This window comes from Castor canadensis, chromosome 14, assembly GCF_047511655.1.
Source record: "Castor canadensis chromosome 14, mCasCan1.hap1v2, whole genome shotgun sequence".
In the NCBI taxonomy this organism is placed as follows: Eukaryota; Metazoa; Chordata; class Mammalia; order Rodentia; family Castoridae; genus Castor; species Castor canadensis.
Window position 1 is genome coordinate 39221966 of NC_133399.1, and position 120005 is coordinate 39341970.

The 120005-nt window shown below is 53.0% G+C and overlaps 5 protein-coding genes, 2 long non-coding RNA genes and 2 other non-coding genes across 19 annotated transcripts in view; 6 read left to right on the top strand and 3 right to left on the bottom strand.

The window, feature by feature from the left end:
- Gna11 (G protein subunit alpha 11) overlaps positions 1–11344 on the bottom strand; it is a 24127-nt gene extending 12783 nt beyond the window's left edge. Inside the window, exon 1 of the mRNA XM_020170764.2 lies at positions 11159–11344. Within this exon, the coding sequence (XP_020026353.1) occupies positions 11159–11294 (136 nt within the window). The 5' untranslated portion in view covers positions 11295–11344. The remainder of the gene's footprint in view (positions 1–11158) is intronic.
- Positions 11345–31383: 20039 nt separating this feature from the next.
- Positions 31384–39982, top strand: Tle5 (TLE family member 5, transcriptional modulator). The gene is made up of 7 exons (XM_020170761.2): positions 31384–31543; positions 32752–32849; positions 35429–35492; positions 36658–36702; positions 37611–37673; positions 38704–38778; positions 38865–39982. Exons 1-7 carry the CDS (start codon positions 31517–31519, stop codon positions 39084–39086), a joined length of 594 nt encoding a protein of 197 aa, XP_020026350.1. The 5' UTR covers positions 31384–31516; the 3' UTR covers positions 39087–39982.
- A 4922-nt stretch (positions 39983–44904) lies between these two features.
- On the top strand, positions 44905–51737 carry LOC141416816 (uncharacterized). Its single transcript, XR_012441390.1, has 5 exons — positions 44905–45200; positions 47139–47228; positions 47714–47949; positions 48061–49218; positions 51142–51737. It is a non-coding gene; the product is annotated as an uncharacterized lncRNA (long non-coding RNA).
- Positions 51738–51946: 209 nt separating this feature from the next.
- On the top strand, positions 51947–73288 carry Tle2 (TLE family member 2, transcriptional corepressor). 6 transcript variants are annotated; one of them, XM_074054312.1, is made up of 20 exons: positions 51947–52201; positions 52317–52417; positions 52731–52794; positions 53186–53230; positions 54580–54642; positions 56436–56510; positions 56718–56901; positions 57202–57221; positions 60801–60911; positions 61847–61891; positions 62381–62530; positions 64459–64597; positions 65292–65452; positions 66402–66478; positions 67047–67296; positions 67800–68047; positions 68131–68278; positions 69752–69902; positions 71282–71358; positions 73023–73288. In XM_074054312.1, exons 1-20 carry the CDS (start codon positions 52178–52180, stop codon positions 73128–73130), a joined length of 2241 nt encoding a protein of 746 aa, XP_073910413.1. In that variant the 5' UTR covers positions 51947–52177; the 3' UTR covers positions 73131–73288. The 6 variants fall into 6 exon arrangements, with proteins under 6 accessions (XP_073910413.1, XP_073910415.1, XP_073910414.1 ...); XM_074054314.1 differs by having other exon boundaries at positions 56721–56901; XM_074054313.1 differs by having other exon boundaries at positions 52320–52417.
- An 820-nt stretch (positions 73289–74108) lies between these two features.
- On the bottom strand, positions 74109–83523 carry Tle6 (TLE family member 6, subcortical maternal complex member). Of its 3 annotated transcripts, XM_074053439.1 has the most exons (14): positions 83472–83523; positions 82478–82519; positions 78411–78473; positions 78086–78326; positions 77958–77980; positions 77606–77678; positions 77432–77505; positions 77304–77341; positions 76557–76821; positions 76230–76480; positions 75102–75243; positions 74668–74818; positions 74447–74523; positions 74109–74343 (listed from the first exon to the last, which is right to left on the bottom strand). In XM_074053439.1, the coding sequence occupies exons 1-14, from the start codon at positions 83502–83504 to the stop codon at positions 74239–74241; spliced, it is 1578 nt and encodes a 525-aa protein (XP_073909540.1). In that variant the 5' UTR covers positions 83505–83523; the 3' UTR covers positions 74109–74238. The 3 variants fall into 3 exon arrangements, with proteins under 3 accessions (XP_073909540.1, XP_073909541.1, XP_073909542.1); XM_074053440.1 differs by lacking the exons at positions 82478–82519; positions 83472–83523 and adding an exon at positions 80462–80582; XM_074053441.1 differs by lacking the exons at positions 82478–82519; positions 83472–83523 and adding an exon at positions 78908–79159.
- A 736-nt stretch (positions 83524–84259) lies between these two features.
- LOC141416455 (uncharacterized) lies at positions 84260–86041 on the bottom strand. The gene is made up of 3 exons (XR_012441179.1): positions 85980–86041; positions 85344–85401; positions 84260–84340 (listed from the first exon to the last, which is right to left on the bottom strand). It is a non-coding gene; the product is annotated as an uncharacterized lncRNA (long non-coding RNA).
- A 4913-nt stretch (positions 86042–90954) lies between these two features.
- Positions 90955–91027, top strand: Trnaa-agc (transfer RNA alanine (anticodon AGC)). The gene has a single exon. It is a non-coding gene; the product is annotated as a tRNA-Ala (tRNA).
- A 1941-nt stretch (positions 91028–92968) lies between these two features.
- LOC109691036 (uncharacterized) lies at positions 92969–107847 on the top strand. Of its 4 annotated transcripts, none has more exons than XM_074054318.1 (4): positions 92969–93081; positions 103117–103243; positions 104706–104886; positions 105377–107847. In XM_074054318.1, exons 1-4 carry the CDS (start codon positions 92989–92991, stop codon positions 106716–106718), a joined length of 1743 nt encoding a protein of 580 aa, XP_073910419.1. In that variant the 5' UTR covers positions 92969–92988; the 3' UTR covers positions 106719–107847. The 4 variants fall into 4 exon arrangements, with proteins under 4 accessions (XP_073910419.1, XP_020026349.2, XP_073910420.1 ...); XM_020170760.2 differs by lacking the exon at positions 92969–93081 and adding an exon at positions 98134–99432; XM_074054319.1 differs by lacking the exon at positions 92969–93081 and adding an exon at positions 99455–101188.
- Positions 98202–98308, top strand: LOC141417018 (U6 spliceosomal RNA). Its single transcript, XR_012441652.1, has one exon. It is a non-coding gene; the product is annotated as a U6 spliceosomal RNA (small nuclear RNA).
- Positions 107848–120005: the final 12158 nt, after the last annotated feature.

Here is a 120005-nt window from a genome sequence, read left to right on the forward strand (position 1 = left end):
CAGGCTCCTTGGGAAGCGTCTTAGCTGGAAAAAGCAGACAGCGGGTGCAGGAGGCCAATGCCCTGCCACAGGATGGCCTCAGCCAGAGGCCAGGCCAGCCCTTGGTAACATCACAGCCAAAGCCCAAGGTTCCCCAGGGCACAAAGGCCTCAACTGTAAATTAGAAAGGTAGTCTCTGCGCTCCCCAAGAACGCCAGGAAAACAGACAGGGCCGGGAAGGAATGTGAAGGTACCATCACTGCCAGGCAGGGTGGCCTGCCTGCTACTATTTGAATGCAGCTCTAGCTCACCAACAGCCCATGGAGCTCTCCAGTGCTGACGAGGGTGCATACACGCTCACACACATATATACATGTGCACAGGTGCGTACTCACACATGCATACACACCATTAGACACACCTGAGTACACATACACGCCAGCACGCATCTGTGTATGTACACACACATGGGCACAGTGCTCACGTGCACATGGACACACACTTGTACACACATACGGCCTGGGCACGGCTGGCAGTGTGTGTTATGTGCAGCACCCAGCTGTGTGGAAGTCACAGCTGTCAGAAAAGGGTTAGGTGGAGGTAAGCAGTCCTGGGCTGCAATGGGCTGTACCAGGGACAGGGTATCCAAGACCTCCTGGGGCAGGGTCTGCCCAGCACAGACCTCTTCAGAGCCTCTAGCCCCTCAGGAGTTGGCAGAACTCAAATGGCAAACCTGCAGTACTCACCAGGCCTAAGCCCAGGCAGAAACAAACGCTTCAGCTCCCTAGGCCAAGGGGAAGACAGTCTTGCTCCTGTGTGCGACACCTACAACTGCTGCCCTAGAGCTGACTCCAGGCCCACCCATGCACAGTACCCCCCGCCCACCCAGTGCTCAAAGGGAGGCACATGCAGTCGGTCAGCTGCTGCAAACAGTGCTCAAGGCCAGCCTCCAGAGGAAGCGAAAGGAATGTGCCTGGGGACACAGTAACCGACTGCCCCATTCCCTGGGACAAGGGTCACCCAGTGCTCAAACCAGGGCAGTCATGGCTCCACCCAAGGCAGCCATCCCTCCCTAGTCAGGTGGCCTTCCTACAGAGAGGCTCCCTGTCTCATGTTGCAGGGTCAACAGGGATCAAGCACCAAGGCCAGGAAGGGCTGCCGTGGAAGGCAGGAGGCCAAGAGGAGAGCTGCTGGATGCCGGGCCAGGCCCAGAGTTTCTGGGCAACAGGGCACTCAGCCACCACTAAGCAATCAGTGCCAGGGCTCAGGACACCAGAGTGAGGCCACACAACCAGGTTGGTTTTTTTTCAGGTGTCCTGTCCTCCTGAGCCAACTCAGCCACAACTGTGTCCTGTCACCCCGCATATCAGAGCTAAAACCTAGGCACAGGATCCTCCAAGCACCAGACCATTCATCTCCTGCCTAATCCTCATACCCCACTGCAGTGGCTGTATGCCCTCAGACAGTGGTCAGTGTTGGCCTTGCTCCTGCCCCACCAAGCACTTGTGCCTACATGCTGCCCACCCCACCCTCAAGCCCTTGTCTCCCACCCGTACTTGTCCTAACTCCAAAATCTACAGTAGCTACCTACCAAGGAGAAGAGCCAGCTAAAGCTCTTGAGAAAGTGTGTGAAACACCCAAGATTTGGCCTAGTTCTGAACTCGCCCACAGCAACCTGCCCCATCACCATCCCAGAGCACTGCAGGGCATGGCAGCACTGCCTGGATCCTGGAACTCCACACTACCTCCACTGCAAAGCTGCCCACGGACAGCCACAGCAATAGCCAAAAAGTGGAGCCAAGCCAGGCACCAGCGGCTCACGTCTGTAACCCTAGTTACCTGGGAGGCTGAGATCAGGAGGATCACAGTTCCAGGCCAGCCTGGGCAAATAGTTCTGGAGACCCCATCTCCAAATAACCAGAGAAAAATGGACTGGAGGTGTGGCTCAAGCAAAAGAACACCTGCTTTGTGAATGAGAAGCCCTGAGCTCAAACCCCATTCTCTTTCTCTGTCACACACACACACAAAAATTAAATGAATAAAAAAGAAAGAAAAGAAGATAGCCGGGTGCTGGTGGCTCACACCTATAATCCTAGCTACTCAGTAGGCAGCGATCAGGAAGATCACAGTTCAGAGCCAGCCCAGACAAACAGTTCATGAGACCCTTTCTGAAAAAAAAATGGTCACAAAAATAGGGCTGGTGGAATGGCTCAAGGTGAAAGCCCTGAGTCCAAGCCCCAGTACCGCAAAACACAAAAGAGAAAAGAACAAAGAAAAGAAGACCAGTCTGGAGCCTTCTGCAGGGCATAGATCTTACCCGGCTGTACTCAGAGCAGTGCTCAGCAGAAGGGTGGGCCAGTGCACACCGCAGCCTGGCAGCTCTCCACGGAACTGCCCCGTGATAAACACAACCCAAGACACCAAGTGGCCTGAATGTGCTGTGCACCCCCACACACTACAACACACACGTATGTTGGAACTACTGGTCTCAAGGCCATGGTGTTAGAAAGGGGGCTCTGGAATAGGATGAGGTCAGGACGGACAAGTCCCCAGAATGGACTAAGTGCCCTATATCAGGATCCCACATGGAGGATGATGGTGGCTAAAGTTAGGGATTGGGGTGACACAAAGAACCCCTGTGAACTGCTACTGCTCTCGCTGGTTGGGGGGAGCTCATTTGCTGCATAGGGGTCACTGCCCCTAGAACCTGACACCAGCTTCCACCTGTAGGTGCCCTGTGCCCCTCCTGGGATCAGTGTTGGGGCAGCTGAGGGCTGCACCATGCTTCTGGCAACCCCAGGCTGACAGTAGAGATGCCCTGGGCTCCTTCCCTTCCCCACACTCCCACAACCACGCTGCTCCCTCCTCCCTCCAATCCCTCTCCACGGCCCCCCAGGGCCAGCAGCCCTGCAAATATTTCTTGAGTGAACTGCCTCACATCCATGTCTCCTGGGACCACTAACAGCCTCAGCTCCTCCAAGACTGGGGCCAATCTCCATGTCCAGGGGAACTCAGACCTTGCGGGGTCCCCAGGCAACCATGAGCAGGAGCTTCTTCACTGTGGGCCTGGTGCCTGCCACAGCCACCCACAGGGCCTGGGTATTCAGCAGAGCAGAACTTGGCTGCAAGACACTGCACACTCAGTGTCACCACTAGTTTGTGCTGAGACAACATCCAGAGGAGAGAATCAGGAGCAGCTGGGTAAGAAAAGCACATCCCATTTGCACAAGGTGCCACCCCATAAGGGGACAGCCAGCAAGGCAGGAGCAGTGGCCTTCTGACAACATTAACCCACCAGGAGCATGGTGATGGGTGAGTGGGTGAATGGGTGAGTGGTAGACATATGGGTGGTGGGTAGATGGATGAACGAGTGGATGGGTGGATAGATGGCTAGGTGGGTGGATGGGTGGGTGGGTGGTTGGGTGGGTAAGTGGACAGATGGATGGATGAGTAATGGATTTATGGTGGATGGGTGGTTGGGTGGGTGGATGGGTGGTTGGGTGGGTGGATGGGTGGATGGATGCATGGGTAGGTGAGTGGGTAGGTGGATGGATGAATAAAGAGATGGGTAGGTGGGTGGTGAATGAATGGGTGGATGGATTGGGAGGTAGAGGGGTGAGTGGATGAATGAATGGATGGGTGGGTCGGTAGATGGTGGGTGGTGAACGGATGAGTGGATGGATGGGAGGGTGAGTATATGGGTAGTTAGGTGGATAGATAGATGTGTGTGGGGGTGGGTGGATTGTAAGTAGGTAGACGGTGGGTGGATGGATAAACGGATGGGTGGGTGAACAAGTGGATGGATGGATGGATGGGTGGATGGACAGACAAATGAATAGGTAGGTGGCATGGGAGCACATGCCTGGAGCACATCTAGAGCACCTGATGGACCCAAGACTACAGATCACCTCTGTGAAGCCTCAGGCTAATGGACAAGTGACAGCAAGGTCAAAGAGGAAGCCATGCTGATGCAGTGCTGGAGAGCACATGGTGCTCCATGACTGAGGACGATGGTTGACCACATCTATCATCCAGTTTCACAGTCTGTCCCCACCCCAGCACCATGTCACCAACAGAACCCTGGGAGGTGACTAGCACTACAGTTCCCAGTTGACAGATAGGGAAACTGAGGGCTGGTGGGAGTAAGCAGCCTTTCTGAAGTCGCTCATTCACCACCTGTTGAGCCTGAACACAGTAGGGCGTCCTGACTCCACACAGCACTGTTCTGCCAGCCCAGGACATCAATCTCCCTGTCCCACCCATACTCCCCTGGCCTTGGGAGCAGCTGTGCTGTTCCAAACTTGTTGCTCACATGTGACGGATGTGACAGCCGAGGGCAGTAGCTGACGGCCTCTGGACCCACTGGCATGATTTATCTTATCTCCAGACCAGTGGCAAAGTCTGCAGGGGGGCTGGTGTTAGGGCTACCGCTCTCCCCAGGCACCTCTGAGGTGTGGATGCTGGGACTGGCAGTGGCTCAAGTTGTAGAGCAACCACCTACCAGGCACAAGGCCCTGAGTTCCACCCCCAGCACCTCCAAAAAAAAAAAAGAAAAAAAAAAAAACCGCTAAAAAATCGTGTGTCAAGGTGTGGGTGCTGGGGCCGCAGTCAGGCCACAGGCCCCACCACCGGATTACAATGAGGGCTCTAGACAGACTGATGCACAGAAGGGGCTCAGCAGGCCCTGCCAGACTCAGTTGAGTGACATTTACTCTACACTTTTCCTGAGCCACCCTCGTCCCTGGCACACTAGGGTCTTAGCCCTCTGAAGCCCCCTGAGAGCAGGGGAGACTTGGTGTGAGCCCCACTCCTGCCACCTCACCATCCACCCAGCCAGAGGCACCTGGGCAGGACACAGAGCTTGGCATTGCAGCCTGAGTTCATCAGCTTTCTGCTACTGCAACAAGCACCCAAAGCCAGCAACTTACAAAGAGAAAAGGTTTAGCTTGGCTCACGCTATTGAAGGCTCTAGTCCATGGGTGGGCCTCTGGTGGGGGCAACACACCACAGCAGCAGTGTGTGAAGAGCAAAGCTCTTTCCCTCATGGCCAGGAAACAGAGAGAGGAAAAGAAGGATGCTGGGCCCCCTATACCTTTCTAAATCACCTAAAGATGGCCCACCAGGACCCACCTCTTAAAGGGTCCACCATCTCCCAGTAGTGCCAAGCTGGGGACCAAGTCTCTAATATGTGAGCCTTTGGGGAATATTCCAGATCCAAACCGCAACACTGATGGTCAGGGGCAGAGCCCTGCCTGTCCAGCTCACCGAGTAGAGGCTCAGATAAGGTAACTGAGGGGCAGAGCATCAGAAAGACCAGACCCACCTCTCATTCCAACACCCCCGCCCTGCAGAGCCTCCAATGAGGCTTCCATGGGTTGGCCTTTGTCCCTTCCAGTGCTGTCCACCATCAGAAAGTCTGAAAGCAATGACACACAGGAGCAGAGCTGCTCCCACTGGTTGGTTTCTGCATGAGAGAGCGGTCACTCATTCAACAGCATGTACCAGGCCCTACAGGATCCAAGCTCCAGGTCTCACCTGTCACGGGCCAGGCCCACTCAGGACACAGGGTCCACTATCGAGCAGGGCAGGTCCCATAAAGGCCGGTGGTAACGTGGTAAGGACAGCACTCGTGAGAACACACCATGTTCGCAGTGCACTCTAATACGCCAGCTCCACGCGGGCTTGATGCCGCCGGCCTCGGGACGTGGGAACGCCACGGTGGCTGTTCGGGCAGTTTCTCACAGAGGCCGCGTGAGCAGCGGGGACAGAGCAACCCTCAACTTCCACACCCACTCCGGGCTGAGTGCAGTGCTGCCCTCCTCTGACCTCTCAAGGGCTTAATCCTAAAGCAGTCCTGCAGGGGAGGGCCATCGCCCACATATGACATAAGGAAAGCACAGCTTCGAGACCCTAGGGGACTTGCCCGTGACCTCATCCAGAGGGCATCCACCCCGCTGGCTGCACAGAGCAGCGGGGCTAAAGGGGATGTGGAGGAGCTGACAAGAGGTCATTCCCGTGCCCGCCTACCCACAGCCTACCCACAAAGCATGCAAAGGGCCACAAGCAAGTGGCAGTGGGGCCCAGGAGGAGCTCCATGTCTCCTCCCCTGCATTTCCTGGGTGAGCTGGCTTCAATGAGTCAAGCAAAGTGACACGCACACATGAGCCTACACAGTTCTGCGCCATGTGTCCTGGTAGGGACGCAGAGCCCAATGCTGATGGACAGTCTCGAGCAGGGAACCGACTCCCAGGAGACCCGGATCAGGGCTCCTCTATGCTGCAGGTCCAGAACACCCACCCCAGGGAATGACCAACTCAGTGTCCACAGCACCAGGTTGGGACACATTGCTGAGCTGTCTCTGACAAGTCCTTGAGCTCATTGTGCACTAGGCAAAGTCAGAGTGCTGAGGAAACCATGGCAACATATCCCAACAACAGCAGTGCTCATCTGACCAGGGGAAACTGAGGCACAGACCTGCAGGCATACAGCTGGAAATGGCAATAGGGACTCTGAACCCCAGCCCCCCACTTGATGTGCCCCCATACTTTGCTCAAGCCTGAGGACGTAGGAAGGGCTAGCGCCCCACCCACGGTGCGTTAGCCCCCACAGGGGTCCCTCTGGACAGGAGCCGCCACAGGGAGAGAGCCCGAGCAGGAAGGTGGGGTGTTTGGAAAGGGGTCTGGACCACCAGCGGGCCTTTTGAGGACACATACAGAGGTTGCACAGGAAAGAAGCGCAGGCCTCAAGGGCAGGAGGTTACCTGCTGCCACTGCATAAACCCCAGCCAACACCCCAGCCCTCACTCCCCCGCCCGGCTCAGCTCCACGCATCCCCAGAGCCTTAGCTGCAGCCCCTCTGCCATCCATTCCCCAACCCCTAGAGAGCAGGCATGGTGGCCTCCCTAACGCCTGCTGCCCCACTGCAAACTGATGCCCGTGCTCACAGGACCGGGGGGCCTCCTCTGTGACATAGCCAGGCATCCCACCCCTGACAGAGCAGGGCCCCATCAGGAAAATCCACACGTGACCCCCCTATGGCTTGGAGGCAGGCACTTCCTCCCTCATTTCAGCCAGCTGGGGCGCAGGGCAGGAGGCCCACAGGAACAGCCACAGAGGTCCTCAGTGACCTGTGGACGCAGAGCTCAGGGTCACCAGCCACACCCCAACCCACCTCTGACCTGGGACAGGCCTGGTCACACAGGGGACACCACTGAGCCTGCTGAACCCTGAGCCCTTGAGACACAAACCATATTTTCCAAGAGATCCATTCAGGGGATCAGTCAGTCCAACGGGCCCCATGGGAGAGGGGAGGGGCATCCTGGGCTTTCCAGGACAAACAGGGAAACTGAGGGTGCAGTGAGGCCCGAGTGTGCAGTGCTGACATCCCTGAGGCTGCACACCCTCTGAGCAAACAAGTAACTTAAAGGACAAAAAAGAACATGTCCTGGGGTGAGTCGTCTCTTTGTAGCCCTGGCTCTCAGGGACAAGGCCATCCATGGTGCTCCCTGCTCCCACAGGCTCTCTGGCTCCCATCGTCTGTGGGCACAAGGCACAGTGACCCTGCCAGGAACCAGAAGCCAGCCACCACTCTGCACCTCCTTCCGGGCAGGGTACAAGAGGCACACCCAAGCCTCTGGCCACCCCCAGCCAGATCCGGCCTCTGGCTGCCCAGCCAGCAGCTCAGGGGGACAGGAAGCCTCTGGGACTAACCACCCTGCTTTATTTAGAAAGCTGGAGTCACCGGCTTAGCCCTGCTAGTGTTGTGGGTCTTGGGAACAGGCATTCCCAGGAAGGCCTTATTCTGTGCTCCAACCATAAACCGGTGTGAGGATCAATGACAGGTCTCCTCCGTGGCTTGCTACCAAGTGACAGAAAAGCCCCAGAGATAGCTGTGCAGGGAGGGCCCAGTGTGCCTGCAAGGACCCCAGTGCCGAGCTCCTAGTTGGGCCGCAGCCTCTGGCCCAGTTCATGAGGTGGTCGGGACCCTGGTAGTGGCAGCGAGGAGACCGGAACAGTGCCCTGAGTACATGGCCAGTCTGTGTCACTTGACTACTACTGAGAGGAACATCAGGAGACCCCTGGGGTGATACTGTGAACAAAACTGCAAATCTGCGGATGCAGTCACACCTACACTGAGCGCCGGACACACGCGGATTTGCAGATACACACCGGGCAAGCAGTTGCGCCACTTCTGACTGACTTCTCACCGACTACCCCACAGCATGCAATCTACACTACACTACAGTGTCCTACGCTACAGAATGCAGGGGGTCTGAAGAGGGAGTGACTGCCCCCAGGGGACACTGGCATGGAGTGGGTGGAGAACAGGGACACTGCTCAACACCCTGCAGAGCCCAGGGCACCCAAAGAACAAGCTGCCCAGTGCCCAAAGAGCCCAGGGGAGACCCTGCCTGATAAGGGGCATTAAAATTCCCGGCCTGGTTGAGCAACCTCACGGGACATGTGCAGCCCAGGAAGACAGTGGACAGACAGGACAGTGGACAGGCACTTTCCCACACAAAGCTCTATCTGGCTGCAGGCCCAAGTGTGAAGGTGGCATCCTGGGAGCCCATTTCCCCACCTGGAAATGAGGCCAGAACCACGTACAGAAGGAAACCTTCTCCCTGGATGTCACAGCATGCAGCAGCCCTGCCTTCCATACCTCATTCTGCAACCCCAAAGGGGGCTCAGTTCCAGGAAAACGCAAACCCCAGCTGGCAGCCACCCCTGGACAGCAAGATCACAGGGCTGTACTCAGGTACCCAAATGTCCCTCTGACGAGGTCACCTGCTGCAGGCAGCAGCCCCCTCAATTTGCTCCCTGCACTATGGGACAAGGGCCCCCCCCTGGCTGTCTGCAGAGACAGAATGAGTCCTCACAAGCAGGTCTGAGTCAGGGCGAGGGAACTCAAGGAGTCCCTGCACCCTTGAGTCCCAGCCCCTGGTCACCAAAGCCCCCAGCAAGGGACTTCAGTCTGCGACAAAGTCTGCATAGATGGGAAATTTCTGAGTCTGTCAGATTTCCCAAAGGGTCCCTGGCCCACAGCACCAACTCTATGAAGCCTACCCAGCCCCCAGCACATTCCTCAACCTCTGCACCTGTCCTCCGGGAGAGCCACACAGTTCATCTTTCTTCTCTTGCCTGTCCCCCCTGCAAGGGTCCCCTCCTTATAGGCTGGGTACAGGGCTACTTGGGTCATGGTGGGAGAGGATACTTTGGACACAGGTGGGTTTGGGGGACAAAAGCTTGCAAAATGGCCATGTCACTTCCACATCCACTGCAAGCCTCTTAGCTGGAGGCCGGCTCAGCAAGCTGCAGAGCGGAGCCAGACGGTGCCCTTGAACCCAAGTCAACTTGTAGCCCAGGGTGTGGGAGGAGAGGCAAGGCCCAGGTCAAGGCCATCTGCCACTATCCTTTAACAGACAATTTCTAACTCTTCCCCGCCCCAAAACAAAGTCTCCTGCCCTCAGCAGAAGCTGCCTGGTGCCACACTGTCCACAGGGCGGTCCTCAGACCGTGCAGGCTCCCCCAAGTTGTGCAGTTGTCTCCAGCCTGCCAGCCCTTCCTGAAGAGTCAGTCCTTATATAGCCACCACACTGTGGGGGAATGGCACCTTGTTGGGGACAAGTACCAGGAAGGCATTACCTCCAAGCCCAGGCTAAAGGACCACACAGGTGGCTCCCTAAAGGGAACAGCAGTATGCTCTCCGCCCCCACCTGCCACCCCCATAGCTCAACCATCACCAGCTCTCTGCCACCAGACCCTGTGCCCCTAGACCCTCTGTCCCCATATCCTCTGTCACCAACCCTCTGCCACCAGACCCCTTTTTATCAGGACCCTCTGCCAGAAGATTTGGTTCCCCTAACCCCACGGCCACTTCTCAGGGCGTCTGCACCAGGACAGCTCTTTCCTCCCTCTGCCCTGCCTGCAACCCCATCAAGGCGACGCTGCAGTGCCTGCACTCCTGACCTCTGCCCAGGCTCCCAGGCAGAAACAGGAGATGGGGGGACACAGCTTGTTTTGTAAACCACTGCAGAGGCCAGTTCTCCCGGGTCCTCATTTGGGCCCTTATTTGGGGTGACAACACTCTGACAGCTGGGCCTGGGCCGACTGGCACCGGCAACAGGTGTGCCTCCAGGAGCGGGAGCCACACACTTCTGCAGAAGCACTGGCCACTCCACGAAAACACAGAGGACTGGGGCTGGGAAGACCACTGAGCTGGCAATCTCTACAGGGTCCTCCCAGACTCGGCTGACTAGCTGAGGGAGAGGGGCTGGGAAATGGCTCCAAAGGACATAGGGACTAGGGGTACAGCGGAGCCGTAGGCAGCCAGGCACTGCAGATAGGGAACAGGGCTCCACCTGGTGGGAAGCATCCAAGTGCTCTGGGTGAGTGTTTCCTGCGGGTCACAGCCCAAAGGTCCCACCTGAAGAGGAACAGGTGCAGTGAAGGGGCCATGCAGTGAGAGAGGGGCTCATCCTGTCAGAAGTGGTGGAGAGCAGATCTCCCAAGGGTCCTGCTGGCCAATGCTGACAGCAGAAACAGACAGCTCCACAGAAGGCATGCAGAAGCAATTCTGGACAGCAGAGGCAGAGGCTCATTCTGAAAGACCTGGACAACACCGGAGGAGGCTGACCGGGAAGGAAACTGGGGTCCTACCAAGCGTAGCAGGGGCTGACCCAAAAGGGGCCCAAGAGCCCTGTGGACAGCATAGCAGGGGCTAGCCACGGACACACGACAGGATCCGGGCCACTGTGGACAGCACGGGCAAAGACTTGCACTGGAAGGATCGGGACAGGCTGTGACCACCACAGCAAGAGCTGACCACTGAGGGGTTCCAGGCAAGTCAACCACCGAGGACAAGGGGCCACCCTGCCAGGCTCAGGCAAGGGCTAACCCTCCCGGGATGGGACAAGCCGACCACTGTGGACAGGACTGACCGATCACTGTAACGATCAGGCGGGCTGACCACTCAGGCCCAGGCCGCCCTGCAGAGCTCGGGGCAGGTCTGCACGGATCAGGCCGACTGACCACCGCGGGCAAGCTGGTCACTGCGGGCCTGGGCCGCCCGGCACAGTTTCAGGAGGGACTGGGGCAGGCTGGCCACCGCAGGCAGGGCTGACCAGTCGCTGCAAGCATCCGGGGCGGCGGCAGGGACGCGCGGCCCGGGCCCCACTCACCAAGCAGCAGCAGCTTGAGCTCGCGCCGGGCGTCGCGCTTGTCCCGCCGCAGCTGCTTCTCAATCTCGGCGTTGATGCGCTTGGACTCCTTCACCTCGTCGCTCAGGCAACACGCCATCATGGACTCCAGAGTCATCGTTCCGGCCCCGGCCGCCGCCGGCCGCCGCCGGCCGCCTCCGCCGCCGGCTTCTGGCCCAGTCCGGCCCGGCTCGCCGGAGCCGCCTCGGCTGCGCCCGGCCCCGCCCTCGGCCCCGGCCGCAGCTCGGCCGCCGCCAGTCCCCGCTCCGGCCGCGCCGCCGCGGACCCCGCTGCTGTCCGCGCCGCGCCGCTGCCGCCGCCGCCAACCGCAGCCGCTGCGACCGAGCGACAACGCTGGACAACCTAGCGCGCTGGACGCCAGAGATAGGCAGGCAGCGCGGCCAATGGGAGGGGCCGGTGGCCGGCGCGGGCGCCGCGGGGGCGGGACTAGCGGGTCGGTTGCGGGGGCGGGGCCTCGGCGCCAGGGGGTGGGGCCGAGGCAGAGGAGCGCTGCGCGTTGGGTCGCGCCGACGTGGGAAGGGGCCGCGCCGCCGGGAGCCGGGCGGGGCCGCCCGGGATTGTGGGAATGTGGCGGACTCGGACGTCTGGTTCGGCTCAGCTCGGCCCCGCTCGGCCCCGCTCGGGTGCACTCGGCCTGGCGCGGGAGGGAGAGGCTAGCAGCTAGAAGCTGCGCACGGCTCTGGCCCTCTTTCACGGTCTGGTCTTGTTTGCGCATCTATCCCTGGAAAAAGCCCACTGTATACAGCGCCCGCTTTAGGCCAGGCACAGACCAGGCAAACGTGCAGTGCCTGACATATACCAGATAGGGCACAAAAGCATACACAGAGTGTCTACTAAGCGCGGGCCAGGCATTAATGCAGCACCTGCAGTGTGTTAAAGTACAAACCAGGTATTAATGAAGCACCTCCTGTACACCAAGCATGAACAGACATTATTGTAACAACTGTTATATATGAAGCATTGACCAGGCATTAATGTGCCACCAGCTGTATGCCAGGCCGGGAACAAGCATGAACAGAGTGCCTGCTGTGTACCAGGCAGTGGTATACCACCAAGCTCATATTTTTTTCCTTAATTTGCAGGTGAAAGGAAGCAGCCATCAGCATTCGTCGAAACACAGATTCACTTTGCCTAGAACCCTTTTGCCCTCTTTCCTCTTTATTCACCTGCTCTGCAGCTCTCAGCTCAGATGTCCCATCCTGGGGACGTCCCCTTCCTGACTCGGCAGACCAAGCCATGTAATTCTCTTAAATTTACATGCTGGTATACAGCAAGTGTTGGATTAATGCCTGGTCTGTGCCTGTTCTACAGCAAACTCTGCGTTAATGCTTGGTCCATGCCTAATATACAGCAGGCACTATATTAATGCTTGCTCCCTGTCTGATGCATGACAGGTACTGTATAATACTTGTGCCCTGTCTGTGTTTGTGTGTTCATCAGGGTAGCTAAATGCAGACTCAGTTTCCCCAACTGACAGTGGGCTCCTTGAAGGCAAGCACGGGGCTGCCTGGCTCACCATTAAGAAGAATTAGAGGGCTGGCGGAGGTGTGGCTCAAGTGGTAGAGCTCCAGCCTGGCAGGCACAAGGCCTTGAGTTCAAATCCCTGTACCACCAAAAATAAAATTGTCAGAAACTCTCTTTGCCAGGACTGTGGGTCAAGTAGTAGAGTACCTGCCTAGAACCGAGACTGGCAAACCATACCGCGGGTCAAACCTGGTTTTTGTACCATGTACAGACTCAAAATGGTTTTTACATGCAATAAAATAAAAATAATATTCCATAACAATTACATGTATCTCAAACTTCAGTGCCCATAAATCAGCTTTATTGCAAGGGAGCCACACCTGGGGATGGAGCTCTAATGCTAGACAAGCGCTCACCACTGGGCCACACTTCCACTCCATTCAAATATTGTCCATCTGGCCTCTTACATCCAAGCAGGTGCTCAATCGATGCATTTTTTTGTGTGTGTGGCACTGGAGTTTGAACTCAGGGCCTTGAGCTTGCTAGGCAGGTGCTCTACCACTTGAGCCACTCCGCCAGCCCAGTCAATATTCCCTGAGTGATGGCAAATAAATTTAAAAGCCTGGAGTCTTCTTGCAGCTGGAAACCCATTTTCCAGAGGAGGAAACCAAGATGCATTGCACACGACTTCTGTGACCGTGACCATGGCCCTGGCCTGTTGTGACCCCTTCCCTGGCCCGCCCTGCCCTTCCCAGATTCCAGGCTCGGCTGTCTGTCACCCCTCCTCCAGCTGCACCTTGAATGCTGTCCAACCTGGAGATAAGGGGCAAGGGGAAGATCAAAGTCTCCACTTACCAGACAATTGGCGTGTGGGAAGATTGTGACCCACCTCAGGGGCCTCTGTCCCCACCTCAGCTGGATGCCAAAGAGGCTCTTGTGTCCCCTACAAATAAATCAAGGCTTTCCTTGAAGATGGAATCTGCAATGAGGGTCAAATGGAACAAAACGTCGTCATTCAGGCCTCAGTTCAAAAGGCCCCCTCCTGCAGTTGGTCTTCCCTGGCCTCCCCCAAAGGCCACCCCACACCAATCCCTTGCCAGCACCACGCCCCATGAGCACATTCCAGATCCATTCCGCGGTTGGGAATAGCTTCTTTGTCTATGATTTATGCACTACGTCCCTGTCCAGCTGGTGTGCAAGCCATCGTGCCCTTCCTCTCTTCTATGTCTAGAACCCAGCTGGGTATGCACCAAGCACTCTATAAGCATTGAAGGAAAGGGTAGATGTGTTAACACATCACAGCTGTGATAGTTTTGAGGGTTTTTTTTTGGGGGGGGACTGGGGTTTGAACTCAGGGCTTTGTACTTTACCACTTGAGCCACACCTCCAGTCCATTTTGCTCTGATTATTTTGGAGATGGGAGTCTCGAGAACTATTTGCCTGAGCTAGCCTCAAACCTTGATCCTCCTGATCTCAGCCTCCCGAGTAGCTGAGATTACAGGCATGAACTACCAGGCCCACTGGTTTGAAGTCTTTTTTTTTGGTTTGAGGTCTTCAATGGCCTCTTCCTCTCAGCATCTCAATTATAATTCTGTATTTGTTAGTCCTTGTCACCGTCCAGATGTTGCACTCTGTGAAGATGTCACACCTCCACTGTGGATGTCCAGCCCTGTTTGGTCCTCCGGCCTCTTCCCTCCTCCATCCACGCTTTCCCAGCCTTGTGAGGAGCATCTTCTGCTCTCATGACCCTAATTCATGTCCACACTTGACGACACCCATAGTCCTCTTTCCAGCCAGGCTGCCCTGGCACCAGGCTTGGGATCCAACTGCTATTAGACATGGCCGTCCTCCCCTGGGGAGTTCACAGGGTGTCACATGCAACTGGGCCAAAATTGAGCCCGATCCTACCCCAAAGGTGCCAAAATTGAGCCCGATCCTACCCCAAAGGTGCCCATCTCATGGCAGGGTGAGTAATACACACCTGTAATCCTAGCCCTTGGCACTCAGGAGGCTGAGGCAGAGGATCATGTTTTCTAGGCTGGCCTGGGCTATATAGTGAGACCCTGGCTCAAAAAAAAAAAAAAAAAAGAGGAAAGAAACAAAGGTGTTGGAAGAGTTTGGTACTTGATAAATACACAGTAGGTGCTTAATAAGTGCTTAAGTGTGTAAAAGGACACAAAGAGGTGCAGGTGGGAGAGGGATGTGAGTAAGGTGGGGGAGCAACATGGCCATGATTCGTCCCAATGTTTATGGGGTCCTCCTGGGCACCCCTCACCAGCAGAATCTCTGCTAGGCATTGTGGGGTGGGCACCTAGGGTGTAGAAACAGCAGAGGTGTCTTCAACTCCCATGCATTCACTCGGTGCCTACTATGTGCCTGAAGCTGGACAGGGACCCAGAACACTTTCAGTGGGTATGAAGGGAAAACTGAGGCCGAGGAGAGGCAGTGGCCCAGCCCTGGGGCCCTGCTGGGGACTGAGCGTGGATTGTGGCTTCCCCACCCGGAGACTGGGAGAGACAAAGTCCGGGCCACCGCGCCTCACTGGCACTGGCCCTGGCCCTGGCGCGGCCCCTCCCTTGGGGCTCCCGTCCTCCTTCCTGGCTCCTGGCCTTGGCCTGCGGACCCTGAAGCGCGGGGATTTTATGATTTTATGAGAGGGACCAGGGCCAGGGCCACCGTCCTGGCACAGAGCTGTGAGCCAGCTCAAAGGTGAGTGGGGCCCTTGGCAGGTGGGGCGAGGGGCGAAGGGGACCTGGGGGACAGCCATGTCTGCACAGCACCTTGAGAGTGGCTGCGGTGCAGACCTGGGCCGAAGCCAACGCAGGCTGCAGGTGCAGCATGAGCCCTTCACCCCCTGGGTGCTGGTTATGGGGGGCAGTGCTTCCCACTGAGCCGCACACCAATCGCCTGTTGGTCGCACGTTAATGATTGCTTCATCAAGCCGCAGCCAGGTGGTGCCATAGGGTGCCAGGGCCAGGGCCAACTCCCTGGCCTCGCCTGCCAGCCTCCCCATCCTCAGGGTTGAAATGGAGCAGCATCTCCTGGCTGTTCGTGAGCCTGTGATGAGAGCTGTCAGCACCCCGTGATGTGGACATTTCCCTTAGGAGCGACAGAGGTCCTGCCTTGGGTCACCACCCCACCCCTCAGCCTGCAATCAGCGGGGGGTTCTTTCTTTCCTCCCTGCCACGGTGCCATCAAAGAAGGCTGAGTGGGCCTCTCTGGGTCACATCTCTGATCTGAGCTCCCACCTGCAATGTCAGTGACCCAGCTCAGCACACCTCAGCTCTGCACCCTGTTCCCTGGGTGGCCCTGGAGCACACTGGCAAAGGAGCACAGTGGAACCTCAGTGAATCGGGCGTGGTGATGTACACCTGTAATCCTAGACCTCGGGAGGCAGAGGCAGGAGGATTACGAGTTCCAGGCCAGCCTGGGCTGCAGAGCAAGACCCTATCACAAAAAAACTAAAAAAAGGCCTGGGCTGTTGGCTCAGTGTTGAGCACTTGCCTAGAATATGCAAGGCCCTGGGTTCCATGCCCAGTACCACCAAAAAAAAAAAAAAAAAAGTCTCAATCAGATGTCACCACTTGCCCACCAGGGTGGCAAAAATGTCAAAGCCAGACCGTTGCAAGCACTGGGAAGAATAAGAGCAATTGCCAAAAGGTGCTCTACCGCTTGAGCCACACCTCCAGCCCATTTTGCTCTGGCCATTTTGGAGATGGGCTCTCAAGAATTGTTTGCCCAGGCTGGCCTCAAAATGCGATCCCCCTGAACTCAGCCTCCTGCATAGCTGGGATTACAGGCGTGATCCACCACACCCAGCCTGAGTCTTAACATATTAAGCTTACACTGACATTAGGATCAAGACAGGGCACAGTCAGCCCTCTGTATCCACGGATTCTGGGCCCTCCAGAATCCTCAGAAGGAAAGTATTTGAAAAAGCAAGCTGCACATGTGCAGACTGTATTCCCTAAGTGACAGAGGGTACCCACTAAACACACAGCACTGACATGGTATCAGGTACTGGGAATCACCTAGAGCTGATGTTGCTGGAAGGTCATGCATGGGACCTGTGCAAACACTAGTCCACATATAGAAAGGACATGAGCATCCGAGGGTTTGGGTATCTGCCAGGGCTGTGGAACCAGTGCCCCATGGACACTTAGGGGTGACCATATTTACTCAACAGAAATGAAAACATGAGTGTGGGGCACAGCAGCTCACACCTGTAATCCCAGCTCCTAGGAAGGCAGAAATAGGGAGGATCACAATTCAAGGCCAGTCTGGGGAAAAAGGTAGCAAGACTCCATTTCAACCAATAAAAAGCTGGGTGCGGTGGTGTGTGCCTGTCAGGAGGCACAGGTTAGCATAATCTTGGCTTAGGCCAGCACTGGTCAAAACCCAAGACCCTATCTGAAAAATAACTAAAGCAAAAGGGGCTGAGGGAGTGGCTTAAGTGGTAGAGCGCCTGCCTGGCAAGTGTAAGGCCTGGAGTTCAAACCCCAGTTACTGCAAAAAAAAGAAAAAGAAATGGAGCCAGGTGCCAGTGGCTCCCACCTGTAATCCCCACTATTCAGGAGGCAGAGATCAGGAAGATCGTGGTTCAAAGCCAGCCCTGGGCAAACAGTTCTTGAGACCCTATCTCAAAAAACCCTTCACAAAAATAGGGTGGTGGAATGGCTCAAGGTGTAGGCCCTGAGTTCAAGCCCCAGTACTGCAAAAAAAAAAAAAAACAGGCAAAAATGCTCAAAAGTTTCTTCATGAATGTTCACATCAGTATGATTCATGACAGCCCAAAACAGAAACAACCCAATGTCCATAAACAGATGAGTGGACAACCAAGACAAAGACACAGTCTGTCCATGTACTGGAATATTGCTTGGCCATGAACAAGAAGGAGGTTTTGATCCAGTGTACAGTGTGGAGGACCCTGAGGACACGGTGCTCAGTGAGAAGCAGACACACAAGCACCCAGCGTGTGGCTCCATTGATAGGACACGGCCAGAACAGGAGGATCCAGGGACAGGAAGTGGACTCCTGGGGACCACAGGCTAGGAGGGGACAGGGTGACTGCTCATAGGGACGGGCTTCTTTTCGAGTTCTGGAACTAGAGAGAGATGTAGGTATACTAAAAGCCACTGAACTGTTATAGTATGCGAACTATAGCACAAAAAAAAATACAATGATGAAAAAAGAAAAAAGAAGAAATCTCACGTAGCCGAGCACACAGAAGGTACTCCATTAATCCTCAGGATTATCATTAAAATAGACTGAGTGGGTCCAATGTTTATTCAACAAACATTTATTGAGCACCTACTTCATGCCAGGCACCGTCCTGAAAACAAACAAAAATTCCTGCTCTAGGGGGCTGACATTCTATGCAGCAGTAGACAAAAGAGAGACAACTATAAATAGTCACAATAGATTTGGCGCCAGGTGAGGACAGATGCCAGGCAGAACAGTATAAAGCTGGCAGTGGGCGGGGAGAGAGTGAGCTTCAGATTCGGGGCTGTAAGAGAAGGCCTCTGAAAAGGTGAGCAAGGCCCTGCCATAACTGCAAGGAACACTTTTAGGAAGAGGCACAGCCTGTGCAAAGGCCCTGGGGCAGGACGAGCCTGGGTGATGGAGGAGCAGCGAGGGGCCGTGTGGCTGGAGCAGAGGGAGCGAGGGGGACAGAGGGAGGAGGGAGGCGGGGAGGGGACAGGCAGGTCGTGCAGGGCCCTGTGGGCTGCAGGGAGGACTTGGGCTTTGAGCCTGAGGGAGGCAGGAGCCATGCAGGGCTGGCAGGGGAGGGAGGGCCTGGCTCGGCGCTCACGGGCGCCCCCTCGTGGTTGCGAGGAGGACTGGCAGCAGAGGGCTGGTCCAGGCAGAACGGGCTGCGGTGGAGGGGCGGCTTTGGGAATGGAGACTAGGATGATAGGTAAAAGGCACCTGCTCTGCACACGCAGTTGCTGGGTTTGAATCCCAGCTCTCCAGAATGGTTCTCTTCCCAGCTCCACGGCCATTGGCTATGACCTTGAACCCACGTCTCCATCGTCCTGAGCCTGCGTTTTCTTTTCTGGAGACAAGGCCTGGCTCCTGCGTCTCCCACCATGCCATCTATCACCACAATCCTAATAACTGATTATCACTGGTTGTTCCATGGGGCATTGGTCAGCCCCAGATCCCCTTCCCAGACTGCTCTTCCCTCAGCTTGCCTCCTGGAGTCCTTTGAGGTCCAATCCAAGGTGGCTTTCTGGAGGAGAAAGACTATCATTTCCTCATCTTCCTGTCCCCAGCCTCGAACTTAGGTTCAGGTACCAGGAAAGTGACCTGGCTGTCTCAGGCACAGCCCTGGGTGCCTTTCTTGGTCCTAACTTTACCTGCATAACTTCCATTCCTAGACTAAGGGCTCACAGACCACGACTAATGAACTCCTATTCATCTTTCAGAACCTCAGCTAAAATGCCCCCTCCTCTATACAGCTTTCTCCAGCTCCTCTCTGATGGATACTTCATCCCCTCCCCACAAACTCCCCAGCCCCAGGACCTTCCTCCACTTCAGCCCTGTATAACCAGACTCCTGGGAACATGGCCACTCTCAAGTGCCCCGATTCTCCCCTTGTAGAGGCCTACTTTTTATTTCTTGTGGTGCTGGGATGAACCCAGGGCCGTGTGGACACTCAGGAAGAGCTGAGCCACTGAGCCACTGAGCCACAGCCCAGCCCATGCGTGCTTAAACGGTACTTAACCACACTCACACGGTGTACAGCCGTCCCCACCATCCGCCTCCCTAATGCGGCTGTGTCCCCATTAACACTCACTCCGCGGGCAGGGGGCGGGGCTCAAGTGGTAGCGCACCTGCCTGTCAAGTGTGAGGCCCTGAGTTCAAAGCCCGGTACTGCCTCTTCCCCACCAAAAAAAGAGGAGCGAGGCTGTCCCCGCGTGGACGCGCGCGGAACTGCAGGCGGCAGGCCGCGCAGTGGGCACCAGCATCGCGGCACTTTCTGCAGCCAACACTGCAGCCACTGTGGCCGCTGAGCCCCTGAAACGTGGCCGGGGCACCTGAGACAATTAATGCATCTTGTATTTTATTTCGTTTTTCTCAATCCTAGAGTTAAAAAAAAAAAGTGCGTGGTTACCTCCGCACTGTGACAGCCATAAACGTCCCCAAGGCCTCACTGCACGGCTGTGAACCTCTGCTCTAGAGGTTCAGGGCTGGTGCCCTCCCACTCCACAGGACTCGCTCGGGCGATGAGCATCCGTGTCCACGCTGTCCCTGTGGTGGCTGCTGGGCGCATGTGGCCACTGAGCACTGGGAATGTGCTTCCTGCCACCGAGGCACTGGATTTTAATTTCCTTTCATTTCAAGTCGCTTAAGTTCAAATGCAAATAGACAAGAGCTTGGATTGGCACCCAGCCTTCTTAGGGAGACATGGGGGGTCCCCATGAGCGTGTCCATGAGCTGTGTCTCAGGGTTAGTGGACACGTATGGATGCGGGACCATTTTTCTGAATTAATACTCCTCGAGATAATTTCTGAGCACTTAATTCTATAAGCTGAGGGCCTGACGTCTCCATCCCCCCGACCCCGAGGTCCCCCCAGCCTGTGCAGAGCGAGGTCAGGTGCAGATGCTGGGGCGACGCTGCCCCCGCGTGGACGCGTGCGGAATTGCACACGGCTCTGGCCTGGTACAAATAATGGAAATGTCTCACGTCACTTTTCTGAGACTGAAGAAACGCAGGCGTTTCTTCCCTTTTTATAAGAATCCTAGGGCTGGTGGAGTGGCTCAAGTGGGAGAGCACCCGCCTAGCAAGTACAAGACCGAGAGTTCAAACCCCAGTGCTATCAAAACAATAAATAATCATGATCTCACCACGGGGGGATGGCCTGTTCTAACCCTAATTGTTTCCTGTTATGGCATGGAGAAGTGCTTCCCAAAGGCCTGTGTGTCAAATGCTTGGTCCCCAGGTGGCGCTATAGGGAGGCAATGGACTCTTTAAGAGGCAGGGCCTAGTGGGAGGGAGTTAGGTCCTTGGGGGAGTGGCCTTGAAGGGACTGGTGGGACACTTTTGCTCTGGGCTCCTCTGCCATACTCCTGCCCTGATGTACTGCCTCTCCACAGGCCCAAAGTGATGGAGCCCATTGTACTTGGACTGGAATTTCCAAAACCATGAGCCCAGTTAAATCTTTTCTATCTATTTCATTTTATTTTTGTTTGTTTGAAACAGGTCTGGCTATGTAGCCCAGGCTGGCCTGGAACTCCCAATCCTCCTGCCTCAGCCTCATAAGTGCTGGGATTACAGGTGTGACTATCACTCTCAGCTTGGAATTTCTGTTCTTTATGAATGACCTGCCTGTGGGCATTTTGTTATAGCAACAGAAAATAAACTGACACAGAGGTCAATGCTTCTGTGTTTATGTGTGTGCTATGGGCTGGACCGTGTGTCTCCCCCAAATGTATAGATTGAAGCCCTCACCTACAGAAGTGTTTGGAGCTGGAGCCTTTGGGAGGTGTGGTAGTCATCTCCCTGTTACTATGACAAAATACCTGAGATTTTTCACTTTTTTTGGTGCTGGGGATGGAACCCTGGGGGGCACACATGCTAGGCAAACACTTACCACTGAGCCAATCTCAGTCCTGTTAACTTATAAGAAAAACATTTAGCTGACTGCGGTGGTCCAGCCTTGTGACCCACAGTACTTATGAGGCTGAGGCAGGAGGATTGGGAGTTCCAGGCCAGTCTAGGCTACAGAGCCAGACCCTATCTCAAAAACAATAAATAAATAAAAATAGCAGTTTCTTTGGCTGAAAGCCCAGGAACGTGGTGCCCACTGCCGGTCTGCATCCTAACGTGCCAAGGGTATCACATGGCATGACAGAGCAAGTGGCAAGCCCCATCTCTCTTTTTTTTCCTTGAGGTGTTAGGGATGTTAGGTACTGGTTTTACTACTGAGCTGCACCCCAGCCCCTCCCCTCCTCTTGTTTTGTTTGTTTGGTTTTGCAGTACTGAGGCGTAGGCTCAAGGCCTCACACTTGCTAGGCAGGTGCTCTTACTGCTTGAGCCACTCCACCAGCCCTTTGTTGTGAATTTTTTTTTTTTTTGATAAGGTCTCGAAAACTATTTGCACAGTCTGGCTTTGAACCGTGATCCTGATCTTTCCCTCCTGAGTCGCTAGGATTACAGGCGTGAACCACAGCACCTGGTCCTACTCTTTCTACAAAGCTGACACCCGCCCACCCATGACCTTATATAACCCTCATCAGCTCTCCAAGGCCCGTCTCAGGGACACCACCAGCACACCACAGGGACACCTATCAGTGACACAGTGGCACTCAAGGAGTCCAGGCTGTGCCAGCAGGGGAATCACAGAGCTCACATCTTGGCTCTTCTCCCCCAGCTGTGCACCCGCAGCTCCAGTCCTCTAATTCTTGGGGCCTCAAGTACCCAGAGCAGCACTGTGGGTGTGACAGGGCCTGGTGACCTTAGCCATTTACTGAGAAGGGGACAACAGGTGGCTTGACTAGTGGGAGTCACTGGGTTAGTGCTTGGCATCAAGGAGCCAAGATGGGGTGCTTGGTCCCTCAGGCCCACTACATGTTCCAGCACCCACTAAACAGATGAAAGAGTAAAGCCCAGAGAAGGACAGCCACTTGCCCAGAGTCACACAGCCTATCAGTGGCAAAGCTGGGGTTGGCCTTTGGGTGGCAGCAAGGGGCTACAGAGGACAGGCAGGTGGCAGACACTCCTTCCCACTCCCCAAGGCCCCCAAATATCCCCACTTCCTTCCACAGGTGTGCTGCTGAAGTCAGCCTCCTAATTTACCACCAGCCCCAGGAATGGCAGCCATGGCTTTAAAAGCCTTTAATGATCCACCCCATAGGGCTCCCTGCATGAGGACTCAGGTCCCCAAGGGCACAGCTGGAAGTTCTGGGAAGAATAAAAAGTGCAAAAACAAAGCATTCGTCCTCAGGAGGACCCGGAGTGGAAGCTGGGAGCTCTGGGTTGCCAGCCCCCCAGCCAGATCACAGCTCTCTCTCAGCCTCTTAGTGCACACCTGCAATCCCGGCCCTTGGACAGCAGAGGCAGGAGGATCACAAGTTCCAAGTCAGCCTGGCTACACAGCAAGATCTTGACTCAAAAAAAATGAATTTATGAATGAGTACATAGACCACAAATAATAATAAAAATAGGAAAAATAAAACTTTTTTAAAAGCCTGCCTTCCGTGGGCTTTTTAATGGACAGTGGAGGCCTCTGCTCTGCGCTCCATCCAAGGCAGCTCCCCATCTGCCTCTGGGAAATGCATGAGCCGCTGCCCTTCCCTGGGCCTCAGTGTCCCCAACTTCAAAATGCATTGATGGTGGTACTAAGAATAGTGCCTAGCCGGGCACCAGTGACTCACACCTGTAATCGCAGCTACTCGGAAGCAGAGATCAGGAGGATTGAGGTTCGAAGCCAGCCTGGGCAAATAGTTCGAGAGAGCCTATCTTGAAAAACCCATCACAAAAAAAATGGAGTGGCTCAAGGTGAAGGCCCTGAGTTCAAAGCCCAGTCCCACAAAAATAAATGAATAAATAAATAAATAGCATCTATCTTGGAAAAGTCTTTTGGTCCGGAGGGTCCAGCCCACTGGGGGCAATGAGTTGACTGCTAGGAAGGGTCCCTGCCTCCCCAGCCCCTCCATCCCAGGCGGCAAGGCAAGGTGAGTCACAGGCTGTGAGCAGAGATCCTCTCCCAATCGGCCTGCAGAGATGGCCGCAGCTCTGTCCTCTCCGAAGGTGGTAAGGGTCTCCTCTGATCTGGACAGCCCAGAGACACAGCTCCCCTGCCCACGTGGCAGAGGGGGAAACTGAGTCCCAGCGATGGTGCACAGTCACGAGGGAGGAGGCATTCAAGCACCTGCCCAGTCCCAGGCGGCTGGAGTGCCTAGAGGCAAAGCAAGTCATAGAAATGTGATGATGTCACTTTTTCAACTTCCCCCTCAGTCTTTTATCATTGTCCCTATTTCTTTAGAGGGCGCCCATTTTGCAGAGGTGGAAAAGCGGGGCTTGAAAGTCTCACAAAAGCTGCAAATGAAGATTTGCATTTTCCGTGCTCCATCTACCACCCTGCCAGGGACAAGGTCTCCACGATTTCCCGTCTAGAAAGCCGCCTTTCCCAGTGGTACATAGAACTCAATTAAGTCATGTGACTCGACTCTGGCCAATCAGAGCATTCTCTTGCCATCATCGGTCACTATGGGAAGTCACATGACCCCAGGCTGGCCAATGAGAGCGTCATGCTCAGGCTCTCCAGATTGCTGGAGAGGGGTCACGTGACCCCAGACTGGCCAATGAGCACATTGTACTCAGAACATCCCAATTGAACGGGGGAATTTGTGTGAGCCAAGCCTGGCCATGCCGAATGAGGCCCAAAACACGCTGTAATTAAGCACAAGGGCCTGGCTGGAGTTGCTGAGCTGAGGGAATGGAAGTCTAAAGCTGGGGACCCTAATAGCAGCCTTGGGAGGCAGCTGCTCCAGGAATGGAGCCAATGTAGCAAAACTCAGTGCAGACAGAATCCTGATGATAAGGTTTCAGCCCCTGGATGCAGCCGTGCCTGAAGTCAGTCCTAACCTGCTGAACGTTGGGTGCCATGCACTTAAGCCAAGCTCTTGTTTGTTTTGCTGTCGTTACTTACACCCCAAACATTCTAAATGAATCCGGGCTTACTGGTGCAGACCTGTAATCCCAGCAGTTGGGAGGTTGGATTGGGAGGATCCTAGGTTCAAGGCCAGCCTGGGGTACATAGCAAGACCCTGTCTCAAACAAGCAAAAAAATCTAAACGGGATGAGAGAGTGGCCCCCTGACCACAACGATGGGGACACGCAGCAGGCTGGCAGCCCTACAGTCAGTGAGAAATGGCTAGAAGCTGGGTACATCTGTGAATGTGGAAATTATGGGATGTTAATGGGTTATAACCAAGTATTTGCCTCTCTAGTTTCCAGATGAACATCTGGCTCCACTGCTAAGAGTCCAAGGCTGGAGCTATGTAAATTCTTGACTCCCTGGAGTCTAGACCTGGGCCAGGCATACAGTGAGTGCTCAATACATGTTTATCATGTGACTGAGCCCTGGGAGAAGCAGGCAGGTGGTTCCAGCATTGCCCCCTCTGAGCCACAGTGTCGTCATGCAGAATACGGACGAACACGCTCATTCATTTCACAAACACAGTGGTCTTCCGGTACTACCCAGACGGGTTCCAGAGCCCCGTGGACAGTTGAGTCCCTTCTATAACAAGGCACGGTATTTGCACAGAACCTGCGCACGCCTGCCACAGACTTCAGTCATCTTTATACGCCTCCTGATCCCCAATGCCACTCAATGCTAAGGTCACAGCTACTACATGGCTGAGGGGATATGACAGAAAATCATCAGTTCATTTTGGTACAGAGGCAGTATCTTTCGCAGTGCTGGGGTGAACCCAGGGCCATTTGAAAATAAGCGTAAGACCATATCTCCACAGTAACCAAAGCAAGAAGGGCTGTGGGAGTGGCTCATGCAGTAGAGAGCCTGCCTGGCAAGCAGCAGATCCTGAGTTCAAGTCCCAGCACTGCCAAAAAAAAAGTGTTGGTTTTGTTGAGACAGGGTCTCACTATACAGCCTAGGCTGGCCTCAAATGCTTGATCTTCCTGCCCCAGCCTCCCCAGTGCTGAGATCAACCACATCTGGCCCTCAGGAGAGAATTGAATCGATATGTCATGTGAGCTCAGTCTGGCCAATCAGAGCTTTCTACTTAGGCCATAAGGCTCAATCAGGGATGTCATGTGACCCTGACCTGACCAATCAGACACTGCTCAGGCTTTGGGGTTTGAGTCAGGGAAGTCAGGTGCTGGGGTGGCTGGGTGCTAGGTGCTAAGTACTTAATGCTCCTAGCTGTTTTAACTCTGCAGCAGGCCCGTGTACTCTCCGGTTCACTCGGTCACTACTCACTGAGCACTTCTATTGAACTTGTGTGCTGAACACTTATCTGACACAACACACAGTGACCAAGACACAAAGTCCCTGCATCGAGAGCCAGCATTGAACAAATTAAATGCAAAAGTATCTAAACTACATCTCATACGTGACAAGCCCTATGAGCAAAGACAGTGTCCAGCTTTCGACCTGGACAGAGGTTGTAGGGTCCAGGGCACAGCCCTGGGGTGAGCAGAGGCACCCCAAATGATTTCTTTGTTCACCAGGGATTTGTCTTTTTACTAATTTTGATTTGTTAAAATACATGGTGCAGCCAGGTGACTCTACTCCTGTAATGCCAGTACGAGGAGGCTGAGGCAGGAGGATCTTGAGTTCAAGCCAGTCGAGGCACAGAGTGTAACCCTGTTTCAAAATAACAAAGTTTGCATTATGCAAATGACAAACACTCTGCCATACCCTTAATTAATCAATTAACTTTTGGCAGTACTGAGAGTTGAACTCAGGGTCTCACACTTGCTAGGCAGGAGCTCTACCCCACATAAGCCACTCTGCCAGCCCTTTTTTGTGCTGGGTTTTATTGAGATAGGTTCTGCCCATAGCTCACACCTATAATCCTAGCTACTCAGGAGGCAGAGATTGGGAGGCTCGAGGCACGAAGCCAGCCTGGGCAAATAGTTTGCAAGACACTATCTCGAAAAACCCATCACAAAAAAAGGTCTGGCGGAGTGGCTCAAGGTGTACGCCCTGAGTTCAAACCCCAGTACTGCCACACACAAAAAAAATTTCTTAGTGAACACTAAACTTTATGTTCTGTATATTATCACAAGAAAAATAGATTGCATTAAGATAGTGTTTACCTTGACGATTGAGATTGGTGGCACCCCTCGTTTTATTCCTGAAGAAACACGTTCATTCAAAACTATACCCTGTCCCACCCCAGCCCCCCACTCAGTCCAGGCACTGCTGTGAACTACACAGGGATGTCAAAGTGTCATTGAGAAGTTGACATTTAAACTAATACTGGGATACTGGGAAGAACATCTGAAACAGAGGGCACAGCCTGTGCAAAGGTCCTGGGGCAGGACAAGTCTGGGTGATGGAGGAGCAGCAAGGAGGCCCACGTGGCTGGAGCAGAGGGAGCGAGGGAGACAGAGGGAGGAGGAGGCAGGGAGGAGACAGGCAGGTCGTGCAGGTCCCTGTGGGCTGCAGGGAGGACTTGGGCTTTGACCCTGAGGGAGGTGGGAGTCATGGAGGGCTGTGGGCAGGGAATGGAGGAGCCTGATTCCAGGGCTTTTTGTTGTTTTGAGTCAGAGTGTTGCAATGTAGTCCAGGCTGGCTTCCAACTCTCAATCCTTGCGCTTCTGCTGCCTGAATGCTGGGATTCCAGGCTTGGGCCACCATGCCTGGCCCTGATTCAAGCTTAAGGTTGTCAGCCCTGCAAGGGGACAGATTTTATCCTCCCTGGCCACTGTTATAAAGCTCCACTTAGAACCACGCCTGGCACACAGTAATTGCTCAATAAATGCTGAGAATGAATAACAGCTCCTTTTGGGAGTCTTCACAGGGGAGAAGGTACAAGGGTGGTAGCAATAATTGTACTCCCATCACCCCAGATCGCCCAGCATCAGCGGGTGGGGAACTCAAATCCACAGCTGAACAACTGAGGCCTCACCTCCACGAGGCCTGGCCCAGGGAGGTCCCTGCGCCTGCTCAGCGGCCACCTGTTTCCTCCTCGCCTTTGATTAATTTCCAGGCAACCCCATCCATTATGTCTCAGTGCCCAGCTCTGCTCCAGAGACTGCAGGGCCAGGGCTCATCTGTAACCGGGCAGACGAATCTGGTCTCCATCAGCTGGACACAGAGACAGAGCCCTGGCCCTGCATGGCCCCAGATGTGGCCCTGAAAACCCCAGGGAGAAGAACAAGGCGATGAGTGCTTGTGTTGGGGGGGAGGGAGGTTTGGAAGGGACTCCCAAACTATGATCTCTTTTTTTTTTTTTTTAAGAGACAGGGTCTCATCTTGTAGCCCATGCTGGCCTCAAACTCGAGATTCTTCTGCCTCAGATATGATCTGAAGCCTCAATTCTCCCCAAATTAATTATATGTCCAACATCGCTCCCTCCTAGGTGGTAACCTTTGCTTTCCCTCTTGGGGGTGATTCTGATCCCAAGAGACCCCACCTAGAGAATGATCTGAGACTGTCAAAAGTACAGACGCTGGCAGAGTGGCTCAAGCAGTGAGAGTTAGAGCGCCTGCTTCACAAGCATGGAGCCCTTAGTTCAAACCCCAGTGCCACACAAAAAAGAAAAATAAAAATGCTGAGTGATGATGGCTCACGCCTGTAATCCTAACTACTAAGGAGGCAGGGATCAGGAGGATCACAGTTCGAAGCCAGCCAGGTCAAATAGTTTGCATGACCCTATCTTAAAATCCTTCAAAACAAGGGCTGGTGGAATGGCTCAAGGTGTAGGCCCTGAGTTCAAACTCCAGCATTGCAAAAAAAAAAAAAAAAAAAAAAAAAAGTACAGAGGTTGAAAATCCTCCCTCTAACACTGGCCATGGCTCCCCAAGACTCTAGGAGTAAAATCGCAGTTCCTTGGCCTAGAACCCATGGCTCCTGATCCTTTCCAGCCATTCTTCCCACCACAACATGCCATCTGCCCCTCCCTCCCCCAAAGGGCTGCATTGCACAATACGTGGGTCCAAAGCACGAGCACAGCCTGAATTTATATCCTTGCTGACACTACTGCTTGTGTGATATCCCCCACGTCAATTTGTCTCTCTGTGCCTAGCTTCTCTGTCTCTCAAATAGATATGATGGCAGATCCTTAGAGTTCAAGTGCTAGCTGGGAGCAGTGACTCCCACCTGTAATCCTAGCTACTCAGGAGGCAAAGATCAGGAGGACTGAGGTTCAAAGCAAAATAGTTCTCAAGACCCTATCTCCTAAAAATCAACCCCAAAAAAGGGCTGGTGGAGTGGCTCAAATGGTAATAGCACCTACCTAGCAAGTATGAGACCCTGAGTTCAAACTTCAGGGCCTCCAAAAAAAGAAAAAGAAGGGACTAAGTAAAATCTTATTCATAACTGGATGTGGTGACACACGCCTATCGTTCCAGTCAACTGGAGGCTGGGGATTTCAAGTTCCAGGCCAGACTGAATTACATAGCCAGACCTGGTCTCAAGAAAAAACAATACTTGTGCTGGACACTGGTGGCTCACACCTGTAATCCCAGCCACTTGAGAAGCTGAGATCAACGTTGGAGGCCAGTCTTCCTGGAGGCAAAACCCCAGTTCCACCCAAAAAAAAAAAACCACCTTTCTATACATGACTATTACACAGTGACTGTCCTCAAAAGGCCATGCTGGGGAGGCTGTGTCTGGCTCCTTACTCAGGGGAGTCTGGTCACCAGACGCCTGATGCTCCAAGAGGGCACCTAGACAGTGTAAACTCAGGTGGCCCAACACTGGCTGCCAGGAGGGTGTTGGGCCAAGCAGGGAGGGCATAGGCAGAGCAGCTTCCTGGACATCTGAGGAATGCAGCCACACGACACCCTGCTTGGCTGACATTCTGCTGGCTCCATCTTAAACTGCTCTGAGAAGTTTCTGAGCAAGACACCCTACAATTTCATTGTGCCTGGGCAACCCAAACTCTGCAGCCCATTCTGATGGCCGACTGCAAGAGGATCTGGGGGTCTGGGTTGTTCCAGAGCACAAGAGGAAGTGTGTCACAAAGAATTCTGTGACAGGCGAGGGCAACCCTGCCTTCACACAACTGACCTCCGACCTGACTGACTCCAAAATCTCTCTTTATTTACCATGGTGATATTTGCTTTTATTTTTTTTTAAGCGCCATTGGGGTTTGAACTCAGGGCCTGACACTTGCTAAGCAGGCACTCTAGCTCTTGAGCCACTCTGCCAGCCCCTATTTGCCTTTTTTTTTTTTTTTTGAATTATTATTTTCTTTTTGGCGACAGGGTCTCACTATGTAGCCCCAGCTGGCCATGAACTCCCAATCCTCCTGTCTCCAGTTCCTGAGTGCTGGGATTACAGGCACGCACTACTACACCTGGCTACATCCAGATTTTCAATTTTTATTTTTAAAAATACTGCTGTTTGTCAGGTGTTATGTACGCCTGTCATCCCAGTCCCCAGGAGGTGGAGGCAGAGGCAGAGGCAGGAAGCCAGCCTGGACTACACAGTGAGACCCTGGCTCAAAAAACAAATTTTTCTTTTACTCTAGACATTAGCCTTGATGCAATGGTTATGACAGAGTATTGCATGGACAAAAGACAGCCATCCCAATCCAATATGGCTCTGGCCTTCTGTGGGAGACTGCGTTTTAATTCCATTCTACAGACCCAACACCCAAGGCCCAAAAAAGTTATGTTTCTCCACATTCACGGCGTCAGACAGGCCGCGATTGCCACAAAGTAACCAGAAAGTAACGTCTTTCTTTCAACAGCCTTTTGGGGGCCCGTTCTCCACATAGCAGAAAAGAAATCTTTCAAAACTGGAACCAGGGCCTTCCTCTGCCCATAACCTGCCATGGCTCCCACCTACCCGGGGGTAAAAGTCTTAAGCCCAGAAGCCCCTGCTTGAACTGTCCCCATCACCAGCTACAGAATTTTCAGGGCCGAGGTTGGGGATGTAGCTCAAGTGGTAGGGCACTTTCTGAGCATGCGCAAGGCCCAGGTTGCCACCTCCAGCATCCCCCACCCACAACCAAAAAAAAAAAAACCCAAAAAACAATGCTCCTTGTTCAAAAGTGACAAACACAACAGCAGGGCAGGAAAGCATGAACCAAAGCCCTTCTGGAAGCAGGCCCTGTTCCTCTTCCTGCTCTCACGTCCTCGAGGGCTCCCTTGAGCTAGGCAGAGTCCTGCCTCAGGGCCTTGGCTCATGCATCCAGCTTTCATGAATCTGTTGCCACCACAGGCTCCCCGGCTTTCCTTCCAAGCTTTTTAGTGTTGAGGATGCCCTCCTTGGTCCCCCTTCCCTTTAAAATTGCACTTCCTGCCCCCCCCCTTTTTCTTGTCCATAGCTTTACCAACCAGCTGACCTGCCTAGGACGTGGCTCCTGTATGTGTCCCTAGTCTGTCTCAGTAGGCCAGGGACTTAGCACCCTACCCTACCCTGCCCCTGGCACACAGTGGGCACACAGTAAGTGTGTGTTCAAGGATTGGCCCCTAGGAGGCACGCGGTGCGCCCACCCACCGCCTTTCTACACAGGAGGAAACTGAGGCTCAGAGAGGGCAGCTGCCCAGCCAGAGCCAAGGTCACAGAGCACGTCCGTGGCACGCGTCCAGGTCGCGACAGAGCCCGCACATTAGACGCCAGCAGCAGGGCCCCCTTTCTTTGACAGATGGGGAAACCGAGGCCCGGCAGTACGCCAGGGCCTCCCCCCTCCCCCGGTCCGGAGGCGCGCTGGAGGGAGGGGCGGCGGCGGCCCGGGGCCTGGGCGGGGGCGCGCCGTGCCAAGGTCACCGCGGCGGGCCAGCGGGGAGGCGGCCGGGTGGGGATCCGCAGGCCTCCCCGGGCGCGCGCGTCCCCCCCTCGGCGGCGCGCACGGGGCTCGGGCGGCGGCGGCGGCGGCGGCAGCAGCAGGTGGAGCCGAAGCCTCCGCAGCAGCCGAGCCGCGGCCACCGCCGGCGTCGCCGCCATTAGACAATAGGAGCGGCGGCCGGGCGCGCGGCGGGCGGGGCGCAGGGCCCGGCGCGCAGGAAGCGGGGCCCGGGGCGCGCCGGGGCCGGGCGCGGGAGGGGGCGCAGGAAGCGGGCGAGGCCGGGCGCGGGAGGCGGCGGCGGCGGCCCCGGGAGCTGCCGATCGGCGCCGGGACAAAGGCGCGGCCGCCCGGCGCCCCGAGCAGCCCGAGCCGGGGCGCAAAGCCGGGGCGCAGCCCGCGCCCCCCGCCGCGACTGACATGATGTTTCCACAAAGCAGGCATTCGGTAAGCGGGGGGCCCCGCCGTGCGCCCCAGTCCCGGCCGTGTACCCCCAGCCTTGGCCCTGCCCCCCAGTTCTGGGCCTGCGCCCCCAGGACCCGGCTGCGTACCTCCTGCCCCCCAGTTCCGGGCCCTGCGCCCCCAGGTCCCGGCCCTGTCCCCCCCAATCCAGTTCCGGGTCCTGCGTCCTCAAGTCCTAGCCGTGGACTCCCCAGCTTCGGGCCCTGCGTCCTCCTCCACCCCCGACCCGCGCTCCCCCAGCTCCTGGCCTGTCTCCCCCCACTCCAAGTCCGGGAGCGCCCCCCACACACACACTCTGGGCCGTGAGATCCACAGCTTGGGGCCTTGAGCCCTGTGTCCCCCCAACTCCGGGCCCTGAGCCCTGCCCCCCCCAACTCCCAGGCCCGGTCCCCTCCAGCTCCAGGCCCAGGGCACCCCCCCCACCCCGCCGCCGCCGCCGCCGCCAGCTCCCGGACACCCCCGCAACTCGCAGAGTTCCCCCAGCTTCCGGGCCCAGCGTCCTCCTTGGGTCCCCAGCCAGGTCCCCTCCAACTCGGCCCGCGCAGTCCCCCTCCCCCAGCTCTCGGCCGGGCGCCCCCCCACTGAGCCAGGCCGGGCCTCGGACGGACGGCCTTGGCCTCGGGCCTGGGCGCTCTGGGAGCCCCGCCAGACCCGTCTAGCGCGGGACAGCTTTGGGGGTCTGTGCTGGGGGGCGATCCGAGGGGCACCCTTTCCGGAAGAGCGCACCCGGGAGGAAGGGCGCTGGAAATCCGGATTGGGTACCCCGGAATTCGGGCGCCTCTTTCCAGGGGACTTTGCGGGGAGGCCTCGCTCCCCCACTGCGGACTTAGGGAGGGGGCTCCCGCAGACCTCCGCCAGAGGCACTTGGGGTGTTCAGATGTGCATCCCCCCTCCCGGGCGCTTTAGAGAGCGGTAGAGGGCGCACCCTGCCTCTCCCCCCTCCCCCCACCCCCCACCCCCCGCCATCCACAGCCCGCATCAAAACGCACCCCCAGCCTGGGGGCGGCGGAGGCGAGACGCGCCCGCCCCGGGCTTCCGCGGAGAGGCGGGGGTGAGGGGCGGGCTGGGTGCCCGGGGCAGTAAACACCGGCCCAGGAAGTGGGGCGCGGCGGGGGGGGGGGTCCGCAGCTGCGTGGGGCGGGGCCAGCGGGAAGGAGGGAGGTGCGCTGACCCGCGCCCCCTCCTCGCCCTAGGGCTCGTCACATCTTCCCCAGCAGCTCAAATTCACCACCTCTGACTCCTGCGACCGCATCAAAGACGAGTTCCAGCTGCTGCAGGCGCAGTACCACAGGTGAGCTTGGGGCCTGTGGCGGAGCGGGGGCCCCTGGACCCAGATACTGGGGGAAATGTGTGGATGGAGTGACTTGACGGGTGCCAGGCTCCGTTCTAACAATTCTATGAGGGTCAAAACAGCTCCCATTTCACAGATGAGAAACCGAGGCGTGAAAAGCCTAAGTGATTTTCCCAGAGCTTCAGAGTCCCCTGTCCACCCCACCCCAGTTCTCACCGGATAAAAGCCCTCCCAACAAAGAAAGAAGTCGCAGCCCAGGCATCTCTTGCTGCCCAGTTGTGTGCGGTGGGGGGAGGGAATCCTGGTATCCCACAGATTCTCCCCTTCAGCCCCAAATCTCAGCTTTATAAAGGACTTACCATGTGCTGGATCTCAGAAGAAGGAAAATTGTAAGCCCAGAGGGGTTAAGGAAATTTCTGCAGGATGCACAGCAAGCAAGTGGCAAAGCTGAGATCCACACCTGGTCCCTTCTGGCTTCAGAATGCTAGTTCCCAACAACCCACTGCAGAGGGTGGTCCCTCTCCGGTATCAGAAGGAGGTGGAAGGTCACAAGTCTCAAGTTCCACCTCCCATTCTAAAGTGTTCTTGGAATGATCCGGGGTTTTCTCCAACATGAAAGGGCACGATCACTTATTTATTTGTTTGTTTACTTAATTCTTATTTATTTTGGTTCTCTCTGCATGCTAAGTACTGACCATACGTTCTCTAGCTGCTTTTCCCGTTAACCTATTTTTGCACCCATTTTAAAAATGGGAAACTAAGGCATTCTGGGCAGTTAGCCTCCTGGGCAAGCCCCAGGACCTTGGTTCTGCTCCCTTACTGTGGAGGGTTGTGAAATTGGCTCATTCCAGAGTTCCTGCTACCACAGTGCTGTGTTACCTCTAGTAAGCCAGATCCCCTCTCTGAGCCTTGGCATCTCCATCTGCAGAGCTAAGGTTTCCTGCTATACAAGGAGAGGTTCCTGCCATCTTGGGGCCCACTCACAGCAACTGATAGGCCCAGAGCAACCAGAGCCTCAAGTAAGACCAGAAATGTAGAATTTGGGGTGAAATTGTCTCCCCCTCCCCACCCTTAAGTGCTGGCTCTGCTCCTAATAGGCAGGTGTTCACCACTGAGCCACATCCCACCCTGATTTTTTATTTTCACTTTATTTTTTTTAGTACTGGGGTTTGAACTCAATTCAAACCTCTAGCCACTACACCGACCGGTCCTTTTTTGTGATTGGTTTTTTGCGATAGGGTCTTGTGAACTGTTTGACCCGGTATTTATCCCTGCTCTCTTCAAATCTCGATCCTCCTGACCTCTGCTTTCTCTGTAGCTAGGATTACAGGCTGGAGTCATCAGTGCCCAGCTTGGGTTTTTTGAGCTAGGGTCTCACTCTGTAGCCCAGGCTGGCCTGGAACTCTCAATCCTCCTGCCTCAGCCTCCTGAGTGCTGGGATTGCAGACATACACCATGGTGTACAGAAATTTTTTAATTTTTTTTAATACTGTAACAAATGGACTTTTTTTTTTTTTTTTTTGGCAGTACTGGGGTTTGAACTCAGGGCCTCACATTTGCTAGACAGGTGTCCTACCACTTGAGCCACTTCTCCAGCCCCACAAATGCACATTTTTAAAGAAAATTATGGAAAAATGTAGGGAGGGGGACAAAAAGAACCCCCCCCCCGCTATGACTCACATTACACTCACATTACACTGTGGTAGAATGAGTTTCCAGGCTCTTTTGGTACAAGCATTTACTGAGTGCTTAGTGTATACGGAGCACAGTTGAAATTTTTTTTGTTGGGATTCATTTAACCATTTGCACCCTACACGACTAGGTTGGTACTTTATAGAGGAGGAAATAAGGCCCAGAGAGGTAGAAGAGCAACCTGCGGTCACACCGCCTGGAAATGACAGAACAGAGTTTTGAACCCAGGCTCTTGGACTCAGCGTAGCAGTGGGAATGAGCAAATGATGTGTCCTCGTTCAGCTAAAGGACTGAAGCAGTCAGGATTGGGGCTCCTGGTCCAGCCTCCTCCCCATTTTTGCCCCCCAGGGAAGTCAAGGCTCCCAGTGAAGCCGGCATCTCCGGAGGAACCAACGCAGAGTTGTACCAGGCAGCCTGGTACAATTTGTGTCTGGAGAATACCCTCCAGTGGTTGAGTGCTTGGGCTGCTTCCTGGCTTTGTGACCTTGAGCCACTTATTCTCCCTCTCTGGGTGTCCCTGCATCATCTGTGAAATGAGAGTGACGATAAGAATTTTGCTGACCTCAGTGTTCCCAGAGAGCACTTGCTCTTAACAACTTTTGTTGTTATGATCATTGCTTGTCCAGTACTGGATCTACAAGGCCAGTTTTATAATTCCCATTTTACAGTTGGGGAAACCAAGGCTGTCCCAGTCACCCAGCATCACAGAGATCACTGCTGTGCCATGCATTCAGCTGCATGTGGTTTTGTCCTCATCTAAAGTGTGTGGCTTGACTAGGGAAGGGAGTGACCTGCCTGTTGCTGGGGACTTGAAGCCCTCAGAGCCTTGGTTTCCTCCCCACATCCCACCCTGCTGATGGCCTGTGTCTTCTCCTACCCTTCCCCAGCCTAAAGCTCGAATGTGACAAGCTGGCCAGCGAGAAGTCTGAGATGCAGCGCCACTACGTCATGGTAAAGCCACCCTGACCCCTGGGTCCCTAGCTGAGGGAGAGAGCCCAGAGCCTTCCAACCATGCAGACAGCTGCTCCCACACCCAGGGCTGAGCTCTCTGCAGCTGACCCCCTGCTGGGCCAAGCCTGCCTCACTGGCCTGGCTGTCGGCCCAGGTAGTGGCCGAGGTGCCAAACCGCCGGCTTGCAGCCTGGACCTGCCAGGTCCCTCACTGTCCTTGGCAGCTGCTGGAGGAGGGGCATGCCTGGGAAATGCAGGAACTGACGTGAGAGGGAGCCATGGTCCATCCGGCCATGGAACTGGACCTTGGAAGAAAGACTCCCGGGGGGACCCTGTTCTGTAGGAGGAACTACATTCTTTGACCTCATATTCATGCCCCCTCACCCCAACCTTTGGGCCAGTGGATCAAAGCTCTCCTAGGCTGAATGGGATTGGAGTCCAAGAGAGGGAGAGAGGGCATTGCCTGAGGAAGGCCCTGTCATTGCAGCTGGGGTTTCACCTCTTCCCCTCCCCAGCAGTTCTGGGGTTTGAACTCACAGCCTCACACTTGCTAGGCAGGCTGTCTTCCACTTGAGTCACTCCACCAGCCTTGTTTTGTGTTGGGCATTTTCAAGGTAGCATCTCACGAACTATTTGCCCAACCTGGCCTCAAACCACAATCCTCCTGATCTCTGCCTCCTGAGTAACTAGGATTACTGGTGTGAGCCTCCAGTACTCAGCTGCAGCTGGGGTCTGGAAGAACAAGAAAGAGCTGGCTGGATAGAGACAAGGAAACTGTACAAATTGCTGGGAAGGAACTTGGCTTTCTCCCCCAGGGGTAATAGGGAACCATGGTAGGATTCAGAGAGCAAGAGAGGGGCAGGGTCAGATCTGGGGCTTGCCGAGGGAGGCTGCTAGCCCCAGCACCAGACAGCAGGCTTTGTTTATCCTAGATTATTTATACCAGGGAGGCAGACTTCTCTGGAGCCTAGGCCCACCCACCCGCAGACAAAACACATAAAGATAAAAGATTAGGAGGACTGGAATGTGAGCCGGAGGAGCTGGCAGTCCTGGGTCTGGGTGAGGGAGTCTCCCTGTCTGACTCTCTCCACCTGCCTCTTGCTCCCTGCTGTCTCCTGCTTTGTCCCTGACCCCCTCCACCCCAATCTCTCTGTCTCCTCCCACAGTACTACGAGATGTCCTACGGCTTAAATATCGAGATGCACAAGCAGGTATGCCTCAGTTTCCCTCTGGTGCCCCAGAGCTCCCCCAGGCAGGTCCCAGCTGCCCCTGGCTGAGGGCTGTGCCGCCCCTGTTGCCCTGTTACCCCTAAGCCTGTCCCAACCTGTTCCTGGTTACAGTGCGGGGGATGGACCCCATTGGCCTTGCAGGTGCTAAACAAGTGCTCAGCTCTGGACCACACGCCAGTCTTTTGAGCCAGGGTCTCGATAAAGAGCCCAGGCCCGGGCTGTCCAGCCTCCAGCCTCTAGCCTTCACCTGTACCTCCCAAGTGCTGGGATGAGAGGCAGACGCCCGCGAGTGACTCCGAACCTCCTTTTCTTTGGGTTCTCTGGGGGTTTTCTCATGCAAGGCAGGAGTGAGACCTTCACCGTGACCCCCCCCACACACACCCACACACACACATGTGCATGCCTTGTCTTTCCGCGGTGGTGGCAGGGAACGATGACGTGCCCATAGGCTGGGTGACCCTGGAAAAGCCCTCCCTTGACCTCTCGCTTTGGCTCTGCCATCTGTGTCCTGACCAGGCCATGGCGACTGTAGACCCAGCTGCCTCTAAGCCTCCCTCCCTGGGGTGGTTGTGCATGGACAGCCAACTTCCTTCCAACCTCACTTGTGAGGCAGGCACTCTTACCACTTGAGCCACTCTACCAGCCCTGTTTTGTGATGGGTGTTTTTCAAGATAGCATCTCACAAACTATTTGCCCAGGCTGGCCTCAAGCCACAATCCTCCTGATCTCTGCCTCCTGAGTAGCTAGGATTACAGGTGTGAGCCTCCAGTACTCAGCTGATGACTACTTCCCTACACCCCCGCCACTGATGGGTACCCCAGGGTCACTCAGACCACTAAGGACAGAGCCCCTCCACAGCCTCCTGGGGACTAACCCCCTGTGTGTTCCAGGCTGAAATCGTGAAGAGGCTGAACGGAATCTGTGCCCAGGTCCTTCCCTACCTGTCCCAGGAGGTAAGCAGGGCCCCTCCCTACTGCAGCCATGTCAGCATCACCAGACCTCCCGTCTCCTGGGATGTGCAGCCCTAGCCACTTCACAGCTGCTAATGTCACAGTCACTTCGAGTGAACACTGGACTTTTCTCCCCTTCTGTCTGCCTTTTTCTCCCCCAGAGGTCTGCCCGGCCCCATGGGGACTTTCAGCCAAGGTGAGGGATGGGGACAGTCACATATACACAGACCCCCTGAGACACATATGTACAAATTAGGTTCATGCACAGACATGTGACAGGGACACAGTGATGTGCACATGCCAGCCTGTCTCTGTACACCAGCTTATACATGGTGCACACAGACACAGGCAGAAAAGACAGTGACACAGGCACCTGTGGACACAGGCATTGCTTCCACTTCTAAGTGCTGGACCCGACCCGCTCATCTAGCCCATCCAGCCCTTTGAGGCCCACCTCCTAATAATTTGTCATTTCCTCTTTAGCCCCTCCGGTCTCAAGATCCTTGCAGTGTAAACTTAACTGAGAGAAAGGACACAGTGCAAACGCCAGAGAAGAGGTTACTTGCAGCCCTTTGGGTCTACACTTAGGCTTTCCAAAAAGGCTTCCTGGTAGCCAAGGCAAAAAGAGAGATTAGTGGATCCTTGAGACAGACTTTTGGGCAGAACTAGAGGAGAAAAACGCCCTGCATCTCTGCTAGATCTCGGCCCTCACCAGAACTCACTGGGCCTTCCCAGTTGTAAAGGAGAGGGGCTGATCGGCAGATCTCAGCGCATTCTGAGCTCTTGGGATCATGACTTTGCTGTATAGCCGGGCAGGTTGTGCACTGCACAAAAGTCCACATCTTTTACTTCTTTGTGTCATGACTTTGGACAAGTTCCAGGGTTTCAGGATCCTCCAAAGGCTTTTTCTTAAGTATCTGGTGCCAACCCTTTTGAGTTTTCTCTGCTTCATCACTCAATCCATTTGCCACTTATGTCTTTATAGACTGCTGTGTCACCTGACTCCCTCTCTCTCTTCCTATCCCCCTTCCAGCACCAGCAGCAGGTTTTGGGAGCCATTGAGAGGGCCAAGCAGGTCACAGCTCCGGAGCTGAACTCTATCATCCGAGTAGGTCTGGGGGCCTGGGTGGGTGGGTAGGTGACAGTTGGGGCCATGGCAGCTCACACTCCCCCTTCCCTTTCTCCCCACCACAGCAGCAGCTCCAGGCCCACCAGCTGTCCCAGCTCCAGGCTCTGGCCCTGCCACTGACACCCCTGCCTGTGGGGCTGCAGCCACCTTCGCTGCCCGCGGTGAGCGCTGGCACTGGGCTGCTGTCACTATCAGCACTGGGCTCCCAGGCCCACCTCTCCAAAGAGGACAAGAATGGGCACGATGGGGACACCCACCAGGAAGATGATGGCGAGAAGTCTGACTAGCAGGCGGGTCCGGGATGGGGAGGGTGGGAGGGGACAACAGGGAGACCGAGGCACAGAGGGAGTAAGCAATGCCCAGCGCACCAGACATGGCATAGCTCCAGATTGGCTAAACTCGGGTAGTTTTTATGGTCGCTGCTGTTGCGTGCCACCCCCTAGCTTTACTCCCAACCCCCTCTTCCTCCCAACTCCCGGCCTCCCTTTTCCTTCCCTGCAGCCCAGACAGGTGAACCCCATGAGCACCTGCCCAGGTGAGGCCAGTCAAGGGCTGGAGAGTTCAAGGGAGACCAGCTCCAAGGGGGAGCAAAACAAATCTTACACCCCTGGCACTTCCCTGTTCTGCTCACATGTGTAACTGACAGTTGTAGCCAGGCCCGGGGGCACGAAACAAAGCCACCCAACCTGGCACTGCATGCACACAACGCTAGCTCCCCTCCGCCCCCCAGATACCCCAAATCTGCCCCCGGACCCCTCTGCTCTCTCCTCCACCTTTCACCCCCATCACTTGTCCCGCCAGCTCCAGACACTGCCCCCAGCCCACCTGGTCCTCTCCCAAAAGGGAGCAGAGGGAGGCAGTGAGCGGGCCTACAGGCTGGGGGTGGGCACCCCACAATTTCCCTTACCCCTTCCCCAATAAAGATGAGGGTTCTGAAGTCGTCTCCGTTTTTATTTTATTATTTTTCTTTTTTCCAGTATACTAGCTCGTCTTTTAAGAAAGGGAGTATTAAGAAAAAAAAGACAGACAGAAAAATGTTTAAAAAAACAACGTAACACCCACACCTGTGTCTGTATATAGTCAGCTTCTGTTGTGTTCTGTCTTTGATCTCTGCAGAGAAGTGGAAGATGCTGTGTTGAGGGGGGGCTTAGCTGTGCCTTTCAAATAAAATGTGACAAGGTTGGCCGCTGTGTCCCTGCCTCTGTCTTGTGAGGGGACCCCTTCAGGGGAGGGGGGCTTCCTTCCACTCCAAGGCCTCCTCCTCTGTCTCAGGACAGAACACTGAGGGTCCTAGGTAGGTCTGACTTCTGTGTGTTGTCCATCTGCCATCAATGCCTAGCCCAGAGAGGGTGAGCTGGGGTCTGGAGGACACCCAGCCCAGCCCAGGTGCTCCAGGTTCAACCAGCTATTTTAACAGGTAAATCAAGGGTCTCAGAAAGGTGATGTGCCTCAGGCCACAGGGATCCCAGATGACATTTGTTTGGGGGGGTGGGGGGAGGGAGTTGAGACTGCCTCACTATGTAGCCCAGACTAATCTTAAACTAATCCTGCCTCTGCCTCCTGAGTACTGGAGTACTGGAATCAAAGGTGTGCGCCCCCCATGCCTGGCTTCAAATAACATCTTTTGTTTTTTTAATTTTTTTTTTCTTTCAAATAACATCTTAAAAGACTGAAGCCCACCAGAACCTCAAGAACCTCAGAAACAGCCCGCAGACTCCATGTCCAAGCTGGGGAACCCCCCAGTACACCCAGCTTAGTGTCAACACCTTTGTTACTCAGGCTTGGACCACAAGACCTCAGGTTGTCCACCCAGAATGTGGGGCAAGGGCTTCACGGCATGGAGTCCCAGCCTGAGAGCTGGGCACGTGGGGGAAATGCCTCCTGTCTCTAAGGAGACAATGGTCTTGCCCCTTCCTCACAGCAGCCAAAGCACCTGTAACCCCCGGGAGGGTTCCTCCCTGCTTAATATTGATCCTCATTGGACACCAGGACTTGCTTACATGCACCGCTCAGGGAGTGTAAGTTCCTTCTCATTGGAAAGGTGGTTTGGCACCCTGTGAATCTAGTAACACCCCCATCTGTACCCCAACAGCAATGTGACGTGAGTCCATCAGAAAGACCTGAAGGAGACCTTGCAGAGATGCTATAGTTAGTCCTCATTGATGCTGGCTGAAAATTAGAGGAGTTCCCACAGGCTGTGGCAGCAGGCATAAACTCTGCCATTTTACAGTGGAATACTACACAGCTGTGAAAAAGAACAAGCTAAGGCTGTGCTGGGCAACACAAGATGTCAAGGGTGTAGCTCAGTGGAGAGCACCTGCCTAGCATGTGTGAAGCCCTGGGTTCTATCCCTAGAGCACGCACACATACACAGAAAAGCCTGGGTGACCTACAGCACGTGACTTCAGGGGCTGCTCTTGGGGAGGAGAGACAAAGGGAGGCTTCTAGTGGGGTTGAGTATAGTTTCTTTCCTGACCTGGGAACTGATTCTATAAGTGTTCACTTTTTTTCTTTCCTATATTTCGTAAGTTAGAAATGATTTTTTTTTTTTTTAAAGCTGGGAGCTGGTGTCTCACACCTGTAATCCTAGCTACTTGGGAGGCTGAGACCAAGAGGATCATGATTCAAGGCCAGCTCAGGTAAACGGTTTGTGAGACCCCATCTCCAAAATAACCAGAGCAAAATGAACTGGAGGTGTGGCTCAAATGGTAGAACGCCTGCTTTGCAAGTGTAAAGGTGTAGTTCAACCCCCCCCCCAGCTCCCCAAAATAACTATATTGTTCCTCCCATAGCCCTTTGAACAAATTCTAAGTTCCCCTCTCAGGGCCAGAGATGCTGCAAGAAACGACCAGATACCCACCCCCTACTTAGTGGGCAACAGCTGGATTTGCTTATTTTTTTTAGTGGTGCTATTTTCCCCCCCCCCCCCGTACTGGGGTTTAAACCTGGGGCCTAGATCTTGCCAGACAGGTCCTCTCCCACTTGAGCCATATCCCAGCCCCCTATTTATTTATTTATATTTTAATTATGTTTGTTTTTGTGGTACTGGGGATGGGACCCAGGTAAATTCTCTACCACATCATCACCCTGCAGCCAAGTTTAAACGTCTCGCTGTCCCGCGCCTTTGCACAGGCTGTGCCCTCAGCCTTCTTTCCTGGAATCTCTCAATCTCTCTCTCCCTCCTTCCACCGCCCCCCCCCCGCGCTCCCCAATATTCTAATCCTTCAAGTCCGGCCCCCCCCAGTCTTGAACACATTCCCAGAGCCCAAAGGGAGCCCCGGCAATGACTGCGCCCCGCACACGACTTTCCTTCCCTCCCCCACCCGCACCAGGACTCCCACGCCCCGCAAGCGCTCCCCACCCGGCTGTGTCCCCAAGCCCCCAGCGTGGCTGCGAACCCTGTTTTTCCTCCCCCACCGGGTGGCCGAGCCCGCGGCCACCGTGGCCCCCAGGGGCCCGCGCTCCCGGCCTCCGGCTCAGGGAACCACGTGGGCCCTGGAGAGCCTGGGGGGGCTGATGGGGCGACCGCCACCTACGTCCCCAGGGTCCCCGCGGGGGGCGGGTCCTGCCGCCCGCTGGCTCACGACGGGGTGGGGGAGGGGCGCGAGTCCCCCCCGACCCCCTCCTCCGCGGAGCCACAGCCACCGCTGCGGGCGACCTCGGCTAATTGATCTGCTAATGGGCCCCGCGCCGCCGCCTAATGAGGCGGAGGACTGAGGGCGGGGAGGGGGGAGGAGGGGAGGGGGAAGAGGGGAGGGGGAGGACTGGGAGAATGGAGGAAGGAGGGGGAGGGGAGGAGAAATAAAAGGGAGAAAGGAGGGGGAGAAAATGGATGGGAGGGACAAGGAGGAGGAGGGAAAAAGAGGAGAAGGTAGCAGGGGGGAGGGGTGGAAAATGGAAGGGGGAGGGGCGGAAGGAGAGGGAAGGGGGAGCCACGCTCTTGGCTTTTCGCCCCTAGACTTGAGCCTGGGAGGGCAGTGGCGACCGGGTGAACCTGTCCCTCTGACTGGAGGCCTCCTCTAAGACCCTGGGCCCTCTGACAGTCCCCTTCCCGAGGCTCCGGCCCTTTCTGAGCGCATTTGCAGAGGGGGCTCGGTGCCTCCGCGGTGTGAGGACCCAGCAGGACCCTTGCTCTTTCTCTGCCTCCGCGCAGCCATCCACTTGGTCTGATGTCGGCAGTGTTGCACGACCAGCCTGAGGCTTAGGGACCCCCCCACCCCCGGGGCCAGCCCCCCCCCCCGGCCTCTGGTTCCCAGGCCCAAGCATGGCAGAGGGCAGAGGGCAGAGGGCAGAGGGCCGGTGGACCCGCACCAGCCAGGGAGAAAGCACCCTGGGATGAGATGGAACAAGGACGGCCGTCCCCAGGCCAGGGTGTGCCCTCCACTGCCTAGGCTGAGAGTTTGCCCCCATCTTGGAGAGAAGATGGGGGAGTGAGGGGGCAGAGAAATGACCGCCCTCCTTCCCCATTGTGCCGATGGGGAAACTGAGGAAATTGCTTAAGGTCACAAAACAAGGCGGGGCCCCAGCTGGCCTGTTAGCCCTACATGCTAAGGGCCCCCCTCTGCACTAGGAACAACCAGGCAGAGCAAATCTTTTTTTTAAATTTTCAGTATGGGATTTGAACTCAGGGCCTACACCTTGAGTCACTCCACCAGCCATTTTTCGCTTTTCCGAGGTAGGGTCTCAGGAACTATTTGCCCTGGCTGGCTTTGAACCGCGATCCTCCTGATCTCTGCCTTCTGAGTAGCTAGGATTACAGGAGTGAGCCAGGTGCCTAGTAAGAGCAGATCTTGAGGGCAATAAACAGCTGTCCTGAGGCAAGTTTCTCTGGTGCCTCCAACCTGAGCTAAGCGCTTTCAGCCCCTCTCCATTACCGCCCTTGAAAACGCTGGTGAAGAAAGGATTATTTTACAGAGAAGGAAAGGGAGCACAGGCATTCCAAATGACTTGTTCAAGGTCACACAGCCAAGAAATCTGGATTCCAGTGGAGGAGGTCCAGTATCAGCCAGTTGGATTAAGAGATAAAACTTTCTAGACCCAGTGAGAGCTGGGGGGCTAGGGAGGATGGGTGGCCCCCACCCTGCCAACCTTAGCCTGTTTGTTGCTGAATGAGTATGATTGAGTGAACTCTGCCCAGAACTCCACCAGCCCCCTGGCTCATCCCCACCCCCGCCCCCCTGTCCTGTGTTCTTTATTGTCACATTTTTGCCTCCCTCTACACAACTAAAGTCAACTAACCAACTCTTGCTGTCTGCTTGCCCCACCCCCCACCCCTATCCTATGAGTTCTGTGACAGTATTTTGTCCATTTGGGTTGTTTCTGTTTCCCCAGAGGACACTACAGTAGGTGTTCGGTCATTTGGGGGAAAAGGAGAAAATGTCAGAGGAGAGGACCCACTGAGATAGGCGGGGCTGGGCTAGTCCAGCAGGATCCTGGGACACTGGGAGCTATGGGAGGTGTTTGAGCAGGAGAGGGTTTCGTCCAGGTGTGTAGTTAACAAGATCCTCTGGTGTGCAGGGGAAAACTGAGGGACCTGGCCAGAGGGGAAACTGAGGCAGGAGCTGCAGAGGAGATCTCTGCAAGAGGGAGCCCCTGCCTGACCAAAGATCCCCTGTCTGTCCCCTCCTTCTTAAGACTCATCTTTACCTTTCTCAGACTCTCTCCAGGCCTGCTGGACCTGTGCTGTCTCTGGGCCCACTGACTTTGGGATGACTCTCTGTTTCTTATCTATCCCCTTGTCTCTCTGTCTGTCTTTCCTTCTTTCTCTCCTTCCTGCTACTCACTCTCTCTCTCTCCCTCTCTCCTCCCTTTCTCTGCCTTTCATTGAAGGTCGTTCTCCATTTCTCTTTCCTCTGTGTTGCTATTCTGTGCCGCCCCCCCCCACGACTGTAATCTCAGCTGACTGCCCCCTACAAACCGCTCCCACCCACCCAGGCCTCCTGGGCACAGCTGCTGGCTGCCGGCCAAGGGCTGTCAGCCCTTGACCCAGGGCCACTGCCTCCTCCTGTCCTCTCCTCCTCCTCTCCCTGCCCTTCAACCTTGCCCACCCTGTGCCCCGCCTCCTCCCCTCCATACCCATCATTTTTTCCTCCCTCTCCAGTTCCCTCCTTCCTGTTCCAGATCCAGCTGGGAATCTCCCCCTCCATCCCCTGCCAGGCCTGCCTGAGCATGTAGGCTGTGCTGGTCTCATGGTTAATGGTGGGTTCCCCAGCCTTGGTGTAGGGGAGGAGGGGTCAGGGCTGGTGACCTGGCACCGGGTTCGGGGTGTGGGGAGGGATAGCCCCAGGACTCCTGAACAGCAGCCGCAGAGCGCCCACCCTAGTGCGCCTTGCTGTGTGGCTGTCAGCAAGTTGCTGGGTGTCTCTGGGCCTGGAGGCAGAAATCCAGTTCTTCTTCGGAGGGTGAGTATTTATTGAGCACGTGCTGTTGTCAGGCTGGAGTTGGGTGTGCTACATATCAGCCCGTTTCAGAGTGACATGTGCCAGGAGAAAGAGCCCAGCAGTGGCAGGTGGCATAAAATGACCAGAGCCAGCTCAGACCAGGATGACAGTAAGATCTTCCCTGGGGAAATGACTATGGGACAGGTAGGGCATCCCAGGTCGGGGGAGCTGCCAGGAATCACCACAACAGCTGGAATCACAATCTGATCTGGGGCCACTATGAGCTAGGGCTGTTACCTATTTAACAGCCAGGGAATTTTACACATGTCTGTGCTGGGCCCCAAGTGGGGGTGGATGACAAGTCTGGGGTCCAGTTGGTCCCCAGGATGTGCGAGGCCCTGGGTTCCATTCCCAGCTCACAATAAAAGAAAAAGAATGGGGGGGTTATCTTTTGTAGTACCTCCAGCCCCACCCATTCCGAACCTGACTTGTCCCCGGGTCCCTCGTCTCCTACATCCCTCCAGCGTACTCTGTTTGGTCTTGTGGCCACTCAAGGAAGAATCGAATACAAGTCCAGTCATGTGGCAGAAGTGGAATTTGAACTCATGATCCTCCTGCCTCATCCTCTCCACCACCTAGAGAGGTGGCATTTTGAACACAGCCTGTGTGCCGGTTACCACCAAGGCTCACAGTCACCTGAGTGGAGTGCGTCCCCTCTGAGGTCTCAGCTGTAAACCTTCCCCACCAGCTGCTGCCATTATCTTGCTCAATATGCTGGGTGATCCTGGGGAGGCCCTGTCACCCTCTGGGCTCACCCATTCATTCCCTATAAACACCATATAGGCTCTGGACAGACCATAAATGCATAAGCAAACAACTAGTAAGAGATCAGAGTGACAGGGCCTCTGAAGAGAGCGCCAAGTGAGATGCTGTCCAGAGAAGAGAGCTGCAAACAGGTATAACCAGGCTAACAAGACAAGGCCTCTCCATGAAAAATAAATACATACAAAAAGAGCTGGCCACAGTCTAGGAAGAGGGGCAGCACGTCCAAAGGCCCTGAGAACTAGACTCCAGCTGGCATATTAGAAGATGAGGGGGGTCACATCACAAAGAATTGAGCATGAATCTTATTCTGAGGGAAATGGGGAGCTATGGAAGTTTCTTGAGCCTAAGAGAGAAGGGAATCAGACTCACGTTTTAGTGGGGAATCAAAGATGTGGATGGAGGGTAGCCATGGTAGTGTACATCTATAATCCCAGCACTCAGGAGGCCGAGGCAAGAGGATGGTGAAGTGTTTGAGGTCAGAATGAGGGTGCAGCCCAGCTGTGGGGTGTGAGATCGGGAGAGGAACAAAGGAGTCTTTGGGACATGAGTGCAAATTTGCTAAGAATGGCTGTAAGTACTTTGTGGGCATTGATTTGTGTAAAAATTGTATTACTAACCTTGTTTTCCAGACAAGGAGACTGGGCAGCACAAGCCCAGTTGGCATTGATTCCCTGGATCCACACTGGGCCCTTTTGCTCTGCCACTCACGGGGTGTCACATCTCCCAGGAATGCTCAGAGGTTCTGAAGCAAGGCCAGGAGTCAGAGCTCAAGGCACCCCAGGTGTCAGGCCAGGGGGTGGAATCAGATTCACATTAGTAAGGGACCAAAGATGTAAGAGAAGGCCAGGCATGCTAGCTCACAACTATAATCCCAGCACTTGCCCCATCTTTCCTTTGCTCACTTTGGTTTAGGGTGATTTAAATGCATTGCTCAAATGAGGCGACTCCTGTGCTTTCTGCTGAGCCCTAGCTTAAATGCCTTCCACTACCCAAGCAGAGATCTCATTCTTGGCTCTTAGGGGTGGAGTAGGGAAGACAGGACACCCCACCTTCACCTCCAGCTCTGGTCCTTCCCCTATCCCCGCCGTGACCTCAGGGACGCTGACAGGGTTCTGCTGTCTCCCCTCCTCTCAGATTTGCAGCCCCTCCTTGGGTCTCAACACCCACATTAGCCAAGGATACTGGTTTGATGAATGAGTCTTGTCCACCCACAGCCCTGCACAGGTGAGTGACTGAGGCCCAGGGTCTACAGTTTGGGGGTGGAGGTCGCCCCATGTTCCTAGGTAGAAAGAAACGTGTGTCTGATTTTTCCGGAGGGAGGGGCTCACTGCCAAGCTTGGCGGGGAACTGAGGCTCAGAGGTCACCCGCCAAGCCTGGGGCCAGCGGGAGGGGGACAGGCCTGGCTGGTGGCCCAGCAGCTCGGCTGGGGGGCGCGGGAGGCAGAGGTTGGCGATGTCGGAAGCCAAAGGTTTGGCCTCCCCGAGGGAGCCGCTTTCCCGGCCCGGGTCGGATCAATGGGCTGTAATTATACCGCGCCGGGCCCGGAGCCGGCGGGGTGGGAGCGGGAGCTGGCAGGAGGGACGCGCGGGCGGGGGCGCTGGCTGCCAGGACCCACGTTACTTTGATTGACAGCCCGCGCCGGCGCCGCGCGCGAGCTGCTGGGACTTGTAGTCCTTTCTGAGAACCTCTGCTTGTATCTGCTCTGCAGCGTGCACTAGGGAGACTGAGGCACGCAGTCACGCGCCTCCACCTCCCACCTCCATGGGTACCCATCCTTCCCCCATCTGATCTCCTGAGGACAAAACTGAGCCCATGCAGGAGCCTCGGTAAGAGCCATGGCTCTTCCTTGAGCGTCCAGCGACTTTACTTCGCTTGTCTCAGTTTACCTATCTGCAAAATAGGGCGAAAGGCTCATTGTCTGCCCTGGAGGCTGGCCAGGCTTTGGTAAGATAGCAAAGGGCTCTTGTTTTTAAGGGGAGACCCGCTAGACATAGGGGATGGGTCACTTCGTCTGTTTGTGGACAATGATAGAGCCAGCGTCCCCCTCCCCTCCAGCAGAGCTGAACATCCACGAGGGTCTCCGCTTTGCTCTGGGAGGGGGAGCAGCGCTCTCCATACCACGCAGGGAGCCCCTATTCGCCTTCCTATTGGTTCAGCTGAGCCCACGGCCTCCTACTATTGGTTGCTGGCATCCTGATCCCTATTGGCCAATGCCCATTGTGACGTCACGGACCCATGTGGGAGCACCGCAAGAGGATTGGCTGGCACACTCAGCCAACCACCGCGGAGAAAGGAATTTCTACAGTAGCTGGGGCGGTGAGGCTGATTTAAGGTGGTCTGAGCAATCCGGGGTCCCAGCGCTGCTTCTCAGCTTTTTACTTTTTTTTTTTTTTTTTTAAACCCACATCCACATCATAAAAACTGAGCCAGGAACCAGGGGCTGAGCTCTTCTGTAGACTGGGAGGAAAGAGAGATTGGAAGAAGCTAAGCCCCTTTCTCCACTTTTCATCCCCTTCCCCAATTTTGCAAATGGGGAAACTGAGCCCCAGAGACGTGGTGCATAAACTATGAGTTGGCATGGGGACGTGTTCTCGCTGGCATGAATAGATTGTGCTAGATTCTGCCCAGGCTGTTAACTCTCGCTTGGCGCCTGGCGGCTCTTTTCCCTGCTTCCTGCTCTGGCCGGATGTGCATTTCGGGGGCTTTAGGCTGTCTGAGGGTCCCCTAGTATCTCAGGGCTGTTGTCAGTTGTCCCCCTCCCCATCCCACCCGCTGCTCCCAAAGCTGGGGGGAAAAAAGGGAAACAAATATCTGCATTCTCCTTCCTGGCAGCTCACACACACAGGGTGTGTGTGTGTGTGTGGTCTTGTGGCTTCCCAGGCAATCCACAAATCTGTATTTACCCTCCCCGTGGAGTGTGCCTGGCCGAGGGAGCCAAAGGCTGCCGGGTCAAGACCCCCTCCTCCAGGAACCCTCCTCCCAGGGCACCTTCAGCCGTGAGTTCCTCTTTTTGTCCTGGCAGCGACTTTCTGGGCTTTCCCCCCTCACTCACCATGGAAGCCCTTTCCTGGCAAGGCGTGAAGCTGGGTCCTTCCCAGGGTCCCAGCATCCTGGGGCCTTGAAAGGGATGGGCTTTCTCCCTGAGCAAAAGGAGGAGGAGGGAATTCCAGGAAAAGATAAGAAAAGGCCTGAGGTGGGAAAGACACAAAATAGGTAATCTAGCCATTGTGGCTGGGGAGGTTGTGGGGGGTGGGGAGCAGGATGTGAACTGGTGGCACTGGCTGGGTCAAAAGGTGCAGGTTTCCTGGATGGGCTGAAGCAATGGGAACATGTCCCCAGGGCAATAGGGAGCCAAGAGAGAGTTTAAAGAAAGAGGGCCAGACTGCAATTGCAGGTTAGTAGAGGAGTGCAGCTCAGAGGGAAAAGATGGTTTGTGGTCCACTGGAGAGAGGAGAAGGGGCTGGGGGGGGGGGGGGTCAAACCAGCAGGGTAAAGCCACCAGGTTCTAAGAGTGTCAGGAAGGCTGGTCTATCCAAGCAGAGCCTGGAGATGAGGATCTAGAAAGAGCCTTGAAGCTGGGCACTGGTAGCTCACACCTGTAATCCTAGCTACTTGGGATGCTGAGATCAGGAGGATCAAGGTTCAAGGCCAGCCTGGGCAAATAGTTCACAACACTCCATCACCAAAATAACCAGAGCAAATTGGACTGGAGGTGTGGCTCAAGCAGTGGAATACCTGCTTTGCAATTGTGAAGCCCTGAGTTCAAACCCCAGTCCCACCAAAAAAGAAAAAAAAAGAGGCCCTGAGTGTGAGAAGTTCGTGACTTTGGCAAGAGAAGGCTCAGAGAAGTTATGGGATTGGAGGGGGCAGATGACTAGGGTTATCACTATTTGCACTCCAGGGAGGAGAGATGTTGGGGTGTCAGGTTTGGAATCAGCACTTCCCTGACCCCAAGAACCACAAATTTGGCATTGTGGAATTCTGTGCAGAAAACCCCGTTTCTTAGATTTTCCATGTAAAGAGTGTGGCCTGTGATTTCTGGCTTTAGCCAGAGAAGCCATTACCTGTTCAAGTTTTGAGTAAGGCCCGGCAGGGACCAAGATAGGCTCAATCCCTACTCAGATGGGGAAGGAGACAAATGGAATAGGACAACCTGCAAAGAAACTATTATTTAAAAAACAAAACCACTGTGATAGAAAGGAACTAGGAGGAGAAACAGAAGAGGATGGTTTGAGAATGACATGATGGGGGTGGGCCAGAGTTGCCTAAAAGGGTGACCAAGACTGGATGATGAGAAACAAGGGAAGAGAGTTCCAAATCGAGGGAAAAGCATGTGCAAAGGCCCTGAGGCCACACTGTGTCCATGGTAGACCGAGTGAAGTCCACAGGTAAAGAATTAGGGATGGTGGAGGGAAGAAGGGGGTGGCAGTGTTTAGTATGAGCCTTGTAGGAAGAGAGGGAAGTCTGGATTTTAATTTTCTTTTAGTGCTGGGAATGGAACCCAGGGCCTCATGCATGCTACCTAGGCAAGTGCTCTAACCATGAACTCCAACCTCAGCCCTGGATTTGATTTCTGTGACAATAGGCAGCCACTGAGTACTCCAGCACACATGCACAACCCCACAGTCTCTCTTCCTCTCCTTCCCATGACTGCTGGCCTGGATCCTCAAGTTTTGTCTCCAATGTCAACCTTCCCAAAGTGTCCTCTCCCAGACACACAAGATGAGTGGGTCTCCTTTTGTAAGTCTCCATCACTGCTCCCTTAAATTCTTTCTTTGTACACTAAATAATTGTATGACCACCAAGCAGTGAACTTGGCTGGTCTCTGGCCTGATGGGAGAGGGCTGGGAAGTGTTCCACAGCCATCCTGGTACCCAGGTGCCTGGAGCCATGCCTGGGAAGAAGGTGCTCAGGAAATACATGCCCTGGGAGAAACGATGCCTGTGTGTTTGGTAAGGGTCTTGTACCCTTTAGCTGACTTACCTACCTATAGAAGTCCAACCATCAGCACATGGGTTCCCCCCTACTTTCTTCCCCACTCTGCTCCAGTGCCTAGAACTGTCTGATCTATAGTAGGCCCTTCAGTGTCTGTTGATTGACTTAACAAAGGACTGACTGTGGTTTCTCATATGCAAGGACTCCTCTGTCCCAAGTGATCCGAGGGATGCTCACTGGAGACTCTCTGAAGGGGGACAGAGTCTCAGCCCTGGGAAGAAAGACTTCAGTCTGATGGCAGAGCTGTGATTCTCCATGCTCAGTGGGACATGGCCCAGAGAGGAGATGGGGCAGTCTGCAGGTGGTGGCGTCTGCAGCACCAGCTCCCATGTCAAGTGTGCTGAGTCTGGCCGGGCTTGGGCTCCATCTCATTTAAACACCGCCCTCACCCACGCCATTCACAGTGACTGCCGAGGCCGAGAGAGGGGGGACGAGGGGTGGCCTGAGCTGGGAAGCAGAGGTTGGCTCTGTCCCCAGCCTTGTCCCTTCCCTGGCAGGTGGCCCTGCTTGCGCTTGGCAAAGCTGCTTCCTCCTGACCCTTCAATCCGTGCCCAATGTCAATGACTCGGAAAAGCCATTTCTGACCCCCACATGGGTCCCCTCTCTTCCAAGCTACTCCCCGCAGAGCGCATCGAGGTGTTTATTTGCTAACTTGTGTTTCTCTTGCAGGGGGGTGGTGGAGGTGGTGGGGACACCAGGACTGGACGCGAGCCTCAGTTTCCCCGCTAGTCAAGGGTGCAAGGGAGAGGGTGGGTTGGGGGGGCGCGGAGGCGGGGGCGCGCGCGGGGGCGGGGCGGGGGCGGCGGCGCCACCTTAAGGCGGCTCAGCCCGCGGCTCCCGGCCGAGCCCCGCCGGAGGGAGGCGGCTCCGCGCGGGGTCCGCCGCCCGCGCCGCCGCACCGAACCGGGGCCGCGGCCGCCGACCTTCTGCTCGGGCTGCGGCCGCCTCGCCGCGCCGCGCCCCGCGCCTGCGCCTCCCGGGGCGGGGAGGGGGCTGCGCGCCCCCCGCAGGTCCCCGCGATCCCTAGCGCGCTCGCTCAGGGGGCGACGGGGACTCCAGGGTCCCCTGCCCCGCGCCTTCCTCTTTCTTTGGGCCAAATTCCTGCAGCCCCAGCTTCTCCCCCTTCCCATACTGTCAACGCTCTCGTGGCGCTGGGGGGGCTTCTCAGATCGGCAGGATGTACCCCCAAGGAAGGCACCCGGTGAGTGGGGACCCCGAGCTGCAGGGGAGGAGAAGGGGGTCCCCCTGTCCCAGCGTCCCGGGAACTCAGATCCTGATGTCGCCCCCCCCTCCCCCGCCACAATGCCTCCCCCCAGCAGACCCCGCTTCAGTCCGGCCAGCCCTTTAAGTTCTCGATCTTGGAGATCTGCGACCGCATTAAAGAAGAATTCCAGTTTCTTCAGGCTCAGTACCACAGGTGAGGGGGCGCGGGGGCGCCCCGCCCCGAGCGCACCTGGAGGCCGGGGAGGGGGCGGGGCAACGGGCGGGGCCTGCGGGGGAGGGGAGAGGTTCCCTGGGGGTGGGGAGGGGAGGGGAGGGGAGGGCAGGGAGGGACTTCCCTGTGGAGACTCTGGCGAGCTGGGGTCAAGGACCTTGGTGTGGAGTGTTTTGAGCCCTGGAAGGGGCGAGCGGGAGGTTTATAAGGAAATGGGGAGGGCGAGGCCCAGCCTGTCACTTGGGGAACTGTCCCATGTGAGACGTGGGTACCGCATGTCCTCTCTCCTGTCCAGTCTCAAGCTAGAATGTGAGAAGCTGGCGAGTGAGAAAACGGAGATGCAGAGACACTATGTCATGGTGAGGGTCAGGAGAGCGGGGTGGGGGAGCGGGAAGAAGGGCTTGGCTGTGGGGGTGTCCCTTCTCAGTCTGCCTGTCCTGCTCTGAGCCTTAGCTTACTTGCCCGAAAACTGGGCTGGCTGGGATTCTAGGCTTTCTTTCCATGTCCCCCCAAGCCCTCCCCGCCTGGGGACATCTCTGGGGGGCTGGGGTCTCTGGACACCGCCTCTCTGGGGGAGAGCATAGAGGGTCCTCCTACAGATGCCCTGACTCCCCTACGGGCTCTGCTTCTGAACTCCGTGGGGCTGGGGACTCTGTCTTGCTGTGAGTCCCCCAGCCTGGGAGCTCTTGGAAGAGCACAGGTCACCAGCTGTCTACCTGCCGGTGTTCCCAGCTTGGGTTTCCTTTGTAGTACTATGAGATGTCCTACGGGCTCAACATCGAAATGCACAAGCAGGTACGGTACTTGTGCTTGGAGGGCCGGGGGTCTCTAGGGAGGGTGGGGTCTTACCTTGAAATCTCTGTAGAGGTTCCCAAGGGTCAGTCTGGTAACAGGGAGATTCCAGCTTCTGGGAGCAGTGGCCTGCACCCAGAGCTGGCAGAGAGGCAGTGACTGGTGCCTACCAAGGGAGAGGCACAGAGAAGGAGGTGGACACCCACAGAAAGGCTGTGGAAGCAACTTCTGTCCCAGGAGGAGGCTGGATGGACAGTCTTGGAGGTCATTTTTGGCCCAGAGAGTCTGAGTTTTGAGATGGACCACAAGATTCTATTGCTATTTGGAAGGTTCTGAGATAGATCACAGAGTTCTGTTTCTGTCCTCAGGGCTCTGAGATTGACCCCAAGACCGTGAGGCTCTGAGGCTTTTCCTTGGCTTCTGAGTGTGATCAAAGCCATTTCGAGATAGATGGCAAGGTTCTGAGATAGACCAAAAGGTTCTGAGGCGATACTCAGGCTCTGAGATTGACTCCAATGATAAGATGTCAGGCGCAAGGTTTGGAGACTGACCTGTGTGTGCTGAGATGCCCCACAAGGTTCTGAGGCTGTCTCCAAACCTCTGAGTGTGGTGGCAAGGTTTTGAGATAAACCAGAAGGTTCCAAAATTGACGCCAGGGGTCCAGGGTTAACCCTGAAGGGGATGGAGAAATTCTGACCTGGACACAGATGAATTCTTAGTTGTCCCCATCAGAATAATAGAATAACGGCAGAGCCTCGGGCTGAGGCCTGAGGCTTCCTGGGGCCGGGAAGAAAAAGGCAGTGGCCAGGGGTGTGGGGGTGCCTCGCCTGGCTTACATTCCTGGATATGTGTGAGCAGGCAGGGGGGCTGGTCGGCCTGGAGTGTGGCATGGTCCCATGCGCACAGGCGATAGACCCTCCCTTATGGGGTGGAGGACACTGGGCAGAACCCAGGCCCTGGGAGCCTGGTTACACCCTCCTAGTGGAGGACAGGGGACACCCTGACCCTGCCAGAGCTCGGAATGCACCTGTAACTCAGGGAGAGGCTTTACTCAGTCCTTCATCACACACAGCTTCTGCTGTGCCTCTGTGATCGCCCGGTGCCCTGAGTGTCCGTGTCTGCAACTGCCTCCTGTGGACCTGTGAGAATCGTGTGTCCCTCAGGGTCTCTGACATGCAGGACCCCAGCCTTGGTCATTTGGGCTCCAGGCCTCCCAGGGCATCCCAGTGACGACCCCCTCAGCCTGTGTCTCACTGCCCTTAGTTTCCCACATCTCAGTATATCTGGGGTAAGGGCAGGGGCTGAGGGTCACTGTCCTTCTCCAATTGTTGGCTCTCATTGCTTCCTGCTAGGCTGAAATTGTAAAACGACTCAGCGGGATCTGTGCTCAAATTATCCCTTTCCTCACCCAGGAGGTGAGTGGGCCTGGGACGGGAGCTGTGTAGCTGGAGGCGGGCACAGCAGGGTGGGGGGAGATGTTGGCTGGGGGTGAGGATTACACTTTTCCCTCTTAATGGGTAACAAGGGGTAGAGCTGACCATTTCAGTTCAGGAACACAAACCCTGGCTGTGTGGCCTTAGGTAAGATGTGTGCCTCTCTGTGCTTACTTTCTTACCAGTGTGGTCACGACATTTAATGAGTTACAGAGATGTCAGGTGCTCACTCAGGGCCAAATAAGGGATCATTTTTACACGGTGCTCAATGAAATTTTCAGAGCAGACACAGAGGACACACACTACAGGACACCACTCATAGGAGGTCCCTAGAGTCACAGAGCCACAGAGGCAGGAAGTAGGATGCTGGTGCCAGGAGCGGGAAGGGGAGGGGAGGCGGTGTTGATGGGGACAGAGCTTCAGCTTGGGGAGATGGAAGGTTCTAGAGATAGACAGTGGGGATGGCAGCACAGCCATGTGAGTGTGCTCAACGCTGCTGAGCTGTGCATTAAAATGGTTAACATAGTACATTTTGTTATGCATAATAACAGAAAGCACAATAAGTTTTAAAAAGAAGGAACTAGCCCAGGTAATAACTAGTATGACCAGTTTATTGAAATTGGGAAGATAAAAGTTAGTCCTCCTGGGAATACCCTTGCTAGCCTCAGGACCTTTGCACTGGCTGCCCCTATTTCTATCAGGACCATTCTGTCTCCAGACAGAGATAAGGACAGGTTCCACCTAAGAGAGGATACAAGCGAGAGGGCCCTCAGTGCAGACACTCAACGTGGCTTAGCTCCTGTCCTCGGAGTCTGAGGTTTCTAGAAGCTTGAGACCGAGAGATCTGGTCTAGACACCAGATACAGAAATGGTGTCTGGGGCTGGGGCTGGCGGAGTGGCTCAAGTGGTAGATTGTCCACCTAGCAAGCTCGAGGCACTGAGTTCAAACTCCAGTACCACCAAAAAAAAAAAAAAAAAAGAGGGGGAAAATGGTGTCTAAAGCCAAAAGTGGGGTACTCTTGCAGTACTGGGGTTTGAACTCACCACCAGCCACTCCACCAGCCCTTTTTTGTGAAGGGTTTTTTGAGATAGGGTCTCCAGAACTATTTGCCCAGCTGGCTTTGAACCTTGATCCTCCTGATCTCTGCCTCCTGAGTAGCTAGGATTGCAGGTGTGAGCCTCCAGCACCCGGCTTAACAGTGACTCTTTACTGGGGACCTGTGTAGCTGTCATGACTGGTGTGACAGGATGGAGGCCTGGGACACCACTCAGCACCTGAAGGGCCCAGGACACCCCACAGAGAACTGTCCAGTCCCAGATGGTCGCAGCACCCAGGCGGAGGGACCTTGATTTGTCATCATTAGTTAGACCTGCACGCCTGTGTTTGGTTCTTTTTCTGTGTGCTAATTTCATTAAGAAAAGAAAGGGGGGCCAGGGGGATCACTCAAGGGTAGAGCACTTGCCTCCGTGTGCAAGCTGTGGCTTCCATCCCAGCTTTGCCAAAAAGAGAGGGGAATGGGGGGGTGACTCAAGTAATAGAGCATCTGCCTAGCAAGCACAAGATCTTGAGTTCAAATCCCAGTACTGCCAAAAAAAAAAAAAAAAACCCAAAAAGGTTTAAAAAGAGAGAAAGGAAACAAAAAGAGACAGGGAGGGCAGGAGGGAGGGAAAGAGAGAGAGAGAACCAGGCCAGAGCACGGTGGAGAGCCTGTTGCTGGGGCCACAGAACAGAGTGCACGAACTGGGACCCATCTACCCTGTGTCCCACCTACCAGCACCAGCAGCAGGTGCTCCAGGCGGTGGAGCGAGCCAAGCAGGTGACCGTGGGGGAGCTGAACAGCCTCATTGGGGTGAGTGCTCTTCGCCCCTGCCCTGACTTGGGGACATTCCTGCCCGCAGGCACCTAGCATCCAGCAGGTGCTAAACTGGGTGTGGCGGGTGGGACTTCGTGACCTAGGCTGTGCTGGGTATCCTCTGTCACATCTGTCACTGCTGGGGGCCAGGGACACTGCTGGTGCCCGTCCTGCCTTCCCTGGCCCATCCTTCCTCCCCTCTAGCAGCAGCAGCTCCAGCCACTATCACACCACGCCCCCCCTGTGCCCCTCACCCCTCGCCCAGCTGGGCTGGTGGGCAGCAGTGCCACCGGGCTGCTCGCCCTGTCTGGAGCACTGGCTGCGCAGGCCCAGCTAGCAGCAGCTTCAAAGGAGGATCGCACAGGTGTAGAGGCCGAGGGGTCCAGAGGTGAGCTGGTGGTTCCAGGTAGCATTGGCAGGGGGCCTGGGGGGTGGGTGAGTGCAAGGAGTGAATGACAGGAGCTGCACAGTGGCAGGACTCAACTATATCCCCAGTGCTGTGTGTCTTTGGGGAACTCACTAGCCCTCTCTGGGCATCTAACTGAATGTGGCAGGGGATATGGAAGGATAAGAGAGGTTCTGAGCTAAAAGAAGGGTTTATAAACTGTGGAGGGCTGTACCCTCCAGCACCATGGACTACAAAACCCTCATTCTTTCTTCTCTCTCCCTGCCTCCCATCGTCTGCCAGTGGAGAGAGGCCTGAGCAGGGTAAGTTGAGGCCTGGGAAGTTGGTTTGTAGTCACTTGGGGTGGAGGAAGCTGGGTGCTCTGACTGTAAGGGGCTCACATTCTGATTTTTGGTTTTTGGTGGTACTGGGGCTTGAACTCAAGGCCAGCACTTGAGCCACTCCACCAGCCCTTTTATGTGATGGGTTGTTTTTTGTGTGTGTGTGTGTTTTTTTTTTTTTTTTTGAGACAGGGTCTTGTGACCTGTTTGCTGGACTGGCTTGGAACTGCAGTCCTCCTGATCTCTGCCTCTTGAGTAGCTAGGATTACAGGCATGAGCCACGATGTCCGGCTCACATTCTGATTTTTAACTGTGTGGCTGTAGAGTTTTCTGTGAGGAAGGCTGGAGTTTTATTTATTTAAAATTCTCAGTGCTCAGCTGTTTTCCTCTTGGGTGAGTGAGAGAATGGCTGCAGCCGTGCTCTGGTCCTCTCCATCCTCCCTTACAGGGCTTCCTACCTGACCTATAGCAGGGCTGTCCAGCAGAAATTCAGTGCGAGTGGTGTGTGTAATTTTTTTTAAGGAATGGTTTAATGTTCCTATAACTCTAGATGCACAGGAGGTTGCAAAACAAAAGAAAAAAGTAAGGGGAGGCACCGTGTGTCCCTGGCCTGGCGTCCCCCGCTGTTTGCACCTTGTTTAGTTGTAGGCAGGGGCGAGCTCAGACAGGAGTGCGTGGGCCGCGTGTGTTCCTCTGCGCATGCGTGGGTCTGCAAGCGGGTCCCCTTCACAGTTTAACCATGTGTAGAGCTTTGCCTAATCACCGCATTCTCGCATGTCATTTTCAATTTTCTAGTAGCCACCTTAAAAAAAAAAAAAAAAAAGAAAATTGGCAGAGGCTCAGGGGCAGAGCCCGTGGGAGACGCTGGGTTCCATCCCCAGCACTGCAAAAAAAAAAAAAAAAAAAAAGTGAAATTAATTTCAGCAAAATGTTTTAGGTGTTAGTGAGACCCCGTCACAACCAGTAAGCTGGGTGTGGTGGTGCAGGCCTCTCATCCCAGCTGTAATGGAAGGCATAGGTAGAAGGATCACAGTCCAAGCTGGCATTGGTAAAAATTTGAGACCCTATCTCAAAAAACTACCCAAGGCAAAACAGGCCAGTGGGGTGGCTCAAGTGGTAGGGTACCTGCATAGCAAGCGTGAGGCCCTCAGTTCAAACCCCAGTATCGCCAAAACAAAGAACAAAAAAATGTAAGCTATATTACATTCTTTTCATCTCCAAGATCTGAGTGTGTTTTGCACTTAACCCCATTTCATTTTAAGCTTGCCTGGCTGGGGCTTGCTGGTAAACAGGAAGCAATTAACCAATGAAAACCTGAGCTCCACCCCAACACACGCACACACGCCATGTCCAGGTCGCAGCTTGTGTCTGTTGCTCTTTTCCCAATGGTTTCACAGAGGCCTGTCTGGCTCTCTGCTTGCCTTCTACTGAGGTAGTCATTGCTGTCCTGGATGTCCTCACGTCTCAGGGAGCACGTTCCTTCGAGTGCAATTTCAGAGCAAAGACCTTTGAGAAAGGTTGCCAGTGGCCAACTTTTTTTTTTTTCCACAGCACTGGAATTTGAACTCAGGGCCTGGCACTTGCTAGGCAGGCACTCCTACCACTTGAGCCACTCCACCAGCCCTTTTTGCGTTTTTTTCAAATAGGGTCTCAGTAACTTTGCCAGGGCTGGCCCGGACTGCAATCCTCCTACCTTCACCTACTGAGTAGCTGGAATTAGTCATACTCTACCACGCCCAGCCTCTTTGGTTGGTCTGGTGCACGGGATGGTAGCCTGGGTCTCAGGCATACTAAGCATATGCGTGTTACAAACATAGTTATCCACAGGACGGCCTGGGAGACCCTAATTCCTGGGGAGGGAAGGAATGAGGGAATAGTGAAGGATTACTTACTTATTTATTATTATTATTACTATTACTATTATTATCTCTTGGTACTCACGTTTGAACTCAGTCCTTTTTTTGTGAAGGGTTTTCAAGATAGAGTCTGGCAAACTATTTGCCCAGGCTGGCTTAGAACCATGATCCTCCTGATCTCTGCCTCCTAAGTAGCTGGGATTACAGGCGTGAGCCACTGGCGCCCAGTCTTATTATTATTCTTATTGTTTGGGGGTTACACTGTGACATTTACAAAAGTTCTTACACTATAGCACAGTTGAATTCACCCCCTCCATCATTCTCCTTTATTCCTCCTCCCCTAACAGTGGGTCTCAAATGCACGATCTGCCCCCAGGGGACTTTTGACAATGCCTGGAGGCATTTTTGGTTCCCATGACTTGGGGTTTGTCTGTGAACCCCTAATATTGAGTGAGTGGAGACTCACGGCTCAACACTGGCAGTGCCCAGGGCTCCCACTACAAAGAACATCAGTACCGCTGAGTGGTTGTATGTGTTTCTTTTTGCACACACAATAAAACAGATTTGCCGGGTGCCAAGGCTCCCTCCTGTAATCCTAGCTACTCAGGAGGCAGAGATCAGGAGGACTGTGGTTCAAAGCCAGCCTGGGAAAATAGTTCTGGAGACCCTATCTCAGAAACACCCATCACAGAAAAAGGGCTGGTGGAGTGGCTCAAGGTGAAGGGCCTGAGTTCAAGCCCTAGTACTGCCAATAACACAAACAAACAAACCAAACCAGACTGTTCTCTGGAGCCAACAGTAGGGTTCACTGTGTGTAGCACAAGCTTGGTACTACCTCAGTGACCATACCTCAGTATCATTGAGCAACCATGGTATAGATGAGGAAGCAGACACACAGAGAGGTGCAAGGACTTGCCCAAGGTCACATAGCAAGTGAGAAGCCATGCTGGGTGTCAGCCCAGGTCAACCGCCTCTCTATATAGGATTTTTTTATTGTTCTGTTTTTTAGCCAGGGTCTCTCTGTAGCCCAGGCTGGCATGAAACTCTCTATCCTCCTGCCTCACCCTCCTGAATGCTAGGATTATGGGCATGCACCACGATACCTGGCTTGGGGAGTACTCTTGTACAAGTCAGAGACTGAGTCTCAGAGAAGCATAAAAGCTGCCTGAGGGTCACAGAGGGCTGACCCCAATGGTGGTTTTTATGCCAGCAGCTTTTGCCGTGGCCCTACTAGGGATTCTTGACTTCTGTGCTCAAAGACTGGGTCCTGCCACTTGGTGGGTGGTTTTGGCTCTGCCTTTCTATGGGTCTCAGTCTCCCTGTGTGTGCAGTGCCACTCATCATTACCCAGAAGCTTGCTGTGGGATGGAGAATTTAGCATTGGGGCTGGGGTGTGCCTCAGTGATAGAGTGCTCACTTAGCACAAGGACCTGGGTTCCATTCCCAGCACCAGAAAAGAAAGTAAGAGAGGAAAAAGTGGAGGAGGGGAGGAAGGAAGGAAGGAAGGAAAGAAGGAAAGAAAGGAAAGGAAAGGAGGCAAGACTTTGTCACCTGTCTTCCCTGGGAAGGTCCCATTTGCCAGACAGGAAGCTTTAAGGAACAGATCCTAATAACGGCTATGGGCCCTCAGCCTCTGCTGGACTGAATGCAATATGGGATCCTAGGGCCCTGACCCTTCCTCCTCGCCCGGCTGGTCTCTCTGCAGAGTGCATCCCCCTCGCCCCCTGAGAGTCTGGTGGAGGAGGAGCAGCGGCCCAGTGGCCCAGGAGGCAACGGGAAGCAGAGAGCAGAGGACAAGGAACTGTCAGGACCTTATGTAAGTGGGGCACAAGTGGATCAGTCTCCAGCCTGCCCTCTAGGCAGGGTTAGAGTCCAGCCCTGTCCATGACCCTCACTCTAGCACCTTGCATAGCTCCCCATTGCTCATGGAACCCTGGTCAATCAGAAGAGACCCTGTGCTGCCTGGCTTTATTCTTCACTTGCTCCATTTTCTTTAGCTTCTGGTCATGCAGTCATTTGGATTTTTCTTTCTCTAATGCTCAGTGGCAGAGCTCTTCTCTCATATGTGCAAGGCTGTGAGTTCATCCCTAGCTCTGAAAAAAAAAAAAAAAAAGGAAAAGAAAAAGAAAAGGAAAAAAGGAAGGCAAATAAATCACCTCCTTGGACCTCCTCTTCATTCCCCAAATGCAGTCCAACATATCGATGTCTGATCCACCTGCAGTCCCTTACCAGCATACCCAGGACTGTGCTTCGTGCATCTGTGAATAGACAGTGGAGTTTAGTTTTTCTCTCAAGGGCAATAGGGAGCCATAGAAGGATATAGAACAGAGGTGGAGATAGGTCTTAGGAAAATCTCCCTGGGGCCAGTGAGGAAGGCTGCCCGGAGAGGGCAGGACTGGAGCCCAAGGACGGGCTGGGAGAGGAGATGTGTTTAGACATGGCTGATAGGTTGATTGGCTTTGTAGAAGTGGGGAAGAAAGCAAGGAGAACTCTAGTCTCTGGTTCTGCCCTCCCCACACAGAGGACTAAACTGAGGCTGGCACAGGACTCTCATTTAGCTCTCCTTTGCCCTTTGCACGAGGGACCCCCGTCACTCTCTGGGGACTGTGTCATCAGCCTTGCCTTCTGACCCACACATGGGCCTCAGTGGTCTGAGGATCCCAATTGCACAGCGCGGGGTTGGGTGGGGGGAGTTGTGGCGTGAGGCAAGGGCATGACCAGGGCAGCTCCCCCTGCCCCATGTCCCCTCAGGAAAGTGACGAGGACAAGAGCGACTACAACCTGGTGGTGGATGAGGTGAGTCTGGGATCCAGCTTCCCCTGCCCCCGGCACAGAGCAAGGAGGGGAGAGGGGTTTCTGGGTAGGGGGCACAGGAGGAGTGAACTCCTGTCCCCTCTCTATGACATGGCTGGGAGGGGGACAACGTGGGTTCAGGAAGAGTGGGGGACACCAGGCTACCTCATTAGGACAGTTGGAGAAACTGAGACCCAGAGAAGACTAGGAATGGTCAGCAGCACTGGCTTTCATCCTTGGCTTGCTGAGACACCTGCTTCCTTGGCCTCAGTTTCCCCCATCTGTCCAGCGGGGAAAGTAAGGCAAGGTCCTTACGTAGCTGTTGCTCACAGAGTGGGTCAGACACACTTCAGACTGAGGCACTGGGACGTCTCATCGGTCTCCCCAAGATGGTCCCAAGTCCCCAGGCTAGAGGCCGACATGGGAAGAGTACAGACAAGATCTGTCTCTTCTCTCACATCACCCCTGCTCAACGCCACCTCTTGAACCCAGGACCAGCCCTCGGAGCCCCCAAGCCCGGCTCCCACACCCTGTGGAAAGACACCCATCTGTGTCCCTGCCCGGAGGGATGTCGTGGATAGTCCAGCCTCCTTGGCTTCCAGCCTGGGTTCACCGCTCCCCAGAGGCAAGGAGCTTGTCCTGGTAAGGAAGGCAGGGGGAGTCTTGAAACATTCATCCTGGGGGCCCTGGAAACAGACATGATACAGTGAGAAATCAGCTAGGCTGGTGCCTGTAAATTTTGTCTTGATTCTCTTGCCCCTTAATCTTTCCTGTACTTTGTTGCAACTCAGTAACTATTAGAAAGGCAAGTTTGTAACTAAGCTTAGAAAATAAAGGGGAGGCAACTCACTGCCTTACCTGGAAAGCAAGTATCTCTTGCATTACATAGAAGCAAACACAAGGAGACTAATACAGACAAAGCCCTAGTGGGAACTGGCAACCAGCAAGGCTGGACTTTAGACCTGCAGGTCTTGAGACCTAGGAGCCAATCTGACATGTCTCCTAGGTCCCCGTGGTTATTTTGTCTCGCTTTTTTGTTTGAGGGGGAGGAAGGGGGCACTGGGGTTTGAACTTAGGGCTTATGCTGGCTAGGCAGGCACTCTAGCGCTTAAACCATGCCCCCCAGCCCTAAGGGTAGCTCTTTTTCCTTCTGTGTTGCTCCTGTCCCCCACCCAACCCTGGCTGGGGACAGAAGCAAGGTCTTCATGTCACTGAGCAAATGCTCTACCACATGGGCACTCTATTTGAGCCACACCTCCAGTCCATTTGCTCTGGTTATTTTGGAAGATGGGGTCTAGAGAACTATTTGCCCAGGCTGGCCTTGAACTGTGATTCTCCCTATCTCAGCCTCCCAAGTAGCTGGGATTACAGGTGTGAGCCACTGCGCCTGGTTTATGTCTTGGTTTTAATGCCAGGTGCATCACCAGTCCAAAAGCAGTGCCTGGGTGCTGGCAGAGCGGCTCAAGCAATGAGTGCCTGCCTCGCAAGCATGAGGCCCCGAGTTCAAACCCCAGTGCTGCCAAATAAATAAATAAAAGCACCCCCTGGGCAGTGGCAATTCAGACTTCTGCCCTACACTTAACTGGGGATGTCATCTGTTTCTAGGCCTCCCTTCCCAGCAGGTTGCCATGGCAACTGCCAGAGGTTAGGACTCAGACTCTAGCTTTTTTATTTTTGGGTTTTTGAGACAGGGCCTCACTGTGTAGTCCAGGCTGGCTACACGGTGGTCCTCCTGCCTCCACCTGTGAATGCTGGGATTACAGGTGGGTGCCACCACATGGGGATTAAGCCTCTATTTTAAGAGCCCTCCTCCAGCCCACTCCAGGAAGATCTCGCAGGGGTAAGGCAGCTCTATTCCGCTGGAGAAGCCCTCAGAGTCCTCCCTGACCCTGCTGGGGTCCCATCTACTCCCTTGCTGTCTCCCTGTGTGTGACTGCAGGAAGACGGTGGCACCCAAGATGAGGCTATAAAGTGTTTTAAAGGCAGAGGAGACCAGGCCAAGAAGCTTCAATAATAGAGGCTGCTCCTGGGTGCAGCTTCTCCTTAAAGTCCCCCCTGGGGAGGGACAGCTGTGGTTGACCTGCTCTTCCCATGGGGAACAAGCATTCTACCAGGTGCTGGATTCCTTTGAGTGGGAGCACCTCATCTGCCTCCCCCTTCATGAGCCTGCCCCAGTGGATCCAATTGCTTGTCCCTCGAGGAGCCTGGCAACCTCTTTCTTGCCTTGTTTTGGTGGCATTTCAGTGTCCCCTTGCTCCTGTGCAGTGTGCCCTTTGCAGGTCTGTCATGAGCTATCCAGTTCATACCCATGTTGCTGACAGTGCACACGCTGGTACCTTACCATGTGTGTCCCTTCTCTCTGGCATGTGTGTGTGATCGAGGGCAGACCCCGTGTGCCCACCAGCTCTGGTACCCACCTGCCCTTCCACTGGTGTGTGCAGACCTGAACCTCCTGAGCGCTGGCTGGCTGCAGGCGTCTCCACTCCCTTCTCCCATCCAGTTTCTAAGCAGCTACTTAGGCCACAGGGTTTCCAATGCCTGGTGGCCTTCAGTCTGGCCTCTGTCCACAGAACGACCTTCCTGCTGGCACTCCAGCCTCGAAGTCCTGTGACTCCTCCCCGCCCCAGGATGCATCCACCCCCGGGCCCAGTTCAGCCAGTCACCTGTGTCAGCTGGTGGCCAAGCCAGCGCCGTCCACGGACAGCATCGGTGAGCCCCTGCACCCCTGAGCGTGTCTCCTTCCTGGAGGTTTCCAGAAAATGGTGGGGAGAGACAGCCGGTGCAGATTCCAGCCCTAGAATTCATCACCTCTGGCCTGTTCATGACTCCAAGCTGCCTCACTCTGGGCCTCAGTTTCCTTATTGTCTCTGCTTCACAGGTAGGGAAACTGAGGCCCAGAGAATCAAATTGACTTCCTCTGTCTGATACACTGGAAAAACAAGCTCAGGCTTTAAGTCAGTCTTGTCCATTCACCAGCTGTGTGGCCTTGGGCTAGTGACCTAACTTCTCTGAGCTGGTTTCCTGGTCACTAATCTGAGGGATGATAAAGCTCAGCTTCTTCCATCTTATTGCCAGGCCCTGTGCTGATTCTGTGGCCCCTGAAAGAAGTTGGCCTTGGGACTTGCCCTCAAGGAGCTCCCAGGTGGTTGGGGGAGCTTGGGGGGATGGAGAGCCTCAAGGATGTTCTTAAGATATTGAAGGGTACTGGGTCTGGGTTTTGAAGGATGAGTAAGAGTTCACCAATTGAAGGAAATGGAAAGCCATGTCAGCCAAAGGAACATAATGTGTGGAGGTCTGGAGGTGTCCTTGGGTGTGGCCAACATGTAACTGGAGTGTAGAAACTATGGGAGGCTGAATTGGGGTTCAGGGTGTCTGAAGACCTGTCCTGCCCTTTCTCGATCAGCTCTGAGGAGCCCCCTGACTCTGTCCAGCCCCTTCACCACATCCTTCAGCCTGGGCTCCCACAGCACCCTCAATGGGGACCTCTCTATGCCCAGCTCCTACGTCAGTCTCCACCTGTCCCCCCAGGTCAGCAGCTCTGTGGTGTATGGACGCTCCCCCATGGTAAGTCCTCAGGGTGGGGGCACCGAGAAGTGTTGGGGTTAGGGGAGAAAGGAGCTCCACAGGAGAGGAAAAGGATTCTGACTTGGCAAGTGTACGTGGGAAGATGATCTGAGGGTCTCAGATAACTTGGGGTTCCCAGCAGAGTTCCTGGAGAGAAAACAACAAAGCTTATGTCACTGGTTATCAGTGGGGTAGATTCTGCCCCCGGGAGACGTTCATTGATGTCTTAATCCAAATCAGAATCTGTGGCTGTGGACTGAGCAGCTGTGATTAAGCTGCATTAAGAGCTCAGTGCTGGCCAGGCACTGGTGGCTCAGGCCTGTAATCCTAGTTACTTGGGAGGCACAAATCAGGAGGATCATGGTTCGAGGCCAGCCTGGGCAAAAAGCAAGACCCTATCTCAAAAAAAAAAAAACCCAACATGCACACACACACACAAAAGACTGGTGGAATGACTCAAATGGTAGAGTGCTGGCCTAGAGAGCGTGAGGTTTTTTACTGTTTAAAAAAAAAAAAAAAGATCAGTGCCAAGGACTGGGCTTGTGGCTAAGTGGTTATTTCCAAAATCAAGGAGTGTGCTGGATTTGTCCTGGGGACTGAGGTTTTGCAGACTCCTACCTAGAGGAAGTCTGAGCATTGAATTTTTATTGGTGTTGTTGGTAATGGAATTTGAACACAGGGTCTCACACTTGTTGGGCAGGTGCTCTACCAGTTGAACCCCTCCACCAGCCCTGCTGGTGTAAGGACCCATCCAAACCTGGGGTTGTAGGACTCGCTGAACAGACATTCTGGTCCCCTAAGTGAAAACTTCAGCTCTCCTGTTTCCTGGCAGAGGCTGGTAGACAGATCAAGGTTCCTCTGATAAGCTTGAGAGGGGCAGTGAGCCTGCTAGAGAGCACAGGTGGCGGGGGGGTCACCTGCCCTGGGAGATCCTCTGTCATTTTTACAGATAGCATTTGAATCCCACCCCCATCTCCGAGGGTCGTCCATCTCCTCCTCCCTGCCCAGCATCCCCGGGGGAAAGCCGTAAGTATCAGGACGGGGTTCCACACTTTGGGTCACTGCCGTCTCATCTCCTCTGAGGCCCTTCATTATGTAGGCTGGAGCTTGGGGTCCCCATCCCTCATAGCCTTCCAGAAAGACCCTTCTATAAGATAATTGGGGGCTCCCAGCAGAGTTCCTGGAGAGAAAACAGCAAGCTTATGTTCCTGTCTGGGGACATGTGTGGCTGTCATGACTGGGAAGCTCCTGGCCTGAAGTGGGTGGAGGCCAGGGACCCGCTCAGTACCCTGCAGGACCCAGGACGCCCCAACCCAGAGACCAAGTGGGCTCCAGTATCTCTAGAACTGTCTGCAATGATGGCAGTATTTCAGATCTGCCCTAATGTGGCCAGTGCAATCTACCTGCTTTGGGGGTTGGGGGGCGTCTTCACGAATCCTGTGTCCAACACATATGTGAAGTGAGCACTTACGGTGCCTGGCCACCACCTGGACCCCAAGACCTCCTTACCACCTCGCCACCTTAGCCCCTGGCGCCACCTGGGAGGCAGGCTGGAGGAGGTGAGCAGGCCGTGGCTCAGCCCCCCTCCGCGCAGGGCCTACTCCTTCCACGTGTCCGCCGATGGCCAGATGCAGCCGGTGCCCTTCCCCTCGGATGCCCTGGTGGGCGCGGGCATCCCGCGACACGCGCGGCAGGTGCACACGCTGGCGCACGGCGAGGTGGTCTGCGCCGTCACCATCAGCGGCTCCACGCAGCACGTGTACACGGGCGGCAAGGGCTGCGTGAAGGTGTGGGACGTGGGCCAGCCCGGCACCAAGACGCCTGTGGCGCAGCTGGACTGCCTGGTGAGGAGGGGCGGGGCCCACAGCAAGGGGTGGGGCTTGTGGTGAACCAGGGCGGGTCCTTCAGGTCAACCCGTGGTAGAGTTTATGAGCCAACCAGGTGTAAGGGGCGGAGCTAAGTGAAATCAGGGTGCAACTAGTGACCAAAGGGGGCGTGGTTACAATATAACTGGGGTGGAGCTTACAGTAAAGTAAGGCCAAGGAGAGGCTTACAAACCAATCGGGGTGGGGCTTGTAGCCCTATGGGGCGGGGCTTAGAGTGGAAACAGGGGCGGGGCTTGGAGTGGAAATAGGGGCGGGGCTCATGGACCAAGGAGGAGGGGTTACAGTAAAACTAGGGCAAGATTTGCAAGCCAATTGGGTGAGGCATGCAGCCCTAAGGGGCGGGGCTTGCAGGCCAAGGGGGCGGGGCTACGAAGCTGGGCAGATGCAACCTTGCATGGGTCTCCTGGAGCCTTGGCCAGGACCAACCCCAGCCCTTGCTTGCGTCCCTTGGCCGGCCCCAGAACCGGGACAACTACATTCGCTCGTGCAAGCTGCTGCCGGATGGCCGGAGTCTGATCGTGGGTGGCGAGGCCAGCACGTTGTCCATTTGGGACCTGGCAGCGCCCACTCCCCGCATCAAGGCTGAGCTGACCTCCTCGGCTCCAGCCTGCTATGCTCTGGCGGTCAGCCCCGACGCCAAGGTCTGCTTCTCCTGCTGCAGCGACGGCAACATCGTGGTGTGGGACCTGCAGAACCAGACCATGGTCAGGTGCGTGGGGCCTGTGTGCTGTGGGGTGGGGTGCTGGAGCAGCCGGACTCCAGGGTGGACGTCCAGCCCTTCTCTCTCTCCAGGCAGTTCCAGGGCCACACGGATGGGGCGAGTTGCATCGACATATCTGACTATGGCACTCGGCTGTGGACAGGGGGCCTGGACAACACCGTTCGCTGCTGGGACCTGCGGGAGGGCCGCCAGCTGCAGCAGCACGACTTCAGCTCCCAGGTGCTGCCTGCTGGGGTCTGGCGGGAGGAGGAATCCAGCCTTTCCTCTTCTCTCGAGGTGCCCCCTTCCAGATGCAGGGCAGACCTAAATACCTGCTGACTGAGTCCCTCATTTTAGTCTTCCAGACGAATGCACAGGCCCTGCCCTTTAATTCTCAAAAGATGCAGGCAGACACAAAAGGCCCGATTCGCATTAACACCTGACGCTACCCAGACCCTCAGATTGCCCTCTCACATTCTTGTGTCCCCCAGCCTTCAGCCTCTGACTCCTCTGAGGACTCACCCAGGCAGGCTGCTGGCCTGGGGGGTCAGGAGGAGGCTGATGAAGGATAGGAGCTGGGTGTGGTGTGGTCCCCACTGATGGTACCATGGGAATTCTGGCTGCGGGATGTGGAAGCACGGCTCTTAAGGGTAGAACAAAGAGTCAAGGTCTTCATGTACCATGGACAGGTGCTTTGGGGGCAGGGTGCAAGCTCCTGAGCCTGCCAACCAGGATGTCTACTAGCTATTCTCACACACACCATACTTTAAGATACCTTGAGACTTCTGCACATACAGTTCTTTGGGCCGAATGTTTTTCCCAAATGGTGAACTCCTACACATCCTTTAAGACCCATCCACCATTTGCCCTCCTCTCTCCTTGAAATCTGAGAGCCAGCTGTCTCCCAAGCACTTCTCTGGTTTGGCCTTGAAGATTTCTTTGACAGAGATATCAGAGGTGCAGGTGGCCATTGCTGGTTCATTCCTTGTCCCCTTGTGCATATTTCTGGGGATTCCATGGGGATTATCTGCTATCCACTTTATATGGGATCATTTCTCTGCAGCCAGAGAGTCACATTTGAAGCCTTCTGATATTCTCAGCTGTAAATTCCTGGTAATTTACACACGCGCGCACACACACACACACACACATCTCGTGTGTCAGCACAACTTGGAGAGGTTTTTGTGGGACAGGACCTCATTGCTCTGGGTGATTAGGATGGAGTTCATCATAGAAAGATGAGAACTCTGTGTCCTTTGAAATCAAAACAAAACAGAATCCTTGGCATGTGGGCGGGGCTCCAAGCTGAGTCTCAGCAGTCTGGGATCCTGGTGTGCTCTATAACAGACTTGCTGTGACTTTGAGTCTGCTCCGTGACCTTGAGCCTGCGCTGCCTCAGCTTCCACCATCTGCTTAAGGGGAGCGATGGTCCCTGCCTGGCTGCTTCTCCTCCCTCCCTCCCTGCTTCCAGAGCCGTCGTGCATCCCAGCAGATAATGGATGTGCACCCCGGGGTTCTGTGTAATTCTGATTAATATTAATGATTCAACACGCAGTGGCCTGCTGTGTTCCCAACCCCCCGGCCAGCTGCCTCTCTCCGTGGGGGCTGGAGTGGGAGAACGTGGGGTGCAGCTACCACTGGTTCTCAGCACCCCTCCTCCCGCCCCCAGCACTGGAAGAGGTCCGGGATCCTGGCTCTTCCCTCTTTCCCTAGATTTTCTCCCTGGGCCACTGCCCCAACCAGGACTGGCTGGCTGTAGGCATGGAGAGCAGCAACGTGGAGATCCTGCACGTGCGCAAGCCGGAAAAGTACCAGCTGCACCTCCACGAAAGCTGTGTGCTCTCGCTCAAGTTCGCCTCCTGCGGTACGGCCTCCTCCCTGCCCTCCTCCCCGGGACTCCTCCTGGAGCCTCTTCCCAGGGCCAGTGGCTGTAACTGTCTCGCTTGCCCCCACCAACCAAGGGTCTGGTGAAATTTAGATCTTAGATGAATATCAAGTGATTTGTTAGTATTGTTGTGTCCCAAATATGGTGAGATATGCTTGTACTAAAAAGTAAGTAAGGCCGGGTGGGGTGGTACACATCTGTAATCCCAGCACTTGGGAGGCAGAGGCAGGAGGATGGAGAGTTCAAGGCCAGCCTGGGCTACATAGCAAGTTCAAGGACAGTCTGAGCTAATTTGTGAGACTTGTCTTAAAAAAAAACCCCAAAAAACAAAAAGTAAAAAAAATAGCCAGGTATGGTGGCTCATGTCTGTAATCCCACTACTCAGGAAGCAGAGATCAAGAGGACCGAAATTCAAGGCCAACCGGGGCAAACAGCAAGAGCCTCATCTCAACCAATAAAAAGTCAGGTGTATAACTGGGCACTGTGGCTCATGCCTGTAGTCCCAGCTACTCAGGAGGCAGAGATCAGGAGGATCCCTCATTTGAAGCCAGCCCTGGGCAAATAGTTTGTGAGACCCTATCTTGAAAAAAAACCCATCACAAAAAAAGGGCTGGTGGAGTGGCTCAAGGTGTAGGCCCTGAGTTCAAGCCCCAATACCAAAAAGAAAAAAAAGCAGAGGTGGCGCAAGCCTGCCATCCCAGCTACTGGGTAGCCTACATAGGAGGATCAAGGTGTAGGCCTGGGCGTAAATGAGAGAACCCTATTGGAAAAATAACTGAAGCACCTGAGTGCCGGTAGCCCTCGTCTTGTGATCCTAGCTGCTTGGGAGGCTGAGATCAGAAGGATCGAAGTTCCAGGCCAAGTGAGGCAAAAATAACCAGAGTAAAATGAGCTGGAGATGGCTCAAGCAGTAGAGCTCCCGCTTTGCAAGTGCGAAGCCCTGAGTTCAGAGTTCAAGCCCCAATCCCACCAAAACAAAGAAAAAGAAATGGTAGAGAGCTTGCCTAGCAAGTGAGGGGCCCTGAGTTCTAACTCCAGCACCACCTGAATAAATAACAAATAATGACATAGTCAAGTATGTCTCAGTTATTGCCTGGGACTTACTTATCTAAAAATCAAACAGGGAAATACCTGCAAATATTATTTGCGGCTTTTCTGCGAATTGGGGTAGCCAGATGTCCTGTTTGATCTGGTCACCCTCTCCTGGGGACTCCCTCATCTTGAGGGCTGGGGCCCCACAGACCATGCTGTGTGGGACATGGGGGAGGGCTGAGCCTCACAGCTCTCAGGGGCTGGTGACCCCCAGCTCTGGGCTCCCCTGGGTCCTTCGATCTTCAGTTCACTGTCCTCCGCTCCAGGGCGCTGGTTTGTGAGCACAGGCAAGGACAATCTTCTCAACGCCTGGAGGACTCCATATGGGGCCAGCATCTTCCAGGTACGGGCAGCACCTGGAGTTCACGCTCTTGGCTGCATGCCACGGGCCCAAGTCACCAGGGTGGCTGCACTGGGGTCAGTTAAAGGGAGTGCCTGCCCTGTCCCCATCCTGACACAGCTGCAGTGCCAGTCTCCCTGGGCCACCACCCCCTCCCCAGGGCCTTGCAGGCCTCCCACACCATCCAGCTGCTAAAGCAGGACTGGTGGACTTCAGCCACGGCCACATTTGTCTGTAGCCACCTTTTTTGGTTTTTTTTGGTTGTGGCAAAATACATAAATGTTACCATTCTGATCATTTTAAAGGAACAGCTCTGTGCATTAATACATTTGAGTTATTGGGCAGCCGTTCCCACAGTCCACCTCCAGAACATTCCCTCACCCCAAAAGGAAGCCCTGTCATCACAAGCAGTCATCCATCCCCTCCCCAGCCTCTGACAAGTCCACTTCCTGTCCCTTGATCCTGTTCGGGACGTTTCCTGTCAATGGAGTCACAGGCTGTGTGCTTGTGTGTCTGCTCCTCTTACCGAGCACCGTGTCCTCAAGGTCCTTCCCACACTGTGACGTGGGTCAGCGCCTCGTCCTGTTCATGGCTGAGTAATATTCCAGTGTGGATGGACCCTGCTGTGTCCACCCGTCCATCTGTGGACACTGGGCTGTCTGTTCTTTGGCTACTATGAAATCTATTGCTATGAATATCTGAAGGCAAGTTTTCCTAGGGACATGTTTTCATTTTTCTTGGGCAGCTGCCTTGGACTGCAATTACTGATAAATTGGACTGTTTTCCAAATTTTACATTCCCACCAGCAATCGAGGACGATTTCACAATTCTCCATGTTCTCACCAGCACTATTATTGTCTTTCTGTTGTATTCCCATCCTAGTGGCTGTGGAATAGATTTTACATTTTTAAAGGGTTGTAAAACAAAACAAAAAACCCCAGAATATTTGACACATTTATTTAGACTTTAGGCAAAGCACTAAAAATATTCACTGTTGGAGATCAGAGTGGTAGTGTACATCAGCAAGCTGGGGCAGGAGGATTGGGAGCGCCAGACCAGCCTAGGCTACATAGCAAGTTGGAGGCCAGTTTGGAATGCATTGCAAAACCCTGTCTCACTCCTCCATAAAATATTCATTGATGGGCTCTTTACAAAGTTTGTTGGCCCCAGCTATAGGGCACACTGTGAGGGCATACTGTGCTGTGTGACTTTATGCTTGGTGCATACCATCTCTGAGCTACTCAGGAAAGAACCAGTGCTTCAGTTCCATCTCTTAGTGTTGAGACAAAAGGCCCTGCCTTTGCCAGGAGCATGCCACCTGCCCATAAAGGCTCATCTCCAAAACATAGATGCTCCAAAGCTTGTCCCACAGTTTTTGAATATTGTACTGAAAGCAAAAAGCAGAATGGTTGTATGGGTTTATTTTTGCACCATCATTAGTTGAGCCAATGCGAGTTGAGCCCGTCAGATTACCTGTACCTATCTCTAGAAAATGTTGTCCTCCTTCCCCCACTAGGACAGTCCTGCCTTGACGACACAGCCATCCCCAGGGGTGCATTTGGGCACCACAGGCACCGATTCCCTCCAGGTGGTCAGGAGCCAGGAACCGAATCTGCCACCCCTCGCCTCACTTCTTTTTCTTTCTCTCCTCCCTCCCCCACTGGCAGTCCAAGGAGTCCTCCTCTGTTTTGAGCTGTGACATCTCCAAGAATAACAAATACATCGTGACAGGCTCCGGGGACAAGAAAGCCACAGTCTACGAGGTGGTCTACTGAGGCTGCCACCTCCTGTGCCCCTGTGTGGCCATGTGGGAGTGGCTTTCAGGACAGACCTCCAGGTCCCCTCTCCGGCCCCTTCAGCTGTCAGGCTCCTTCAGTGCTGGGGGGGGGGGGTGCTGGGCAGGAGCCCGGGAATAAACACTTGCCACACCTGCCTTTGGCCTCGGCTGGGCAATGGCGGTCACTTCCTGGTGTGACTGCAGGTAACGGAGCAAATGTGTGTGCTGGGTTTGAACTCAGGGGCTCTACCCACTCGAGCCATTCCAGCAGCAAGAAGTACCTCTGTACGGGTCACAGGTGTCCGTCCAGTGTGTGCAAGGCCACCAGGATGAGAAAGAGGCCATGTGCACACCCCAGGGCTCAGCGGTTAAACATAGGGACCATCTTCTAAAGAGGAAAGGTTTATTTTGGCTCAGTTTTGGAGGTTCTAGCTGTTAAGGAGCAGGGAAGTGTCAGGAACGTTCTAGAGGGAGTTTGGTGGGGGGTGCTGCTGGACACAGCACAGGCAGGAAGGCCACACTTCCCTGGGTTAAGGGGACATGGAGACATCTGCAGGGCCCCTCCCAGGCTGGGAAGGGGACACTGTCAGGTGCTGGCATAGATTTTAACTGTGGGCCGGGTCTTTCTGGTGAGGGAGAGGGGTCCTGAGCCCTGCAGCTGCTGAGCAGTGTCCCTGCCTCCATCCTCTCTAGGCCAGGAGCTCCCCCAGGGGGACAAAGTCACCCACCCTGAGAGCCATTTGTCCCTTAGTATCATAGGACACCTTGGGAAGGACCTGGTTCTCCCACCCCCACCCCCCATGCACGGGAAGCCATTCAGATCCCTTCCAAATGTGGGGACCACAGGAAAAGGAGACTAGGCCACTTCAGAGCCACTGGGATGCAAGAGGTCCTCCCCAGTTTCAGTGAGGTGGCCCCAGGGCAGGTGGGGCAGACTGTCACCCAGGGGACAGACAGACACATCGTGCCGCCTTTTTTTCACTTGCTTTATTCCACGTGACACACACCCAGAGTCTGCAATCCCCCACCAAATCTCCAACACCAGCGACCCTCCCTTCCCCTCCACCACTGTGCAGGGGGACAAAAAACCGGCTGGAGTAAGCCCCTCAATAGGTGATCTGGTAGACCGAGGCGTGGTCCTGGGAGCCCGTGACAATCAGCCGGTTGTTAGAAGACACATCACAGCACAGGATGGAGGAGCTCTCAGGGACCTGGCAGGGCGTGGGTCAGAGTGAGCCAGTTTGGGGACACCCCAGGGTCATGCTAGGGCTCAGATTTGCAGCACCCCCTGCCCCGTACAGCCCCCTGCTGTACCTCGAGGACCCTTACTCCTGTGGGCGTACTGTGGACGGTGACCAGGCTGTCCATCCCGACGCTCACCCACCACTGGCCTGGGAGGAAGCAGAGGGGCACCGGTCACACAAGCCCAGCCCCTCCTCTCTCCCTGTCCCTAGTCCCACTGCAAGATCACTCATGGCTTCCGGCAGTGGGGCAGGGAAGGGCCCCACGGGAGGGCTGTCAGGGGACACACTCACCGTATGGGGAGAACTTGAGTCCGAGGACGGTGTGATCTTTACTCCCCACCATGCGTGCCTGGCCCCCCGTGGTGGGCTGCAGCCAGTGCTGGCCGTTGGCCAGGCCCAGCAACATCCAGTCTTCCTGGGGACTATGGGACAGGCTCATGATCTGGGAAGGGAAGGGAAGGGAAGGGAAGGGAAGGGAAGGGAGGGGACAGGTGGCAGAAGGAAGAGAGATGAGACCTCAGCTTGGCTGGCAGCCCAGCCTTTGAACTCACAATCCTCCTGCCTCATCCTCCCCAGGGCTGGGATTACAGGCGTGCCTCACCACATCCAGCTGGCAGAACGTCCAGTGACCCCTACTTGGAACACCCCACCCTGAGTCCACCCCACCCTGTCCTATGATGGCCAGCAGCTGCCCAGCCAAGCAAGCCCCACTGCAGCCTCCACACCTGAGACTCAAATGTGTACTCCAGGGGCTCCCGGGCTGTCCGCAGGTCCCAGCCCCGCAGACAGGCGTCCAGACCCCCAGTCCAGATGGTTTGGTCTTTGATCATGATGCTCTTGGCACCATCCAGGTGTCCAGAGATGTCCCTGGTGGGAGGAGACAGTGGGAGGTCAGCTGAGGCACCAAGGGATAGCCTCACTACCACAAAGTCACCCCCTCGTGAGGGTCAGATATCAAAGCTTCCCCCTCAGGCCTCGTCCTCCCCTTTCCATACACCTTCGGCCATGAAGGGCCTCCAGGAACCTCACCTGAGCCCCTGAGCCTCAGTCTACTCATGCTGCCGAGTGGGTCTATCAGTCAGGGGGACGTGGCATTTCTGAGTAGCCACATAGAAGCATTTTGGTCGATGACAGATCAAATATGATTTTGTAAGGTAACAGACCTGAAAAACTAGCACCCAGTACCACCAGGCAAGAATAGCACGACTTGTTCCTCACGTGCTGGGCAACATGGGCATGGCACTGCCAGTCGGGTGAATAAAGTCAGCCTTGTGCCTGGTGTGCAGGTTTGGGCAAACCTGGTCTATGCTGTGTGCACACAATTGGCTAAAGATGAATTTCTCACAAGGAATCCCCCATTAATCGATGCACCTTTCATGATTTTGCCCTTTTAAAAATCCTCACTGAGTGGGGCACTAATGGCTGACGCCTGTAATCCTAGCTAGTTGGGAGGCAGATTGGGAGGATTATGGTTTGAGGCTAACCTGGGAAAAATTACCAAAGGAAAATGGACTGGAGGTGTGACTCTAGTACTCAAGTGGTAGAGAGCCTGCTCTGGAAGAATAAAGCCCCGAGTTCAAACCCCAGTCCCACCAAAAAAAAAAAAAAAAAAAAAAGTCCTTGGTCTGGGGCTATCACACCCTGTCAAGATGGGGAAACTGAGGCAGACCAAAAGTAAGGTTATTTCTTACAGCAAGGAAGAAATAACCCAGCCAAGATTAGGATTCATCTTTGAGGTTCTCAAATCCGAGTTCAGAGTCTGTGTGGCTTTGACAGGGGCTCAGATGGGGGTGGGGATGTGCACATGGAGGCTCACCCGACTAGAATCCAGACCCTGCCCACCCGAGCCGCACCTGACCACGCTGCAATCCCGTAGGTCCCAGATCCTGACGGTCCCGTCGGTAAAGCCACCCAAGGCCAAGTTCTCGTCCACTTTGGCGGCCAGCGCCTGGCAGGAGAGACCCTCGCAGGGCAGCTCGTCCTTCACGTACAGGGAGGGCGCAGACAGGTCCCACACGCTCACGCTGGCCATGTTATGGCCACCTGCCAGCAGGGTCCTGTCGTCGGAGGTCAGCAGGCAGGAGCGCAGGTAGGCCCCGCAGGTCTGGCGTGGCAGAGTCACGGTGAGCAAGGGACAGAGTGTACCTCCCCCCACAGGTGGCGCTCCCGCCTGTCCTCACCTGTATGCGTGGCAGCAGGTGGCTGTCGGGGAGCCTGTCCTCAGCCACCTGGCTAACCAGGCTCCACACCTTGATGCCCACCTTGCCGCAGGTGAACGCGTGACGCGTGAAGCTGCTCACCGCGGTGGCCAGCACCGTCTCTCCGTGTATCAGCACACGCATCTTTTGCAGCTTGCGTGGGACGGCAAACCTTTTGGCCTCCCAGGGTGCGGTGTCCAGCCTATTTGATGCGTCTAACTCTTCAAATTCCTCAGGGTCCCAGGATCTAAAGAGGAAAGGGCTTGGGGTACGCAGTCTCCTTTGCCCGGTCCCAAAGCGTTCTCATTCCTTCCCAGATGTCGGGGCCCTCTTCTTAGGCCTTGCTTCCCCCGACCACCTACCCAGCAGCCTACCCACACTCCTCCTGTGTTCCCTCTGCCACAACTATACACTTCTCCCCTGTACCTGGAACAAGCAAACTCCTATTCATCCTTTAGGGTCCTCACTATTATGCCCCTTTCTCCAGGAAGTCTCCTCCAACCTGGTCTTTCACAGACCACAAGATTGGGACTATCTACCACTGTCCCCTTCCTTGGAAATTCCTTCCCAATCCCTTGAATGTTCCTTGCAAAACCAGTTCCAGGTTCAAGTGGCAGTTCAAGTGGCATGTTTCTACTCAGACCCTGCAGCTTAGGTGAGACTGGGCAGAGGGACAACAGGTGTGCCCTGCCACCCTCCTCTGAGGCAAACAGCCAGCAGACCACTCACAGGAGAGTCAGGAATGAAAAGGCACCTCGGGCGGGCTCCTGTGAGGGAGAAGAGAGCTTAGCTTCCCTGTGTCATCCTGAAGCCCCCTCCATCCCACCCTGCAGCCTGTGTGGGCAGGTGGCACTCACCTGGTCCTCACAGGGCTGAGCATCATCTTTTTCTTGGGAAGCCTCAAGCTGGGTGGGCTCATCCAGGATGGCGGCTGGTTGTGGAAAACAGGCTGAGCAACACGAGCTTGGAGAGCAAGGGCTGTGCGCCCCCCATCCTTCCCTCCCGGGGTCCCCCAATCCCTTCGGAATTACTCATGGGTTCACAGTTGTCATCTTCTGCGCACAGCTCCGGTTCTGAGTCGCCCAGCTCTAGGTCCAAGCTTTCCTGTCCAAGGGAAATAAGACACTGTGATTGGGCCTGTTCATCTGCCCAGGGTCTCAGAACCAGGAAACCCCAGGTGTGGCCGGGCAGCCCCCCAGCTGCAGAAAGCAGAAGTCTGCAGGCCCAGGGCTGCAGAGACCCAGTGCCTCCAACCTAGCCCAATGCTCCAGGGGGTCCCAGGGACAAGGGCAAGGGCAAGGGGGCTGGGGAAGGGGTGTGCTCAGACTGCACAGTCAGGACAACCCTGGAGCCTCCTGGGTCCCGGCAACCGTGTTTACTCACCAGGCCCAACACAGGCTCTGTCACTATGACAACGGGCGAGGGAGGAAGATGGAGAGAGAACAGGGTTTGTGAGCCGCCCCTGGACACAGCCTCTGCTGTCCCCGGCCCCCTCCCTAAGGGACACTTACTTTCCTGCTTCTCTTCCTGATCATGAACCCCGGTAAAAGTCTGCCACAGATGATGGGTAAGAACATCTTCCCAAAACTCAGGCTTGCAGTCCCAGCCCAGTGGCAGGTCGTCCGCCTCCGGGGTCCACAGCAGCCCGCTAGTCGGCTCGTCTACACACTCCAGCAGGTCTTCTGGAGGCTGGGGGGTGTCGGGATCCTGCTGGGTTTCTTCTTTCTCGAGTGGGAACTGGACTACCTGGGGCTGCAGTCACAGGGTGAGACCCCCGGAGCAGACCCTTCCCCGAGCTGAGCCCCTCCCCTCCCGCCTGGAGGACCTGGAGCTCACCTCCATGGTTGGGGTGTACAGGAGTTGGCTGCAACTCTCTATCAGCTGGAAGAAGTTTGCTACCTGGGGGAGGTTGGCCAAGCAAGTCACATCTTGACACAGTAACCCACAGCCAGCCAGCTTCCCCACTGTAAAGCAGACACATTGACGAAAAGCATTTTTTTTTTTTTTTTTTTGGCAGTAGCAAGGTTTGAACTTGGGGCCTTATACTTACAAGGCAGGCTCTCTACTGCTTGAGCCATTCTACTAGAACTTTTGCTTAGCTCGCTTTAGGGATAATGGTCTCACATCTATGCCTAGGCAACCTGGAGGGCGACCCTTCTATTTCTACTTCCCTATTATACTTCCCTGGGATGACAGATGTCGCCACACCAGAGATAGGGTCCTGTGAACTACTTGCCCAGGCTGGTCTTGAACCAATCCTCTTGATCTCCACCACTCAAGTAGCTGGAATTACAGGTGTGAGTTACTGTGGCCGGTCAAAATTAACACCCTACCTGTCATAGAGTGGATCTGTTCACATCCCAGGATGACACTGCTCTTTGCTTTAAAGGGCTTCCAGAAGCAAAACCGAACATAGTAGACCCTCGGTATGGGAGGGCGTGTGGTTCCAAGGAGACCCCCATGAGAAAAAACAGCGCAAGCTCATCTTGCAGTTTAGTGTTTGTCTGTAGACATTGGATTCATCTGTCCCATACAGCAATCCTTAATCTCCAGTTCTCACTTGGTCACTGAAATTAAGCACATTAGGTGCCCTCTGGGGCTTAGGAGGATCCTAACTTTCACCCTGATCTTTGGGAGGATTTTTCACAAAACTCAGCAGCTCACACACCAACCATAACGTGGGACCCAGTGACAGCTTCTGCACATCCACTGAGCTGCGTCATACGTCCATGGGAATTTTTGACCTTTCTTGATGGCACTGGGATTTGAACTCAGGGCCTCATGCTTGCTAGGCAGGCATGAGCCTGCCTCTTGAGCCATTCTGGCGGGCCTTGATTTCTGATTTATTGTTTTTTGACTATGTTTGGTCAAAACTGTGCAAAATTGATTAGGCAGGCTCACTGTGCACAGTGAGCGCTCTTCATCCATGGCTGGCAGATAGGTGGAAAAAAACTGACTAATCGTTGCATCTCCCCAAACAATGCAGTACAGCAAGCGCGTTCACAGGATTTACACCTCATTAAGTGTTCTGAGCCATCTAGAGATGGCATCAAGTCTAGAGAACAGTAAATAAAAATATAACATCTGCCAGGCGGGGGTGTGTGTGGATTCTAAGATCTATCACGTGAGAAGGGCTCAAGCACCCTGGGTGTTCCCCTCTGGGGCTGTGGGAGGTCTCTGAGCACATCCTTGGCAGATATGGAGGGGATAACTATTTTGATTTTAAAAATCAAGCCATTGACTGGAGGCGTGGCTCAAGTGATAGAGCACCTGCTTTGCAAGCACAAAGCCCCGAGTTGAAACCTCACTCCCACAAAAAAGAAAAAAAGAAAAAAAAAAAAAAACAAGCCACATGGCCAGGCTCTAAGTTGTAACAGAGCTTATCTAGCATGTGAGAAGCCCCAGGGCTCATCCCCAGCACTGCAAAAATAAAATACAGCCGGGCGCCAGTGACTCACGCCTGTAATCCTAGCTACTCAGGAGGCAGACATCAGGAGGATCAAGGTTTGAAGTCAGCCCTGGCAAATGGTTCAGGCCTTATTTGGAAAATCCCCAACACAAAACAGGGCTGGGTAGGGTGGCTCAGGTTCGAGGCCCCGAGTTCAAACCCCAGTGCTGCCAAAAAATAAAACAGCCTCAGAGCAAACAGTGCAATCTAAACCAGGGTACCCGAGTGCCACTGTAGCTCATCGTTCTAGTGTAAATTAATCGGTGCCACTCATTATAAATATGTTTACCTTAGGGCCAGGGCAGTGGCTCAAGTAGTAGAGTACCTGCCTAGCAAGCAGGAGGTCAAGTTCAAACTCCAGTGCCACCAATATATACAGACACACACATACTGTACCCTAACCCAATGTCTACCATTTCCACCGACTGAGTGGCCATACCTCCAATGCCAGTACTGGGCAGGCTGAAGATCAAGTTCTGGTTACATAGCAGAAAACCAGAACAAAAACCCAGAAGAGCGCAGCCATGAGCTAACTGACAAACATGCAGCCTAAGGGCCACCTGGCATGCCCATGGCCTCGGGCTAAAGCCCCAGCACTGAAAAAATCAAAAACAAGAGGCCACGTGACCACTCTGGATCCAAATCTTGTGTTTGCCAGGTTCAGTGGCAGAGGCTTGTCTAGCTCGCTCTAGGTCCTGGGTTCCTCCGCGCCCCTCCCCACCCAAGCATCTGCCATTCTCGCTTTGCAGATAGGGAAACTGAGGCCCAGCACATCAAAGCCACTTCCCCAAAGTCAGGAGAAGAAAAGGAAGCCCGGAGGCAGTTAACCTGCCTGGATCCTCCCAGGCCTGCAGAAGCCCAGGGGAGCCCCCCCGCAGTTCACCCCGGCTCGTTAATGCGCAATTTCCTGGCACTCTAATGCGCTCAGCCTGAGTGAAAAGCGTGCCGGCCTGCCAGGCCTCCCTGGTGAGCAGCCCAGCCGCAGGGAGCAGGGCCTGGGCCCTGGGGGACTTTAAAAGCTGGGCTGCGGGATCACTGGCCAGGAACCGAGGGTCTCCCGCGTGGGCAGCACGCCCCGATTTCCCTCCAGCTGCAAGCAGTCCTGTCCCGAAACAAGTCCACAATTCCATCACGTCTTAACTGGCTAGCACCCCGCACCTGCAGCCAGTTAACTGGTGGTGCCTGACTACTGCCTTCATCCCTCCTGTCTGCCTGCCCCACAGCACCCAAAGGGGCGCCTATGAGCACCCAGCCAGGTGCCCCTTCTGCCTACAACCTTCCATGACTCCCACCTCCCTCAGATAAAAATCTTAGCTTTTCAAACACACACCCGCCCATACCCAGAGGCTCTGCCTTCTCTCTGCTCCAGCCACACACACCAGGCTCTGTACTGCCTCAGGGCTTTTGCATGTGCCATGCCCTCTGCCTGAAAATGGCCTCATCCCAGACATCCACCTCCTGGCTCTGATTGAATGCCACCTTCTCAGCAGCTGTCCAGGGCCCACCCTAAACTGCAACCCATGGCCACCATGATCCCCACCCCACCCCCTTCTGCTGCTCAGTTCTAGCCCCTGTACCTTGCCTGCCCTATTGCCTAACACACCCCACTCACCAGGCCCCCTCACCCCAAGGTCACTGTGTTCTTTTTTGCTATTTCCCTGGCATCCCCAACAGTTTCTGGTGGGCAGGTGACGGATGAATATGTGTTGAATGAGTAAGCTCCTTCTGGTGGCTTCCTGCCCCCCCCTCTTCCCGAGCTGCCCACCCCAGGCCCTGCTGAAGCTGCAGTCTGCAGCCCTGGCCTCCTGCCAGTTACATCTGGTCCAGGCAGAGCGTCCTGCCAGCTCCCTGAGAAAGGGGCCAGGTGGCCAGAGGACAGGCAGGGACTGAAGACCTTTGCATGGTAGCTTGGGCAGGTGCCCTGGACTGGCAGGTGGGCGCCTGCCCCCAGACCCCCTCGTGCCTACCCTCAGATAAGTGGAAGCCTGCAGCCCATCCATGTCTGAATCACTGACCTAGCAAAGATCACTCAGGCTACACTGGGAGCCTGTTTCCTGGAAGGGGCAGGAAAGATGAGAGACACCCCAAGAGAGGCAGATCCTGAACCAGATGCCAGTGGCTCACACCTGGAATTCTAGCTGCTCAGTAGGCAGAGATCAGAAGGATCGCAGTTCAAAACCAGTCCCAGTTCACGAGACCCTATCTCGAAAAACCCATCACAAAAAAAAAAGGGCTGGAGGAGTGATTCAAGCAGTGCCACCAAAAGAGAAAAAATAAAAAATGAACAAAAAAAATAATCTCCAGTGTCACGGCGGTGTCCGGGTTGGGTCTCTCCCTCCTCTGCCTACAACCCTCCATAGCTCCCACCTTCTCACGTAAAGTCCGAATCCTCTCTGCCACACACAAGGCCTTGTGTCCTCACATGCCCCCTCATTCTGGAACCCTTGTCACCCACCTGATTGTGATGATCTTGCAGCTGCTCCTGGACCTTCCTGAGCTGAAGCAACAGAAATCACAGGTATAGGCGAGGGTTTGGTTTGAATGCTGTGCTTCTCCGCTGTGTGACCCTGGGTAAGTGGCTTCGCCTCTCTGGTACTTACTCTTAAATAGGATCCAGCCCACCACAAAGAGCGCTAATTTGGGAGATGTTTTGGATTTCATTCTCAAGGTGAGGTTAAGGTCAGATCTTCCCTGAGGCCCACAAGGTCCTGCATGCCCTGCCCCCTCCTCCCTCCCCCTCTTGCTGTGATGTAATTGCTCCTCCAACACGGCCAGGCGCCGTCCTGCCTCAGGGCCTTTGCACAGGCTGTGCACTGTTCTCTCCAGGCGACAGTAACTCTGTCGTGTGTGTTTCACCCACAACATCATGTCATCCTAGAAGGCCTGCCCGTCAAACCCTTCTACGGCTTTTATCCCCTGATCTCGTCACTTCTGTTTTTTGCCTCTGTCATCCCCTTGGGGCTGAGATAGCCACAAGTCAAGTCTGGCTACTGACACTAGATTTTAAGAGATTCAGTTCCTTGGTGGCAACTGAAAAGGGTTTGGTGGCTGCTGGGTGTGCATTGGATGCTGTAGATAGAGAACATTCTGGAAAGTTCCAGAAAGTAGCACCACACTAGGGTGGCACAAGGGTTTAGCTCATCTGCCTTGAGCAACCAACTGTGGCCCTGAGGAAGAAGAGAAGAAATGCCTACTTGAAGTTGGAATTCCTAATATTTGTAGCAAGGTATTAATTTAAAAAAAAATGCAAAACTCCCACAAGGTAGTTAATGGGCTGAGTTAATTTCAAAAAGTGAAAAAAATTAAGTGTGGGGGGAGTGTCTGTCCCCAAACCTGACTCCTGAATTAAGAGGCAGCCCTTCTGAGGTGTGAAGCAGGGCAGAGGGACCAGTTTGCAACTTGTCACAGCTGTCCCCCTGGGTAGGGGCTGCCTCTGAGGTCCAGCTCACCAGGTAGTGGATGCTGTCCAGCTGTGTGGTCATTTGAGGGGGGAGCCTGGGGTGGTGGGGGGGGGAACAAGCAGTTAACACCCTGCCCCAAAGAGAGGCCCCTTCCTCCACCCTTCACCTAAGGGCAGGGCCCAACTGGGATGAGCCACCTGCCCCTTCCAGGGAGCCAAACAGGAGGTGTCACAGGCTCCTATACCTCAATTTTGAGACAGGTGTGGTGGCTCACACCTGTAGTCCTAGCTACTTGGGAGGCTGACATCCAGAGGATTGAGATTCAAGACCACCCTGGACAAATAGTTCAAGAGATGCCATCTTCAAAATAACCAGAGCAAAAATGGTCTGGAGGCGTGGCAAGCACCAGAGCACCTGCTCTGCAAGTGTGAAGCCCTGAGTTCAAACCCCAGTCCCACCAGGACTTTTCTTTTTTGAGATATGTAGTCCCTGCTGGTCTGGAGCTTAGGATTCCCCTGGCTCTTGGCATCCCCAGTGCTGGGATGACAGGTGTCGCAATGTCCAGCTAGGATTTTCAAGTGGTGCTTGGGATGACCCAGGGTCTACCCGGGCCCCACCCCAGCCCTAATGCAGTACTTTCGAAAAATCAAATGGATTGCAACCAGCTTCACTTGGAAGGGAAAAAAAAAAAAATGATTTGCAATAAAAGCAAGGGTGGGGGTTACTGGGTCCTTCGGTTTCAGGCTCTCTAGGGTGCCCGGGGCTGGGCAGATCTTTTGGACCAGGGCCCCCAGACAAGGGATGGGACTCAGCAGGCCCTGGACCCGTCCTCACCTGGGAAAGTGGTCCTTGAGCTGATCCAGGGTATGCTGATACCTGGGAGCCGGAGGCGTGGAGTTAGAAATCTCCGGATGAGGCTGGAAGTCAAAGGAGGGGGTAATAACACCCACAGCCCCCTCCCAAACACCCCCAAGGGCAGGGCGCCCTCCTCTAGGACCCACCTGCCCTAAAGCCTGCGGCTCAGAGTGACCCAGGGTGGGGCTTGCTACAACCAGAAGCCAGTTTTCCTTCTCTTGTTATGTAAGGATGCATGTTCCCTCTGAGACCACTTTCGAAGGCGTTTTATCATAGTGCATCGCAATAATCATTTGTTTTAGTCATTTCTCTGGCTCTCACTGTGTAGCCTGAACTTCTGATACTCCTGCCTCAGCCTCCAGAGTACTGGGATTACAGGCGGGTACCACTAAGCCCAGCTGGTTTTACTCTTAATGTAGCAAAACTTACAAATTAAACTTGTTCCCTTTTTTGTGGGGCTGGGGAAGGAACCCAGGGCCTTGTGCATGCTAGGCAAGCGCTCACCACTGAGCTGTACCCCCAGGACTGTAAATTAAACTTCATCATATCCTTGAACTATTAATGTGTGTTAATAAAAATAGAGGAAAAACGCCTTTATCTTAGGTTCTGAGGTATGGGAAAATCATTACAGGGTCTGGCACTATCTGTAGTTTCAGTCCCTACTCCCTGAGGATGGGGGTGGGTGGGAGAACTGAACCCAGGGAGTATCTTCTATTTTGCAGCCTGGCTTAAAATGTAAAATATTTCCCATGTGGTCTTTTATAGAAAGTTTCCCCACCCTTGTCTCTGGAAGAGGGTGACTCGTAAAATATTAATGGAATAGGGGACGTGTTCCTCTATTTTATCACCTGTGTTTGAAAGTGAGCTTCATTAAAAAAACAAAACAAAACAGCACGGGAGTGGCACCTGTCCTTATGCAGTGATGGGTTATTGCCACCAGCTGCACAGCAAGGCCACTGTCACAGGTGTGCCCAAAACAGCCATGGGCAAGAGAAGGCACTGGAGCCAGGGCCCTGTCCCACCCCACCTCCTCAACGTGTCCTTTAGGGTGCACCAGGGGCTGACCTGGCCTTGAGAGCTCATCTTCAGGCAGTGGCTTCCAGGACTTTTGTGGCCAGAGATTCTGGAAAGAGAGGGCAGGTCCTGAAGGAAGACATGGCTGCCCCAGGGACTGAACCAACGCCCAGTCCTACCACGGGGCTTTTCCGGAACACCCATCTCCAGGGCCCACTCTTGGGCCCCCACCGCCACCGCCCCACTGCATTTCCTAAGTCCTATACCCATGCACCAGTGCGCTGATTATGGGGGAAGGAGGCCCCCCAAAATAGTGAGTACGGCACCACCCAGCTTCACCCCTTTTAAGTGGGGCAGTTGGGTGCTGGGCACACACGCATAGCCCCTGCTGGGGGCAGTAAGGGATGGCAGAGCCCAGAGACCGTCACCAACGAGGAATCTTGATTTTGAGACAACCTCCTAAAACACAGAGGGTCAAAGGCCAAGGGTTTTGAGGGCTGAGTAGGAGTTCAACAGGTGACTTGGGCACAATTTATCAAATAGGAAAGAGACCTAGGTTCGCTCCAATCACTACTTGCAGCAGCAATATCCTCCCTCCCTTGAGTTCTGCGCTCTCAACGCCCCTCCAGCCCTTTCCTTAGCCCGGACCCCCGGGATCCCTTCCAGGAAACAAGCCTATAAACGCACGCCCTGAGGATGGAGGCCCAGGGGGAGCAGACAGGAAGCTGCAGAGGTCAGCCAAGTTCAGGCCAAGAGGAAGCACCTCCTCCCTCGCACCGGACCATTTGACCCGTCGGGCCCCGCCCTCCCCGCCCTGGCCACGCCCACCGCCACCTGGCCCTAGAAGCCGATCAATGAAGGAGCCGCGGCTGCACGTGGGCTCGGGCTCTGCGAGCGGCCACCGGCGGCGATAGCCAATCGTGAGGCCGCTTGCCCACGTGGGTCACGCCTGCCACTGCTGATTGGTCTGCTCGCCCGGGCGGTCGGTCTGGTTGTCAATCAACGAGCCCTGAGTCTCTGCTTAACCTTTTCGGTCCTGCTGCCTGGAAGGGCGGCTTGCAGAAGAGCAGGCCGTTTGGGGTTCAGGCTGGGGCGCGGATGTTTAGGGGGGGATGGGGCTTGGCAGACAGAGGGTGGAGTTTGTAGAGTGGCCCAGCTACTTGCATCGTTTGGTGAGAAGTCTGATCAGTTTTATTTCCTTTACTTATTTTTTGCAATAATGAGGTTTGAACGCAGGGTCTCTTACTTGCTGGGCAGGCGCTCTGCCACTTGAGCCACTCCACCAGCCCAACCGTTTTTGAGCTTTGGAGTGACCACGGAATGACTGGGGTGGACAGTAAAGTTGGGTCTTCAGCATTGTAACGCCAGTCCTTCGATTAGGACCAATAACATTGTCCTTTGTGTTAAACAACAGCACCATGCAAAAGGAGCTTCGAGCCCAGTTTTCTGGAGATAACCTAATAGCTCCCTGTTTCCTGGAAGCTCCGCCCCCTTTCTATCCCCTCCCTTCACGTTTTCTCAGCCAACTTTCCCTACCGCCCTCAGCCCAGTGCCAGAGAATCCGAGCACCCTGCAGGAGGAACAGCTCTGGCTCTGAGGCTGGTGTGGGATAGCCAGGGTGGGGAAGGGTGGTGAGGTTACGATTGGAGAAAGGGAGACCAGAGGCAGAGTGTTCTGGCATATGTACAGGAGGTAAGGGGGTGGGGAATGGGATTAGAGAAGGAATCAAAAAGCTCTGTTTTGGCATGGAGTCCAGAAGCCAATTTCAAAACTGGAGTTGCCCCAGGACCTTTGCACTAGCTGCTCCCTCAGCTTTGGATAGTCTACTTGCACGGCCATTGGCTTGCTCCTTCACCTCTGTAGGCCCTCTGTTCACAAGGAAGTCACCACCTTATTGAGGCCTCCCGTGTCCTTTTTATCTTTCTCCAAATGTGTTTTAGGTTGAACTAAACTTTGAGAATCTCAGTGGCTTCAGTGAGGGGGAGCTCACACCACCGTCCTACACCCTGTTGTCTTCAACGTTCCTATAGTGCTGCAGAGGTGTCCCCTACCCTGGGACCTCCCTGTGTGACACATGCACCTGGATGTGTCTGCCCATGTGGCATCCAAACTGGACAGAGAGCTCCTCTGTCCCTTGTGGTGTGCTGGGTCACTGTGGGGAGAGACTGAGGGCTTAAATGTCAGGAACAGCCCCAGAGGAGGCTGGATGTGAACACATAGTAACTTGGGTTTTAGAAGTGAGCTTCGGGTGCTTAACTGACCTGCATTTTATTTACAGCCTGGTCTGCTAATTGTCCCTCTTTGGACTTTGTGTTTTTCCTACCTCTGGCTGTCCACTTTCAGTTGGTCACATGCTTTTTATCCACACTGCATCCTCTGGGCACGTGGCTAATTAAATTAAATTCAGTTCAGATTGGGGCTGGGGAGGTAGCTCAGTGGTAGAGCGCTTGCCTAGCTTGTGTGAGGCCCTGGGATCCTCGTTCATGAAATGAAAAATCCCATTGCTCAGATATACCCGCTACATGGCAAATTCTCAGTAGCCATTTGTGTTGGGGGATGTCATACTGGACAGCAAAGATCTAGAAGTTTCCATTATCAAGATTAAAGACCAGTGGAACATTGATCTGAGGTTCTTAGCAAAGCAAAATTCTGAGAGTCCAGCTGGATGTGGTGGGCACGCCTGGAACCCCAGCGCTCAGGAGGCTGAGGCAGGAGGATCATGAGTTCGAGGACAGCCTGGGCTGCATGGGAGAACCTGTCATAAAATTAAATTAAAACAGCCAGGCACTGGTGGCTCACGCCTATAATCTTAGCTACTCAGGAGGCAGAGATCAGGAGGATCCCAGTTCGAAGCCAGCCTCAGGCAAATATTTCATGATCCCTATTGAGAGAAAACCTTTCACAAAAAAGGGCTGGTGGAGTGGCTCGAGGTGTAGGCCCTGAGTTCAAATCGCAGCATTGAGAAAAAAAAAATTAAAGCAAATACCAAGCTAGGGTGTGATAGGGCTCTCGCCCAGTGTGCCCAAGGCCCTGGCAGAACACAACGAACCCCCCAACCCAAAACTCAAGATGAGGACCTGTTAAGGATAAGAAGGGTGGGGGCCTGGGGGACCTCAGCCCCCAGCCCCCAGGACCAGGTGGAGACTCTGCGGAGAGCTTAGGGTGGAGCGGCTTCTTTGGGCTCCTGGGACCCAGGGAGGTGGTGACAGGTTTCAATTCCCCTCCTAGAATGCCCCAGCAGCCCCCTTGGCAAGGTGACAAAAGCCAAACCAGAGAGGTGAGGGGCTGCTGGAGGGCGCAGGGCCCTGTAGGAGGATACAGGTGTGCAGTGAGCGATGGAGCAGAGGACCCTGGCAGGACAGGGACCCTAGCCTGGCTCGGGCCACTGCTCTGGCCTCAACTTCCTCTTGCCAAGTGGAGCGCGTTCTCCAATTACCCGCCATTGCCCGGGGTTTGCCGTCTGCCCCTGGTGGAGGGACGCCCTCATTGCACTCCGTGCTGCAGTGACAGCACCACAACCCGCAGTTTACACAACAGGCCTCCTGATTCCGGGGTCTGCACCAGGCCACTCCACCCCTAGCTCCCAAGGGTCCCACTCCTGCCTCTCCCAGCGTCTGGCGGGGGCGGGCAGCCCTGTGGGTCTCCTCTGGGAGAAAAATCTCTCCAAATCCCCATCTCCAGTTCCGTGTGACCTTCCCTGGGACTCTGTCCAAATTACCCTCTCAGTTTCCTTTTTGAAACAAGGCCTGAACTCTCGATCCTCTTGTCTCAGCCTCCCGAGTGCTGGGATTACAGGTGTGCACCACCACGTCCGGCATCCCTCTTCTTCTAAGGACACTAGTCACTGGATTTAGGAGGATATCCTATGTAATCACACCTGCAAAGACCAGAACCCCAGATTTCCAAATCCGATTATATTACAGGGGATGAGGGTGCAGGGGTAATTTAGGATCTCAACCCATCTTTGAGGGGGGCGTATTCTTACTAAGAAACTCATAAAAAATGAAGGACTGGGGTGGCTCAGTGGTAGAGAAGTTTTTTGGGTTTTTTTTTTTTTTTTTTTTTGGCAGTACTTGGGTTTGAATTTAGGGCCTACACCTTGAAACACTGCATAAGCCCTTTTTTGTGATGGATTGTTTTCAAGATAGGGGCTTTTGAACTATTTGCCCAGGCTGGCTTCAACAGCAACCCTCCTGATCTCTGCCTCCTGAGTAGCTGGGATTACAGGCGGGAGCCACGGGCGCCTGGCTGCCTCTGTTTCTTATCTCTAGCTAACTAGCTATCATCTTTTGCGTTGCTGAGATGAAACCTAGGGCGTCCTGCACGCCAGCCAAGCATTTACCAATGAGCTACACCCCCAGCCCCAATCCCATGTAAATGAAGAGTGAGACCCCGGGGACAGGGCGGAGAGCACGATTCTAGGGTTCACTTCACTCCCTCTGGAAGGTGAGAAGGGTTGGAAAAACGTCTATTAGAGCAATTCCTCGCCACCTCCCCCAGGCTGCGCTGATCTGAACTTGTGGTCTCTGGCGCCCTCTATAGGTGAAACCATCAATTACAGCATCATTGACTGACCTGTGATAAGGTCGCCCATTTTAAGCACACTGTTCTATACATATATATATATATATATATATTAGTAAATTGTCCAATTATGCAATATCACCAGTATACAATTTTGGAAATTTTCTGTTACATCAGAAATGTCCCCTTTGTCTTTTTATGGTACTAGGATGGAACCCAGGGCCTTGCTTATGACTGAGGCACACTCCCAGCCCTGACCTGGGGGATGTGTTAAACTCCAATCTGGGGGTTTCTGGGATCCTGGCTCTGGTGCAGGAGAAGCACCAGGTGACTTAGGCTGTGATCTGGGGGGCGCAGTTTGCGAGCCACAACTCTTAATGTTTAATGCTTAGGGCTTTATTTCTGGATTTGCAAGGGGAGACGTTAATGGATTCCATTCCACCATGACAGAATTCAGCCGTTACACCAACACACATCCCCCTTCCCTCTTTCCTCCTTAATGTAGGGATTAAATTTAATTAGATCAACGCTGGGCACTTCTGCCATTGGACTCTGCAAATACAGTTCTATTTAGAGCTGGGCTGCCCATATGGCCAGAGAAATGAGGCTGGCAGAACCAAAGAAAGGAACATCTAACTTAATTTATTAGCTTTCTTTTGAGACAGGGTCTCATTCTGTAGCCCAGGCTGGCCTCGAACTCTTGATCTTCCTGCTTCAGCCTCCCCCCGTGCTGGGGTGGTTGTGGGTGGACATTTGAATAAGTAATTCAAATTACTCATTCTGATGTTTTTGCTGCTTTTTTTTTCTTTCTCTTTTCAGTGTGTTCTCAACACACCAGCCAGCATAGTCCTTTAAAAAAAATATGTTTGGGATGGAGGAGTGGCTCAAGTGGTAGAGCACCTGCTTAGCAAGTGCAAGGCCCTCAGTTCAAACCCCAGTAGCGCCAAAAAAAAAAAAAAGAAAAAAAAAGTAAGGAAAAACTAAACAGGAGAAAGAATCTAATAGCTGGGTGCTGGTGCTCACACCATGATCAGAGCTACTTGAGTTGAGAGGCAGAGATCAGGAGGATCAGGGTTTGAAGCCAGCTCCTGCAAATAGTTCTCAAGAACCTATCTTGAAAATACCCAACCCCAAAACAGGCAGCGTGGCTCAAGTGGTAGGGCACCTGCCTAGCAAGCAGGAGGCCCTGAGTTCAAACCCCAGTGTTGCCCCCCCCCCAAAAAAAAATCTTGTGATTATTTTCTGGCCGTTGACTTTATTGTGCAAAATGGGTAAGTTTTTATTTTGCTATAATTTCAAACTCAGAAAAGTTAGAACAGAAGCAGTCTCCTGACTATATCCTCCACCGGTTTACCCCCTTTTCTTTATTTTATGCATATAAACATGCATAAATTATACATACTCTCCCACCCCATTAACTCACAGACATTACATTCTGTGCTCCTGTACCCGGGTGTTTTGACGGTGAAAAAGGGCGCTCTCTCGTGGTCATACTTTTTCTCTGGTGAAAGAATTCTTTCTATATTCTGAATACACTTAATCTAGGACATCCATGCAAGAACTGGTTCCAGGACCCAAAAAGACACCAATATTCAAGGATTTCACAGATGCTCAAGTCTTTTTTGTTTGTTTTTTAGCTGCATGGGGTTTGAACTCACAGCTTCACACTCGCTAGGCAGGTGCTCTACCATTTGAGCCACTCCACCAGCCCTTTTTTTTTTTGTGAAGGTTTTTTCAAGATAGGGTCTTGTGAACTATTTGCCTGGGCTGGCTTCAAACCGTGATCCCCCTGATCTCTGCCTCCTGAGTAGCTGGGATTACAGGTGTGAGCCACTGGCGCCAACCTATGAAACTTTTCTTTAACCCATGAAGACGTCTCTCTGTTGCCTTCTAGATGCTCTGCAATTTCTGCTCATCCATGCAGGGTGACAGTCGGCTCCGTTGTGGTAAGGCGTAGATTCTGAACACAGGTACACATTCTCACAGAGAGCACCTCAGAATGTTCCGTCTGTCCACTAGTTCAATTCCAGCTAACCCGGCACTTCTGGGCTGCCTCTGCATCACATCTGAGCTTCTCACAGCCCCACTTGTCGCTGGGCCAGCCTCCAGCACCAGGGAACACTGTACCTTGTACTGAAAAGCACTGGACTTGGGTCCCAGAAGCAGAGGACAGGGGTGGGGTGGGAATGGGGGTGGGGAACAGCTGGGCAGGGTTGGGGGAGGCAGCAAAAAGGACAGGCACTCAAAGCCACTCACCTGCCCATTTGTCACCTTAGCATAGCCCACCACATTAGGATACAGTCTACTTATTACATATACTATTTCCTAATATGGTTAACTTTTGGTTCCTCCCTAGTAGGAATCTACAAAGAAGGAAGGCAAGACTTTTCTGGATGTGTCCCCCAGCACAGAGACCAGTTTGGGACACAGATGCTGAATGGATATTTATGAGAAAATGTGCACACATTTTAATGAACTCAGAACATCTTTGGAAGGTTGGCTAAGGTTGTCATCGGGCAGCTTGACTCTGGCGACAGGACAAGGTTGCTAGGAGAAGAGTTCCTGAATATTTGCAGGGTTTATCCAAAGCACAATGAAATACTCGTAAATGAGCAAATGTGAGCTGAGCTAGGTCGCCATCTAGTGGCCAGCACGAAATAGCCCAAGGCGGTCATTGGTAAGAAATGCCACGGGCGGAGAGATGCCTAAAATGGGACTTAATTTTTGGAAGAAATAGCAGACAAGGAAGAAAAATTCCCACAATAGGCCACCTATGCCTTTTTCTGGGAGTGTGGTAGCACAGGAAATGTCGGCAGAAAGGTGCATTTGTTACTCATCTTTGCATTTATTCCTGATCAAAGCAATCAGGGAACGGGAAACCACACCCCAGCCTCACTGCTGTGCCTGATTCTGGGAATGGCCACGCCCACGGTAGAGGGGAGAAATCCAGATCTGGCCACACCCACAGTGGAATTATGCCCTCGGACACGCCCTAGAGGGCGGAGTCGGATACAGGGCCCAATCGAATTCCAGAAAGCTGGGGACTAGTGTTTCTCTGATCAGCGATTGGAGGATGTGCAGCCATCCCGCCCAAACTGGAGGATTCACCAATCCCACACCCTGGACTCGCGCTCTCTTCCGCTTCCCGCGGACCTGGAACCGGAAGCGAAGTATGGCTCCGTGGCCTGCGCCGCTGTTGCTCTCCGCATCTTCTCTCCATTCACGAGGGCGGTTCTTACGCGGCCCGTCGCGCCTGGCCCCGCAGGTCTTTGGCGGCTGGGACTCAGCCAGGGTGGACGGTGCACGGCGCACAGGCTGGTGGATCAAAGGGCGAGGGCGGAGTTCAAAGGGCAGGGGGCGGGCTCTTTTTTTTTTTTTTTTTCTTAATTCCGGTACTGTGAATCCGTTTTCGGCGGACTCGTTTTAATGGTGGAGTTCTCGGAAGCGGCTCCGAGGCTGGTGTTGCGGGGGGTCGGGGGGGGATTGTGCCTGGGGCTCTCGGCTGGGGGTGCGGGGCATTGTGACCCCCCACAGACTTTGGGACCCGCGACGATTATACCATAGGATTTTGGGGGAAAGGTGGGGTTTGGGTGAAATTGAAATGCCGCAAATCAGGGCCACGTGTAAAGGGGATCTGCTCGGGAAGGGGACCCGGGCCGTTTCCTTGGGGATCACGAGATAAGTCACCCGCGATCGTTATGTCTTGAGACCCCTTATCTGAGCCCTGCACCTGCGTTGTTAATGGAAACGAGTTCTGTGGAAAGTGATTTTTTTTCTTTTTAATTCAGGGCTTCTACTTGCAAAGCAGGCGCCCTGCTGTTTGAGGCACACCTCCAGTCCATTTTGCTCTCGTTATTTTGGAGATGGGGGTCTCCCGAACTATTTGCCTGGGCTGGCCCCGAACTACGATCCTACTGATCTCAGCCTTCCGAGTAGCTAGTGTCACAGGTACAAGCCGGCCAAGGTCCAAAGTCTTAATAGACGGGATTTTCAGCAAATCTGAAAACAGGTGGCTTCAGAAAGAGGGTGGTTTCGACCCTTGATGACTGCAGTGTGTTCCTGGAGGAAACACTGGAGCTAACACTGCCTGGGTCGGCCCTACCGGCCGAATGAATGTCTCGGCAGGCACAGTCGTTCTGCTTGCCTGGGCGCCAGCCTTCTTCAGCTCCCGATGATAACAGACAAGTCCCACACCTGCAGAGTCAAGTTAGGTAATGGTTCCTGTATTTGGCAGATAAGGAGAGCCCTGTGAAGGGTTCACCTTGTGACCACCATCCTTATTTTGTGGTGCTGGGGATCTAACCTAGGGCCTTGCTAGCCACCCGCTCCTCCCCCTGCCCTGACCATACTGTTTTTTAAGGAGCTGCGTGTTTGACAAGCATCACTCATGGAACATCTATGTGATTTGTATGGTTAACAGGAACAATATCTCTGAAAAATTGAGCAATGTGTGGTACAAATTTAGTGAAGTGATCTCCCATACCTGTCCCCTGTCTTTTGGGTGAACATGTAAGGAGCTAAACTTTCCAGTTGTGTGGATTTTTATTTACTTATTTATTTTGGTAGTTTATATTGTTCACTTTTTTTTTTTTTCTTTTTGCGGTGCTGGGGTTTGAACTCAGGGCCTTCACCTTGAGCCACTCTACCCTTTTTGTGAAGGGCTTTTCGAGATAGGGTCTCTCGAACTATTTGCCCGTGCTGGCCTTGAACCTTGATCCTCCTGAGTAGCTAGGATTAGAGGCGTGAGCCACCAGTGTCTGGCTGAAGGACATTTTACATTGAAACCATGACATTCCACCTCTGGCCCCCTCATGTCCACCTCACAATGCAAAATGCATTTAGTCCATCTCCAAGAGTTCTCAGTCTTAACAGTTCCAACAGAGTTCCAAAGTCCAAGTTCAAAGTCTCCCCTGAGACTCAAGGCAATTGTTAACTTCGAGCCCCATCAAATCAAAAAGTTCCAGGGCTGGAGGCCTCCCTCAATCAGTGAAGCACCTTCCTAGCAAATGCAGGGTCCTGAGTTCAAACCCACAAAAACAGAAAAGAAAGGTACATTTCTCCAAGACACAATTGCACAGAGTACATACTCCTGAAAGGGAGGTGAAGGGTATAGAATGGAGGGCTGGGGATAAGGAAAAACTGGAGCCCAAGGGCAAATAATCCTGGTGCCCTGTGCCTGGCACCCGGGCACATGGCGTGATGTTCCTAAGGGCTGGGGCAGCCCTGCCCTTATGGCTTTGCCTGCTGAGCCCACATGGCCTCTCTGGTTCTGGCTCCACTCATTGCCTAAGACTTTCCTTGCAGATGTCGTCCACACCCAGCACCTCCAGCATCCTGGGGTCTCAGCTTCGGCTTTACCAGCATAGCTCCCACCGTGCTTGTCTCTCCCGTGCCTGACTCAGAGTGAGCCCTCAAACTGTCAGTGTCACCTATATCCTATAGGGTGTGCATGTTCACCAGGGCCTTGCTGTCCAGCATGGTAGCCACTGGACACACATGCCCATGTTCTATTTTTTTTTTCTTACTTAAATACTTTAGAGTGCATTTTTTAACATACAGGGTTTTTATTGTGGGTGGTGAGTATGGGTTTTGAACTCAGGGTCTCACACTTTCGAGGCAGGTGCTCAACCATGTGTGCCACTCTGCCAGCCCTTTTTTGTGATGGGGTTTTTCGAGATAGGGTCTCGTGAACTCTTGACCTAGGCTGGCCTTGAACCTTGATCCTTCTGATCTCTGCCCCCTGAGTAGCTAGGGTTACAGGCATGAGCCACCAGCACCCGGCTTTTTTTTTTTTTTTCCCCCAAGTATAATTCAGATACCACAAGAGTCACCCATTTAAAGTGCACAATTCACTCCATTTGGTGCATTCATCACCTCGGAACAAACTGTGCTCTTTAGCACTCATCTCCCATCTCCCCATCCCCGCTCCAGCCCCTAGCCCATGAGTCTACTACTTCCTGTCCTTGGATCCTCCTGTTCTCTGGACGTGTCCTATCAATGGAGTCACAGGCTGTGTGTTTGTGTGTCTGCTTCTCTCACTGAGCACCGTGTCCTCAGGGTCCCTCCTATAGGGTGGATCAGAGCCTCGATCCTTTATTACCACCTCTTTTGTTTTTCTTTCTTTTTTGGCAAGGTCTCACTGTGTAGCCCAGGCTGGCCTTGAACTCACACTCAAGCTGGCCTTGTCCTTGTGCCTCCACCTCCAAACTGTGGGGGTCACATTAGTCCACCATCATGCCTTGCTTGTTCTTTGAATGGGGTCTCACTCCCCACACCACCACCCACCAGCTGGCCTTAAACTGTGCTCCTCCCATCTGCCCCTGCCTCCTACTAGTTGGGATTAGATAGGACCTATCATGCCTGGCCCCTTGATTTAACTGAAATGGTTTTATTCTATTTTATTAACCTATAAATCGATCCTATTTTACTGCATTACCATTTTTTTATTTTCTGGAGATCAAACCCAGTGCCTCCTGCATGCTAGGCAGGTGCTCTACACTGAGCTATACCTCAGTCATGTCTTCATTACTGTAACTTGTACGATTTTTGTTGTGGTGGTGGTATTCTGAGACAGGTCTCACTTTGTAACCCAGACTGATCTCAAACTCATGCTCCTTCCACCTTAGCCTTCTGAGTGCTGGGATTACAGGATTGCACCACCATGCCTGGCTTGCAGTAAGTTTTGACATCAGGAAATGTGAGTCCTATTTTCTTCATTTTCAAGATTATATTGACTATTCTGAGTTTGTTGCAATTCCATGCGAATTTTAGAATCATTTTGTCAGTAACCACAAAGCAAGGCATTTGGGATTCTGATAGGGATTAAATTGAATCTTAGGATGAGTTTAGAGAATATTGCCATCTTAAAGCAATTAAGCAGCATTAGTTCCAACAGCAGAAGGTAGAAACAATTCAAATGCCTCAACAAATGTAAGGGAATATTAATCATGAAAAAAATTCTGACATCTGTTCAAATGTGGGGGGCCATTTTTTTTTTCTTTTTGTGGAACTAGAGTTTAAACTCAGGACCTTACACTTGCTAGGCAGGCACTCTAGCACTTGAGCTATTCCGCTAGGTATTATTGAGATAGGGTCTCACTATTTGTCCAGGCTGGCCTCAAACCATGATCTTCCTGATATCTGCCTCCTGAATAGCTAGGATTACAGGTGTGAGCCACTGGCACCCAGCTGATGTGGGGAACCTTGAGAAAAAGGTGCTCAGTGAAATGAACAGACACAGAAGAATACACAGTGCATGATGCCACTCACAGGAAGTTCCTAGAGTCTCAGAGCCACAGAGACAGGAGGTATAGGAAAGAGGACTTAGCATTGAATGGGGACAGGCTTCAGCCTAGGTGTTAGAAGGTTCTGGCTACATAACACATGGTTATGTAGTGTGCATCTCCTCAGGAGAGGAGGACCACCGGCAGTGTTCTCAGCACAGTTTGCGGAGAGGCAAAACAGCACAGAGGCAGGAAAGGCTGGAATCCTGACCTATAAGAATGTGCTGAATATGCACCACTTCCCTCTGAAGCATGAGTTTGTCCTCTGGACTAGCGAGAATCCTCCCTGAGCATGTCTGGTTATATTAACCCAGCAGCTGGTAATAAATCACTATCTTCAAAAGTTACTCACTAAAGGGTGGTAGAAGACTGCCAGCCTTTCAAAGTGTAGACATGCAAAATGTGACTTTGGAAAACTGGCCGTGGAAGAAATTTCTGCCAGTAAAATGTCATCAAAGAAGACACATCTGGAGAGAGAGAGGGGATAAAGGAGATTAACAGAGGTGGTGAATTCAACTATGATGTATTGTAAGCACTTTCTTAAATGTCACAGTGTACCGCCAGCACAACAATGAAAAAAGTTGTAGCTTGGTGTAGGTAAGATGGGAGAGAAGCTTTATCTTTTTAATTTTGCAGTGCTGGGGATCACACCCAGGGCTGTCATCTGCTAGGCAAGTGTTGTGCCACGGAGCCCCACCCCTAGCCCCAGGGAGAGCCTTCACATCTTCATTACAGAATTGATGACCACGGGCCTGGTGTGGTGGCCCATGCTTGTGATCCAAGCCACGATAAAAGCATTGGTAAGGGGATCAAAGTCCCAAGCTGCCTTGGGCAAAAGTGTGAGATGCCATCTGGAAAATCCCTAAAGCAAAAAGGACTGGAGGTTGGCAGAGTGGCTCAAGTGGCAGAGCGCCTGCCTAGCAAACTTGAGGCCCTGAGTTCAAACCCCAGTACCGCCAAGAGAAAAAATGGAAAAGGTTGGCTGAAGTAGTAAAGCACTTGTTCAGCACCCCCCCCCACCCCCCACCCCCCGCCCGCACATGTCTCGGTTTGAAGCCAGCCTGGGCAAATAAAGATGCCCAACATGGAAAAAAGGACTGGAGTTCTCGCTTCAGAGGCACATACAATAAAATTGGAATGAAACAGAGAAGATTAGCGTGGCCTCTGCGTAAGGATGACACGCAAATTCGTGAAGCGTTTAAGGAAAAAAAGGACTGGAGGAGTGACTCAGGTGGTTGGACGCCTGCCTAGCAAGCGTGAGGCCCTGAGTCCAGTGCCACCAAAAAAACCAAAACAAACAAACAAAAAAACCCCAAACAACCAAATAGCACGACTTTATGTAACCTGGAGGTTGGGAGCGAGTAATCATGAACTGAGCGTCATCACACGAGAGGACTGGCTTTAAAGGAATTGCCAGATGAGAAGCAACAGCAGCTATTGCCTTAAGGACACGGCAGCCTTTTACATTTTGAATTGTCTAGAATCACAATAGCAGAACTAATTTTTTTCTTTCTGTGTCAGAAGTACACCTGTGACTCATTTCTTGTGGCCTGAGAGGCGTCCCAGCCCTGCAAAGGGCTCCAAAGGCCCCAGTGGCCTGGGGCGCAGCACCTGCTTCGAGCTGCGAGCGGCGGACAGTCGCTTGGGGACTGGAGTGTCCTGTGTTAAATGTCCACAAGGAGCGACCTCAGCCCACGTGGTGACGTCCTTCTTAAATAGCTCACATGCACGGTTGACTTTGCAGACAGGGTCGACCCTTCACCCTGCAGGACTCAGGACCCCCTGTTCTGTCACGGGATGGGGTCGCCCAAGGGTAAACTGAGTCTGGAGTTCCCGCGCACAGTTGGACCCTCAGTCCCAGGAAGAGGACGCAGAGGGGCCGCCGACCGGTGCGCTGAAGCCGCTCAGAGGAGCTCAGCCCCGACATGGACGTTCCCGGGCGGGGCGGGGCCAGCCGCGGGTGTTCCCGGCCTGTCACTCAGGCTGCAGGGGGCGTGGCAGGCCGGGAGGACGCTGGCGGGGCGGGGTTGAAGTCCAGAACTAGCCTAGGGGCCCACTGGAGACACCGGACGTCACGAGGCATCTGTCGCTCAGGCTCCAGGGGGCGGATTCTGGGAGAGCGGCCCAATCATTGTATCTGCCAATCAGAGGCTCTAGCCTCAGGGCTACCGTCCAATCCTGGTCGCTGCCATCCTGAGTTCTGTCCAGTCAGGGTGGTGAGGGCGGGGCGTCGCTGCCCAGCGACTGTGCTGTTGTCGCCCTGGCTGGAGCCTACCTTAAGTGGCGGGACGGCGAGGAGGACCCACGGGGAGCCTGGGAGCCGGTGGAGGATGGTGAGCGCGGCCTGGAGCCCGGGCAGGGCAGGGCGGCATGGGAGCGGCCTCGCCTCTCCCCGGCCTCGGTGTCCGTGCGAGTCCGCGGCCGGGCGGGACGACATTGGGGAGGGTAGCGTCGGAACACCGGGCCGTGGGAGACAGTGGCACAGGGTCCGGGACGTACTGGGGGCAGTTTGCGAGGACCACTGGGCCGGAGGGCAGTCGGAGGCTAATTTGGGGGAATCTGTCTCGGGACCTTTCAGGGCAAAATCCGAACTTTATTCAAAAGACTTGCAGTAGACAACAGTCCAGTCTCAGAGATCTGTAAGCCCCCTAAAGCACAGCAAAAAGACTTTTCTTTTATTCATAGGAGAAGCAAGTAGAAATCTGGGGGAGAACAGGTGCAAGCAGTAGAGAGATAAATTGTCAATTTTGTCCCCAAGGAAAAGGGGATCTGGAACCCATTTTTGTGTTTGCTCAGATTGGGAGCACCAGGAGATTATGAATGCTGGGTCCCGTTTGTGTGAAAGAAAAGATCCAAACTTAGTAGAGAGACTTACTGAAAAGGTGTGGTGGTTCACGCCTGTATTCCCAGCACTCAGGAGGCTGAGGCAAGGGGATCAGGAGTTCCAGACCAGCCTAGGCTACCTAGCCAGTCTGTCTCAAAGAAACCAAAGCAAAAAAAAAAAAAAAAAAAAAAAAACCCAGCTACTCTGGAGATGGGAGGATCACGTTTGGCGGCCACGATAGCAAAAAGTTAGCAAGATCACATCTCAAAAACAAGCCTGATGTGGCTTGTGGTCCCAGCTGGTCAGGAGGTAGAGTTAAGATGATTGAGGTGTAAGGCTGGTCCTGGCAAAGTTAGCAGGTGACCCTAGCTGAAAAACAATGTAAAAGCAAAAGGACTGAGGTGTGGCCCAAGTGCTTGCTGGACAAGCTTGAGGCCCTGAGTTCAAATCTCAGTACTTCCAAAAAATAGGGAGGGAAGAAGAAAGGAAGGAAAGAATTACTGAGAAACTGGCTACTGGGGACAAGGGACTGTGGTCACATAGGCAAATACAGAGTCGCAGGAGGGACGGAGCAGGGGACTAGAATAGAATGCTGTGCCCTTTACATCCCAAGCACCTGAAGACCTGGGTAGGAAATGTCCCCTTCTCCAGAGAGGGATAAGGGTAGAATGAGCCAGGCGTGCAATAGCAGGATGACAGGCAGGCATGACAACCCTGAGTGTAGATCTGCATTGTCTGCATTGGTGGCCCTGATGCTAGCTTGTTCTCCGGAGCAGCTGCGTGCAGGCTCAGTGTGTCTCTGTGGGCCCTGGGGGAAGGAGGCAAGCAGAACCCAAAGTGTAACTAACCATCACACACTTTGTTCCAGTTGATGAGGGGACAAGCAGTTCAGCCAACCACGGAGGGGCTGGGGCTGGCCTCCTGCTGGGTCATAAGGGTTGCAGCTGCTTTCTCCAGAGAACAAAGGGTGGGGTGGGGTGGGGTGGGGGATGCTTTAATCCTGCCCTTCCCAGGAGCATGGGGCTCATCAAAATTCAACACCACCACCTGCCAGCTGAGATCAGCTGCTCTGTGTCAGCTCAGGGCTAGTGCTTTCTCTCCAGTGCCAGCCCCAGCTGTCAGTCAGTGTAAAGTCATAAATTCTTTTGGCTTTGTGCTTGTCCTTAGTGAGGGTGCTAAGTTTCTCTGCTCTGTTCTTTCCTGTTGCTCTTGAATTGTGGCATTCCAGGGCTTAGCTGGAGATGCCGCCGGGGGAAACCTCTCAGGTACAGAAAAACCTTTCCTCTCCCACTGGCATTAGGGGGAGGTGCCCACAGCCCCACACCTTAGGTGAGGTGGGTGAAGCCCCGGGCTGAACAAACTCTTAAAAATGGAAGTGCCCCTCTGAGGCAAAGTGCAAGGTGACAGATAATGTATCACCCTCTTCCACTTTCTATTCATGTCTGGATATCAGCAATGAATGTAATTCTGTAAAAGGTAATGCATAAAATCTGAGAAAAGGGGCTGGGCACTGTGGCGCACACTTGTAATACCAGGTATTCAGGAGGTGTAGTAGGTAGGATGATCATGGCCAGAGGCTGCCCTGGCAAGACTGCAAGACCCTATTTAAAAACAAACTGAAAGCAAAAGGGCTTGGAGGCATGGCTCAAGTGAAGTACTTGCCTAGCAAGTACTGGCCCTAACTCTGAATTCCAGTACAGCCAAAACAACAAAACCAAAAACCCCTGAGAAGTGGCAGTGGTTGCTTTACAATTTATCAAGAGGACAAGTAGTTTTCTCAGACTTGTTTTGAGAAAGAGATGATCGGAGGGATAAAACGTCTTCTAGAACTTTCTCCCTCTCCCCGTCCTTGAACATGGTAGAAGCATGATTCTGCTGTATTCTCATGAGGACACCAGCTTTGAGAGACTGTGGCAGGAAGCAGGTGTAGCATCTGGGGTGGAGCTGGGTCTGAGGTGAGTCGCCAGCTGAGCCCATAGTGGAGCCTGCACAGCAGTCTGTGAAGACGGAGGTGGCCTTGCCAGGGAGCCTCCCCTGCTGGGCCTCCAGCCTCTGGGAGCTGAAGAAGGCACCAGTCTGAGAGAAGCCACAGAGCGTTGGAGGGGGTGAGGATTGGTCATCCTGGGTTGTCCTGTGGTCGCCTGGGCTGTTCTTGGAGGGTTTGGTTTGGATGTGAAGAGTTGGCACCTGTCACAGTGTAACTTATGCAAATGCAGCAGACCTGGGAAGGCCAGAATCCAGGGCTGGAAGGGCTGATGGAGTGACTGTTTGGGGTCAGAACACCCAGGGAAGGAGTGAGGGACCACGAGCACCCGGGCCCATCTGTGGTGCTCCCCACTCTCTTCTCCCTCCTCCCTCTTCCAGGGCCTCAGTCCTCGCCAGCCAGGCTCAGTCAGCCCCACCACGTAGAACGGTGTGTACAGCACCCTGTCTCTGCTATAAACATCCGAGAACTAGGTTTTTATTTTTGGCGGTACTGGAGTTTGAACTCAGGACCTCACACTTGCTAGGCTGGTACTCTACCACTTGAGCCATGGCTCCAACCCTTTCATGTGCTTTTTCATTCTATTTTTGTTGTTGCATTGCTGGGAATTAAATCCAGCTACTCATAAATAGTTTCAGTTTTTGTTTTTTTTAAATCCTGAAAGGGTAGCCAGGTGCCTGAGTAGAAATAATCACTTTTGAGCAAGGCATGTGTCACTTTCTTTATTCTCTTTTTTCAGTGGGACTGGGTTTGAACTCAGGGCTCCATGCTTATAAAGCAGGCACTCTGCCACCTGAGCCTCACCTCCAGTCCCCTTTGCTCTGGTTATACTGGAGATAGGATCTCACAAACTATTTGCCTGGGCTGGCCTCAAACCTCAGTCCTTCCGATGTCAGCCTCCCAAGTAGCTAGGATTACAGGCATGAGCCACCTATCAGTTTCCATTTCACCAGGATGACGGTTTCGGTTTTCCATGGACCTGCCCTCTCTCAATAGCTGTGAGTCTAAGCTGATACCTGCCCCTGTGAGTTGTGCTCCCAAAGCACTTTCTGTCACCAAGTGTGCTGCCTGTGTATTGTCACCTCCCACAAGCATGTGAGGACTGTGTATTTAGGACTTACATGAACAGTGCCTCACCATCAGCCTCCCTGTCCTCCTGCGCCTTTGGGGAGATGGCATGACTGCAGTGGAGTCTGTGGTGTATTGCAGGACTCTGTGGTCTTTGAGGAGGTGGCTGTGAGGTTCACCCCAGAAGAGTGGGCTCTGCTGGATTGTACTCAGAAGGACCTCTACAGAGATGTGATGCTGGAGACCTGTAGGAACCTGGCTTCTGTTGGTAAGGACGGTGCCTTCACTGCATCCCTGGGGGCCCCAGCATAACTTTTCTTCTTCAAGCCTAGAAACGAGGACATGTTTGAAAAGAGACAAGACACTGTCCCAGCCCTCCTGCACTGTGAAGAACAGAGGCTCCGCCTTGAGACAAACTGTTAAGAATTGTTGATGGTTTATCTTTTTTGGGGGGGCTGGGGTTTGAACTCAGGGCCTTTACCTTGAGCACTCACCTTTTTTGTGATGGGTTTTTTTGAAATAGGGTCTTGAGGACTATTTGCCCAGGGCTGGCTTCAAACTGCTATCCTCTTGATCTCTGCCTTCTGAGTAGCTAGGATTACAGGCATGAGCCACCAGCACCCAGCTCCTTTAGTTATTTTTTGAATCAGGTCTTTTTTATCTAGGTCAACCTGGACTGCGATCTTCCTACCTACATTTCCAGCATAACTGAGTTCACAGGCATGCACTACCCCCTCACCTGGCTTGTTAGCTGAGATGAGGGCTTGCTAACTTTTTTCCAGTTTGGCCTCAAACTCCTATCTTAGCCTCCCAAATAGCTGGGATTACAGGTGTATGTCACCATGTCCAGCCTTATTTCTTGAGACAGGGTCTAGCTATGCAGCCCAAGGCAGCCTGGAACTCCTGATCCTCCTGCCCCTGCTTCCCGAGGGTGGACTGACAGGTGGCCACCACCATGCCTGGCATTAATCCACATGACATGGTCATTTTGATGCAGTGAATCCCACACTTACCCATAAACCTGTGCCATACACAGGTTTGTCTCCCTTCGTCATCCTCCTCCTTCATACTCCCAGCCATTTTTGCTTTAGTTATATTTCAGGTAAGGTCTTGTATTTTTGTTTGGGATGTGCCTCAGACCTAGATCTTCCTGCTTATGCCTCCTGCATAGCTGGGGTGACAACCATGTGACATCATGTTTGGCTTATTGGTTGAGATGGGGTCTTGATAACTTTTTTTCCAGGCTGACCTTGAACTTTGATTTCCTGATCTCCACCTTCCAAGTAGCCGGGATTATAGGGGTGAGCCACTGTGCCCAGCCATAGAATTCTCTTTAGGAAACAAGCTGCCATTTGATTCATTGTTCCTATTACTGAGGATCCTTCAATAGATGAGGTGCTCAGAGGCTTCCATAGTTCCCCTGTCTATTCTTCCTGGCAGAGTGGCTGGCAGAGTGGCTCAAGTTGTAGAGTGCCTGCCTAGCAAGTGTGAAGTCTTGAGTTCAAACTCCAGTAATGCCCCCCCCAAAATGGTTACATTTTTGGCATTTTTTTTTCTTTTTTTGGGTGCTGGGGATTGAACTCTAGGCCTTGCACATACCAGGCAAGTAAGTGCTCACCACTAAGCTTAACTTTCTGAGTCAGTATGTGAAAAAAACTGCACAGGAATGTGTTTGCTTTTTCGCATCATTTCTTTCCCAAGAACCTATGCTGTGTTACCAATGATTGCAGATTGTTGCATTCAAGTTCACACCAGCGGATCAAGCCCTTGGTGGTGTATTTGGGGGACTGAACTTTGCAATGAGGATGAAATTGTGAAACTCACAAGCCGTGATTACTGGTCAGTCTGCGGAGAAAACTGGAGATTTGTTCACCATGGAGACAAGCCCCAGATGCAGACACCGTGTGGGAGGTGAGCAGCACGAGTGCCTCTGCCGTAGACTAACTCGGAATGAAGAGAAACACAATTGTGTACTAGCGGAGGATTTTCTCAAGGTAGCATCTGTTAGTGTGATGTCACACTGAGTATCTGAAACACAAGTCAGGAAAGGCTGTCAAGAGACCCCACACATGAGAACACTGTGATTGGTTTTTACCCACACCCCCAGCCCTTTTAGCTTCAATTATTTTTCAAATAAGGTGTGGCTTTTTGCCTGAGGTCGACCTTAGACTGTTCCTCCTACCTCCACCTCCCTCATAGCTGGGGCCACAGTGTGCACCATCACACTAGGCTGAGATTGAAATGGGGCCTCACTAATTTTTTGTTTGGGCTGGCTTTGAACTGCAGTTCTTTTGATTATCACCTCTCGAGTAGCTGGGATTACAGACATGAGCCAGTACACCTCGCTTACTCATTTGTAATATCCATGACCCATTAACTGTGTGCTTCCTGTTTTGAGCAGCAGTCCTTTGGTAGACCAGCTCTGTGAAGATAGTGAAGGAAGTCCAAGTGGAGGAAACTCGAACCAGACTGTGAGCCTTACTGTGTGCAAGAGTGCTTCCCCTGGAGGTAACACCAGTGACTGCGCTAGGTGTGGAGGAGCCTTCAAGAATCTGCGAAGGTCTCCAGGTGGACACAGGCCACATCCCCATGAGGAATGTGGGCAAGCCTGCCAGTGTGTCTCGTGCCTGTGCCCTACTGTGAAAACTGACCTTGTGGGGAAACGCCCCACATGTGAGGACTCAGGGAGAGCATCTAAGAAAAGCAGGCAAAGTCCTAGTAGGAAAAGGTCCTGGGAATGTAAAACGTGTGGGAAAGTTTTCTCTCGCCTGTCGTCCTTTAGGAGACACGTGAGAGGTCACAGCAAAGAGAAAACCCATGCGTGTGATGTGTGTGGGAAAACCTTTAGGTTTCAGTCATACCTTAAGCGACACGTGCGAACCCACACTGGAGAGAAGCCGTACGAGTGTCGAGAGTGTGGGAAAGCCTTCAGCTGCCCCTCATACTTCCGGGACCACGTGAGGACTCACACTGGAGAGAGGCCCTACACATGTCAGCACTGTGGGAAAACCTTCAGCTGTTACTCATCCTTCCGGGACCACGTGAGGACGCACACAGGAGAGAAGCCCTACGAGTGTCAGCACTGTGGAAAAGCCTTCGCCTGCTACTCGTCCCTTCGAGAACATGGGAGGTCACACAGTGGAGAGAAACCCTATGAATGTAAGGAATGTGGCAAAACCTTCAGATACCCCTCATCCCTGCGAGCCCATGTGAGGACACACACCGGTGAGAAGCCCCACGTGTGTGAGCAGTGTGGGAAAGCCTTCAGCTGTCCCACTTACTTCCGAAGACATGTTAAAACACACAGTGGTGCCAAACCCTATGAGTGCAGGCAGTGTGGGAGGGCCTACAGCTTCTCTTCGTCCCTCCGCATACACTCGAGGACGCACACGGGGGAGAGACCCTACACGTGTCAGCAGTGCGGGAAGGCCTTCAGCTGTCACTCCTCTCTTCGGGAACACGTGCGGACGCACAGTGCCGAGAAGCCTTACGAGTGTCAGCAGTGTGGGAAAGCCTTCAGCCACTCTCAATATTTCCAAAAACACGTGAGATCGCATGCTGGAGGAAAGCCCTATGAGTGCTCCAGGTGTGGGAAAGCCTACCGTTGCTCCTCGTCTCTGCGGGTGCACGTCAGATCGCACACCGGGGAGAGGCCCTATGAGTGCAAGCAGTGTGGGAAAGCCTTTGGGTACCTCGCATCCCTGAGAGCACATGCCAGAGCACACGCTGGAGAGAAGCCCTGAGAGGATGAGGGGGCCTGGTGAGAGCCCTGGGTCCATCCCAGCACTACAGGAGCACAGGGGTGCTCTCCCTAAAAGTTTTGCAGGAGATGAAGAAAAGCACACTGCACAGAAACCTTATTCGTGGAGAGAATGGGGGAAAACTTTTAGGTAGAATGCTTCACTAATTTTGTATATGAAACTTCAGAACCAGAGAGAAATCTCTGTTACTGGGATTGCCTACTTTTTCTTTTTCTTTCATGGTGCTGGGGTGGAGCTCAGGGCTTCATTGAGTCTAGGCAAGCCCTCGACCTCTAAGCAGCACCCCAAACGATGGTGTTGTCTTCTAAGTGTTCAGCCTTCCTAGGAGTGCCTAGTGATTTAATTTCTGCATTATGTTTCTGATATAAATGCTTAGTAAGTATCTGGTTTTGTACCCTGTCAGATATACTTTGTATATTTTGTTATTTAAGGATTTAAGTAATTGTGCAGTCATATAAAATTTATGTTTCTAGTAAATATCTTTTTGACCTAGGGGTGATTAACTGGTTTTTGTTTCTTGAGAAATGTGATGATGGTACTGGGATTTGAACTCAGGGTCTCATGCTTGCTAGGTAGGTGCTCTACCAGGTAAGCCACACCTGCAGCATGTTCTACTTTCATTTTGTCTGATAGTGTTGTGTTTTTGCCTGGTTGAGCCAGTACTGATTTATACCTCCTGAGCAGCTGGGATCGCAGGTGTGAACGTCCATGCCTGGCTTACTCACTGAGATGCGATCTTTTGAACTTTTTACCCAGGCTGACCTTGAACGAGGATTTTCCCAGTCTCCACAACTGGCTGGGATTAAAGGTGGATCCACCACCCTCAGCCGAATGTTTTGGAACAACACATGAATGGAATGCACCTCCTCTGGGTGCAGTTGGGTGGGAGGGATAACAGTAGGGTAACTAGTTAATAAAATATTTGAAAAGGGCAGCAGAGAGGATTTCGAAGGTTCCCAACACAAATAAATGTGTCAGGTGGCAGATACACCAGGTATTGTAATCTGATCATTACACCTTGTGTACACGTGCTGAAATGTCACACTGTACTTCATAAATAATGTACAATTACTATGCGTTATTAAAAAATAAAAGTAAGTTTAAAAAGGAACCATCCAAGTGTTGTTGGCATTTTGATTCCCACAGGTCTGAGTGTAATCTCTGTGGTTGATACACAGCAGTGTACCATAAATTTGCTGAGCAGCAAAAATTCGGTACTAGAACTTTTTTTTGTGATACTGGGATTTGAATTCAGGGTCTCACACTTACTAGGCATGTGCTTTATTGCTTGAGTCACACCTCCAGCCCTTGTTTTAGTTATTTTTCAAATAGGGTCTTACATTTATGCCTGGGCCACTTTGCACAGCGATCCTTCTGTTTATGTCTCCTGCACAGCTGACAGGCATGCATCACCATGCCTAGCTTTCAGTGGTTAAGATGGGGTCTCAATAACTGTTTGGCCTCTCAAGTAGCTAGGATTACAGGCATGACCCACCACACCCCACTAGATAGTAAGGCTAATTTAAGTTTCTTTAATACTTGAGACCAAGGGAGAGGTTATCCAGCCTGTGCATCAGTTAGAGCATGTGAGATACACCTCTGTCCAAAGTCCTCTGCTGGCCATACTCATCTGTGCCCGTGCCCGTACCCATGGATATGTTCTGAAATACACCATGTGCTTCCATTCCACGTGAAGCACGCATTCCTCAGAGGAGTGGAGCTGAAGGAGATGTGTCATTTGTGGACTCTGAAATGTCCAAATGGGAGCCACGACATTTTCCTATATGGACTAGTGCTTATGCCTGCACAAGTTTTGAGTGTACACTCCAAGGTATGTTCACTCTTGAAAGTGTACACCTTAGTGTTTTTTGTGTGCTATCCAGTCTCCACTGTCTCTGCTTCCCTTAAGCCACCCAGACTAGCTGTACTTGTCCTGACCATCCTGAAGTCACATCACCCAAGCATTTATTATACTCTTGGTGTATGTGCCATCACCAGTTATGAAATCCAAACTGCTTTGGTGGGGAGGGGGGCTGTATAACGTTCAGAGGAAGGGGACACATGGAAAATATTTTTAGGGTGAGGAATGGGAGCCTTGTCTTGGAACCCTGAAGGGACAATGGGCTAGGACATCCAAATGCAGATGACACCCATTAAAACTGGTTTTAGAAGTACTAAAGCCACCTGAGGGGCAACAAGCAGTAGAAGCAATACACAAAAATGGCACAGGTGAGGTAAGAGCAAAAGTGTTCTGTGAGTATGATGGCTCACACCTGTAATCCCAGCTACTTGGAAGGTAGAGACTGGGGGATTGGAGTTTGAGGCCAGCTTAAGCAAAAAGTTAGACCCATTTCAACAATGTGGATGTGGTGGTGTGCACCTGTCATCCTAGCTACTGGGAGACACAGATAGGGGGATTGCAGTCTGAGGCTGACCCTGAGCAAACACTCTAGACCCTATCCAAAAAATAACCAAAGCAAAAAGGGGAACTGGGGGGCTAGTGGCTCCCACCTATAATTCTAGCTACTCAGGAGGCAGAGATCAGGAGGATCGCAGTTGGAAGCCAGCCAGGGCAAATAGTTTGTGAGACGCAACCCTGAAAAAACCCATCACAAAAAAGGCTGGTAGAGTGGCTCAAGGTGTAAGCCCTGATTATTATCCTCAGTACCCTCTCCGCCTGCCCCCAAAAAGGGCAGGGGTGTAGCTTCACCCTAGCAAGCACAAAGTTCTAAGTTCAAACCTCGGTAACACACACACACAAAAAAAAACTGTCAGGTGATAACACTACAATGTAGATCTGGAGACGGTTCTCTTGGAACAGCTTCTGAATATGTTTTGGAGAACTTTTTCCCTTTATGGCTCCGTGTAGGATTCAGCACTGGCCTCACTTGTGTCACATCCGGAAGGGAGAAGGGAGCAGACATTCCTCAGATTTTACAACTCCCCTTGAAGAAGACAGCTGTGCCGGGTTGTGTGGACACCAGCTTCCAGCTCATTTATCCGAGTCTTGGACCCGCCCGCAAGAATATTACCAAAAGGACAGTTTGACTTCCGTTTTCTAAGAGACACAAGATCCACACGGATTCTAATAGGGGGTTCCACACCCCGATTATATGAACTCTGTGACAGCTTTATGTGATGAAGGTGGAGACAAAGCAGTAGCAGGACCCACGTCAGGTGAGCTCACCAAGGTGTCCACAGCACCCGTAGTTAATTGTGCTTCAGGCTTAAGAATGATAAAAACAAAGCCTGGCTTGATGGTGGATATCTGTAATCCCAGCGCCTCAGGAGGACAAAGTAGAAGGAGCACAGTCTGAGACAAACCTGGAAAAACTAGAGACCCTCTCGCAAAACAAAATAAAAAACAAAGGGGTTGGGGGTATAGCTTAAGTGACAGAGTGCTTTCCAAATGCGAGGCTCTGAGTTCCACCACCCTTTAACAACCCAGCACTGGGGACTTAACTGCCAACTCTGGAACCCTCGGAGACACACTCAAGCCCTATCCAAACCACGGAGCACAGGTCACTTCTACCAGGACGCGGGGACCAACAGCCGAGACAAATGAACTCTCCCAGCCCCGATGACAGTGACAAAAATCTCACAGCTTTCTATGGGCAGAAAGAGGTGGCCACACCAGTCACAGCCACCCGCAGAGGTGCTGGTGCTCAGGCTGTAACACCTACTTCCACCAAACCCACTCGGCCCCACGTCAGGTCTTTCCGTCATCCTTTGTCACGTGTCACCTCCATCCGGCACGAGCTTGCAGCACTGCAGGTGGAGGTCGAGCCACAAAACACCCCCACCACATACTTATGCAACGCAGGGTTTCCATATTCTGCTTCACCGTGGCGGCTCTGGCCCCTTCTCGGACTCCAGGGAGGCCAGCGTCCCGGGTTTCAGCACCCCAGCGTCGTGCCGGAGCCAGGGGGCTCCGCGGCGTGTGGAGCAGAAGGAAGCGCGCGGTGCATGCCGGGAGGCTCTGAAGGACCCGGGGGTGGGGGGGGTGTGGGAGGGGGGAATGGTTGGAAAGGGGCGGCTCCGGCCGTCTGCGCAGGCTCGTGCTGGGACCGCCAATCACACAAGCCACAGGGGCTGCGGCGGGGGTGGGTGTGCGCATGCGCCATGGCGAGCGGCCATGTGGACGACGCGACGCCGAAGGGAAGCGTTCCCAAGAGGTCGTCAGTGAATGCACCTGCCAGAGTGAACGTGAGAGAACTTGGCGGGGGTGAGGGGGACGACCGAGGGACAATGAGTGTGCCTTTCGAGGGCCCTGTGGGACGTGTTTGTGACGTCGGTGGCTGTGCTGTGGGCACTGGGCCGATGCGCGTTGTGCACAGCGGTGTGTCCACCTGACGCGGGTCCCGCCGCCGCCGCCGCCGCCGCCGCTGCTTCAGCGCCTCCGAGCACAGGGATGATGTCCCCATAAGAGCACAGGAGCCACGAATGGGCTTGCTGAGGGTGGAACGTAGGGCCTCGAGCTTGATAAGCACACGGTCTCCACCGAGCCCCATCCCAGTCCTTGAGATGGGATCTTCAGAGCTGAATTTGACCCCAAGGCAGGTCCTTTGAGGACGTGCTGCTGATGCTCGTGGGTTACGACGCCCCCAGGTTAGGTCTCCTTGGGAGAAGTGGGGTGTCTTCATGTCCTAAAGCCGCAGCATCCATTGGTGTGATCCCAGCACTCGGGAGCGAGGAAGGAGTATGGTGGGTTTGACGCCAGCCTGGACTACATAGCTAGACCCTGTCTCAAAAACTAACTCCACAGCATGCCCAAAGCTCCAGCCAGGGGGAGCTGGAATAAACTCATAACCCAGGAGTACCAGGTCAGGTTTAATAACGGACATTTCTTCCCTCAGACTCGAATCCAAGAGAGGCTGCGTTGTGAACGTTCACCTCTGTTACCTTGTTTGGTCTTTGGCTACAAAGCATTGACAAAATGAAAAGGTTTTTAATCATGAATAAGATGTTATGGTAATGTAAAACGTCTAAAGCATGTTAAAACAAGGCTGGGTACCGGTGGCACATGCCTGTAATCCTAGCTACGCAGGAGGCAGAGATCAGAAGATCCAGGTTCAAAGCCAGATGGGGCAAATAGCTCTGTAAGACCCTATTTCAAAAAAACCCATCACAATAAACAGACTGGTGGGGTGGCTCAAGGTATAGGCACTGATTTCAAACCCCAGTATCACAAAAAAAGTGCATAAAACAAAAAAATAAGAATTACCTTTAAGAAAAGTGCATGATATTAAGCCTGATGCTGCAGGCTCACCCCTGTAATCCTCGCTACTTGGGAGGCTGAGGTCAGGAGGATCATGGTTGGAGACCAGCTCAGGCAAATAGTTCTTGAGACTCCCCCCATCTCCTAAATAACCAGAGCAATATTGATTGGTGCCATGGCTCAGGCAGTAAAGCCTAAGGTGTGGCTCAAGCTCCCATAGTCTGGGTGGCTAAGAAAGGTCATGATTCTCCCATGGAAGGCGGAGCTGGGAGCAGTCATTCGCTGGTCAGTGAATGGGACAAAGTAGCCCATTATTTTTCCTGCTGTGCAGGCTGTTACAGTTGAATCAGGAACACAGAGCCATAAGCAGTATTAAGAGAACAAAAGATTGAATGTGTAATTTACAGTTTATGCAAATAAGGATCTAGAGAAGAGGGGAATCAGAACTTCAGAGATTGCCACCAACAGTGACAGTGTGTCAGTGACCTGGTAGACATGTTAGGCCTTGCAGAATCCCAGACTGTGAATGATCATGGAAATTGTCCCTGTTGGGAAGGAGGTTAAGAAATGAAGTCAAGCAGTTAGAGCCTTTTTTTTTTTTTTTTGGTGGTACTGGGGTTTGAACTCAGGGCTTACCCTTTGCTAAGCAGGAGACTACCACCTAAGCCACACTCCCAGGCCTTCAGTGTGTTTGGTTTTGAGGACACCTTTGATTAACAGACTTAAGAATCAGTGTAATGATCTGGAAGTTCCTGTCCGTGATGTCCCTATGTACCGCGTCTGTTTCTGTGAATGGTGTCTCCAAAAAGTGGATAATGGATTCTTTACTTCTAACTTCTAAACTTCATGTAAATTAGATAGTGAATTCTAAGTTGAAGTGATAAAGGGGAGACATTCAGGGAAAGGTAACTCCCAATGTTACCTACACTCTCATGACAAAATTCCCAACATAACCATCCCAGCTGTAGGTTTCATTATAGCATAGATCCCCATTCTTAATTCACAACCAGAATCCAGGAAAAAAAGATGTTGCAAAAAATGACTAGAGAGCTTTGCAATTTATAAATTTTTACAAAAGAACAAAACAAAGTATCCTGGTGGAATATATAAAATATATAATATTTATATGTAAAATAGGTAAGTGTAGCCAAGACAGAGGCATGTACCTATAATATAAGTTGCTCAAGACGTTGAGACAGGAGGGGCTGGTAATGGCTCAAATGGTAGAGCACCTGACTAGGAAGCATGGGGTCCTGACTTTAAACACCAAAAAAAAAGATTGAGAAAGGAGGATCATGAGTTCAAGGCCAGCCTGTGTCACATAGGCCCATTTAAAAAAAAAAAAAAGGATAAGTGATATCCACTGCTATAATAAGCCAGGAAGAAAATTGCAATGTCATAATGACACTTTTACTAACAGGAAAACTTAGACTGTACCTACAAATTAAACTTACTGTCATATTAAAAATATACTTCAAATCTTCGTAAGTCCAATTATCTTGAAAACAAAGAGAAAGTATTTATCCAAAAACAAACTGTAGTTAACTCTTCAAACTTAGGCACAATAGCTGAAAGACTCATAATTCTTACACAATTGGTTATTTGTTAGAGCTGGACGTCCTTTACTTTTGGGTCCACTTTAAGAATGAGGTATTGATAAAGACTATCCTGTATTTATCACAGGTAGTAGTTTCCTCCTGGTGTAAATTTTCTGGGGCATTATTCATGAATTAGCATGAGCTTTCCTCACATTGCTTACAGTTAGTAAATTCCTCTTACTGTGTGCTCTTCATGTTCTACAAAGAGTGACTGGTAACGAAAGCGTTCATGTTTCTTATATGCTCATGTTATCTATCCAGTGTGCTCTGTCATGTGGTTTCGTAAGGAACAGGGCCACTTGAAGGCTTTCCCACACTCTTGACATTGCTGAGGCTTTTCTCTAGTGTGCATCCTCACATGTTTCTGTAAGGATGAGGACCAGCTGAAGGCTTTCCCACACTGCTCACACTGGGAAGGTTTCTCTCCAGTGTGCGTTATCATGTGTCTTTGAAAGGTTGAAGGGTAAATGAAGGCTTTCTCATATTCCTTACACTTATACAGCGTGTCCTTTGGCTGAGTTCTTACGTGCTGAGTAAAACCAGAGAGTTCACCAGAGGCCACCCTGCACTGTGTGGATTCAGAGGTTTTCTCTGCTGTGTGCAACTTCTCATGTTGAGCAAGGGAATAGGGATACTGGAAAGTTTTCCCACATAATGGACATTCATAGGGCTTTTCCCCAGTGTGTCATCATATGTCTTTGAAAGATGGAGGGCTAAATGAAGACTTTGCTACATTCTTTACATTTATATGGCTTCTCTCCAAAGTGAATTCTCAGGTGGTTAGTGAGACTGGAGAACTGTGGAAGGCTTCCCTGCACTGCTTGCACTCATAGGTCCTCTCCGAAGAGTGAATCTTGGTGTGCTGAGTGAGGGAGTAGGAGTGATAAAAGGCCTTCCCACACTGCTTACATTCATAGGGCTTCAGCCCTGTGTGTGTCACCACATGTCTCTGAAAGATAGAGGGATAAATGAAAGCTTTCCCACATTCCCTGCACGTATAGGGCTTCTTTCCAGAGTGAGTCCTCACGTGTTGAGTGAGACTGGAGAACTCAATGAAGACTTTTCCACACTGCTTACACTCATAGTTTCTCTCTGCAACATGAGTCCTAATATGTTGGGTGAGGGAGTAAAAATAAGGAAAACTTTTCCCACATAATTTACACCCATAGGGTTTCTCTCCAGGGTCAGTTCTTAGATGACTTCCTGAATGTGAGGAACAAACGCAGGCCTGCTTACACTCCTGATGTGGATGTGGCTTCTGTCCTCGCTGAGCTCTGACATGCCTCTTAAGAGAGGAGAGACGCATGAAGACTGCCCCACACTTGGCGCACTCGCAGGGTTTCCAGCAGAAATCTTCTCATACAGATCACAGTCTGGAACCCGAGCGAAAGCTGCTTCCTGCTGGTTCCCTTCATCATTTACATACAACCTGCCCACGAAATGATTTCTATTAAAACTGGGAAGCATTTGTACAATATGTTTATTAATGATTTTAAAAAGAGTTACGAGTCTCAGGACTTGGTCTTTAACTACATCTCAGTCTACGTGAAGTTTTCCCATCCTGAACTGTCTAAAAAGAACTAACTCTCAGTGCTCTAGAACTGAGCTCAGACAGGTTCATTATTATGGTATATTCTTTATGTGTGTGTGTGTATGAATATATACACCTGTATCTGCATACACACACCTACATACACGCACATATGGTCTACCTGGAATTGTTTCTAACTGCATTATATTTTAAACACCTGTAATCTAAATCAAATCCAAAAACCTCTTCTTCAAATTTCTGTAAATAAACAAATTTAAGATTAACGAATTAATTTTTTCCCTTTGTAAAAAACAAACATTAAAAAAAAATAAAGCAACTTATACTAAAATTCCCTCCTGGAACACTGCTTTCTCTTACGCGTGCAGCTCACCTCAGCTGTCCCCCCAGGGTTTCACATCCCTCTGAAGTTTCATGCTGATCGTCAATGCTATAGCCTTCCCAAGGTTTTTCAGAAATGTAGGGATTACTTTTGCCATCAGTTCTTTTCTGTTCCTGTGTATTTTTCCCCCAGACATATCCTGCTGAGAAAATGACCTCTAGGCTTTAAATGGAGTCTCATCACCTAAAAGAAAAACATGAACACGTCATTAAGGAAGAAGGTACCTGTGGGCACAGAAAGACATTGGGAACTTGTCAGTAACTGGTGCAGGGGCCAGAATGGTGTGCAGTCCAAAATAATCACAGTATTTCATCTCTCTTTGATCTAAAATGACTCATGAAGCCACGCACACTAATGAGACCAAAGAGCTTCCGGTCTTTTAAACCAAGACAAAAGGAAAATCTGCTTAATATGTAGATTTTCATGGTCATAGATGACTGTGACCACCCATGTCTGTTTACTCCCTCTCAACATTTTGAATATTGGAAAAACACTGGTGAACAAGAAATACTTGTGCACTAAGTGACTAAGGGCAGCATCAACATCTCCCTCACCTATGGAGGCCAGGTTCCAGATGGTCTCCAACATCACATCCCTGTAGAGTTCCTTCTGAGCATGGTTCAGCAAAGCTCACTCCTCCAGGCTGAAGTTCATAGCCACATCCTTGAAGACCACAGAGTCCTGCAATGTCCAACAAATGCAGGAGGATGGTTAAGACTCAACTGGCAGGAAAGTGAAATAGGATTCTGCGGCCACTCAACATCGACTCTGTGTATTGCACGAGTAGCCTTCTTGTGCTCTGCTCATACTCATGCCTGAGAGACTTAATTTCACCACTGACACTGAGCTGCTCTCTACATTTCCACTGGTGATTCCTTTCATTCCCCTCTGTCAGCAGGGTGCAGAGAGAAATTCTATACGCAAGTGAAGGAAATTCTTTCGTTTGAAATTGAGTTGTAAGGGGATCTCAGCAGGCCTGTTATCCCCACCCTCCACATTCCATAGGTCTTTTTTTTTTTTTTAATGGTACTGGAGCTTGAACTCAGGGCTTTCACCTTGAGCCACTACTCCAACCCTATTTTTGTGAAGGGTTTTTTGAGATAGGGTCTTGTGAACTTTTTGCCCGGGCTGGCTTCGAATCGTGATCTTCCTGATCTCTGCCTCCTGAATAGCTAGGATTACAGGTGTAAGCCACCAGCGCCCAGCCTCCATAGGTCTTTAAGACTAGTTCCTGCTGGACACTGGTGGCTTACACCTGTAATTCTAGGTACACAGGAGGCAGAGATCAAGAGGATTGAAGTTCAAAGCCAGCCCAGGCAAATAGTTCTCAAGACCCTGTCTCAAAAATACCCAACACAAAACAGGGCAGGCAGAGTGGCTCAGGTGGTAGAGAACCTGTCTAGCAAGTGTGAGGATCTGAGTTGAAACCCCAGTACGACACACACACCATGTATTGTTAGGTTTGTAATTTAATGAATGTAAGATGTGTAACAATAATGCCAGAAAATGGAGGAGAGGATAGAGCTATGTTAGGAGCAATGTTTCCACATCTCGCAGGGATTAATTTGAAGCTGATCTAATGAATTAAGTTTCACATTTATAGTATTGTAAGCTCTAAAGCAACCAATTAAAAAAATCCAAAAAACAGTAAAAAACTAAACTAATTGGAGTATAACAACAACAACTAGGACAAGAGACACAGAAAACAAGAAGCAAAACAACAAACAAGTATGACTACATGCGTAATAACATTCAATGGCAATGGATTACACAACCCAATCAGAAGGCAGAGGTTGTAGGAATGGATAATAAACTACGTGCTCTCCATAGAATACATGCTTTGGATTCAAAAGTAGAAAGTAAAAGGACAAAAATGACATGCAAATAGCTATGCAAGTAACAGACTTTTTTTTTTTTTTGCAGTACTGGGGTTTAAACTCAGAGACTACACCTTGAGCCACTCCACCAGCCCTTTCTCGTGATGGATTTTTGAGATAGGGGCTTGTGAACTATTTCCCTGGGCTGGCTTCGAACTGCAATCCTCCTGATATCTGCCCCCTGAGTAGTTGAGATTATAGGTGTGAGCCACCAGCGCCTGGCTTTCAGACAAATATTAAAGCAACAACATAGGAAAAATAAAGGAGATTGTATAGTGACATGAGGATCTATCAGAGAGACATAAGAAGAATTATAAACTGTGCACCTAAAAACAGCGTCAAAATACATAAAGCAGTAACAAAAATGAAGACAAATGGAGGATTCAGTGATAAGAGTAGGCTATATTGATACCCACTTTTAATGGCAAAGTACAAGAAAACAGAACAGCCTGGAATGTGCATTCTTTTCAGGAACACATGGAAGATGCCCTAGAATAGACTTATGTGCTGGGCCAAAACACACATCAATAAATATAAAATGGTACAAATAATGCCCTGTTTCCTGGCAACAATAGAGTGAAATAAAAAACTAATACAGAGATTTAGTAAACTTGCAAGTATGTGGAAATGAAACAATGCACTCCTCCATAAATGGTGAAAGAAAAAAATGAGGAAACACAAAACACTGTGAGATGGATGAAAATGAAGAGAAAATACACCAAAACTACTGTACTGCAGCTGAAGACATCTGGAGAAGGATCTGAAAGCTTACATCCATGAAAAACCTGCCTGCATGTTTATAGAACTTTCTTCAGAATTGCCAAAACACAGAAGCAACGAGGTGTCCTTCAGTATGTGAATGAATTAATAAACTGTCATCCATCCATACTATGGAATGTTACCCAGCATTAATGAGAAATAACCTGTCCCATCACAAAAAGACATGCAGAAACTTAAGTGCATATTATTAGGTGAAAGAAGGCAGATGGAAAAGGCCACAAACTGGAGCCAGGTGCTGTGGCTTGTGCCTGTAGTCCCGGCTATTTGGGAGGCAGAGGTAGGATCACAGCCAGAACAAAGAAGTTAGATGCCATTTCAAAAAACAAACCAGGCGTGGTGGTTACTTCTGTAGTCCCACCCACTTGGGAAGCAGAGGTCGGAGGTTCTTAGTCCAAGGTCAGCCTTGGGCAAAAGTATGAGACACTATCTGAAAAATAAACTACGGTTTGGCATGATGTACTCCTAGGTACTTGGGAGGTGGAGATTAGGAGGATCATGGTTGGAGGTCAACTGGAGGAACATTTCACAAGACTCCATCGCAACCAATGGTTGGGTGTGGTGGCATGTTCTTGTCATCCCAGCTAAGTGGAGAAGCGTGGAGCGTGGGTTATGAGAAGCCTATGAGAACTGGACATAAGCAAGGCGAGGTGTAGCTCAGCTGCTTTTCCTAAGATTATCTGGCCACAGAGGGGGAAAATGCAGAACAGCTGCTTCTAAGTTGTTTATGTTCAGAGGACGCAGGTTTCACTTGTAATGTCACGCCCCTCCCTGAGAACCACTGCTCCGCCCTGTTTTACCACTGGGTATAAAAGACTCACTGAAGGACGATGCCAGGATTTTGCTTTGGGGGCTTTTGCTTGAGGCTTTTGGCTTTTTGGTGTGGGAGGCTTTTGGAAGGGAAAAGAATTGCTGAAGGGGAATTGCTAGCAAGCCTGAAGGCCAAGACTTTAAGAAAGCTAAAGAGAATATGGGACAGTGCACATCTAAGAACTGAGACTTTAAGAGTTACGCATGTGCGGTTTTTAAGCACAGCTGTTGTTTGCAAGTCTGAGCACCAAGGCTTTAAGAAAGCTAAAGAGACAGTGCAAGTCTAGGGGCAAAGACTTTGAGGGATTAACAGCTAAGAGAAAACATGACAGAGCGAGTCTAAGGAAAGAGGTTTTAAGCAAGGTTTTAAAGAGCTGTAAAGGCATAAGGCCTTAAAGGCTCACTCCAGAGAAACACAAATAGTAGGACTGCAGTCCAGGCCAGCCCAGGCATAAAGCAAAACCCTATCTAAAAACTAATGCAGAGGACCGGGGAATGGCTCGTGGTAGAGCACTTGCCTAGTAAACACGAGGCCCTGTGTTCAAACCCCAGAACTGCCCCCCCACACACACACACGGAAAGGAAAAAGGCTGTGGAATATATGCATCCTGGGAAAGGTAAAGCTCACAGACAGAAATCAGACAGGGACTGTCTGCCTAGGGTGGGGGAGAAACAGGTGGAGCAGGACAATTTTGAGCCAGTGAAACTACTCCACCGCAGTGGTGGTATGAAGCATTACCCAGTGGAGACCCACACGGTGCCCAACACCTCACTCAAACCCCAGTGTCAACTGTGGACTGAGGGGTGGCGACGTCACGGTGAAGACCCACCAGTTAACAAAGGCACCACGCTGGAGTGAGATGCTGAGTGGGGAGGCTCTGTGTGTTGGGGATGGGGAGGGGAGCTCTTACTTTCCACTCGATATTGCCATGAACCTAAATCAATGGATTCAAAAGCAGAAAGGTTAAGCATGAGGTTTTGAAGTGGCCCATCCAAGCCATTACTAGGAACAGTTGTACTAAGTGTGCATAGCAGTCAGTTGGCACTAGCTGAAAACC

Excerpts from the sequence above, each read along its gene's own strand:
- Tle5 (XM_020170761.2), top strand. The coding sequence starts at position 31,517 with ATGATGTTTCCACAAAGCAGGCATTCG. Across the intron at positions 31,544-32,751 it reads TTCCACAAAGCAGGCATTCG|GGCTCGTCACATCTTCCCCA; the intron begins GTAAGCGGGGGG and ends TCCTCGCCCTAG. Across the intron at positions 38,779-38,864 it reads AGCTGAACTCTATCATCCGA|CAGCAGCTCCAGGCCCACCA; the intron begins GTAGGTCTGGGG and ends TCCCCACCACAG.
- Tle2 (XM_074054312.1), top strand. The coding sequence starts at position 52,178 with ATGTACCCCCAAGGAAGGCACCCG. Across the intron at positions 52,418-52,730 it reads CTTCAGGCTCAGTACCACAG|TCTCAAGCTAGAATGTGAGA; the intron begins GTGAGGGGGCGC and ends TCTCCTGTCCAG. Across the intron at positions 69,903-71,281 it reads GCTCAAGTTCGCCTCCTGCG|GGCGCTGGTTTGTGAGCACA; the intron begins GTACGGCCTCCT and ends CCTCCGCTCCAG.
- Tle6 (XM_074053439.1), bottom strand. The coding sequence starts at position 83,504 with ATGACCACACAGCTGGACAGCATCCACTACCTG. Across the intron at positions 78,474-82,477 it reads TGCAAGATCATCACAATCAG|GTAGCAAACTTCTTCCAGCT; the intron begins GTGGGTGACAAG and ends AACCTCCCCCAG. Across the intron at positions 74,524-74,667 it reads ACTCAAGTTCTCCCCATACG|GCCAGTGGTGGGTGAGCGTC; the intron begins GTGAGTGTGTCC and ends GCTTCCTCCCAG.
- LOC109691036 (XM_020170760.2), top strand. The coding sequence starts at position 99,025 with ATGGACGTTCCCGGGCGGGGCGGGGCCAGCCGCGGGTGTTCCCGGCCT. Across the intron at positions 99,433-103,116 it reads CTGGGAGCCGGTGGAGGATG|GACTCTGTGGTCTTTGAGGA; the intron begins GTGAGCGCGGCC and ends GGTGTATTGCAG. Across the intron at positions 103,244-104,705 it reads TAGGAACCTGGCTTCTGTTG|ATTGTTGCATTCAAGTTCAC; the intron begins GTAAGGACGGTG and ends CAATGATTGCAG.